We start from the raw sequence: 112,779 nt of genomic DNA, 5'->3' as shown, positions 1-112,779 counted from the left end.
TATGTCGAAAAGGTATATTCAAATCGTACAGCATGCCATGACAGCAAATCATAACCACATTACCAGTTAAAGCTGGAGGAAAAAAAATGTATAGAGGTCATCATTAATGGAGTGCTCTTATTACTTGGATTATACAGCACAACTACAAGTAACACTTAGTCTCCTGTGATACATATCATAGTAGGTCTACCTGAGGTCAGAATTGGGAAACTGCCATTATTTACAGAGGAAAATATTGGCATACGTTTTTCCACAACATATTTTCTGGCCCTCATGCACCAAAATTCCATAGAGAAGTACCTTGACAACGTCAAGAACAGCAGACTATTTCTGGGCTTGGGAACAGCGCAGTAGTACATTTTCTTGTTACTGAATTTTTGTGTCTTTGTTAAGGAAAAGCTGACCTTCTCCATCTATAGACTTGCATAGAGATAGCCCATTTCTGTAATGACTCTTGTTTTTTCTGACTACTTGGTATTTTGTCTTTCTGCCAGTGGATGCTCTACTTTTTCTTTCATCTCTCCCCAGCTGTGAACTTTTCATTTAAGTCTTCAGAGATTCTTCTCCTTAGTAGGGACACTCTCTGCCCTTTCTACAGACCATCAATAGTGAATGGTCTTCTAGAGAGCCAGCACCAAGGATTTTGGAGAACCAGAGCTCCGTACCCATGTGGTAGACAGCAGTTCCCCAGTGACAAAGGGTTCGCAGTCAGTAAAAGCAAGGTGTGAGCTGTCATGACTTTGACAGCTCCCCACCAAGACTAAATGGGCACATCCTTCTGTGTGACAGGACTGTATGTAGCCAGGGATGAACTGGGAAAATTGAAGAAGCCTAATCTAGACATACCTATAATTCTGTGAGGCTTGCCCATTAAACAGTATTTGCCTGGTAATCTGGAAAATGCTAGTACTTTAAGGGTTTGAGGGAGTCGTTATAATTTAAAAACCCACGGAGATTCTTGGCTTGGAAGCCTTATAGACAGAGGCAGAAGCTGGCCGGCTTTCCTGTAACTATTAGGAAGAAAAAGGAAGAAAAAAACAAGGTGAAAGAAAATTAATAGAGGGTGTTTAGCACCCCCTATTAATCTCCTGTTTTGGAAAAAAAAAAAAAAAATTCAGGGGAATACACCCAAATGCAGTGTGACCAAGTCTATCACTAACTTACCTGGTTTGTATGACAGTTTAAAATGAAGCTTGAGATAAGGGGGTTTAGCATGTACTATTGGATCAGATGCTGGCCCAAACCCTTAGCTGGATGCATTTGGGGAGAAGTCTCTTTTCTATTACAGGAAACTATTTGGTGTCAATTATTTCCTTTACAACTTTTAAATAGAACCATTGTCTCCAAGGCTTATCAGGCAGAGATTTAAACAAGCAAACTGAACCATACGTTATGCACATGCAGGAAACAAAATATGAAAGAATATATTTTTCATTTCTTATTTTAATCTGAATGAACTTATCATTGCTAGATAGCCATAGGAATACATTAGATATGAAATCACCAGAGGAAAATAACCACATTTGTTAGGCTGTTTAAGAGTGGGAGTAAAAAGGTGAATTATGGAAAATGAATTTATCTGAAGGTCACTGAAAATTTGAAGAACTTATCTTCTCACATTCCTGGGGAAATATATTAGTATTTTTAAAAATAGTCTTTAAGATTTGTATTCACTGCTGGTATGGCTGCCTTATACCAATACGAGCAGTGTATTTTATATAAGTAAGCCTGACAAGTTCCATTATTACATTGTCATTTTTCTTTCTTCTAAAGAGAAGCAGACATAACATTACTTGATTTTAATATGAATCAACTATCTTTTTGAAACTAGGCTAGTCTGTGTCAGCAATGCTCAGGAAACTTACCTGGTGAGTGGAACAAGGCTGACAATTGAAGCTACATTAGCTCAAAAGTTTCTGAAGTATTTAGTTGGAGAAGTCTGCCCTCTGATTTATGACTTCTCTGCATGTAAATTGTGAACTTATTTTTTAAGTGGTCTGATCAGTACTGTGTGTAAATAAACATGAGCCTGCGTATGGCTCATGTTTGTTCAAAACAAGTATAGTTTGGTTATTCAGTCTTCGGAGTTATTCAAGCAGACTAAGTGACTGCACACCCAAGTCAAATGCTGTGGTTGCTCTTCCATGAGCAGACAACCCAAATTTGGGGGCTAAAAGCAGATGTACCTTGCAATTAAGAAAAAACAAGATTTTCTTGCTTGTTGTGCCCTAAATCTGAGTTCTCTGAGTATCACTATGTGTAAAATGGTACTCAGAAGAAAAGTACTTACGAAAAGAAAACAAAGGAGGACCAGAGCAGTCTTATGATGTAATTTGGAAAAGGCAAAAAAGGAGGAATTCCTTCCAAAATTCCACTATGTGGGCAGATATTTTTTCTTCTCAAATCCTTTGTAGTTAAGAGTTATCCTTGTGTTTCTTGGGTGGAAATAATAAAAAAAAACCCTGTAGGGAGGTCTTCATAATTTAAAAAATACTATATGCATGAGCCATCAACAAATCAGCAGTCATTTGAGTTGTACACATTAACTTCCTCTTGATCCACTCTAATCCAGAGCAGGGATTTTCTGTTATATCACTGCACCTGCAGTCTTCTTCCCTGGTATAAATTGACATGGTACAGGAGACTTCACTGGACATAACTGACTCACAACTGATGTTCCACATGCAGTGACAGTGTGATCTGCTTTTGGAACTTAAACATTTAAGAAAACAAACTTATCCCTTGCAGTAGCACATGGTAGTTTCCCGTCTTGCCTGTCTGATGCTATCCTGCACTTAGACTCTATCCTGACAGTCCTATATACACACTCCTTTCTTGCAGCTTTCCTAAGAATTTCCAGATTCAGGGAGGTTAGAATTCTGTGGCACGACCACACTGTTGCTCCAGGAGTGGGGATGAGATGACTTAATTCTTGGTTGCCTTCTTAGCCATTTCTGTGCCCAACTAAAACTTGCTGCTCATGTGTTTGTAGTTCTTTATGGACATGTTTCACCCTTTGACTTGAAACATCCTGTATGTTTCCACCCACTGGCTCATCTCTTTCTGTCTCTTTTCTGTCCTACTCTAGCTGGGAGTTGCTTTCACCAATGGTGCAGCATCCACTTTATTTTATACCTAGAAAATCTCATTTTAAAGCAGTTTTTGTTTGGTTTAAGTGCATTAATCTACTCCAATGCCAGTGTCATTCATCTGTCTTCCTAATTAATACTTCCAATGTTCAAATATGGTATGAAGCGTGCAAAGCATAATGACAATTATTCTGTTTTAGAAAATGGAATGCAATGTGTTTTTTCTCTGAAGGGAGATGTTGCAAGTAAGATCATTTACTGATATTGCCATAAATACACTGAAGTCAATGGAGTGGCACTGATTAACTATGCCTGCTAAAGCTCACAGTAAAGTCCTTGTTACCATTAGTTGTGTAATTATTACCCAAGAAGGGGTCCAGAGGATATTTCTTAGAACACTGCTGGAGTGCTTTCTATTACAGAATACTAGCAAAACAATAATCCAAAAGCAGGTATTTTAGTGTACTGCCCACTTATAACTGGCTTAACACTGTAGATACTCTTTTCTGTCTCAGAAACACACTTTACTGCAAACCACAGACTGTTCCACAGACTCTTTAAGTGAAGTGACTTAAATGTTTGAGGAAATAAATCTGAAACTCAGCTGATTTTGTTAATGTTATCTAGGCAATGCTGCAGAACTGAAATGTATTCCTTCCTTACACAAGGGACTGCAGTCTGATGCGCGTCTGTTCTGCTCTGAAAAAAACCAAAGCAACTCCCTTTTAACCCTGGACATCTTTTCTTTCATTGTTAAAGCAAATAATGAACAAAAACAGATAGTCTAAGAAATGCACTTGAGATTAGCATGCTACTTAATCTTTCAGTCTAATATTTTGGCATCTGCATGCTAGGGTGTTAAGCCTGATTTATATTTCATATAATATGCTTCAAGTACTTGCAGCGGAGCGACACCTTCTTTGCACAGCTGGCACACCATTAGCGTGGATGCTGTGACCAAAACCTCCGTCTCCTTCAAACCACCAGAACAGACAGCTTTCTGGAATAGCATGTTTCTCCCCAAAATCTATGGTCCTGTAATGCTATTTAAATAAACCGGTGAGCGTGGCTGACACTCTGGAATTATTTATACAAAATATTTTTATACATGTATTTTCTCTGTACTGTCTTTTACTTTCTTTGTAAATTTAAATTTACCTTCAGTCTCTTGCTATCTCCTGCATGCTTTAGCATTCATAGATGAGCTAAACAATAACAAATCTCTTACCTCTATTTCTCCATTCTGTAGGAATGCAAGCTATCTTTTTACAATTGATAATGAATTAATATCTGGCTTCACAGATTCTTAAATACAGGGAGGCCCAGGCAAATATTAATTTAGACTACGTGCGGGATAATAAAAAATTTGCATCATCAGCATAACAACAGTTCCTTAATGGACATTTTAGTGTTTTTATTTGCAACACCTTTGACAATCTCTTATTTCTGATAAAAACAGGTGGGGAAGAGGCAGGTGATTGGGTTTTGGCACATGATTTTGAGCAGAGATGTAGCCATCCTGGGAAGTTTAGCTCCAAGCATAGGAAACTGAATTTGCAACTTATTTAAGCTATGCTCACAAATGGCCAGTCCTGATTTGTAGCACTTCTACTAAGACAAGTGAGGAATTACAGGGTGCTATGGATAACAAAAGAGCTGTAGCATTTATGCAAATGGTCAACCTCAATGTTTGGCAGCACTCATAAGACAGTAACACATGAAACAGGAGCACACTGTAGATAACAAAATGGACCTCCTGACAGCCTAAAAAAAAAAAAAAAAAAATATATATATAATGTTAGTTATTAGAACAATAGGATACACTGTGGTTGTGCTGTCTGTGCCAATGGATCTGTCCTTGACTAAAAAAAAAGATGTAAATAATTTTATAAAAATCAAATGTCAATATAGAATGAGTTTCAGATTTCCCTCCATAAAACCTGATTTAATTTTTATCATTTGGAAGAAACATCCTAGCGGTGGTGAAACTTCAGAACACTGTTGGAAATGTTAGAAATTTCATTTGTGTCTAGTATCCTAACCAAAATTGTAAGATAACAAATGGCCAAGATAAAACATGAAAAGCACTTCACTTTTTTTTTTAAATCAGAGTACCTTCCTATTTCCATTCTAATTCAATCTCTCATTGAATAAAGGTTACAGCTTTGTATAAAAAATATTTATGAACAATGTCTGGAGGAAAAACAAGGTTTTTCGTCAGTGTTGTGGTTGTAAATGAATTTGAATTGTTAGAGAAACAGTGGTAATCAAAGCAGTAAAGTAAGTATAGCTAACATTTTTATACCATTCCTGAATACCAAAGTATTAGAAAAAAAACAAACCAGAATTAACGTTGGCAGTGAATTGTTTTGTAGTTCAGTATATTATTCAAGCTTTAATTCTCTTGTCAAGGAAGTGGCTGAAAATATTATATCATGTCAAATGATTACCACCACAAGCCAGAGTATTACCACAATACAGAAACTAACTACATCCAGTATCTCTAAACTGCAAGGCAAAGTTTTTTTATTTGCTTTGCTGTTCTCCAGAGGGCAATTGCCAAACATGACTGCACTGCATTTGATAATAATAATACTCTTGAAAAGCAGGGTTTGAGAGGTGAAAGTGTATGAAGCAGTCCACACTATGGTTCTGATTTCAAAGACTTGGTTTTATTTTCAATCACATACATATAGTAGTTATTCACACAGAGGAACTTTAAAATCTTGAGCGTCTTTTTGTTTCTTCCTTCTAAAAAAATATAATTAGTTCAGGATAGGAGACATAGGTAAGTCGTTTCCTGAAATTATTATACTTTTCTGAAAAGTCTGGTGGTGGTTGGAGTTGAAATTTGGGGAGCAGAGAAGGGGATGGGGCTTGTTAGACTCTTACACCGCACTGCTGTAGAGAAACCGTGCATTTAACTCCTCACACCAGAACAAAATCGGTCACAATCAGTACAAAAGAAAAATGAGCCAAAACCGCTTGAGCTGCTATTTACTTAGTTATTTTACAGAAAATAATTACATTTAGTCTCAGCAGTTAAACAGTTTCTTTCTCCACCTCCATCCGTATATAAGGTTTGACCTTACTTCTGACCTCCTTTGTTCAGCCAAATCTCCTCTTAGTGAAGGAGGAGTTTTTACCTGAATGAGGGATACAGCCTTGGACCTGTGTGAGCGTTGTTAGTAAAGGAGAATGTACACATGGGGTCTGCAGTGCAGGAATGACTGCAGCAAGTACCTGAGTCTCCCTTTCTCATTGAGGTCTTAACTCTACGCGGCTGTGGCATCCATGACTGAGATGAGACTGTGATGCATCACACTAGTGAACTCTGCTCCTACAACATTTTTGTCCTAAAAGAGGAGGATGAGATTTTAGTGTGTCAAGAACGTGGAGGGAAAGGGTTAAATTTTAAAGAGTACTTTTAAAGCATAAAAGTACACCACCCATATTTTTATCACCATCACATTAGTTCTTTTAATTGCTATTTTAAGTCCTGCTCAGTTGAAGAATAGTGATTTTCTTTCCCAGCCTTAGGAGCTGCCTGCCTTGGTCTTTTAAGTTTGAAACTATCTGAATGGGTAGGTCAGAGCCATGTGAGTTAGTTAGAAGAGGCCTCCCACGGGCAAACCAAAGACTAGTTCTTAGCCTGTGTGACAATAAACATTCCAGTTCGCATTACTGAACCTCAGGGAAAACATCATGTGCCAACTGAAGTAAAACCTGCAAGTCAAATTATTTGACGTCACAGGCCACAACCCCCAAACCAGCAATTGCTCTCAAAACACCGTGCAGAAATGGAGGAGTCCTCCTGGCACGGAGAGGAATGACGAGGAGTCCACTGCTTCTCTGCAGTGCAAAACCAGCACGCCTGTATTCGCACAGTGGGACAATGTGCTACCATCCCCAGCTCTCCATTCTTCCCTACCCTGATGCACCTGCGTGTGTGGGGGTATTTCAGGGGTAATCTTATGAAAGGTTACAAAAGCCTGACACTCCAACAGCACATATGGTGTTGAACTGACTTCTGACCTGGGCTGAAGGTGAAGTTCTGATTTGGTATTATTTACAACTGTTTGCCTACAGGGAGACTGTTTGCAATTAGCAGGTATTGCTTTGTTCTGTTGTGCTCATTAAACTTGGTATTTCCTGAAAGAGTGATGACTGTAACCAGCATGGCTGTCAGGCATTCATTCATCAGTGCAAAACGCTGAACACAGCATCAACAACCGAATTGCTTATAGTGTCAGAGCTGTTTCAACCAGCTGCTCAGCAGTCCGGTAGCGTATCAGTTCATTAGTGTTGGTTATTCACACAACTTGGCTGAAGCGATTGTCCCACATTCTTAACAACCTGTTTTATTTTCTTTCAACATAAAAACTCCTAATAATGTGTTCTCCAATGCGTTCTTGCATAAAGACTTGAGTAATTGCAAAAAAAGCCACTACGGTAGATTAATTTGTTACTACTACTGAGACAACTGTACTCCTCAGTAGTTAAAAGAGTGAAAGGAAGAGAACATAAAATATCCTCTGCATTGCAGTGACCTGGGGGCAAGTCTATGGCCGTATTTCAGTGTTGTGTTGTAACAAAAAAAAGAAAAAGCTATTGTGCCAAAATGTTTCCAGGGGTATTTCCCCAAAACACCACACTAATTTAAATCAGCTGCTGCCTATATACAATGTCATTTACTGTCCTAGCTAGCCTTTGAACGTATTAAGCATTGTGATATGACTTACATACACATAGCACACATAGTAGGTAATTCATACTTGAAGAAACACCTGATAGAAACTCATTGCCGGAGACAGGCCTTACTGGATTCTGTTTTACAAAAAATTTGGTAAGGAAATATGTTCCATTTAGCTTGGTGAATTAATTGCAATTTTTCAGTTAGTTGCTATGATGTTATTGCTCTGACTGCTCTTCCACTTAATGCTCTTTTGTGAAAAAAAAAAAATGCTTGTGTTCACTTACTGTATTATGTAGCTGCTCCCCGCATATTAACTGTACATCACCTACACCATCAAGTCAATGAAAATATTAATTCCCTGCATGCACTTCACTATGAAGTGCAAAGTCATCAGCTCCTCACAGCAAGATTGCAATGTTGATGCAGTAACATATTTTTCTTTACTTGTAATACACTTCTTACAGGCAATGTAGCAGGAATTTGGATGTAATCATCATTTTAAGCGGCTTCTCTGACATGGTCAAATGAGAGATGTGATAATTACTGAATGCTATTATCTTTAAGAGAGCTCATTTCCTGAGCTGATAGAGTAGCCCCTAATAAATAAATGCACTAGAGCTTAAAAACAGAAGATACAAACTGTATCGCTTGGCAGGATGAATGTTTTCTAAAATGTTACAACGTTTGCTGTGTGGGAGCATCAGGTTCAATTGTATAGATCTAAAGGAAAGTTTAGCCTAAAGCAGTATTACTCATGGTAGTCATGTGTGATTTCTTTCAGCTTCAGTCTGCCACTCCTGACTGTTTCCACTGCTAAAGAAGTTGTTATAGAGATAAGGACTGATTAATATTATGACAAGGTTGATCTCTCTATAGTTTGGTGGTACTGGTGAGACCCCACCTGGAGTACCGCATCCAGCTCTGGAGTCCTCAGCACAGGAAAGACATGGACCTGTTGGAGCGGGTCCAGAGGAGGGCCACAAAAATGATCGGAGGGATGGGACACCTCTCCTGTGAGGAGAGGCTGAGAGAGTTGGGGTTGTTCAACCTGCAGAAGAGAAGGCTCCAGGGAGACCTTATTGCAGCCTTTCAGTACTTAAAGGAGGCTTATAAGAAAGATGAGGACAAACTTTGTAGTAGGGCCTGTTGCAATAGGACAACGGGTAATGGTTTTAAACTAAAGGAGGGTAGATTCAGACTAGAGAGAAGGAAGAAATTTTTTACGATGAATGTGGTGAAACACTGGAACAGGTTGCCCAGAGAGGTGGTAGATGCTCTATCCCTGGAAACATTCAAGGTCAGGTTGGACGGGGCTCTGAGCGATCTGATCTAGTTGAAGATGTCCCTGCTCATTGCAGGGGGGTTGGACGAGATGATCTTTAAAAGTCCCTTCCAACCCCAACCATTCTATGATTCTACGATTGTTCCTGGATAACAAGGCAGATGTTAACTACATTACACACCACATTGGACATAAGACTCGTCAGTCTCCAAGGCAAGAGGAAACAGAGTCAATGACAGATTCAGATACCATGGCAATCTTTTTTTTAGGAAACAGTTACCATTACAGATGTGTAATTACTTTTTCTCCAGTTTCACTATGTGCCTTTCTTTTTTTAATCTATACTACCTCAGTAACTATAGGGGAAATGGCTGGAGAGAGCCCATATACCATCAGGGCAGAGTCCACCGAAGAGGAGTCCTCAGACAATAGGAAACAGAGATTGGGAACATCTTCCTGCTTGGGAATGGCTTTGTGTTAAACATAGTAATTTAACCAGAAAAAAGTTCTGCACAGATTCCAAAAGGTACTGTGGTAAGTCAGAAAGTTCCATCTTGTTTTTAATATTACCAGAAATTGAAGGAAGGCATATTTAAGGTATGATTCAGAGAATGCCCTTCTGTTAAAGTGGACATAAAAAGAAAACAACTAGAGCAGAGATCTGTAGAGAAAAGAGCTTAACCAAAGCAATTTCCCAGCATGATACTGTTGTCCAATTGTACTGCTGTCTGATGGCTGAGCTATCTAAAGGGAAGAGAAATCTGCTTACATAGCATGTCTGTTTGGACATATATTTGTATGGTCTGTTGGAAGAAGTTTTCACTATGTAATTTCAAGTTGGACACAGACCAGACAGTTGAAAATTCATAAAAGGTAATTGCCTAAATTCTTTGTGGCCTTTTACTTCCAGGACTCCAAATAGTTTTGAAGAGATTGATGGTAGCCAAATCTACCCACACCCCCAATCAGTTTAGCATCACCATCATCCACCCCTCAATTCTGCTCATTTGACCATCTTCCTTGTCATCCCCTGCACTACAGGGAGCATTTTACACACATTCGTACACAAAATTTATTGGAAAATGAAGAAAAATTAACGAAAACTTACTGAAAATGTAGACTTATGCTTTGTCCAAGAAACGCTCCAGACCATCAAGTACACGATGAACTGTCCAGGGTCAGTCTGGCTGGAGAAGAAACGCAACAAGCAGATGATTTACAGGCTGAAGGGTTCGCTCAATTTTGCTCTTGCTGGAGCCTTCAGCACATTTTTGCCTTTAGGTGGCACTCTTCACCTGTATCGTGTGTCTTCCTTGCTGAAGACAGCTGTGTCTATACAGCTCTGCAATACCACATTCAGAGGAGTAAGATGAGTGCAACATTAACCTGAGATAAGGGATCTGATCTAACACAGAGCAGAAGCTGGAATAACCATGGTTGCCTTCCCCCATCAGCTTTAAAAAAAACCTCTTTGCACTGCACACTCTGATTTTTTTTTTTCCTCCCCAGTTACCAGATGGTCCCGTGAACTGGTTGCAACACAGTGCAAATTTGATGTGGAATCACAGTCCCTCTGGACTCAGTGTTACATAACAGTGGCAGTGAATTTTTGCCATACATGTGAGTGTCTACCTTTGTCTCTGTGCTAACTGCTTAAAAACCCAATGCTCAAACCGATGGACAGCTTAGTTATCCTGTCAATTTGCTCATGCTAGTAATTACGGCCAAAAAGGGAAATTAAAACTTCCTCCATATATTTCAGAAATCACACAACACTGTTGGCAAATGAATTACTTTAGAAATACATGCTGTAATTTTATTGCCATGTCCACTAACCCTGTCTTGTGCTTGTGACAAAACGGAGTCAGGAAGCTAAAATTGATGAGTACAACTGTGCTGAAACCTGGCCAGCATTCTCCCACTGACCCACCTGCAGTCAGCAGCATGGTATTGTGTTGCAGTGTTATTCAAGGAGATGTTACTTTTCTCCTTTCTGGTGAAAAAAAGATGAAAGGTCTACACATTGCCAAAAATTAGTGTTTTCCTTTATGCAGAGAATCACAATAATCCTTCAACTAAGTGACATTTCAGAAAGACATACACTAAAAATCTCAGAGGACTCTTGCTCTGAGAACACAGCTATGCATTCTGATCTGTTACACGGCATTAGGCTTTTGAAGAAGAATTTGGACAATGTTCTGGCTGGTTGGAACTCTGAAATTCAGTGGTATTCAGACATGAGGTTTGATTCCTGGACTATTTTTCATAATGTTCATTGATTTTAAAACCAGGGCTTCATCCTTCAGTCCACTCAATTATGTGCTGGGCCCTAGAGTACTTTCAATTTTACTGAAGAGAGCTTTTGTACATACTGTGTATTTATCTGTGTTGAAACCATGTTAATTCTGGATTGAGGCTGACATTAAGAAAGAGTCTCCATTCCCCCCTGAGCACCTACATCCACAAATCTTTCCCTGAAAGGCAGACTGCTCTCTGGAAAACAAGTATGGGGTGTGCACATTTAACAGCACCCTGTGGTGACATACCTCCAAGACTTTTACTTTTGCTATTAAAGTACTTAGGGTAATTATTCATATAAAAAAGAAGAAAACCAAAAAGTGAACATTTATTCTAGCTGTGATTTAGCATTCTGATGAGAACACTTAAAACATATCCTTTCCTTTCTAAGATTAGGCAACTGAACTGAAAAGGTAAGACTACTCCAAGAGCAGGAATACCCTCTAGAGAATGCTGAGGACAAATCCAGCAAAGCATGGGCATAAACATATCTTCCAAGACAAAATATTCGAGAGGTAATCTTTCTGAATATTTGTTGATGACAAATCAAGACTTAAAGACATTTTCATAGTATCTGCCATTAATTTCTTAATCACTAACACAGCTTAGTCTTGTAACATCAGAAACATCTTTACCTAGCTAGGGTTAACAGCAGGAAGGGGTCATTGCACAGCTTTTTACCTCATCCACACATTAAACCATTAATTGTTCTGGGTTGCAGCAGCTACTTTGTAATTTCTGCCTCATGAGTTTGTAAGAATCAAAGATAATTCTCCTTATTCTCCAATGTTAGATGTGAAGTAGAGGTGGGAATAATTTCACACATTTCAAATTTAGCCTAGAGAAATGTTAAATGCCCCCATTGTTAGTTCCAGGCTTATGATGCAAGAAAGGCTAAAATCTTCCAGACAGCAACAGTCAGCCACTCCCTGTAATGGGACTTACTTAACAAAAGCCCCAGTCTATCCATTAAATAGACATATTCAGAAAAAGAACTATTTTCTCCAGCACCCTAATTACTATTCCGTATATAAGTGCTCCTGGAATGTGGACAGAACATCATACGAAAACATCAGGAGACAAACAACACTTACTCCTTCCGAGCAGTCCATTTGAAAATAAGACAAATACATTAGGAAATCAGTATTAATTTAACCAGCTAAACTTCCTCCCTGGCTCCTTACACTATACCAATAATCATGTAGGCACAACAATTCTTGTAGGCACAGCAGATTTGCAATTCAGGCTCCAAGCTATACCATTAACAGAGGGTTTGGGAGAGCATGTTGAAAAGCAAGATCATTTCGGTCTTTATCTGTATGTACTTGAAGAGAGTCCCAGCCACAGGGCAGTGAATGGAGCCTGCAGAATTGTTGCTTTCTAAGCATCAGCACACACAGAGAAACAGAGCCAAAACTGAACAGCCTCCAGCAGAGGGTTCCACAGGAGAAGCGAAACTTCAACTCTGACATCAAACTAGAAAGTGACTCCCACATGCAGATCACAACAGCCATACGATAAGGGGACTGTGAACTCGTCTCAGTACGTTTAAATGGGCCTCACAACACCCTTGTGAATGTTCGTCAGTTTGAGCACAAAGGTTGTTCACTGACCTTCATCCCATTCGTTTGTCTCAAGCGGAGAGGGAGGGGGAGTTTTGCAGAGGCGCTCTGATCTCCTTCCTTCAACTCTGCTTCAACACAGACAATTCCATTGATTTGCTACAGCTCATCAGCGTGCAACACATACTCCCCCTTACCAAACAAGAGATGTTTAGGCCATCATGCAAGCTGCCTGAAGAAAAATTCCCAGGCTGGTCTGTTGCTACAAAAGGTACTTCCATTGAATACCGAGGAGCATTGCCTGAAGAAAAATTCCCAGGCTGGTCTGTTGCTACAAAAGGTACTTCCATTGAATACCGAGGAGCATTATAGGAGATAGATAGACCCATCCCGTTCAAATACAACTTCAGATTTTCTGGAATTTAGGACTCTGGGTTATTTGAAGCTAAATCACAGTTACAGCTTCAGATCTGGATTCAATGATGTGTAAATCACTGAAATATGGTCATAAAAATTCTGACTCCTGAAAAGGGCAAACCTCTCAAAAAAAGATGAATCTTGAATTGTCTCAAAAGGTACCCAGTAAAACAAAAAAGCTGGTCCCTATCCTTCCCATTTTGTAGTAAGAATTACAAAGCCAAAATTCCCTAGCCACTGCAAATCAGAGGTTTGTATTATATGTTGTAGCTTAGCCAATCTCTGCATTTACAAACTGGGAGAAGAATAGACCTTAAAAATTGTCCTGTTTTAGCAAGTCAGAGCAAGAGTACCATCTCTGCACAGTATGTTTGAAATGGCATTTAAGTACCAACAACTGTAAGAATGTCTTTCTTTACAGTGCTTACAAGGTGCTTTAATTCATTCTTTTCTATAGCTCCCCCCCTTCAAATTGTTTCGACATTGTTTGTGATTTTTCTTTTCATCTCTACACATGATAAATCCTAACATAAAAATGTTCTTTGTGTATTATGGTTTGACTTGCTTGGAAATATAATGGGCACAGATAGCTTGTGCAAGAATTGAGAAAAACAGCAATTTTTTCCAAAAGGCAGCACCTCTCTCCATTTTTTTCTTTTTTCACTTGGAGTGAAGTGTGTTCAACTTTGTGAAAAATCAGTCCCCAAATAGTAGCTGCAGTTGGTATGGTGGTTTGGGATTTTTTTTGTTTTGGATTTTTTGTTGTTGTCGTTGGCTTGATTTTGTCTTACATTTTTTAATGGGGGAAGAGATGGGAGAGGGGCTCACTATTGCTTGGCAGTTTTTCTTCATTCTGTCCAGTCATGTGGTCATTTTTTCCGCAATATTTTTAGGCAGTCAACCAGAGGAATAAACTCTTAAGCTACTTAAAGACAAAAAGTCTGAGTCTCATATGCATTAAGATCCCTTTACACTTCTGTAGCGCTGAAAATGCTTCTTAAATGAATGGTGGTATACAGGATTAAGCCTATGAAGCACATCAGAAGGAGCACTAACTGGATTTTGTAATCCTGGCAACTTCCACATGTTTACAGCTTTATCTGTGTCCCCTAGTGAGGGCTGAAGGAAAAGAAACAAGAAGCCAGGAGAGCTGTACGAGCATACTTTGTATCTTCTTCATTGATACCCTTCATGCCATTCAAATAGGACTCCGGAATACACTATTTTAATTAGCAAAGCTTGTTTTAAAGTAAACAACACAAACACTCCTTATAGAACAGTCACAGTCTCCCCTGCTAGACATACAGGCTTTTTGGCAAGATCACATTCAAACAGCATGAAATTCACCCCGTGCATGGCCCCCCAGAAGGCCCTCGCACCGCTTTAACTTCCACTTAGCTGCTCTGGATAGGAGCGAGTGGTTTGTGGGATAAGGACCGAGGTTCACTACAACTTTCTTCCAAAAAAAAGATGGTCCAAATCCACATCTGTAAAGATCAGCAGTTTTACCACTATAAGGTCATAAAGGTGTAATATAGGCGTCATGCATAGAGTACATACCATATTTCAATTGAGTCCTGTCCCTGCATGACTTTGAGCCCCTGTGAATGTACAGATGCACAACACACATGTAATGAAGCCCTCAATCAATATGGTTTGCTGCGTTGTGCTGATTATTGGGAACACTGCAAAGTCATTCAACCGACAGGAGTCAAGACAGCAGTGAGAAGAGTATCCTCATGAGGAAGCTCTGACAGGATTCCTTTTGACACATGGGAGAACACAAGATTCCCATCTCAGTTCAGTAATTGCTTAACGAACAGAAATCAGAAATCATTGATGCAACATTGACCCATAAAACACTGATGAATGAGGCCGTGTTCTCCCCTGTACTACACACAGGGAACAACAGATGGTCAAAGGAAAACAGGGTAAGAACAAAACAATATGGAGATAAGGTTGGTTCATTAACAAATGTCACTACTGCAGTCCATTTATGCTGACTGACACTGGTTCTTTTCAGCTATAACTGCGCAACAAAATTGGACATGTCTCATCTTCCAGTCTTGATACTGAACTGTTGCTGTTGTTGATTTTCTTTTGTTGGTCAAGTTTTTTCTTTTTTCTTTTTTTTTTTTTTTTACATCTACGTTTATCAACACTGATACATTACAGATCTTGTTAGTTATACTTTGAAGTCTGATCATGCAGAACTACAGGCAGGTGCAACTTAGATCTTAGTACAGGATGGACATGGCAAGGTGAACAGTTGTTTTTGCTAGTTAAGATCTGGAGCTTTGTTACTGTTGTGGCTTAATGTATACTGGCCATAAGTCCCACTTACTCAATTTACTAAATATACATGATTCTATATGTACACTGAAACCTCCAGCACCCTCCTTTTCAGCATGTGACTGACTTAGGAAAAGGTCAGAGGTCAACCATATTTAGGCATACAGCGGCCTTACTGTAAAAGATTTAACAGAAATAGTGTGTTGGATTATTACATATTAGTTACAGAGGAAGGAAAAAAAAAAACAATACAACTATTTACATTATAAATATCTTGCTTTCCAGAAGACAAGAATGGCCCTGTTCAGTGAAAATTAGCAAAAGAGACAGGCTTACCTGTCTGAAATGATAAGCATGGTAGGCATACATTTATTTCCCAAATTGACTGTGTCTTCCTTCAAGATGTGCTTTTCAGCTTTTCGCTCTCAGGTAAAAAGGCACCATTAGCCTCAGTTGAAGTTTTTCAACATTCTTTTGTCGAATCAAACCCTCTTTAAAACTCAAACTTGCCATGGGTCAATGAGCCTGAACAGAAATTAAGTTAAACAGTTCACCTCTTGCAATCAATAGTTAATGTAAAAAAACAAAAAGAAAAGAAAAAAAAATCAGGCCGCACTGGCAAGTTCCTAATACACTAAGCAGATTCCACTAAATTCCACTGGACAGGTCTGTTTTCCAGCTCATTGGTGAAGATGACACATCCACCATTCCCCTGCCTCCCCCAAGGATCTCACTAATTAAGACATTACATGTTTGTGGAATATTCAAACCTACTGCACAATGATTTTCTTTGTGTGTGTGTGTGAAAAAGATCACCTTGAGCTTGCAATTAGTTAACTGTGTCCTTTGTAAAGTGGTGGAAGTTCAAATAAGCACAGCCATCAGATTCTTGAAGATGTGTGATTATGTTACAATTACACTCTTTATCCACACTGAGAACTTGGATCAAATATGAATAGAACACAGGTTCTAAAAATCACATCCATATGCACTCCCTCTCTTTCCTACACACACATATGGAAGCAAAGAAAAACAAAAGCCTAAACTTAAAGTGAACCACTAACGCAGACTTTTTTGCCAGACTATTAAAAGAAAAGTCTAATTCTTCCCTGCAGGTTTTCTTTCATATTGCTCTCCCTGGAAGCACACAGAGTTTGTTGCAAAATGCCTTTTTTTTTTGTTTTTGCATGTTTGAATTCACACAAAATTTTAAAATCTCAATAACCATGAAGAAAGAAATATAGATAGATCTGAAACTAAAATAATTTTTGATCCTTTGAAATACTGCACAGTTTGTAATATAAACAACCTAACGTTGGCTATTAAAAGTTATTTTGAATTAAAATATTCCAATTGCATTTTACAATGATTTCAGGATACTCAAAACACATTTTTCCTTTTTTTAATAAAAAATTTGGGAGATTTGCTGAAACTGACTCTCTCAGGCAGTTCTAAAATTGACTATTAGCATATTTTTCATGAGAAAATATGTTGGTGGAAAAGAAATCACTGGTGCTCGCTGACAAACATTAGAATACAATCCAAATCAGTTAAGTAGCACTACTTTGGAAAACTTCCTTAAGGCACTGCAACAAGTCTAATTTCTTCAGTATCGTTAGCCCAAAGCTTGAAAGTAAAGCAATATATATGAAGATAAAACCATATATATGAATCTATTCTTGGTTTTAAGTTTAGAAGAGTGATACAGTGACATGATCATCTGACTTGTGTAATCTCTGGAGGCCAGTATCATGCAGGAACTGGTGATTTCCAGAGGAAAACCATCAGTGCATTAGGGAAGTACCTGATCAGGCTTTCTGTAGCTTTTTTTTTTTAATTTTTGACACATTACCATACTTGCACTCCATTTTCAGCTCCGCTTTATATAATGCAAGCTTGCTAAGGTTCCTGAATCTATCTGTGCCATGGAATTCTAGATAGTATGGGAGGATTATCAAGCACAATGCGATTCGCATAAATCAGTGTGTGACCAACTCAAATATCTGAACTCTAAAGATCTATTGCATTTTAATGGAATATAGTCAAAACTCACAAGATACTATTCCAGCTACCAAGTCAGTATTTGAAGACTGATTTCAAAAATTACAGAAAATTTTGGATTGAAAACATGCATAACCTTGCATCAACTTGAAGTAAATCAATACCTCATCCTCATTTAAACTCATCAGTGAGAAGGAAAATGGAGGAAGGGTCTTTTAAGAGCAATTCTGACTTTTTTTTTTTTTTTAGTTTCTCATACTATCCAGAAGTACTCCATCTGAAAATAAAGCAGGAATGTTTTCCAGCAACTTTCCTCTCTACCTTCTCAATGCTGTTTTTTGCAGCTAGTGCTCTGAGCAGCCACTGATAGTTAAGATGCTTCTGCCATTTTCCTCACCCTGCTGATGGCTATCTACATGGCTTAAGTAAGTCACTTGGGACAGAATTTCTTCGGGCATTCAGGCACTTAAGATACCAACAGGCTTTTAGGCATATTTCAAAAATACCAAGGTGTTCAGCTGCCATTCATGCTGATGGAAGATATACCACTTCTGGCATAGGCTCTCTGATTGCCCCTTTAGTGCCTAAATATCTTGGAACATCTGTCATAAATCTCTGGCTTCCCAATCTCCTACAGTGGTGGCAATTATGCTTACAACAGCAAACCTCAGAGAATGAAGTGAAAAGTGTTACTCAAGTACTATTTAGCAACATTTTAAACAGAGGTAGATTTAAAAGATCGCTGGCAAGAAAAATAAGAAAAGCATCTATCATTATCAAACTGAACAGAATACTGGAATAAAGGGGAATAGACTTGAAGAGAAGGGTATCAAAACTTCTAGAATCTGAAAGAAAAATTTTGTTTACCTTAACATAGCTACAGAACATCATCACTGCAATCTTTTATTCAAGAGTACATGCATTCTTGTAAGTTATCAGCTGACAGCACCAACTTCCTGACACAAAGCAAATGTTCGATGGTCGCTACTTCAGTTTGGACATACAAGGACCAGAATTGTAAAGAACTATTGCTTTTCTTCATTGATGGCTTTTTTCTAGTGTCCAATGTGGACAGCCCCAAATCTCCTCCCCCAGAAAGAGCTTCTCATAAAGGAGACTTACTAATTTGAGGACAAAAAGAGATGCAGTAATTCTTTTAGGCCCCATTTCAGCAAGGCACTTAAGCACATGCTGATGTCGATCACTGCTGAGCAAAGGACAAAAGCACATGCTAGTTAATGCATCCCTATAGTCTCCATTAAATGTTTGTATACGCACTGGTGCTTAGCGGAATCAGGGCTTCTGGGAATAAAGCTATATAACTTCTGTGTTGTGGGTTCATTTAGCGCCGATCACTAGGGCATCTTCTATGGTGACTGGTTCTCCACCCAGCACTCATGAACCCAAACAAGACTGATATATACCATGGGACTAAGAGCACATTTTTTGGGTTCGATAGATGAAACACGGGAGATCTGTAAGCATCCATCTACTATAAATGGCTTCTCTGCTATTGCCTATGCCACATCTCCATAATATCACTGGTAATGAACTGTGGTTATTCCAAGTTTCTACAGTCTATGTTTGTGGTATTTTTGCAGTTTCTCTTACATACAGCTTTACCTCTTTGAGACACGTTTTTTGTTTTGTTTAAATATGGTGCACATAAAGGAATGTAAAGCAGATACTAGTTACCTGAATATTATTAATATGTATCTATGGTGAATTAAATCTGGAGGTGATACATTTCATTATTGCTAAGAAGTCACCCTTGGTGTTATTGCCTTCATATCTATAGAGCATTGCTGTTTACCTTTCAGTACTTTTATGATCATTGGCTTTGAAGTGAGAGTTACATCACTCAACAATGACTTGATGTTTCATGGCTTAAGAGAGAATATTGCTAAATATTTTTAGCAGTAGTAAATTATTGCTTTTACAATTACTGCTCTGAGTTTTTAGAACATTATCGACCTAATTTTATTCTCAAAAAAATTTCCATAAAAATCTACCAAAAATATACCTGGGAAAAAAACCCCAACATTTCCTACAGCAAATATGAGACAGCTCAGACCTACCAACTCTGAAATTATTTTATATCCACTTAATTTTTATCTCCCCTCCTCCCCACCCTGGAAAGAAGTTTTTTTCTTTGCTTTCTTCCCTTTGAACAAAATCTGACTTGATACTCAATCTTTTTTCCTACCACAGAATGGCAGGCTTGTAAGCCACCTAATAGAACAGTCCTGTTTTGGTAGAATTTTGAATACATAAGAATTAGTGAATTTAAAATATCCGGTAATATATTCTAAACAGTTTCTCTCTTTGACATTTGGGAAAGCATTAGAGTATGATTTAGCTCCTTTCAGTTTACATGGAACACTTTGGTAAGAGGAGACATGACTCAGATTTTAGTTAATTTCCAACGCAGGTAATGATGACCTTGCAGTGGAAAATGCTAATTGCTGTTTTGGCTGGAAAAATATGCAGTTGTTCTGAAATTCTGTGTGGAGTTTTGCCATTCTCTGGTAAAACATTTGCTGTAACTTACCACGGGGAATCCTGCGTATTATTACCTGATAAAATCGATTCGATCTTTAGTCACTGTTGGGTTCTTTGGAACTTGTCAAAACTGCCTAAGACCCCTGATTGCGACCCTTTCAGCCCAGCGCACTAGCTGATTGATATCCTCTGCTATTACTTAGAATATAGGAATACTAGACCCATGCACTCTGTGGTTCTTTTCCATGTAACACAGCTGATAAAACTTCCTGGGGAGTCAGATGATTTGTCACGAGCAAATGAACAGCCAAAAGCACCCAGAGAAGGCCTGTTCTGTTAGTAGCAGAGATCCCTGCAAGGGAATGATTTAAAGGAAAAACAACCTCTAAGCCACAAACATACACTGAGAGGGAGTGGGCCACAAATATTCTTTCTCTATTTAACTTAGTAAAGATCTAGATGTAAAATAAAAACAAGTTGTTGCATGTCCTTTTGATCATAATCTGCCGTTCCCCAACACTGTCATACCCCCTAACATACAGGCATACATGTAATTCATAATAGCGAGCCTATCTATGAACTAAAATGATAACTCACTTAACATTGACAGGAAAAGTTGCTTACTGAGATAAATCTTTCTGGGCTTAGACATGCATAAAAAACCTTCATTCTTGTTCCCTGTAGCTTGCAAAGATACATGTGCTTCCTTCTAACCTGGTCTTAGCTTGGCATATCTGCTCTAAAAATCAGAACAACAAGTCTTAACATTCACAAACAAACATTTTTCTATGAAGCTCTGTGGCTTCTTCTTTCAATACAAACTGGTTATTATTTCAAAATATATATACAACTCTCAGCAGAAATTTTGGTGCTACATCTTCAAGTGTCTGAGGGAGCCACAGTTCAATGTGGTTATTTACACTTCCACAAATCCTCATACAAGATATGCAACCTCATCAATGAACAAACAAATAGAATATATACTGGTAATGTCACATATGTAGTTATGCAGTTCACCTAAAATGGGCCATTTAGTTGTGGAGTGCACACTAAGTACGTATGCAGATGTGCGTGTTCCTATAGGCACACAGCTGCATACACTGCCAGAATTCTATTGGCACGTGTGTGTATGTGCTATTCGTATATGAAGAAAAATGCATGTATATCCCTGTCTGCCTCGCTGGGCAGAAGATGACAGAACAGAGAGTGAAGGCAGATACACACTCGTATGTTTGAGAGTGGCTACTGCACACCTTGTCATGCCAGTGTGAAAAGGACGATTGCAGGTTGCTGGTTTTGCAGCCATTAATTTTACATCTTATGGGGGGGGGGGGGGGGGGGGGGGGGGGAAGGATTTTTCAGTTCCTTTTTTTTTTCCCCCAGTAAGCATCATTGGAAGAAGACCTAAGCAGAGCAACTATAAGTTAAATATACACTTGAGCTTAGCTGCATTACATAACTCTGTAGGAGAAGCAGGCTGAAAAGATTTTTTTGTTTGTTTCGTTTAAATCTTTGTATTTTATTTCTCTTCCTTTTCATCTCTTAACTCCTGTTAATTTTTCCTCCTAAATTACATCATCCTCTGAAGAACGCTGGGTTTCGCAGGCAGGCGGCTAGTCACCTGCAACAACCGAGGGGTCCCGCAGAAGCTTCCAGGCTGCTGTCCGTGTCAGACGCCAGTGTTTGATCCGTGGACATGGATGAGATGTCATTGACAGATGAGGATGGAGGAAGGCTTTCACTGCTGTTCACTGCTGCACCTGTGCTACGAAAATGAACACCAACGTGATTAAACCTGAAACCCCAGAACTTCTCACAGTTTAAAAAGCAAAGGATACTTACCCTGTGGCAACAGGCATGTAAGTACACAGACCATTTTAAACAATGGCAAACATTAGCAGAAAATGGGCCATACAAACTTTAGACATTGGATAATATTAAATATTTTACCAGGAAATTCTCTCCCTCAACAGTCTGTTTTGAAGAGGTATAGCTCATGTGTCTATCACTCCATTTCTTTCTAGCCTTCTTAGAGTTACAAAACACCCAACAATCAGATGCCTGCTAGGATCACACAGGCACCAACAAGATGATTAAAAAAACCAACCCAATCCTCCATACTGTGTCATAAAATCCCAGTTTTCTTGTAGGTAGTTTGGTAGAATGGGTGGCATCAAATCGCCTAGTGGCAATACAGAGAAGATGGCTGTGGGGGAGGCAAGGCTGGTTTCTTCCTCTTAGTTAAGGACTAGGTGACTAAGCCCAGGATTTCAGTTGTGACAGTATTTTTGTGCATCCAACTTTACCTGTCCTCTGTAAAGTGACAATACTACCAGGTATTATCCAAAAAATCACTTTGACTTTGTGAAACGAAGAATGTACCTTCATGAGATTATCATTAACGTGACTGAACATTTATCACATCCCTGAATACTATCAGAAATTATCTGCCCTATAAATGTAGATAATGGTGTGATAAATACAGAGCCATGTGAAGAATGTATTTATTGTGCACCTATGACTGCTCTACCATCAGTCTGCCCATTAACCTCAGCTCATACTTAAGTTCTCAGAGTAGCAAACAACAGTTTGATTGGTATTTTTTTCCACTGAACTTTCAGGCAATGTTTTGTTGTCCTCTTTCCACCAAAATTAACTCTGTCTGCAGTTTGAGAGGGATACATTAATTTTCATTAAATATTCATGACAATAAAATATGTGATTTTGCATGATATTGCACAGCTGGAAATAGCTAGTCACCGTGACATAGATCTTTGTTCTGCAGATAGATGCTGTTTCATTCTCATGGCCAAAAAGTTTTCTTGGCTGACTTTTACAGATTTTCATTTCCTTGAAATGGACAGAAGTTAACATCTATTGCCTTGAAAAGCAAGAGAACACACCTAATAAAACACACCTACTAAAATTACAAAACTCATATATTCTTCATACAGAAATTAATAGCCATCTATACAGCCTAGGCAAAATATATGATGCTATGGGCAAAAGGAGATTTCTGTCACTTTCCAGTTTGCAATGAAAACCTTACTTTGAGAAAACAAGCCACCATACCATACCTCCAACCACTCTTCTATTTTCCTCAACTTTTTCTTCCCTTTATACACATCCACTATAAATATGTGCAATACAGAGACAGATATGCTCATGTTCAGAGCTCCAAATGGGAACTGCTTTCTGCTGTTGTAGTAGTACAAAGCTATTCTGGCATCAGAAGAACCCTTAAATTAGTTTACTCTCCTGATACATTTGGAAAATAAAATAGTTAATTTTGTAAATTCTGCAAAAAGACAGAACAATCTCAGTGACGTCTCACTGGTGACTGCAGACAGCAATCATCCATCTTTTCTGACAGAAGATTTGTTTTTCTAAGAGTTATTTACACGTACCTCATTCATATTGATCAGTAATCACGCAGTACAGTGCTGTTACTTCATGTTTACATGTTATTAAACCATATGGCATTTTATGAAAATACTAATCAGTCAAGACAAATGCATTTAGATATAGTCAAAATATGACTGAATTTAATGATATTAATGACTAAACAATATATTACCTTTCTAAATGTTTACAGTGCTGGACAGAAGCCTGCCATTAAGTCACGGATACTGTCCCAGGAATCAAATGGAAAGAATTCCAATAGGTTCAATCAACTTTTGTTCAAACTGTTGCTGTGCAGCTTTCTTTGATGAATGTGCGATCAACTTAGCCAGGCAAAATAACTGAAGAAATAGCTGCAGAAATTGTATAGGTGAAGATTTTGGTACACTCTGTGTGATTCGGCACCACTGAATTCAATAAACCCTGCTATGTTCATTTCAGCAAGTATCAACTCAGCCCATAAGTTTCTGGAAAGTGCATTTTTATGGTTATTCCTAGCTTTCAGCACAATTCCACGTGACACGACACACAGACCTGATTGATAGTTACTTTTGCAGTCCCAAAGCACCCAGACTCACAAAATACCCACAAAACCAAATGAAACCACACCAAACCTAAATGACAGAAGCACAAAGCAGCACTTATGCAGCAACACTCAGAAACCCAACCAAAAGCTGTCCTAGTCAATAAGTAATGCTTCATTTGCTATGCTCAGCACCTGCCTGGTGCTACAACAGCTTGTGCCTGAAGGGATGGGTGCCAGGTGAAACAGTGCAGAAATGACAGAGGTGCAGTCAAAAGAGAAAAAGAGCCCTATTTATGAATTTGCTGTTTGGGAGTAAGCTTCTCACTGGCTGTAGGGTCGAGGAAAAGAGCAAAAGGTTAGAGCAGGTGAGAAACAGCTCCTAGGATCTGTTCCTGGCTCTGCCATTGACTTGACAGCTACTCTTTTAAGCCACACATCAGTTTCCCTGCCCTTCCTCAGAGGGCTCCTGTGAAGCCCTATTTAATTAGCACCTATAGAAGCGCCTTTAAGACTTCAGCTGCAAAGTGGTACAGATGTGGGGGGGAAAACTGAAAGGAGAACTGCAGCTTTTGCTGTTTCCAAAAAAAGCCTTATGTCTGTCTTGGGGATTTGCTCAGCTTCTCATAAATCGTGTAATTAGTAACTCTTGATATTCAATGTCGCAATGCTTGGCAAGTCCATCAGCTGCTTATTTTAGGCTCTGCACATGACGGAAGAGGGCTACTAAAGGTGTCCAGTAGTTCTTGGGTGATAGCAACAAAATTGACCAAATCAGACAGCAACTAAAAGGCAGGAAGGGAAGAGTAAAAGGGTAATTTTCAGCAAGAAAGGGAACTGCTAAGAATAAGCTGCACTAAGATCAGCGTTATTTACTATATTCAGTATCCAGATATGAGAAGACAGTTGAAAATGTTAGGTATGAAACTATAGCTAGGTAGTGAAGACTAAGGGAGAGTGTGAGAGGAGGTTAGATAGTATGCAGTGTCAGAGCAGAGGAAATCTGAAAATAGCAGCAAGATTATTTACTTTGGACAGAACTTAAGTTTAATTCTAAATAATCTACAGCCTTGTATTAAATTTTTTATTTAATGGAAATACCTGCTGTTTGATAATACCAGTCAGAAATGCTTTTTTTAATGCATTAACCAAATAGAAAACAGTATTGGTAAATTCCTCCCATATCTTTGCATAAAACAGTTTATATCCTTTGCTTCTCTGCATCAGAAATGAGAGAGCAGAAGAGTCCTGAGACTGCTAGTGAAAAGTTCTACTGCACTTCTTGGTAAAGCGAGTAATTTAAAATAAATAATACATCTTCTGTGGAACCCAGAAGGAGACCTCAACAGAAGATGCACATATGCATGTGTGATAGCCACATATATATATATGTGTATTTTGGAGAGGATATAGGTGTATAAAAGGTATATATCTTCATGTTATAAGGGTGTGAATTAGTCAACAATCCTGAAGGTTGATTAAATTTAGTGGCTATTTCTCACATGTATTGTTGTGACTGAGTTCCACTGAGAAAACATTTAATTCTAATGACTATTCTCCCAGCCAAGTAATGATATGGCATAGACCCTTTGAATAGTGAGCATGTCAGTAACAGGTACAGCATCTGAATTTATAAATAAAACAGAACCGTTTAGCAATTCTGTGACATAGAAAGAATAGAAAAGCAAAAACTACCATTAAATTCAATGTTTATGTGTGCATGTGGACATGCATATGTTGTTTGCACATGTTGCTTACATATTTATGTAACATATATACACACCTACACGCAAATCTTTCCACTCAATGCAGCACTTCTAGTGCCTTAAGCAGATAGGTTTGGACACTGTGATCTATGAAAGATAGAAGTCAACTAGATGTAGTGTAGAGAAAAGCATTAAATTTGAAAGATTGAAAGATGCAAGTAGTGAAGTTCAAAGGAAGGAAGACTGATTAGGGATGCAATAATAGAATTTATGTGAGCTAAAAGCTGCCAGAAAGAAAAATGGAGGAAACTGTTCACGTTCTCTGGAGATAGGACAAGAAATAACAGAGTTAAACTGCAGCAAAAAAAAGATTTAGGCAAGACAATACAAGAAGCTTTTTGAAAATAAACAAGGTAGCCTACAGAGTTTTTTTGGAACAGGCAGCAGAAGTATGTGTTGCAGTTTTAGACACAGTTGATTTTGTTCGTTGGACATGAGCACGAGGGGCACTTGAGGTTCCCCCCAAGCCCCATATTTCAAGCTTGTATGTTGTATTAACTAATTCTTCACAGGACAAGAGGAAGCACTAAGTGACTGACACCCTGATACACAGGCACTCTAAATAGCCTGCACTATCAATGGGCAACTATTATCCTTGGTGCTGTCAACTTCAGCTGTCTCCTCAAAAGCTCTGATCAAGTAATCACAGAAACTCACCTCCAGCTTGCTTGCTATGATTATTGATAGAGCGCCAAATCTTAGCCTTCTGAATTCTTGCCAAGAGCACCGACCAACAAGCAATATGTGTGTAGAGTCTCCCTCATTTCCCTTATGCTCAGAACTGGTGACTCGTTTCACCTCATTCTTTCAGTATTTCATTTTGTTGAAAAAAATTAAGTCAGGCACACAAAGTGATGAAAAACAGGAAATCTAGTGTTTCATAAAACAGCCTCATCTCAGAGCAATTTTTAAATAGTTGCTATACTTGTTGGTGCCTAACAATCCAAAAACAGTCAAAGGGGAACAGTAAAAGAAAGACAGGTAAGAAATGGCAATTTTTTATGTTCAGAAATGTTTTACATAAACAATAAAAACCTTCCACATAGGGAAAACAGAAAATGGAATACATAAAAAAGTCCCTGGGTAGTTAATTCCTGAAACCAGCAACTACAATGTTTCTTGATCATAAATCAGACTGCAACCATCATTCTGTAGGGAAGAGAGATTTAAGAATGAGGATTTATCAGATACTTGTCAGAGCCCTAGATTTCTTTTCAGTGATGGTACAGTAGTTTGGTAAATTAAATCTGCAAGTCCTATACTTTGTTTGCTACTCAGCAAGAACACAATGGATTGTTTTAAATATCTTACTTCATCGATGTCAAAATCCAGGTGCAGTGCTAGTGCTCTAATATTATCATCTAGCACTCTGTTAACTTCCTCCATTGTTGCCATGTTTCCCCTTGTCCTGTCAGTTACTAATGATGCATTCTTGTTCTAACATTAAGTTAGCTCAGCAGCAAGTGAAAAATGAGAATGAAAAAAAAATATCTCTCTGAAAATATGCAGGGAAACTGAATTAAATGATTTTCCTTTGAGGAAAAGCTCTGCAGAAGGTAGTTTTACCCATAAACGCTACTGGAACACTGTGCTCAAAATCTGGGCACTTCAAGTCTGCCAGTGAAAGTGTACCTTCACAAATATGTATTTCTGTGTACTGGCAGTCACAGTCTGCATTTCTGTGAAAAGACTGCTGATGTGAATTTTCCTCAGATAAAATTTAGTTGTGATTTTTTTGACAGGACTTTAAGAATCTGTATTTGAAGACAACTTTCCCTTCTCATCGAAGTGTCAACCAAGCTTGTCAGCAAGCTGTTCTAATGTTATCAGACTCTGAAAGGATAAACTACCAGAGTAGGTACCAGATGCTTACATGGGGGGGTGCAGTGTCACGTGTCCAACAGATGGATACGTGCTAACATTACCAATTTTGCTTATATCAACTAGCAGAGTATTAGTTCATTTATCCATCCATAAGCAGTATAATAATAATAATAGTGTGAGATAAGCCTCCCCACCCACAGGAATATAATCTGTAACCACAGATCTTTCCATAGAAAATACCAGGATAACTATATCTCAAATAGCAAGCAGACCAATTTTTAAGTATTAACATGAAAGTGGAGCGCAATTAATCAAGATCAACCCATTAGAAGCACTGGATTTCATAAAAACTTCTTAATTGGTCTACATAACTGCAAGTGTAGCCCAAGTGCTTCAGCTATCTCCATTCTCTTTTTGTCAGTACAGAAAACACATCAAAGTTATTCAATGGGGCTGAGTACCTGAAGGAGAAGGCTGTCCTTTTACTACGCCATTTTTAGTCTTTTCTTCAGAATTCATTACTTCTTTGTAGATGAGTTCTGGAAGAGAGAATTGCAACAGTTACAAACAGGAACAAGTGCCTGTGGTCAGGAACAGTGTCATAGCCCTCCCATGAGCTCCCTAGGTCTGCCCTACCTTGTCTTCATGAGTCTGACAGCTCTACTCACCTAAGACCTCTCTCTTCCATTCCCCTCCTCTCCTATAATCTCTTTTTGGAGCTGAATTGATAAAATAGGGTTAAACTAGAACACAGGAATTGGTTAATGCTGCACTATCTAGAAATGAAGTAGCACAGTAATGCAGTGCTTTTTACTGTGGGTAAAATTCTGATGCATCATCCTGCTGAACAGTATTCTGTTCTCCAGATTATATTCTTAGATTTCAATGAAGCACTGGAATATACACCTCCTGTGTTAACATTAACCTGTGTAGATAATGATAGTCCTCAGGACATTTCTTATATTTTTGCTACCGAAGCACCAGTTCATAGGGCTAGTGTCAATTCTTCACGTCAAAGGAATTCTTTTAGTTTTACACAGACACACTTGGCGGTGGGACGTGGCCATTTTGCCACTGAAATACCCTTCCCATATAATTCTAAACTGCAATTACCTTTCCATTCCTCAATTGTATGTTCCCTTTCATCCAGCTGTTTATCATATATCTGAGGAGGAGGCTGCAGGAGAGAAACAAAGCTATTTAGTTGATTGTCTGTTATATTGTAAATAATTAGGAGTAATTATTTAAGTAAAGATAAATTCCCTTCTCCCTCTTTGTTATCCATCGTGTACATGCAAAAACACATGAAACACATTTCAATATTAAAGGGATTAACACTTCTGGAATTCAACTCCTTATGTAGAAGAAATCGATATACTTCTCCCTTTTCCACTTTTAAACAAGAGGCATAGTTGCCGTTGAAATAGAACCCAGGTCAACAATGCCATTGTGCTTATACTGAGCCCAGAAACTCCAGACACAGATTATTTGTACTGGCAGAGAAAGTACTATCAGATTAGCAGACAAATACCAATCCTGATTAATTAGTAGTAATATTACTCCATTGATTTTTAAGTTGCCCTTTAGACATCACACTCGTTGCTATACAAACTTCTCAGAGTAACTCTAATTTTGAAGTAAATCTCTCTGCCAGAATTTCTGATCCATGTTCCAAATTCCCAAGCTTTCCAGTATACATATTTTTAAGTAACTCTGCTTTGACCAGAAAGGTTTCTTTCTTTTTTTTTTTTAAACTGTATTTTTTAGTTGATGAGAATGTCACAGAAGTAGCAGATCCTGGAATTTACTGAGACAAAGGCAACTAGAGTTTCCGACAGTCTGAATACCTGCTTTCATTGGGCAACTAAGCCACATGTTCATTGTCTCTCCTGATGTTAGCTGCCAAATACAGCAGCCAAGCAAGGCAGAGAACTCTCTCCTCCTTCCTTCTACCAAGAAGCTTCAGCATGCAAGGTGAGAGTATCTAATGAAGATGGAAACAAGATCTACAATACTTTTCTCGCTCATAAGTATTTCCTCTAACTTTCATCATGGGCACTCGGCCGTTGCATCCCTTTCAAAACATCCTACTATTAAATGCACATTTACCAAGCTCTTTTCTGATTCACTAAGAAGTTGAGAATTTGCTCTCAGGACTCTAACGTCATCAGTCCATTAAGCTATTTGCATGCTACAGATACAACTGACGAAGTAATAGCTCAGTGACATAATATGGACCAGGAAAATTATATGATAGCTGAACTGGATAAGTCCACTGAAAACAAGAGAAATTCCTGCAGAGTGACATTTGTATTGGGGCTAAAGACAAGGGAATTAGGTGAAGTCCTGGATTGCCAAGTCTCATACCTGAGAAGGTGACAAGAGGGAACCTGAAACATGTGCCATGAGTTAAAGTGAGTGCCAGGCCTCAGCAGGGGTACCTGAGGTTTCACGACATCGGCAAGGTAAGATAAAACCACATAAGAAGTCTGAGTCCAAAACCAATGCAGCTGTTCTCTTATTCAGCATAACAACCCTTCTCGGTCCCTTCCAGTCAGTCCTGAAGCTTAAGATAGATTCAACCAAAATCGATGCAATCTCTATGGGGACTCCATGTTTCTGCTGACTGTGATATCAGGGAGCTGAACGCTACAAAAGAGCACAGGTGAGCCTCACCATCGATCAGTGGGATGTGGTAAGTAAGTTCTACTCCTCCAGCTGAGCCTGCTGGGCTACTGCTCAGCCACTCAGCCTGTCCCGCAGCATGCATTTCCTACCAGGGGAAAGCAGAGAAAGCTGGCGAAGACAAGGAAACCCTGGGGGGCTAGGAATTTACAGGAGACTTACAGTAGGGGACACATTTGGCTGAGCTGTAGTCTGAATCACAGCGACAGACCCACTGCTTCTCTGTCAGGTGGAAGGAAAGCAGGTAAACCAAGTTGGACAAGAATATCCTGCAAGTACCTTTCTTTCTAAAAGCTTCAGGGAGGGGCTTACAAAAAGCACAGTCTGTGGGTAAAATTACTCCTACTAGGTGTAAACGCTCTTTTTACACCTTCCATAGAAAAACAGGGGTATTTCTCCCCCAGCCAGAAATAAGTGGATAGATTCCTTCACTACTTCAATTCCCAAACATAAATTACAGAATCAAAAGGAACAAGTGATCAGATGCACATTCCTGTCCTCAGTTCAGACAACCACAAAATCTTGGCTTATATCTCTTCTAATTTATTTCAGCTACGTCTTAAGCAGGCATAATTGGCTAGTAGGCAACAAGAAAAGCAGCAGTAATTATTTCCTAGATTAACACATTCTGGAAATGAAGACATTTTCCAGGGAGAGAGCCCAGAATAATCTAATTTGTTACCAAACTCCTATTTTGCTATGAAGACAATCAAGAGAGAGCAACCAAACTCTATACTTCACACGCTGCAGGGTGCCAGAAACTGCACCTGCACAGCATTCTACTGCTGTACCAGTGTTTATACTGCAGACCTTTATTTGTGAGCTAGCAGAACCCACAGCTATAAAACATGGCCCTCGGCAGGAACGCAAGAGCCAAGGGTAACAAATATTCAGCGTGATAATGACATAAATAAATCCCTCACTCTTCACACAGGCAGGATCTATAACCTCTACAGCCTGTGCAGAGCATAGGTGAATGGAGCTCCGCTGAGAGGCCAGGCCAGCACTCTCACGCTGGGAGAAGTGAAGCTTTCCCATCTAAATTCCCTCATATAAGGAAATGAGCCCTTATGACATATTTTGATTCATTCAAGACACAGAGCTGAGCTGAGAATACCACAACAGTTTCAGGAATGAATTTGTTTTCCCATGATCCTCATTAATCTTAATGAGAACCACAAAGCTTAATACATTGTTATCAACCTAGATAATCCCCTCCAGGCTGACCACCCATTTTCTGCTAACTTGTTTGTTTTGGTTTTTTTTTTTAACCAGTTTCTAAAATTGGAGGGAGGAAGAGAGGTTTTTAACACAAGTATTGTCACAGCAATGGAGCAGACAGAGCAGCTGCCATACCTGGGTCCTCCTGGGCACCTGATTTCAGTCTTGGTGCAAAGGTTGGCCTAAAAATGATTTTGCTGCCTAACTCAAATGCCTTAGAAAATGACTGAGTTCATCATTATTAATTTTCTGTGTGGATGCAGCTGCAGCATTATAGACATTCTTATAAATCCTTCATACAGCACATCCCAACTGAGAGTTATATGGTTTAGTTTGGACAGGTTTCAGAAAAAGTATAGTTAAACTAGCATTAAATGAAAGCAGAGCGTGGATCAAGCCTATGGGTGGCAGCATCTAGCTTCAGTTTGAGGTAGCCATTTTCTCCCCAACTCAGATTGATTTGTAAGCAATTGCACTGGCAGCAATAACAAAGAATCTATTTTTGGATGTGGAAGAGAAGGAATGAATTATATTTTTCTTGTAGATGTTAAAATAATACCTTGTTTCAGTGGTTCTTGGCTTTTACATTTTACAAATAGATTTTAAAAATATTTTTGCATTAAATTTAACATTCATTAAATATAATAAAAATTACCAAAAAACCCCAGAAAATATCCACACAGACCTTTTTCTAAAAAAACCAAAAAACAAAAAACAAAACACAAAACCGACAAAAGACAGTTTTTTTCATGTGGTCGGATAAACATCAGGAGACTACTGGATTTGTTAAATACCTTTCTAATATCCAGAGAGGAAAAGCTTTTCACTAGGGAAAAAAGCAAAACATATGTTCAGGCTGATGTATTCTCACTTTCCCAAAGCAACATGGATTGGTTTGTATGCCACTGCTAGAAAGCAAAGGGAATGAGCTCACACTTTAATAAATCCTGCCATCTCTGTCCCTGCCTCTGCAGAGCTAGTGCCAGCACAGTGAAGATCTTGGGATGAGCTGTTTTTAGAAAGCTTGGCAGGAGCAAGGCTTGATTCTGCATCTGTTCTCAGAATCGCAGGGTCTGGAGCAGTAGTTGTGGAGTGGTGTACAACGCAACGATAGAATTAGCAATATACAAATAACAGAGGCAATGGAGACTGTAAAAATTAATGGTGTGAGGTTGAACAATTTGTTAAATGGCTTAGATCCTCATAACAGGTAAAATAAAAATTCCTTTGTGTTTTGCTACAACCTAGATTGTGTTACTGATACCATTTATATACTTATTTTTGCAGTGCAAGCCAAAGTACACCAGTGTGCTGTCACCAGACGCCTGAAGTCTCTTTAGCTAGAGAGGGAAGTGTCAAGGGCCTTGGATTTCACCATGTATTGCCCAGGGACTCCACAGTGGGCTGAGCATGATCTCAACTATGGATATGGAAGAAGAGATGCCTCTGTACCCATTCGTTCCTTGGACTCTTTGCAGAGCCTTTTGGAAAAGTCCATGCATAGTATACATCAAAGAAACTGTGGTCTGAGCTGTTTCTGAACAGCTGGACTGTAAGGATACCATGCAGCAGGAGTCAAGATCACTTGGGTACACACAGGTGACTGAACAGCTTGCAGATATGTACAACAGCAAGCTGGAAAAACCTTTAGTTTGGTTTGGAAAAGAAAAAGAAGAAATGCTTCTTTCTTCTCTAACCACTACATCTCACTGACATTAACAAAGATTGCTGCAGAAGCTGTGTTCAGCTTCCATAATTAATCAGCTATAAATGGATAGATGTCGCTGACTAGAGGAAATATCCATGCTTGTGTACAAAGCAGAGCTGCAAACTTCTTTTGTGAGACAACAGATGTGCACCATCGACCTCTAAGCAGAAAACCAAACCCTGTAACTGATTGCTAAAAAAACCCTGTGGCAGATCACCGAAGACTTTAGATACAACATCTATACACATAGGGCTGAGCAAGAGAAAAGAATACCAGAAAAGATGCACAAACCATGGACCTGATTTTGCCATGAAGTGTCACATGTAGTGAAGGTGACACCTTCTTTGAAGTGTTGTTTGCCAAGGTCACAGAGCTCTCCAGAAGCGCTTCTCTATCATCATGGATGCTTAGCACTCACAAGTAAAATAAGAGATGGGTGATTTTTTTTTTTTCCTTATGACAAACTATGAAACTTGAAATTAATTTGAATAGATTGTATTTAACAGCTGGTCATAGATAGTTTATACAGGGCTAAGATAATACAGCAGCAGTTTCTATCCTGGACAGGACCTCGGACTGAGAACCACAAACCAAGCTCTCTTCATAAGCATTGTAGGAAACAGCATCACATTAATAAAAGGTAACACACACGTTGGCGTGCACAGAAAAATGAATAATAATTCACAACTCAGCCCCTCATGGATGGTGCTAGATGCAGAGATACCCCAGTGAAATATAAATCCTATGAAAATAAAACCAATAATGAAAGCAATGAGAGTTACAGTGAATAAAACCCCACAAAATCTATCACTGTTGTAAAATTCTGTCAACATAGAGAAATGCTTAAAAGGAATATTTTTAACATCTGATCTTTCTGTTTTCTAAGAAATCTCTCTTCTAATGGATGGCATATGTCAGATAACAAGCAATAACTACAGGTACAGTAAAATCTAAGACGAATTTTGAAACCAGTTAACAGAAGACATCAGATAATAATCTATGGCAAATTTTGCTACTAGATTTGTTCCCATGGAATGGAATAATACTGTTCCCAAGTAGGAACCAATATGAGATCACAGGGATATTCAAAAGGTTCCAAAATGAAGTAATTTATAGGTGAAGAAAAAATGTACAAGATTAAGTCCTAAACAATTGCCCCTAAACAGCAAGAATTCTTCTAAGATAGCATCTTCCAGAAATGTGCAAGCAAATATTTTTGGCCAAAAAATGATTGGTTAATTTTTTATGAAATAACATAATAATTGAAAAATTAAGGGGACGAACAGAAAGCAGCCACAGTCTTGCATAAGAATGTGACTTTGATACCGATAAGTATGTATCTCTCCCATTCAAAATTATTTCTAATGCCAACAATATGGAAGGAATTAGACTGGAGACCAGGCAGCTCAAGCCAACACAGTCCTAAAGAACAACCAGCACAAGTGTTCTGAAATTTAATTTCAGAGCCACCCAGGTGGCAATGCTAAAGCTATTCTAAATCACATGTCTAGGAATTCATTCTGTTCACAAACAATTTAGACATTTTGGGATAAAACCAGTGACATGCATACAGGCAGCATCGCATAAACATTAGGGGAGACATGAAAAATTAAATATCAGATTTGGGACTTATTCACAGACCATCTCAATGAAGGATAAGAAGGTATAGCAACTTCAAAGAAAGGCAGCTGTGTAAATGAAAAAGTCTCAAGCACAGCATTTTCAGACAAGAAAACAGAGAAGCTAATACATCATCAGGGAGATATTATCTACAATAAACAGCATAGTCTACATGTGGAGGCAAGAGATGTTGGAAATGTCTTCTTTCCTAAAAATAGAACAAGAGCACTTTGAGGGAGAAAAGGTATCGTGTGTCTCATTTATTCATGATAATAGTCCAAATGCTGTTATGTAGGTAAAGTAAATATCATAACACGAGAGTAATAAACATAATATTTTTTTTTAAAGTGGAACTGAGACAGTTTCTGCATATAACATACAGGAAGAAGGAAGCTTTAATTGAAATATAAAACAAGGAAGTAAGGTCTATAGGTTCCTATTCTGATTTTACAATAGATTTCCTGTGTAATATTAGTAAATAATACTTTTCCCCTTTGAACTCTGGTTTCCCTACATATAAATTAGGTGTGAAGATTGATAACAGATTTCAACAGTTCCTAAAATCTTGGGAATTCCACGCAATCATAAACACACATTATCTGTATGTTTTCATATTTTTTAAAAACACGTATTTTAGTTATAATTGGTTGAATACAGAAATTATCTTAACTGTGAGTAACACTATTCAAGTTAATTTCAGAGCAATGACGTATGCTCTGGAGAACCTAACACTGTGACTTTATTATCAAAGATACTGCGGCAAGCTGAGTGGGCTCAAAAGAAGTTAGCTAACTAGGTTAGTATGTTAGACATAAGAATTTCCTCTAAATCCAAAATCTAGCTTACCCACTCACTCCACAGGTAAGCTTAAACACTGTGCAAGGCCTGTTTCTAAATGTAAATGTGATGACTGTTTCAGAGCTATTGAGGGCTTTGAATGTGGTTTGTTTTTATGCAGAAGTCTGTAGGAGAGTCACAGTGCTGTTTGTGTAACCTCCTGCTGTTAGCGAATAGCAAGTACCAAATCTAATAACATATCATCTTCCTCTCTGTATCAGGGAATCACAACATGGCATTTAAGGCCAACCAGAAGAGTTTAATGCTGTTACACATCAGGGGGGAGAGGGTATTGCATTCCTACCACTTCCCATTTGTGTTACAGTCTTTGCCCATTAGAATGAGACATAATAGTTTTATTGCCCCCATACAGCCTGTGCAAGACCATAAACTTTTAATAGACTTATAAAAAGAGCCTGTAACTGTCTCACTAGTCTGCTTTTTAACTGGACAGGGCTACTTTATCTGTTGCCCTCACACTCATAATGCTGTAAATCTGGGCAGACGTAGAGGGTCGTTACCTCCAGGTTAAACTTTGACACCAAATTCTCTGCTTATTCCCTGAACTGTCTTCAGTGCTCTTCATGGCCTACTCCAGCACACACTGACACTTCATGATATTGCAACAGCTCACTTCAAAATTCCTGTCACATTAAATGCTTTCAGTTACCTGTCCTCCTAGGCCTCTGAATCAAATGAATACTGTACAACAGATGCCTAGTTGCTTTTGATGAAGCCATTTACTGGGGAGAAGGAGTAATCTAACTAGACAGCTAAGTTAACTAAATCCCCCCCAATGCTATACTGGTTGAAAATGCCATCTTGTTTAATACCTTGGTATCCTAATTTCCGTGTTATCCCTAGTGTACAGGGTTAATTAATAGTGGAAGGAATCCTGCCTCATGTTACACACTATGGGAGAAGGACTCAACCCCCCCACCCCACTAACAAACCTTTAGTAACATGATGAAAGACCTCACTCTATAGAAAAGTGCTTATCAAGTGCTACAAAAGAGAGTGTGCAGTGAATGTGGGCAGATGCAATACAGTGCAGGCTTCTAAGTCCCAGTAGGGCAATCAGGAAAAATAGCAGGAAGTTAAGCACAATTCAAGTGACCAAAAGCATCTCCATCACTCATTTTCCTTTTGCTCTCTTGTCAGGTTCCCTGGCCTGCACATTTGCAGGGCAGTCTGTGAAAAAGCAGGGTTGCTTCATAGAGCCTCGTCATGCTGCAAATCCTGAAGGAGAATTCATTAAGCTGCCAGCTGGTCCTCTGCAAACTTTCCCTAAGGAAGTGGCAGAATATTCATCTTTGCTAGTCCATCCTTTCTCCCACTCCTCCCTCCACTCCATCCTTCCCTGCCCACTTTGCAGTCAATAGCTAAGGCTCCTATTGTACCCTCTGGCACCTAGCCCATGAAAAAGATGCAAATCTCTGAAGCTGTGAGCTAGTGGGATGAAGTGCTCATCTAGGAAGAGACAAGGCCTGCTTGGGGAAGGCAAAACAAAAACTGCGGTTAGTACGTGTTGTCTGTGATATAGAAAGACAGAATGTAAAATCTGGCTTACAGCTTTTCTTCTCCCTTTGCCAGGAATCAACAGAGCTATTGCTTGAAATCTAATAGACAGGTACATCCCCAAATACAATGTACTTCCTTGTGTAAAGGAAGAGAGGAGAAGATGAACACCACGGTACCTTGTAATCTTCTGTAAAGTGCTCCTGATCCCTCTGCCTGACAGAGGAGTTCTGATCTACCCGGAGTGATGTAATTCAGCTCAGGTCAGAACCCAGACAACAGAGAATTGAAATGTTGAGCTTTTATTGAGTCAAAGACGACCAGGCTTTTCTTAAATTTCTGTCTCTAAAGCTTTGTTCTCAGACAGGAAAAAGAAATTTATGCACCTTGGAAGAGACCAGTTGCAGAAGCCACATTCTGACACAAGAGAAGACTCGCTGAATGCAATTGTAAAAAAAAAAAATTCATAGGCTCCAAAACAGTATGTTTGTAAAATGCAGGAGCAAGCAATTGCAAACTAGTAAGGCTCATGACTACCTCAAGGAAAATCCACAAAAAGAGGGTAAAAAAAAAAAGGACCAAATCTGATGCTGACTAACTGCAGCATTTCTAGTGAAATACAAAACACAAATGCCCACCTAAAACCTGTTTTAACAAAAGATCATCTTGGGCTAAAGATGCCAGGGGACAAATGCTTCAAAAATGGCCAAAATAGTAAAAATAGCACTTCTGAATTTCAACATGAAATAAGCAAAGACAATAGAAACCGAGTAAAACTGAATACTCAGAGAGCACAAATGCAAAATCCATTAACTGGTTTATCAGCTAACTGAAGCAGCAAAGCATTAGAATAGCCCAGTCTCCTGATAATCAAAATATGATACAACACCTTTAAGAGACAGAGAAGAGTTGAACAAATGTTGCAAAGGACATTAGTTTGAATAAGAATGGCTACTGTGCTCCACATTGGCTCAATCTCTTTCCATTGCTTTACTATTATGTAAGTTTGCAAGACTGTCATGGAAAGAGAAAATATCACCACCTCTTCCTTGGGTTGAAATCTTCCAGACAGGGAATACAATTTCATGCAACTTATTACACACTGAGAACAGAAACTTTATAGTAGCAGACTCGCCTTAGGCTCATACACATTTGCATAAACCTTTTTGTCAACCTATTCCAATCATGAACACAGATCCTAAATCTGTACATGAATAATCATAAGGAAAAATGGGGCTAAATGGTTTGAAAAAAATATTTAGACTGTGGTCTTTCATTTGCTTTTGTCCTTCATTTATAAAAGCTGGCTCCCAAACACAGCTAAGATAGGTAGCCACAAAAAGTTGAGACCACACTGGGACAAACTCTTAACTGCATTCAGTGAAACAGTTAATGATCAATATACATTTCTCTACCTTTCCCATGAGGCATTTTTATAAGCTTCACAAACTATGGCATAGTTTGTGGACAAAAAGGACCTAGACTAGTAGCGTGAGGATTTCAACACAGTTCAACAGTGCTTTGATCTAGAATTGTCTTCGGGTTTACATCTAGAAACAGGCTCAGCAGCAGAACTGAGGTCCAGTGGCAGATGTAAATTCCATTTCCACCTGCCAGAATTCAGTGGGCTAGATCCAGAGATCCATTAGAAAAGTCACTGATGAAATGTGCTGGTGCAGTTGTTTCATAGCACACATTAATAACATAGCTTACCAAGACAGGGAAAAACGGTTTGTTCCATTCAAATTGGAATGGGAAACTTAAGATGTACACAACCTGGAAGAATCAGAACACGATCTGTTCTTCGTACTGATGTCCCTGAGGGTTTTTTTTTTTTTTGCAAAAACTAACATTAATGAGCCAGAAAACCATTTTTAGGTTTTCACATGTCATTCACATACTACTTCTCCGTGCAAATGTACCCTATTATAACTTCTGCAGTTTAGATCAGTATAGACAAATTCACAGAGTCAGATTATTAAATGAATCAGCAAAAGTAACTACCTCTCAAAGAGCTCATTTGTTAGATGTTTTTAGATGAGTACCGACTCCCACCCCTGCTACAAAGTTGGCGAGATCTAACAAAAATACGTAAGATGACAGTCATTTCCCCATTGCCCATGACATGCTTAATTTACTGAATTTGATCCAACTCTTCTGCAACTGTAACAAGGTAGATATTTCAGTGAAGTATTTATTTGAGAGTGATGCAAAGACTCTTGTGATAGTAATTCAATTCTTTATCCAATACCCTTAATAATACAAAATTGCAACAAGAAGTAACATGGAAGTAGAACAAGGGAATTAGCATGATGCAGAGCCTGGGGCTTACAGTATAATGTAAACTACTGCACAAAACTGTAATTATTTAAGACATTGGATGTCAGCACAGTGTTACAAGATACTCCAAAAGGTATTCTGGATGTTACACTAGGTTCCCCTGGTCCATGTCTGAGGTCACAGACAGATGGACACAGCCTGTTGTGCACACCAACACATCTTTTTCCAAGAGGAAACAAGTTACTTCATGCTTGAAGCACTAAATCACTTGTCTTACCAACAAACAAGTTTATCACATACAAGTACCTTGCTATCTTGTAAAGAACTAATAGCTGATCAGACATCAAACGTTCAGCCAGAAGTGGCAAGTTGTAACACGTATGCGCAAGTAAAATTTTCTCTCCAGTGTAGCAACAACTACTCCTCACAGAGGCACTGCCAGTTAATAGCAGTCCCAGAACCTCAGGACACTCTTTTGAGAAAGAACAGAAAGCCACCAGTCTCCCATGAATCTGTCTGAGAAACTTATTCCATCATCAAGACAATGCTGATGAAAAACATGGACTTCAACAGCTGAATCAAGAGGCAAAGAAAATCCAACTGAGTTAAGTTTTCTCCAGAAAATAATTAGTAAATGATTCACACCTAGCCACTGAAAGTGTGTCAGCATGAACAGATGGAAATTTAGAATTTAATAAACCTAATTGCGAAAAGAAAGTCCTCCAGTTTAGCTTTTCCTCTGAAAATGAGATTGGAAAAATAATGAGTGTGAAGTGAAGCCAGGCTCTTTCTAGAATTCCTAGCACTTGGACAAAATACAACGAATATTTATTAATCCCATGTTCTTCTATTTAGGTTACACTACACTACCTGAACCTTCCCGGTTTTTAACCTGCTGTGATCCCAAGAGAAGAAGGGTCTCTGTACCATAAAGCGATTGGTGACAAAGCTATTCAATAACACTTCACTGTCAAAGTACTCATGACAAATGTACTAGTATGATTCTTTAGTATGTTATTGACAAGATATAGCATGTTTTGGAAGAGAAAACTTTGAAGCTAAGAGACACAGAGAAAGCAGCTGGGGACGCTGATGTTCAGCTCATGTTAACTACACAGTAACTGTGCGAAGAACCAGGTGGGTGAAGAGAATAGAGGGTTATCTAAAAAGATGCAATTCAGACAAAGATGCAAACTACAAATAACTGGGACAACATCAAGCATTTGAAGTTGAACATTTAAAGGTGCTGTTTCTTCCTCACAGGACGTCCTCTGTTCTTTGGGGTGCTATGGGAGCAAGGACAGTTTGGTTTTCCACTGCTTTACACCTTCTGTAGTCATTTACTGAGCAATGAAATGCAGCCAACAGTGAAAAGGCAAGGAATGTGATTTGATAGCGTGTGGCACCATGTTTGTACAGTTATCTATGGTGATAGGAGGGGCACGTGAAAGACTAATGCCTCTGCAGGCTTTTGAGAGCTAGTGGGCTCACTAGATTTCAGCCAATTCACCTGGCAGGCAAAACGAATAATTATTATTACTGTTTTACAGTCACAATCCAGAGAAAGGATGTGGTTTGTTCTCGATCACATGAGGACTCTATGGTACAATCAGAAATTAAACCATTGTCTCTTCAGCCATAGATGTACCCCTGATCTCTGTCTGTGTAAGAGGACAGTAATACAAGGTTCAATATCAGCTGTATTTCTAGGTATGTGTGGCAAGTTTTTCTTTCTAAAAGGGCAACCCCATTATGACAAAAATTCAACCTCCGCTTCAATCTGAAATACAACTAAGAGCATACATTTGGAAATTGGGCCAATCGTTACATCGAAATATCCACTGTACCAAATTCCCTTCCTGTTCTGGATCAGAAGTGGCTCTCCATGGTTAAATTCACAGGCAAAGCACATCTAAAGAGGGACTCAAATCTGAGTTCTGACATCAGAGTAGTTCCGTAAAACGGAGTTAAGAAATGCATGGAAATACAACAAAAGTATCTGACAATGTAATGAGATCTTCAAGAGGGATGTGAAACTAAAATGTACATGCCAGGGGGTAAAATATTGCAGGGTATCAAATGTTTATGCTTCAGACTGATATTTCTTGAAGAAAACTAAACAGGACACAAAAACTAAAGGCTCTCTAGATAGCAGAACCATCCCCTATAAAGCACTCCTAAGTAACATACTCTGCAAAAATCCTATGCGTGTGAAATTTGATGGGGTTTTGTGCATTTACTTTTACGTGTTTACTTTTGAAGTTTACTGCACTTTCAAGAACACACACTGAATTGGAGCATATCGCTAAACAGCAGTGGTTTAATTTTGCAAGGTTCAGGGTCTTAGTTTCCTATTGTGGTTAAGATTTCTAAACCTGTTGAAATACTGAGCTCTGTTTTCATACGTCATACATAGTGTTACAGAGAACATCTCTGAATTTATACCTATACCTATTATACCATGTCACTTACATGCCTACAGATTGTACTTACTCCTGTTAACACCAGCCTCATCAAGGTATATGGAGAGGTGTCTAGAGCATGACAGGATTATAAGAAAAATTCCATTTCTGTTTGCACACAGTGTACATGATACTGAACATTGAACTGTGGCCCAGGAAAACACATGAGCCCCTGCTTCATTTTAAGCAATAGTTTATGTCCTGCTAAGATTTTTCTGAATCCCGACTTCAGGATTCTGAATTGTTTTGTTTAATTCTCCTCCTCTCCACATATATCCTTGAACACAAACACAGGAAGTGATGTTTGCTGTTTTCCACAATGAAAGGTTTAGAGAGAAAGATAGTATCTTTTGCCAGACTGACTTATATAGCTAGAAAAAACAGGTGAGCTACTGGGTTCAAAATCCTTTCTTCATGTGGTCTAGAAGAAAGCAGAAAATGGCTTTTTCTGCCTGAAGAACTTCTCAGTTGAAGACTTCTGCTGCTGAAGAAGAACTATGCTTGAAGTGTTTTTGCTTCTCCCATCTATTGTCAGTTAATCTAACAAAGAGATATATCCTGTCCCTACAGATTTCATTTCACATAAATCCAAAGACCACCACAGTCACAACAACATTGTTTCTTTATAGCATGCTCATTATCAAGCTGTTGTAAAGCAGCAGGAATCTATGAATCATATCTGCATTTAGCAGTCTGAAGTAAGGAGTCATGCCTCACTTACCGCCTCCACTTCTGCTGGGTCATACCAGACATTAATGTATGGATGCTGTAAGGCTTCATCTACAGATATTCGCTTGGCCGGGTCAATGACTAGCATCTTTGATAAAAGGTCCCTGGCTTGGCTGGCTAGAACAATGAAATCAGATAAACATAGTATTAGTACAAAACAATCACTGCCTCCAGAGGAGGGTTAATTGGGTTAGGAAAGTAACAATGACACAACTCTTTTAGAGATTGTTTGTATGTACTTCTGCCCCTTGCCTTGTTTTAGCAAGAGTTCTTCAGTAATCATTTTAGGTCGGATTCATGAGGAAGGTGCCAACATCAGGACTGCATACAATAAGTCCCCTAACAAGCTTCAATGAGATTTTACATGTTGTATGCAGATTCCATGTAGAGGGCTGAATGATATACCCAAGAAAAATGTGCTTGAGGTATCTGTATTATTGCCAGGATCAGAAAACAAAAGCTCACATAATGAAGTCTAAAATCATGGCATTACTAAATTAAAGCCTGAAACTTACAGGTACTCTTACAGTGGCTCAGAAGAACATCCAAACTTTTCTATATGTTTTAAAGTTTTTCACCTAGCCTGCTGGGAGGCATTAAATATTTTAGTGAGGCATAGGTACCAGGCTTATCTTAGGGCATCCCATTAGAAGCAATAATGTCTGTAGCCTGGGATCAACACATAATGGTATGGAAGTGTCTTGGAACTGCTTAAGTCTTGTTTGTCCCACATAACAAAGTTTAAATCAGTGGGACACATCATCCTCCACTACAAAAATGCACAGCCTTATATATACATTGAGTTTTATGTTGCAACATTGATTTATTTTACCTGATAATATAGCCCATTGTGCCTATCAGGCCACAAACTCATCCTTCTATTACCCATATTGTTTTTACTGTTTAGAGTTTGTAACAAATACAATACCATCTAAACCCTTGTAAAAAAATTATAACAACATATATTTCTAGTATTACTATCAATGTAGTGTTATAAGCTCTTCCATGCTCAAAATTATTTCCTCTGTAAATGAAAAAGAAAATGAAAGGAAAAAGAATGTGAAGAGACCTAAGTGCAAAAATATTATTAGGTATCTCATCAGACATGGGTGAGTAAAAGTAATATCTAATTAAACCATTAACATTACATTATGGTGAAATATTTAGGCAGGGCATGAGATGATACAATGATGCACAAGCAGAATTTTTTTAATGCTCTCTTTCTTGTTCTGTGACTATATCTTAAACACTGGCATTCAGTATTCTCAAATGCATGTGCTTCCTGTATCCAAAAGATAACAGCACTGCTTGACAGTCATTTCTATTCATTAGCTCCAAATCCAAGAAAAATCCATTATTCAATTTTATTGTAGTAGGAGTATAAAATTCCTTGTATCCAAAAGCATCTGCTCAGACCTTTCACTTTGCTCCCAGAGCCAAGACAGCAGCCTTGCCAAGAAACAGTTGTTAATTGGAAGAGTATTCTGGGTAATGTAATGACATGCAAATTGCAAGCAATTGAAAACCATTACATGCCACCGTAGTAAGCGGCTCCAGGTACTGAAGTGGTGCGGAACTGATACACAGTACAAGTTTGCAGGGTTTCCAGAGCTGTGACAAGAAATCCTTTCTATACTAAACACACATTAATCACTCTTTCCAAGTAAAACAAGACTTCAACATATGATTAAAATCATTGCAACTTATATTTTACAGGGGTATATCTAGTCACACTGTAATTAAGTCAGTGCTCTACTTCACAAATCCAAACTGACCCACAGCATTTTTCAAAAGAAGAAATGCACCCATAGCAGATATTAAACCTCAGCTACATCAAGACCATTTTGGCTGACATTGCTAATATCTTTCTATTGTCTAGTAAAGGTAGAGCTATGAGGCAGGCATCTGGCTGAACTGATATTTTTCACTTAAAACAAAACACAGTGCAAGCGCTGAGATCTTCCGATGGAGATTCTGCTGTTCGTTTGTGTTACCAGTTTAAGAATGAGAGCAAAGGAACACCTCGGTTCCTCGTGATACAGAAATATCACACAGAACACCATGGGGATATGCTCAACACATCAGTGATAACGTATGTTCCCTTGGCTGCCCAAGCACCAGGGTCTCCAAAAATCATTGCCAAAAGGTACCTCTCAGCTGAACAAAACCCATGCAGTCATTCATGTCTGCAACTAACTGCATTAAAAGGGAGTGCAACTAGAGAGAAGAAAAACTGAAAAAAACCTTCACTGCATTGTAGCTGTTGACATGTGAACCTTGGCCCTTTGTCAGACATACCTTTGAGTTTGTTGTGTTCCGAGTCAGCTGGGAAGAGAGAGTCTGGAAAAAGTTTGGGGAAAGTGAGGCCAGCATACTTGGGTCTGTTCTCAACGTAGTTCCGTACCGTCGGCTGCAGCTTCTTCATGAATTCTGGACAGGGTGTTCCCAGCTGCTCAATAACTTTATTCCACTGATCAATATCTGAACATCAGTAGTTAAGGAAAACAAAACGCAAACCCCAGTGTAGTCTCCTGACATTTCTGTTTGAGTGTTCTCTGGGAATCCTCAGAGGTGTTTAACTCCCTTCGTAACATCTTTATGAAGATACATAACACTCTCTTTTTTCATCATTATGCCTCCAGGTCCTACAGCCTGCAAAGGGCAAAACTCTCTCTCACACTATACTTAACTTGAGGGCATTGTGCAATCCTAAAACCAGCACCACCACGGGAAAACACACAGCTTCCCCTCTTTGGGTCAACGCTTGTTACCATTTTTATTTTTAACTTGCAATCCAATGACTTGCTCTCCTTTTTTCTACGTGCAGGTAATTGCCTCTATGTCACCTTGGGTACATGGCGCTCTATTCAGTCTGCAGAGAGTGAGACCCAGCTGGCTCAAACGAGTTCTGCATGGGACAGAAGTCACCTTCAACTCCTCTGCTTCGCGCTTGTATGTTTACTCTCTCCAATAACTTTATTGGTGCTAATCTTGCTAAAACCACCCAACCAGCAACCCCTCAAAAGCAATTTGTTTGATTTTATAAGAACGCACAGGGAGTCATTTTCTATAGACAAATGATGCCTCAGGTATAGACAGATGTTTCTTTTTAACTGCAAATGTGATGGCTACATTGCTAAACTGTTACTGACTAGTAAGAAACAGGCTCTCATGCTGAGATTCTACACAATTCTCAAGAAATTGTATTACAGGCAATTTGTACTGAGCTTTTTTTTTGCTTTGGTGTTGATTTTTTTTTTAGTTTTCTTGAGATAACAATTAGGCATCTGATAGGTGTTATGTAGCTCTTCAAGCCATGTTCAGAACAAGTCTTACTGTGCCAAAAAAAAAAAATTATTAAGCAAATGTCTATAAAATCATGACCATCTCTACATCATACTGTCTAATTCACAGTGCTAAGAATCTGATGACAACATAAAAAAGAAAAAGGAAGAGTACATGCAGCCATGGGTACACTGATACTATGAAATGCAATGAAGGGAGTTTCGTTAATATCATACTGGAAATAAAAAGCTTTTAAAAGACAAACATTCAAAGCATTTCAGCACAGAGTTTTGTTTTTTTTAAATTATTCTTCTAAGTTATTATTGTCATGAGTGTCATAAGTGTGGAGGAGTTTCCCAAATACTAAAGACAGTTCCTCACAATCTAGGAGAGAAATCAGGTCAACAAAATGAAGATAACAAGAAAAAAAAAATAAAGTGAGGCAAAAACCAGCTCTTTGGTGCAGTAGCAATTTCAGATTTTCAAAAAAGTGTTTTAGTTTAGGGAAATGGAAACTTAGTATTTTCACACACCTTGAAAATTCAAGGCACTTAATTTGGGTTCACCTGAACTGTCTTATTTGAACAAAAATCAAATAATTAATTTAAAAATTGCAGCTTTACTAATAAAAAGTTTTTAAAGGAATGAAAACAATTTAAGTATATGCTTTAAGAATGCTGAAACAGTGTTTTGAAGGGTTTTAATTTCAGCTGAAAAAGGTTGCTAGAAATAGCAGTGGTCTGTAAAGATTTTTCTGAATAATTTCATGTTTTAAACTAAATGAAAGATTTATGTAGAACAACCCCTCCCACACACACACTCCATAGGTTGTATGTATCCTGTGTTGTCCATGAAAAATATCTTTTTCTCAACAGAAAACTAAAGAATTGCAACAACAATAAAGTTATCCAAGACTATAGCTGCTCAAAGAGTAGCCTGAATATTTCATTAAACATTTTATTAGAAAATAAAGTGTTTTGACATTTTAAACTTGTATTCAAGTTAACGCACCTCATGGTTTGCTGGCCGGACTATTTCAGAAGCAAGTCTTTCTGAGGAACTTGAAAATAGAGAGTGTGTAAATGCTTTGCAGAGAAGAACAGAGAATACAGAAATGAAGGTGCTGTTAGTTGTGCCAAGAGAAGCTAAATGTGTGAGAAAGCCAAGCTATAAAAGCATCACTGGAAGCACTACCTGTGCAGATTGAGTGAAGGCCATTTGATAAACAGGGAGGGCCAAATACAGGACTTGCTTCAAAGCAGACATCAGAAGCTTACGTTTGTACAGAGCAGGTTAACCATCTCTCAGGCATTTGGCATGAAGGCCAAAAAGAGAGAGACCTTTGGGATTACAGAATGTTGTGGGATTTGGACATGTTGAGAGGCAAGATGTAGTAAGATGATCTGGATGTGTCTGATAAGGGAAAAGGAGTAAAAAAAGATCCCAGAATAGGGCCTACATGGTGGGAACCAGTGTCACCGGTGATGGAGAGGGGAGACGGAGAATCCTCAGACAACGGGCCAGTGCCCACTGCACACATTTCTTCTAAGCTGACGGAAAGGCTCTCAGTAAGAGACAACAGACAAGCAGGCTACCACCCACAACAGGAAGATTTTAAGACATGGAAGAAGCTTCATGAGTCATCAGTGCAAAGACGACAGCCAAAGCCAAGGGAGCTGGCAGAGCCACCATGTTCCACTCCTTGACTAGCCTTGATGGGAGGCAGACAGCACTGGAGCTTTTGCAGCCCTGGCTTGCACCAAGGGCCAAAAATGTCAGGCTTTACGTCACAGCAATTTCAGGGACTGGTTTTGAGTAACAATGATCTGAATGGATAATCGTGCTTCTTTACTGTATTATTTCCAACTTACGTTGCTCAAATACTGCCAAAACCCTTAAATAAAATATATTCATTTGCTCTTTATATATATCTATACACACACACACACACAAATTGACATGATGGAGCACTCAGGACCTGTTTTCGTCCTAATAATAGCAATAGAAAAACCATGCCCAGCGAGAGCAAGTGGAGACAGACCATTTTTCTGTCAGATGGACACACACATTTTCTCTCTAGCATTGTTTCTCCACTTACCTAGGTCTTACTAGCACTGGATTATATTCTGAGGTCCAATACATGAAAACGTGCAAGAATGTTCTTGCTGGTCTGGCTCCATTTCATTGTTATGTTTTATACAGTCACCAGTTGTAATGCATCGGTGGTGTACCTGATGATGAGAGGTGGTACACGATACGGTACGAGATTAAAAAAAAAAAGTTTTGAAAAAAACACTGAGGTCTACTTATTGAAGCAAAGAGAAGAAGTTTTCTCTAGCTGGCAGTCAGAATTAACTTCAGCAATTCTGCAGAAAACAAATGTTACTATAGAGCAGTCCTAATGTGAATCAAAACCTACTGTAGGTTACATTAACCAACGAGTGACTGTGACTATAGATGTTATTTGCACACAGGCTGAAAAAATGGTACTACAAGTTAGTGATCACATAACTCTGACAGAAATTTCCCAGGCCAAAAAAGATTAACCTGTATTTGAGTGAAAAAAACTTAAAGAAGAAAAACTTCTGCTAACAGAAGACCCTGTTTTTCCCCTTGAGATTAAGCAAATGTTGGACAGACTGGAAGTTGGAGAGAATTACACCCCAAAACCCTGGAAAATGATGAAATGTCTTCTTTAAAGCTATTTGAATCACCTCAGCTGTCCCTTGCCCCAAACAGGATCAAGGAAAATGTGTCAACTATACACAATAGTATCTGTATGACTTAAGACAGAAGAAGGGATCTAACCTGGATTTATTAGTTTGTCCCTGGCACTAACATTGCGGCATTTTTACTAACATTAAGATGGCCATACAAAGTTACAGCAAAGAAACTTATTTAAGAAAATAGTTCTAAAATGTGTATCTTGTGAATGAAGATTTATCACTGAGTGAGGCCTCAGGTTGCCTCAAGCTTCCCAACCACCTTTTCTCTTTGCACTCTAATACTGTCTTAAGGATTGTTCTCCTTTGCTTTCTGAATACTTGGTTATTTACTTGGAAAATAACCAGAATCTGAACTGCAGATTGAGAGACGTATTTTTCTAAAGCAAATGCACAAAATTTCTAACAGAAAGTAATATTTTGAATGCACAATAAAGTATTTCTATTGGAAAAATCAGATTTCATAGCAAAGTCATCTATTTAGAGGTACAGGCTGCAAGTTTACCATTACTTTTGTTTCTGTTCCCATTGATGCAATGTATTTCAGAAGTGTGAATTAAGGACCACCATTTTGTTCCTTCAGTTGGCCTGCAGACTTCAGTTAAATTACATTTCTGCAAATATTCAAACAACTAAGGAAATGGAGCTTGGCTATAATGGAAAACTTACAATACTTCTCTGTCTCAATGAGAAAATATTAAAAGCATTTCTACAGTTGCACAAATTAATAGCTAGTGATTAAAAAAATGAAATTTAGACAACAAATTATTGTCTTTGTACTTAAGCTAGCTAGCCTCAAAATGGCAATAATTTTTCTTTTTCCTTCTCATGTTATGTCTGTGTAAATCATACCTTTTTTTTTTTTTGAGTGAAGGATTATATTTTCTTATGTTCAACAGCAAGGTTTTGCAGGAGGAGATACCGTTTGCAGTAGGATATTTTAGTTCTACTGCAATACAAATAACAACATACTGTGATGCATGTATAGTTAAGCCTGTTCATTCTTCCCTGGTAGTCAGAAACTTGTCAGTGCTCAGCCGTTTAACCTTTAGCAATACCTACTGTAATAGTTCATGTTTCTTTTCCTGAAAAAGGCGGGGGGGTAAATCTGTTGCAAATCTAACAGCCAACTGATCATCAGAGACCAATCATTGCTTTTCCACAGTACTCCAAAGTGTGGCTGTGCTAGAAAAGCCTCTTCCTGAAATCCTCCTCAAGCAGCATCTGTGGACTGGGATGTGGAAAACACAACTAATTCTGCCAAAATGCCTGTTTATAACAGAGCTTTTGGAATTGTGCTGGATAGTGGTGGTGATGGTGGGGAATCATGCTTCCCTGCCCAGCATATTTGACTCCACTTTCTTCATCTATTAAGCAGCACATCTACACTAGCTTTACTGCACGGGAGTGGGATTTGCTTTTTCTGGCTGTCCTGGTTTCGGCTAGGACAGAGTTACTTTTCTTCGTAGTAGCTGGCATAGTGCTGTGTTTTGGATTTAGTAGGAAAATAATGTTGATAACACACTGATGTTTTTAGTTGTAGCTAAGTAGTGTTTATACTAAGTCAAGGATTTTTCAGCTTCTCATGGCCAGCCAGCAAGAAGGCTGGAGGGGCACAAGAAGCTGGGAGGGGACACAGCCAGGACAGCTGACCCAAACTGGCCAAAGAGCTATTCCATACCATATGACATCATGCCCAGTATATAAACTGGGGGAGTTGGCTGGAAGGCGTGCATCGCGGCTCGGGAACTAACTGGGCATTGATCAGCGAGTGGTGAGCAATTGCATTGTGCATCCCTTGGTTTGTATATTCTAATTCTTTTAGTATTACTATTGTCATATTATTATTATTATTATCATTATCATTATTTTTCATTCCTTTCTGTCCTATTAAACTGTCTTTATGTCAGCCCACTAGGGTTTTTTTTCCCGATTCTCTCCCCCATCCCACTGGGTGGGGGGAGTGAGTGAGCGGCTGTGTGGTGCTTAGTTGCCGGCTGGGGTTAAACCATGACATATGTGCATGTTCCACCAATGAAAACTAACTGCATTGCTTCGGGTACAAATTTTTGATGTTCCTAACTTGTCAAAATTAGAATGATTACTATGAGCAGCTCTGTAGTTCCCTTCCCAACACTAAGTTGTCGCACCAACTGTAAAGCTGATAGCTCAACTCATTTTCATTTTTTTAAAATTGGACCTTTTTTTAAAAATAAATCTGTTAATAAAAACCAAACTAACTAACTTCACTGTGGAAGACATCAATGTCAGATACATATTTTTTCCACAGTCCCATAATTTACATCTGATGTCAACACAGTTTACAAAAAACACACAAAAGAAATTGAAAACACTAGCATCTGACAAGACAGCAAGTGTAGACCATTTTCTGTGCCAAGGTGAACGCTTGGAGAAGAATGTGGCTTTTGTGAAAATTAGATCCTAACAGAAAATATTTTGCAACTTTAAGAACAGTAGTTGCTATTTATATGCTATAGTAGAACATGTGGTGATAATAAAAATAACATGTAGCACATAAGTAAAATGACTTCAAAGATTACCATTGATCATTTGGAAGTTAGGAGATAGCAGTGTTGGTTGTGTAGCTCATTAACCCTTTGGATGCATATCTATGATGACACTTTCACTAAAATTTTCAACTGCTATTTTTTTTAGCTGGCACTTCATTCAGTTGCTGAGCATCTTTGCTTACACAGCAGCAAGCAAATGTACAGTGGATAGTCCACATATTGCAGCACAGGATTGCAGTCTTGCCCTTGGATAAGTATTACCATTTCCCTCGTGGACGTCTCCGCACCATTGCAGTATCTACTTGTAGTACTCCAGGCTGTTTCTAGGCTTCTAGAACCTTCTGTTGTGGTACACTTCCGTCTTTGTAACGTGTACAGCTGGATGCACGATGATCATGTACCCAGCCTAGGAGGCGGCGTACGAACATTAGCATTGTTAAATACCTTCTCAATGAATTGTAAAACTGTGCATAAAAACCCTGTACCCCAATCTCTGTGACATGCACAACATGATTGCAGTTGTAGAGTAAGGCTCTGTAAGTGTTAGCTTGTATGGCCATCTGTGATTATACTAAGAGAAGCTGACATCACGCTAACCTTACATCTTTCTAGTGAATATATACTTGTCTCCCTACACATTCCCAACTACAAAATTTAAAGGCACATTCTTCCTTGTCTGCCCAAAATGCATTTAGCAGTTTAAAAAAAAAAATAAAAAAATCCATGTATAGCTACCACTTTCACAGCTCACCAGAGGACTAAGGCACCTTCTTAACTTCTTCAGATCATTTATGCAGTGGTGAGAAAAGAGTAACAGTCTCCCTCATAAAATTTTGAGAACACATGGAACAAGAGTCAACTCACAGGTACAGTCAGCTTTCCAAATTGCTCCTGAGGCAACACAACAAACCATGTTGCCGTTTTCTCCTTGCTCGAGGCACAAGTATATCCAAGCTTCATGATAATATTTTCTCTGTAAGCAGAACTACTGCTGTCAAACTTGAAAAGAAGTTTCATACAAGATTTAAAAAAAAAAAAAAGCTTTAGCTCATAATTAACTGCATCGTGCATACAACAAAAATGGTAGAGAAATAGGAAAATTTCAAGGATCAGTAAAGACCATGGGGATTCTGGACATTGCAAAGCATTCACTCACAATTGGAGTTTAAAAAAGAATAGAGGTGGAGTCTGTTCTCAGCTCCACCCAAGCGATTTCAGTGAATTCAAATGGATTACAGGAGTGGAACAGAGCTGCAGCCTAGCTAAGCACTCCACTCTGCACTTACTCAAAGGCATTTCCTATTTTTCTGCTTGTGAATTTTCCACGACCATGTAAGATGGCTCTATTTTGCTACAGAAGTTGTTTCAGTTAGCTGAACGGACCATTTAGTTCTGTAAAGAGAATATCAAACGACCTATACTCCTTAACCACTGGAAAATGCCAAATAGTAAATTGTGCAGTCAAATATATGACTGACAGTGCATTTCTTATGAATATTCAATCTTTCCGTTTCAAAACTGCTTTTCACAGTTATTTATGCATAAAAATTGATACAAATTAGTATTAAATACTCTTCAAATCAGTGTGGTTGTGAAATGAAGCACTGCCTGTGAAGAAAAAACTGCTGAAAACAAATTCGGGTACAATGCCAGTCCTAACCCATTTTACACCCATTTTATGTCAAAGGGGAAGCTTTTGTTTTTTTTAAAGAAACAGATTTCTAATTTCTCTTGCTCCTTCTACACTTAAATACATCCTTAACTATGCTGCCCTCAAGCTCTTAGGGCTTATCGTCCCTGCTGATGGAATTATACAGCTGCCCAACTCCATCATCTCACGTCTGAAGAAATAATCTTTTTTATAGAAACGCAAAGCATTTTCTATGCAGATTTCAGGAAGAAGATGCCACGAGGTCATCAATCTCAGCAGGCGGGGTCTGCCCTTGCAACTTTCTGACTGGTTTTCAGCTGCACAGACGGGCACAGGAGCAAGAAGTGCGGAACCCCTGCCAGCGGCTGCTCAGCAGCCGGGGAGAGGTGGGGCGGGGGGGGATGGATTTGGAGAAGAGGTGGCTTTGAGGAGGGGTGCTCAGCGGCCTGAAAGAAAGCAACGGCATTGTTCTCTGTTCACAGAATAGACACTCATGGAACAGCAGAAGAAAAGCAGAGCGGTACATAAAACACAGTGCAAATTTAGCAACGTATTATAAATACAAATGAAGAACATGAACTCAATTACAGAACAATCCCAAACAAATAAGCAGCTGGTAATGCCAATTTCTGTGGGGTTATTGCAATAATAAACAGCACATAATGGTTTAATTATAGAGGCTTTGCGTGATTTCTTTTTAACAAGTATGCAGCTGTGTCAAAGAAACCAGCTTTTGAAGCGCTATGTAAGACATGTTTAATTCTTTTTCTACTTAGTTGGGGATTTCTTTAAATGGTATCTTACAAAAGTAAGTCTATTAACATAAAAACAGTTCAGACTACAACACTGAGCTATGCTAACCCCCACACTTAAATTTCTCACTCCACATTCACAGAAAACACAAGCACAGCCTGGGCCAAATCTTCCTGGAGCACAAATAGGTGCTAATGATTTACATTAACACATAGAACAGAAAGGTTTACTTTCACATATGCAGATGAGATGTGCTCCAGATCATATGAAAACGCATGGGAATTTTAGTGTTCATTTCAGTATGCATATGCTCATCCAACATTTTGGACAAAACACAGATCAGAACCTTACTAGGCAAGGCTGTGAAAATATTAATGATATCATTGCCTACTTTCATTTTTTTCATGCTCTTCAGATATTAATTTTTCTACATTTTAATCAAAATATTGAACCCTTTAAAGTGTGAATGAGGCAAAAAATGAAGTGCTGAACTGAATTAGTAAGTATGTGTATATTTACACACACACAGACATATACATAAGTGTACACGTACACGCACACGCATTCAGAGAAAGTTACATAAAAATGAACAATGCCTGGAAACTCCTCTGTCATCTAAGTACAGAGTTTAAATTAGAAGAAAAACTTGTACACAGGTCATCTCCATTTCTCATTTGTGTAATCCTACAGACCATGAATCACTGGAGTTAGACCAAGCATGCACAGACCTCAGTTGCTGTTGTGCACAAGAAAAAACCACTTTCACAATCTGATAAATAATAGAGTATATATCAAAACTTTAATAAAGCATCAAATAAAGTAAGAATTATGGCTGCCTTACTCCTGAATGCAGAATGGTCTCCAAGGAAAACGTACATATACCTAGTCTGCTTGGATCGCTTGTTGACTGATTTAATGTATTTATCTACAAATCACTTCTTGTTGATGTCAAAAACACATTCTGCTTTCACATAATAGCTACGTGTACTTAAATAAAGGATGACAGACTGAAGTCCACTACAACAGTTTCCAAGGAAATTCCCAGCCTTTTGAGTCATCAAATTGCTACAAAGTTAAGTGATAATTTTAGTCTTGGGAAGCAGAAATTGTCCCCAAACTGAAGCCATTTCCTACTTTCCTACTTCAATACCACTTGCAGAGCAAACAAGCAAAGAAATAAGCATTTCTAAAAGTCATGTCCGAGTTAATCATACCTTCTTCCTAAAACGCAGAACCTCTTACACCGCCATCCTGAGGTGAACAGTGACTTATGCCTACCATGCTACAACCTGAATTTAAAAAACCTGTCATTTATGAAACACTCACACACACCCCCTGTCAAATTAATAAAGCGACATTCATAACAACAAAACTAAAACCAAGTGGTCACTGGCTGCAGACAGCGATTCTGATGAACCATGTAGGACGTTGTTTTCCATCTCCTTACACTATACTCGCTGCGGTTTCCACCTAAGGCTTTTACGAAGAGGCCGTAATGGTTTATTGACATTTTGATTTGCAAGGATTTTGCAGTGGGACTTAACCCAGCTCTTTAGGTACAGCACCAATGTATGTCAGCACTAGTCTAGCGGGAAGGGGCTGGAGGGGGAAGGGTTGGAAGTACCTACTGAGGCCGAAACGGCTGCTAGGAAGGATACGATCAGTGCCAGGAAACAACACAGCACCTTTAATCATTTCTCCCATGATGCACCCTACTGACCACATGTCAACTGAAAACAAAAATGAAATGAAGGTAAACAAGAAAACAGGAACAGAACAACAAATAAATGAGAAGACTTATCCAATCATGCTATAGCACGCAGCCTGCAGCCCACACCGCAGACACAGACCGGCCTTTCGCTCTCTGCAGATGCTTTTCTGCTTGAGCGTACAAGTTTCATGACAACATAGCAGGTCTGAGAAAAATTGACTCCAACAGTTTTCTTTACCCCAGTGTAGATGAAAGACAATACTATTAAATACAGAAAACCAAGTGAGACCCACGTCTGGCTACTGTGTCATAATACAGCTTTGTAATTAAAATTTACCAATTAATTTTGTCTTTTTAAAGTTTTCGTTTGCATTCATTACCTAGGTTTATACTGCTTTGTATTGTAAATGAATGCTGGTCTCTGTATTCAATGAGGATATGCAAATTGCTTTTCCTTTATCCTTTCAGTTACCAGAGATCCATGCATATTTTCACAAGCTGAACTGCCAGAAGTCACAAAAGGAACTTGGGTCCTTGTGAAGACATATCCACCTCTTATTCAGGGGTATGAATAGAATTTGTTGAGATCATTCGACTCCAATAATGCTTGCTTTAGAGCCTGTTGGCTCACTTCCATTGAATCTCAGTGAAGCCAGCAGTCCATAATAGGGGTCTTGAGAATCTCATAAGATTTCCACTTGCCGTGATAGGAAATGGTGATTTCTAAATAGGACAGTTGAGACACAGAAGCACTAAGCTGTACCTTCTGCATTGAAATTCAGAGCAAACCAGGGGACTATTTACCTCGTACAGAGAAGAGTAGTTCAGCTGGGTCAAACAAAGCTAACCACAATTTACACTGGAACATGAGATGAAAATCAGACTCCTTATATCCAGTACAGGATTAAGGCGGCATTTTCCCCCATACCAACACCATGAAACCACATTACCTCTGCTGTCCTTGCTCTATGATAAGTCATAGGGCATGGAAGCAAGAAAAGGGACAGGCTGGTCTCTCAGGGCCAGAAACTGTGGGAAAAAAATGAAAGCGTCATGCTGCTTGGTTAAATTTACTCTTACAATTTCATATTGAGCAACAGTTTAAAAGTGGATTTGACTTTGAAGGCAAATGTCCTATCTGTGGAAATCTTTACATGCCTGGGTCTAAGGTTCCCTGTTGCTTTATTTAGCATATGAAAAGCTTCAATACTACACAATAAATAAATCAATAAACAAACAAATAAATACAAGGCTACTTGTTTGGAAGCAATAAGCAAACCTAGAGATGCAAATTATTGCTGCTTTCATCACAAGCTAAATGGCATGCAAAATATCAGGAAAAGATAGAGCAAGCAGTTGTTTGTTCATCTGTTATTAATTCCTTTTTATTTTCAGAGGCTGCCTTCTGACACTACTGCTCTATGCTGTGCTCAAGAGCACAAACACAGAAGTTGAACTAGTGACTTACTAAACTGTAAACTGTAAAGCAGAGATGATTATTCTCCTCTACTCCTGAGGTTTTGGGAAGGAAGCTCTTTGAAAATTTCGGAATCAGACGAAGCAAAGATGAACATGAGAATATAACCAACGTCCACAGAGAAAAAAACTGCCTTCTTGACTGCCGCCTCTTTTTCCTCTCCTGAGCCAATTAGAAATAAGTCAAATTGGAACCCAGAGTTTCACTGCGTGTTTAAGAAAAGTAGTTAGTTGGAGGTTAGGAGTTTCAGCGTATAGAGCAGCAGGTGTCAGAAGCCCCAGTTAAGGCACTGAGACTCTGAACTGCAGTTCAGAGACCTAAGCCTCAATCCTCAGTTTCATTTAGTCCAACATCAATCCAGATGTAGTCTGAGTAATTTCAGTCATACAAGCACCAGAAAAACAAACAAACCACAATCTCTAAACATTTGGACTCAACTCCAAAGCACTGAAAATTTACATTTGGTTCAAGATTTTTTCCAAATGCAAGATATTCACAAAGACCAGCAATGCTCCGCCAACACGTGGAATATCCCTAAGCTTTAATCGCAGGCTAATTTACAGTCACAGAGACTTCTGCGTGACTCTAGGTAAAACTTCAGTTTAGCAACTATTTGCCTTGATGTTTTAGGATCACATGAAACAGTGTTAAGGAATTAAACCTACAACTTTTCACAACTGTTTGAAGTGAAATAGCTGAGATTTGGGTAGCCCTTGATGAGAAGCCCCCTCTCCATTAGAATACCCATGTCCTGGATTACTAAGAGTAGGGGATTTTTAATTTGTTCAAAATCTCTACAAACCAGATTATTGCACAGAGCTGCTCTGAAATGCATTCTTGAGTGTGTACATATACTTCAAAATATGAGTAAGTTTTCCAAGGACACCAAATGTCTCCCTGGCATAGCCACCTTGAATAAATGCCCACCACAAACCATGTGCAAGCGTTTTCCTCAACAAAGGAAATATTTCACTCATACAGCAAATCTTAACCTCTGGGCCACCTCCTGGTTCTGATTCCATGCCGAACAGCTAATACCCTCTACAGTGATTGTGTCAGGGCTGTCTTGCAAAACATTTGGGGAATGGATCTGTCCTCCATAAGAACCTCCAAAATCTCCCCGGGGGCTTGAATAGAGTTTGGGGAGGCTGAACAGAAGTTGCTCTGTTGCCACACATGCATGCCCCCCACCCCTCAAACCTTCCTGTGTCCTGGGGAAGCAGTCTAGTCTGGCTGCTGACATGGCCCTTCACAGGGAAGGTGACCAGAAGAGATGGTGAGAAGGGAGAGTTGGGATGGAAGAACATTAATAAGACATTTATTCCTCTTTGTGCTTTAGTCTTACGTACTTCCTGACCCAAATGAGTGCTTGCTCATCCTTCCAGATTTCAGGTTCCCTTCAGCAAAGGTGCAGAAGGATCAGGAATTGTAGAATTAGCCAAAGATAGAAAGGATCCAAGCTAACCTTTCATGGACACCTCCCTTGTAACTCGGCTGTGGATGCAATTTCCTTTTCTGTTTCTGCAGAAGGCTGCTCCTACCATGCTGGATGAATTGGAAAAAGCATGGGTATCACTCTGATACTGAAGACACCATAGCTTGTTTCCTTCCTCATTCCTTTGTAATGGCCCTGCATTCTCCTCCTGCCAAACCGCAGGTTCTCTGAGACTTGACAAAACACAATGAAAGGGAGCCCATAAAGAAAATCTGCAACTGCCCTTGCTAAAACTCCTACTGAGGTGGCTGTTCAGACCTGCACTCAGTAAGCTCTGGTTTTCATTCAATGAAAATCATGACATTCAAATTAAAATTAATGAAGTGCATGCCATGGGAAACTCTGGAGACCAGAGGTGCAGGCACAGCTGAATGAGCTTTACTGTCTTTCCCAGCCTCATGGGCTAGTTCACACTTTCTCTCTCTGCCCAGAGCATTAGTGAGAGGGCCAAACATTGACATTGTAATAGCTCCTGTTTTAGTGATGCAGAAATTGCCCCTCTGCAAGCTGAAAAGAGATGATCATGTCCTCAAAACTGACTTGGGAAGACTATGATAGACATACTTATGAAGCAAATCATGATACCTGATTTTATTTGTGTGAGTGTAGGCCAAAATATTTAGCACACAATGCTGTTTCCCAATGGCTGAGGTGCAAACTCTAGTAAAATTTCAAGGCGACTGAGCATGCCTGTCACAACACAGTGAGCTTCTCCCTCCAAATCCTCCTAAAAAGGAGAGACGCCTTCCTGGGTAGGACCTCCATTTACCTCCATCTCTGTTGTTGAGTGCTCCTGCAGATCTGCACTGAGGTCTGCTCTGAAGAACCATTTCTAGGCCCTTACTTGAATTTTCAGGAAGAAAAATACAGCAGTCTGTATTGGACACTGTACCTTGTTTTTACAGGTTTTTCTGTTATTTCTATGCAATAAAAAAGGACATGGTTTATAAAAATACTTGGTAATTCTTGGTAATACATGGGCAAAACTGCTTTTTTTCACAAGCTCCAGAAAGCACAGCTACAAAGGCTTCAGACTGCCAATGCCAAGGAAAGTTTGTGATGTGCAGCACTCCTAATGACAATTGTGAAGATGGCTCAAACACTTGAAAAAGATTAAAAGCCTCCCAAACCCACCAAACCCTTCCCTCCCTCAATTCTGTCTAAATCATGGCAAACTCCCAGTTTTGTAACATTCCAATCTCAGGACCTCACCAAAATACCAAAAACCTTCCCTTCATGCTTGTATTTATTATATGCATGGATTTCAACATGTTTTAACAAGTGCTCAGCACAGTATCAGCTCAATCCATTAAGATTCCCTGAGAAAATCTTTCCTTTCTATTTGAAACACCACTTTCCATATGATGTTATTAAAACCTTAATATTTGTCAATAACAGTAATAGGGTTCCAAAGTGTTTGACTATTGCATTATTGACTTCTAATTTACTACCTGCAACTGAAGCTGAAAAACACTGTAGAGTACAGCTACCCTCCTGACAGATTCTAGATGGAACCGAAAGGGAGTTGCCACAATTTTACAAGTGTGACGCTTCGAACCAATGCATGAATTTCTCTTTTTTTTTAAACTTTCTGTGAGTTCCAAACTGATATGCATCGTGCCTTCTTATGACACAGCTGAGCCGTCACTCTCTGGGATTCACACTCGCAGACGCTCACCTTCATTTGGCATAGACAGAATTGATCTGCAGTAGACAGGCAGGTGCCAGAGCCCGGCCTATCTGGAAAAACGCGGAAGGAGGTACAAATCACATCCAAATCTGTGCTCTTCCTCAGAGGTTGGCTCTTAGGTTGCAGTGCCAAACAAGTGCTGAAAAACTATTGTTTTTCCTTGGGAACTCGTGCTCCACTGTCCCTTTCAGAACCGCAGAGCTTGCAGAGGGACTGGAATAGATGTCACAGGATATTAAGAGGCACATGTATATTAAGAAAAGGCCATGGGAATCCTGAGATGCAAGCTCAAGAATGGGTGGAGGCACGAGGAATGACTCATGCCCTTCCCTGTCTCCCATTTTCTTTTGAATATAACTATATAAAAAATCATTGCAGTAAGAGAGACCTATGGAGAATCTTGCCAAGGAATGTGAAACACACTACACTGCATCTGACAGTCAGTAACATTTAAAACATGTTTTGCAGATCCTGCAGTTGCTAGCTTCAGACCCTCTTTTTAGCTTAATTTAAATTTTGACTTTGAAGTATCTCTTCCCAGGTCTCAAAGAGTATTCAAGTACACTCATTTTACCTCTTCCAGCAGGAATCCCACAGGTAGTCTCTCCTGCTACAATACAGATTAGCATATCATTTAAGTATACTTGAGTGTGTTCCAGTCCTCTACTTTGTTCCCGACCAAATACCTACACGCTCTTGACAAAAGACACTTCAGTACTATCTGTTTTGTCTACAAGTTCTAAATTGTCTGCTCAACTGTACCAGTGAAACTCAGCTCAAATTAGTACAGTTGCCATCAAGCAAAAGCTGATTAACGGCATAGAAAGGGGGGGGGGGGAAGACATTTGAGACCATCCAATTTTCATAAGTGCCTGAAAAGGCGACTAAGTTGCCTTGGCTGAAATTCATATGAGGCAGGAGTAGGTGTAGCACATATCTATACCTCAACACTTGGCCACTTTTGAAACTGCATGTTCAGACCCATGCTGAAAATCTTTAAGCTGAGTGTTGAGAAACGAACAATGGATCATCTTCATTGTAGCAGCTGGGATCCACTCCAAATGCTATGCAGATCACAGACTCATAGGGCTCTTCTACTAAGTGCAAATTGCACTATAAACTGTTAGAGTATACATATCTGAATTAAAAAAGAGAAGAATGACAACAGCCAAATCGTCTTCACAGCTACGCTGAAGTCTCTTTGAGACAGACCTCGTCTCATATAAGCAAACTTCCCCCAATAAAATCACCATAATTCAAACTCTTGCTATATTCTCAGAAAAATCCTGAGTCCAAAACCAAATACCATACACCCAGGGAGGAATCATCCAGCTGAACAAAATCCAAACTTAGCCGTCAATGCCATCGTAGCTAACAGACACTTAAGCAGCAGGCTAATGCGTACCAGCTGATGCAACCTGGAGAGCCAGGCCAGCCATTTTTAATAGTCTCTTTTAAATAATCCTGATGCTAATTGTTGGTTTTGTTTTTGTTTTTTTAAAAGACAAAACAAGCCTTAAGAAAATACTACTGGGAACATGAAAAACAATGGACTGTACTAAACAAAAGTGCAGATGTTTTATTACACTAAAGTTTAAGAAAGCCTCCAACATGCACTCAAAATGCTAGGATTATACCCACTAATAAATGCAGATCATATTTCAAATGCAAAGACAAATTCTGCTAATAAGTGGTGGAAAGGCAACATCTTTTCCTAAAAGACTTTTTTGATTCAAAATTTTTTCCCTAAGGCAAGCAATTTTTTTTCCATATTAATTCCTGGAAAAATATAAAAGAATACTCTCTGTCAGATGTCAAAGAGCATCTCTTAATCCCACCACTTTCAAAGACAGCTGGCAGACAAAGGAATTTTTGAAAATCTGGCCACAGAAAACATTAACTTCATCTATTAATGCTGACTTCTCTTCACAATCTGTTTTGGATGGTCATAGCTACACAGAATAAGTCTGGATTTTTTTCTCTCTTGCTATCTTAATGGTGTTTTCTCTTTTGACTGTCTTGGACTCTAAGCTATTTGCAGTAGGAATTCTGTTTTCCATATTCACCACTGTAATCCAGGCCTAGCCAAACTTAAGACACTTGGCTGTTATCACAATATATTTCTATGACTAAATCACTGTTTCCCCTTTAATCTGCTGAAGGACTTACACATGAACTTGCTAGAGTACCATCCTTTACACGCCTCCCCAGTACTGAAAAGAAATGCTCTTTGATTGCTTTATCTCCCCACTAAGTCATGTGTGCCTGTGGGACATCACTGTGGCCTCAGCAGCTCAGATCTTAATAGATCTATCTCACTTGAAAGCATTCAGACCATTTTAAGTTTTCCCATCTCTTAAAAAATACACAGAAACACATTTCCAATCCTTAAATTGAAATCTTATGAGATTTTGAAGACATTATTAGCTAGAGCTGAACACAGCTTTAGGGAAAGTCCTGGAGTTTTCCAACACATTTCCAATGGCATCCAAGAGTTTGGGCAATTTTTAGTCGCTCACACTCTTTCTGATTTAACTGAGACAAGAGTGGAATAAGCATTGAAGAAACACTGAGAAGCTCAGAAGTGAATTACAAAAGCTTACCAGAACTTGCCAGGAATATTTTGGTCTGTAAATCCATCTGGAAATTGATCAAAAGGTGGATTTCTTCTCATGAGGGTCTAAGTCTCCCTCTGACTAAAGAAGTCTCCCTGACAGTATTTTGGAATGTCTGCTTTAGGTGAGTAACAAGGAACAAAGGTATCTGCTATGCAATTTCTACCCGGTACTCTCCAGGAGGCTGGAGGGTGTTCATATTTTTCTGAAAACCAGCTGGCTCATCGCAAACTGACAGCACTTGAATGGACCAACCCTCTAGCCCTGCTGTAGCTCAAGTGTCCTACTAGGTCAATTAGATTAAATGCCTCAGCAATATTCACAGAGCAATCATTTTCAAGTACTGTTTGGCTTTTTGCTAATGAAAATAGCAGTTAACTGAACACGTGTTCAGAAAGCATTTTAATACATTTAAGAAACATACACATTTTTTGGAAAATGTGTAACTTACGTTAATACTAACCAGGACAGTTATCGTAAACTGGTACCTGTAGTCTATACAGATTTCAGAGCTTTCTTATAGTAACTTAGAGAGAGTTTCTTATTTATACAGATGAGATGATCTGAAATTAATCTTCCCCATGTTTTAATTTCCATGAAGACTTTAAAAATGAAATTTCATTTTAAGTCAGCAGCACCTGAGTGCAATGGTAACTCAGTGCGATGGTTTAGTTAAGATTAACTTTTTAAATTTTTCTTTCCATAAAGCTTGGCAGCAGCTGTGAAATTTTTCTTAGATGTATACTGTGCCATACATGAATGTTCTTACTCCAGGCTAGAAACGAGTAAGCTCCTTACATTGACAGCAAGTGCACACAGTAGACATTCTACTGAATAATTAAAAAGAACTGAAATTTTTAGTTTCTATACAGACTTGCCTCTTTCAGCTAGAAAACCCACTGCTGGAGGGCCTTAAGTAGCCCAAGGGAAGCTTTATTGTAATGTCGTTCTGCGAAGTTTACCTGCAGCTGCATAAATGCTTCTCCAGCTCTTCCTGTATCTAGGAGGCAAACTAGATCTGCTCATCAACAGCCACGGAGGGAGGGGAAATAATATGGACCCATACACAAACCAGTCTTTCTAACACTGAAAACACTTATTCAAGGGGTCAAACTGGTTAACAAATGAGTATTGACTTGGAAATGAATGTACAGATTCCATTTTTTTCTTTTTTTTTTTTTCTTTTTTAAACTTCCAACTCACCTGAATAAACCCACCACTAAAATGTGGCAGCAATTGTGACCACATACACTGCATTTCAGGGTATGGGATTTCCAATGATTTAAAAAGTAGGACTATCCCACAATTTACACAATGTTTTCTGCATTTGTTCAAAAATTCAGTTGTTATTTTTAACTGATACTGAAATGTTAAAAGGTATGTTAAAAATATTCTGTTGCTATCCCTGAATAAGACACTGTCATAAGAGACTGTTGTCACAGCCAGACAGAAACAAAGTAATTCTCATGTTTGAATGATTTTTTAAAAGCTATGTTGTTTAAATTATATAGCGTTTATTTTTTCTGGAAATGGGCAGAAGAACATGACTCTTAAATATAGTTTGTTGTTGAAAAAGGAGAGCAACCCACTAACCACGGTACTACGTTTTTACTCTGAAATAGCTTTTTTTTTCTGTATTCTAGTCGCTTATCAACTAAAAACTCAATCAGACTTCTCTCCAAATAGATTAAATGGAAATATCCTCAGTATTTACAGCTGAACCTCAAGTATAGTATAGATCGTTTAGTTTTTCTTTGTACATTAAAAAACAAAAGAGGAAAAGAGCACAGTATTTGGAGGAAGAGTTATGATGGTGTTTCTGAGGTGGTGTTACCACTGAAACACAGCATAACTATCACACAGAATTACAGGTCTCATGAATGCTGGGAGCTGCTCTGCACATTCAGATTGCAGAAGGTGGGTGTGCAGCCTGCTCCACATGTTGCAGGAAAAACGCAGCACCTCTGGAGTGACATCTCAAAGCTATCCACTAATAATACAAAACACCATTCTTATTCCACTAATAATAAAAAACACCATTCTTACTTCATTGTCATGTTTTGCATCTGATAACTTTCCAGTCCATATTCCTATAAGACTGAAAGTCAGTACAACATTGCTGTTTCCTCCTCAGCAAACAGGAGGTACCTGCAGTTTTCCCCACCTACCTGTTAGTAAAGTATAACTGCATCTTCACCTGGCTACCGGGCAGAGCTCCGTTTTCAGAGAAAGTCGACAGAGCTGTGAAAATAGGACAGGCAGGACCTAACTCTGACAAACACTACAGGAATCACTCAAGAGCCAGCAAAAAAATAATTACTTCCATGACTACATGTCTGTAAAAGCTGGGTTTTCTCCACACCAACTGCCAGTGTCTGCTGATGCCAGATTTTTATGGTGTCTTTCTGCCAACCTGCTGAAAATAATATGTCTTTTTGTTTCTGAAAGTGGAAAACATGTCATGTTGCTGCATTTTATTCCGATGGGCAAAATACACACTACTTACACTTCCCATCCATCGTGGGCAAGTTGCCTGGCTTAGCCTGTGATAAACCAAAGGCTAAGTAGACACCTCCTCTTTTGTTTTCATTTTCTAATATTGCTTTCACCACCTTGGAAGTGGTAAAAATAATATCACCCAAGACGAGAAGAACAAGATGGGAGGGAAATACAGTTTAATTAACAACACAGACCTCATGCAAGTAAAGGAAAGTCCATTTTTAAATCAAGAGAATCTGATTTCAGGCCAATTTGGAAACCACAGCAGATAAACGGTTGCCTTAAACTGGGCAAGTCAAATTCTTCATTTTGTTTTAAAGAAAAAAAATGTTGTATTGACTCAACTCTGAGCCCATACAGCATTGAGATGAATCCAAATCCATGATGCATTAGCAAGCAAAAGATTATGATGTCACCACAAATGTTATGAAGTCACTATTTCCAAAGAATAAAAGCAGAAAAACAGATTTGCAGGAACCAGATGGGCCAAGTTAGGATTCTTTTCTTTTTTTCTTATTTTTCCTTTGAAGAATAATAAGTAAAGCTATCCAATTTGCAATCATAATGCTTGTTTTCTAGATTGCTTATTAGTATGACATAAAGACTACATAAAATGGAATGATTACAGGTTTTAAAATAAAGTAACTTATTTGATTGAAATAGTTCTGTGCATCTGTTTTTCATTTTCAATTTTGTTCACATCAGTAGTGCGCTATTTTCATTTACTCATACCTCTGGGATTCAACTTTTTGCTTCTATCTTTACAGTCCTGGTATAGTCATTACATGGTAAAAGGGATGGGGTGGAGGAGAGGAACAAATAATAGGTGAAGCTGCAGCAAATGGCACAAGGATACAGTCCCTTCCTGGAAAGAGGATTTTGTGGCGAACCATTTCTCCCATAATGCATCCCACAGACCATATATCCACTAGAACAGCAGAGACAGGGAAGTGAAGAAGGAGGGAAAAAAAGCAAAGTTAACTACGACATTTCACTCCTAAAGGAGGGGAAAAAGAGCAGGTTGATCAGAACAGTACAGTTTGTTTTGTGGTTTTGTTGGGTTTTTTTTCATGTCTCACCAAAAGCTAAAATAAATAAGTAAAAGCCGTGTCAGTCAGCTCAACGGTAATTAGTAACAACGGTGGAAAAAGTTTAAAATCAACATTTTTAGGAAAAGGCCCACAGCTAGCAAGTAAAGATCAAGTAACAACTGCACAGACCTGTATACACTGAGTTTATGGTGAAAAAACAACTTTTTTTTTTTTTTTTTTTTTAAGAAAAAAACAAAAGCAAAAAAAACCCAAACCCTACTTGCAGCCAGGCAGTTTCTAGGCTTCGTCCTGCAGGACTGAGTCTCTCTGCAGCAGTACACAAGAGGTTCCAAATGGAACTGCTCACATGAGTAAAGGCCGTATGGATAAATGCCACCCTTAAGGGTTATTTAAAACTCCTGCTTCAGGATCTGTACCTATGTCCTATCTATAGGTACCTATCTATATGTATCTGTCTGTACCTACATACTGACTGGAAAGAACTGGAGAGTGAGACCTGTGTGGACTCTGCTTTTTACTGTGTAGGTACTCAAAATAAATGCTAAAACAAACGCTTCGCAGGACAAGCACCAACAAGACTAAGAGCATTTCTTATCTTCCTGATCCTGATCCTTATAGATACGATACACATAGTTACATCATCTGCTTGATTTGGGTGGGGGGTTTTTTTGCCCTTTAAGTTTTACAAGAAAAAAGGCTAGATAGATAGTGACACAGCATGCACAGAAAGAAAAGAACTGTATTCCATGTGAAGGGGAAAAAAATGCTTTAAAATGCTTTAAAAGACTACATTGTTTCTCAGCTTTGAATCCTCATTTTGTGGTCATGTTTGACCTACACAACCAGTTTCTCCTCTTTTTCTTCCCCCTTTTTATCCTTCAAAAGCAATCCAAAACAAACCAAAGAAACAAACAACTCATTTCTTGGTAAAACAAAATAAAGGTGAAATGTTCCATTTGGGAAAAGGAGGGTACAGGTATCAGGGGCATGGGACAGCAAGAGCATGCCTGAGGCAGTGGCAGAGTTTTCTTCATAGTGACAGTTTTGGGACCTTCCACGGAAGTGCAGCAAACTGGTGATAATTATGCATCTTTAGCCAACCAAGTGCAGAAAGAAAATGAAAGCAGTGAACAGTCCTCATACAGGCAGTGTACTTAGTAAGAGGAAAAAAAAGTAGGGGAGCTTCAGTAATGTGGCAGCATAGGCCAGAGCAGGGAAGCAAAGAACAACCCTTTCTGTTGACTTCCTTGGGAGCTGGATCACAGCCTCGGAGCAGACCGGCTCCTCAGACAGCTGACCTTCATTTTCAAATATTTTGTTTTCTTTCTCTGTTTACTTTATTTTTGCTTTGTACAAGTAAGACGAGATCATTCATCTTGAGCCAGATTCATTGCCCAGGGAAGTCAAAGGAAGTCTCTATGTTAACCTCAATAGGCGTTCGATCAGGACCTTTGGATGTGGCAAACATTCTTAGTACCTTCCCAGCTGTGTACTTCATCGCAAAAGTGTGTCTAACTTTTTCTTGGTGCAATTTTAATCACATGAAAAGCAAGTGCTTTCTCTGTCCTTTCAGGGACAATAACAACAACAACAATGGTAATCATCTACTAAATGTCTGGAGAGAAAAAAAAAATAAACGCAAAATAATTCATTTCACAATAGAAGGAACTCTGGGTATTGACTAAGGAACTATCTAAAGCGTGCTGAGCCTAGTTCAAATTTCCAATGGCACTTATCAAAAATATCAATTACAAAATACTTTAAGGAAGATTATTCCTTTTCCAGAAATTATTCTGTACGCTTAGACTCTGCTTAATAATTCTCTACTTTTTAGACTTTCATATTAAAATGTGTACTGTAAATTCATAAACATTACAAATAATTCATGCAGAGACTTGTTAATTTTGGAAGAGGTTGCGTGAGCATGCCTTTATTCTTGCTTAAGTCATGGAATCAGCTCCCAAAATCAGTTTCGCTGCCCTTTACAGGATGCAGTTGGCTGTTAGTAAAAGTTCTCCTGCAGGTTAGCTAACCTCTCCAATGTAAATTAAGTAGGAGACTTTTTAATAAATTGCTGTATTTGTCATTGAAAAGTCTCCTTGTCAAACAGACAAGTGGTAGCTTTTGACAGCAGAATCTGAGTCCTGGTGGATTTTTCTCCACTATGTGTTGGATCCCCTCCTTTTCTGCCTGGTCTGCCTGGCACTCAGATGCAATTCTCAGTTTTGTTACAAAACGAGAATCACTTATAAAGTTTTCCCTTCATCTGCTGCAAAATGTGAATTCTTCCTTACCTGCTTCTCTATAGTGAGCACCCCCTACCTGCTTTTCACAATCTTCCCAGGGACCAAGAGGTATCCAGATCCCTCACAGACTGTTCAGAGCAAAATCCTATTTACATCTAGGGAGATTACACACAAATTAGATGCATTTTTTTTAGCTTCAGCTTTTTCCTCTTCTCTCCAACTCTACTTTCCGTTAAAAAAAGACTCAAACTGTAAAATTTATACCTGGATTTTGACCACATGAAACCTGTCAGCAAAACCCGGGACTTTAGTTAAACCTATCATAAAGACAGAAACCATTCCTGAAATTCAGATCTAGCTCTGGATGTGGAGAAATTCTGGAATGGCTAGGATTCCCTATTTCAGCTTGTACCTCTTCTTCTTCCCTCAAACAATTCAGAGACCCAGACTCAAATTTAGAACACATCACTCATTCAGCAATTCCAGTGGTTCCCACACTGTTTCACAGCCACAGAAGCCAAAGACATTCTTGTCAGAACAAGCTAACTGTATTTGTTAAGTTCAACCATAACTAAGAACAAGTTTCTCATTACTCTGCAATCCCACACTGATAAATTCACCAGCATTGCATCCCAAATACATTCTGTAGCTGCAGCACACAACAGTGAGAAACTGCTCTAAATGACCTGCCTTTTAAGTTCAAGATGTCATTTCCCATTACATTTTCTTTTTCTCCTTCTGGTGCCCCTTACAATTGCAGAGGCAGACCTTACACTTCAGGTTGCACTGTGCTTGCTATGAAATTGCAGCCCTACCGTTCTCCTTGTAGCCCATTCCCAAGATGACCTCTGGTGCTCTGTAGTAACGTGTCACCACATATGGAGTCATCATGAAGCTAGTGCCTGCAGTCCTGGCCAGTCCAAAATCCAAAATCTTCAACGTGCAGTCAGATTTTACCACAATATTACTTGGTTTTAAATCCTGCAAAAGACAGTGAAAAGACGTATGACTGTCCTTCATAAAGCCAGGCACAGCTGTGATATGGACTGATATTTTACGCCACCCTTCAAATATTCTTTTACTCTTCTGACACTTACAGTTATTATCAGAAATACTTCTAAATACACAGCAAAACCTTGCTACTGTTTCTCTAGTAAACTCTTTGGGAAGATGTTCTGACTTGGCATACTGTGGGGCTTTACCTGGATAGCAGGAGCCTACTGGTGTTAAATTAATTGCATTTAGCAGCACAAGAAACTAGGATTAGTATTAGGGTACTGTTTTGAGTATATTTTTTTTTAATGCTGTGAGCCTAATAGAGACATTCCAACTGTATGTGTGGAGATACCTTAATGCTTCGTTTATAATAATTCAACTCATCCTTTGCTGGATGACTATCCGGAACCCAAATCTATCATCCTTTGCTAAACATACAACATACCAAGAAAGGAGACCTTTGTATATTGTAAAGCAACATCCACTTTGTAACCCATTTTATCAGCCCTTCTTTTCTTCCTCTCACAACAGAAGGGAAACATTTTTGGATTTGTTTTTTCAGCTGGAAATCCCAGATTAGTAGAAGCACATTTCAATAAAGAAGTTAACTCAGGATATTTTCAATCCATTCAGAATCGCCTCCTGCTCACAGTCACGTGAACCGTTCCCTCTGCTGTCAACAATCACACATAGCGCTACCTCTGGCATTCACAGCCAGGTACCGCATCCTTACCAGACACAGCACTCTGACATGGAAAGGCAAAATGAGAGGATGCATTTAGAAACGCAAAATGAGAGGATGCATTTAATATAGACTTAGCAGTCTTTTCATTTGTTTTAGCACATGTAAATGATGGCAAATGCCAATTCCATATGCCCTGACCTCTGCGGATCCTGATCAAGCAATACTTGGACCACACTACAAAATCAATTCAAAGTGTCTGATGTCATGCGTGGTAAATGTAGCCAGCTGCATTTTCAGGAGAAATAACATTTATCACTTTGATGATTTCCAGTGCTTATTATTTGGTTATTATTTATTTTTAATAATCACATTACCTTTTTGTCTGATTAAGTTCACAAATAATCTCATTCCTAACACAAGCATGAAGCTACTCTGCTAAGGGGATAGACTATGACTCAGAAGTTTATAGTCATTTTACTGGGAGATAGGGCTTTGATCCACAGTACGGAAGAAACTCAAGTGGTTTCTGAAGTCTTCATGATGATGTCATATGCTGCCTTAAGTTTTAAACCAAAGGCCCCTTACCCTGTGAATAATTCCTGCAGAGTGAAGATGCTTGATACCACAGAGCATTTGGTACAGTAGATAAGACATTCGCTCATGGTCTAGCTCCATCTGAATGACCTGGCACAGATTGGCATCCATTAACTCCATTACCAGGTAACTGAATGAAAAAGCAAAGTCATAGGGTTATTGTCTGTGTTTAAGAGGAACCACAGCATCATCTCAAATAAGTAACAATGCCTTTTCTTGCTTCAAAATTCTTTTTATGTCTGATGACTGGGAGTAACACAGCTGGAGTCTGGGCCCACTCACAACGGTACCGTTGTGGTGTTTGTTTCTCACTGCACCATCTCACTGCAGAGACACCATTCTTTAAGCATCCCAGCAAAACAGGTGGATTGCTGGCCCTTTCTTGGTGCATTCCCCATGACAGAGACTGTACCCTACATGGGCAAACAGGCAGCACGACACTGAAGCTTGCAGAAAACAAAAGAGCCACAAGCACCAAATGACATGACTGCTTGACCTTTGACCATTATGAGGAATGGCTACTACAGTACATGTAGGAATCAATAGTAGAGATGTCTGAGAGGCTAAAATATGCACCCCCATGCGAAATGCCTCCAAAAATCCTCCTAAGATTGCATGACTTTGCACAATTCTCATTACAACTAATTGGTCTTGTGCTTCTGATAAATAAGCTTCACTGACAACCTCAGCAGGACGTTAACCCAATCCCCTTGAGCGGTAAGTTAATATGTTAAACATATCAGCTCTTTTCTTATGAGACATCTCACAAGCACAGCTGACTCATAACTGTAACATTACATTAAAGCACTCTCAAACTTTGGGGAAAACACTAGCTCTCCATTTCACTGTGAGCTGCACGCCTTGTCTTCTCTCCAGCACTAATTACCTCCTCTGCTCTGCACAAGTCTTCAGTGACAATGTTATGCAGAAATTCCATATAGCAAAACCAGAACAGTAGTCACCTGACTTCAGCCATTGCTATCTGTCTGTTATCACTACTGATATTAGAGTACAGAGTGAGAATACATTTCCATACAATGTATACAGAATATGGGAAAGACTGAAAGATAAAAGGAGTACAACTGTATAAAAACACTGAATATTTAAAATTTCATTCAGGGCAGGTTCATACTATGCACAGTAGTGCTTGTGCAACAGGGCAATGTTCAGCGGAGATGCTAGTTGTCCTCTACACCTAGCACTAGTTCCCCAGGCAAGTAATTTTATGCAGTCAAAGGTTATATCAAAACAAATATGAAATAAGGAAACGTTTCACATCAGTCTCTTTTATGGGAAATTATTTAGAATGAAGTGCCACATTTCAAATCCTCACACACGTCAGGGAGTCACATAACAACCATCATTTCCCAAGCAAACTAATAACACAAAAGCAGGCCCTTTATGCCCTTAAAAGCATACTCCTTCCTCTGCATGTGAAGGCAAATGCAAACACACTAACCCTCTCAAGAAGAGCCACCAGCAGGCTTTGCACACTACTACAATGCTTAGGAAACCTGGTATTTGGCACCTTCTAAGCGTCAAAAGTGCTCTCAATATGGGAATGCAGAATATCTGTCTACTCACAGTGTAGACTACACACGATCTTTTTTAGAGGGGCTTATAACCTTTGTATTTTGCTGAGTTATTTCGTTCAAGATACACTATAATGTCCCACACATCTCTAAAGCTTTACTTTAATTACTGCCTGTGTTACTTACACATCCTGGAACTCCTCCAGAGATTTCTGCGGTGTGAAGACATTTAATAAACTGATAATCTGAAAAGCAAAGTAAAACAAAAAGATGAAAAGAAGCGATAAACATAAACAGTTGAACCCATTTTGAAGTGTGTGTTAAAGGATAAACTCTGTTTTTTCACTGCTCAATTTATACTAACACTTCTCACTTTATGGATCAGTAAAAAGTCGGCAACATTCAAAATAAAACACTGCAGATCTCTAAGATTTCTTCTAGGCGCACTTGAAATGTTTCTGAGAGAAGGATTAGTGATGATCACTGACAAACCAAAATTCTAAGGGTGAGACAGTCCTCTGAATTTTGAAGTTACAGGTTCAAAGACCAACTTCAGCTCAATCTAGCATAGTAGTCCTTGTGCTACAGCCAGAAATTTCTTATATATGAAGAATGCTCATCTGCCAAACAATCAAGGACCATCTTATTAAAAATAAACGGAAGGCTTTCCTTCTCTCTGATATGGCCTCAATTCCTTTGAGGGCACATACGCACACATGCTGACACAAATTCCATCATGAGATGTACTGCTTTTTAGTAGAAGCACTTTAAAACGGTAGACACATTCTGGGCAAAGACATCTTGCATACTGCAACTCCTTTTTTACTTGTTTTTTTCAAATGGGCTGGGCTGTTGAAAGACACTGATAAGAATGTATGAAACAGCATAGAGGAAAAACGTGACCTCAGGGATCTGAATTTCCCATGCTTTCTTTCTGTCTGGGCAACAGAGGTAGAAGATATCAGCACAGCCACCATGAAGACAATATCTGAATGTCTCCCTCCCTGCCTCCATCACCTCTCTAGGCTTTCTAACAGGAATGGTTCAATATTCTTTCTGTCTGTTCCACATATTCTGACTGATTCTTGCCTCCACACAGGTGTCTTTACAATTCTCTCCTGCTTTGCACTTCTCTGTACAGACAGATTAAAACTCTGACCCAACCAATGTGGTGCTGTTATCAGCTCTTATGCAGCATTTAAAAAATTATATATTTAAAATTAATACTGTTCCTGCTGCCCTCTGCTCTTTCCAGTCCATTAAAAACATGAAGTGAGAATGCATCATTCTCCCGCCTACAGGGAGAACTACTTACTCATCCCTGCATTTTCAAAGCCCTGTGCATTGGTGTGGCTGAGGGTAGTTTCCATCCAAGTCAATAGGGAAGAGAGGTACAGTCCTGATCAACAGAGTGGAAATGTAAGGATAAGTCAATGCCCAGAAGTAGGGCAGAGGTCACTATAGGTGACAAGTCCTGCTGTTTGACATTTTAGGGTCAGTCCTTCTTTTTTCCATGTGAATTTGTGATTGAGAACAAGTGTCAAATCTCACCTTACATCACGCTTTTCAAGCTCATTTATGCTTTGCATAAGGAGAAAGAGTCTTTGCAGGATCTGAGGCAAGAGTAAACATGTAGCAAACTGAAAAATTCACTCCTAATGAAAAGGAAGGGGCACACAGGTATGGCGCCAAGCCATGGCAGAAATCGAGGAATTGCAGGAAAATTAAATCCTTGGGAGATCCCTTGACAATGCAATGGGGCAATCCTACATATCTCACTACCAGAAAAGCAAGCTTATACAGTGTCAGGCAGATAGTTCTAACTAATAGGTAGATGGTTACAATTAACATACAGCCCTGGAATAACTCTTTTGCTGCAGTGTAGGAATATTTTCATTTCTTATGGATACTAAATGTTATACAATAGACAGTGGGTGTAAGAAGCAGGAAAGTCTAGAACCTGCTAGTGCTGTTTATTTCAACAAGAACACTGTGATTAGAAGGAATGGCACAATGTGTTGAGGCTTCAGAGTCCCTGGCTTCACGACGTTAGCTTACACACAAACATGTGAGAATGGAAAAGTGCTTTTGGTTCTTAATTTTCTTTGGCAGCTTTGCAGCAACCTTCACCATGACAACCCCTCATCTTGTACAATCTATACAATGGATCTATGTGACTAGGTTTCAGATGAAGTCCAGAACAAGGAGTGACGCTTGTGCATGGGTACTCCAACTCAAGAGACACTGCTTTTGAGTCACAAATCCCAGTGACAAGAGGATGGAGCCAGGATTCCAACAACCACTTACACATTTCTGGATAAGGAGTTGACAACGTATTCTGCTCTCTCCCCTTCTATCACCCTAACCCTACTAGCTAGCAGCACCTCCATTTGGCACAGCCTTTAAATAAGCACATGGAAGATCCTCACTCTCTCATGTGGGCATATAGTACCAGAAAGACAGTAGCCCTTGAGCATAATTTACTTTTCATTTCTTCTGTTTTAAAAAGGCACCCAACAAAACAATTTTCTTTCTAACCAACCAATATACATACCACTTCTCCGGTTACCTACTGAAAACTTACATTTTTATGATTCACACACTTCATGAGGACAAGCTCCCTGTAAGCTCGCTTGGCATGAGTTTGGTTCTGAAATGGTCTGCTGAGCTTCTTAATGGCCACGTTTCTGTCAAGGACGGCATCATATGCAGCACTGCAGTAATTATAAACACAGGGGTTATGCATCTTAGAGGATATCCTGCATTTCTCATGGCAAATTCTTGAGACTCAAGTCTACTATTGTCTTTTTTTTCCACTGAGAAAAATACTGGGACAAAAGGAGGAGAGAGTTTCTACTGAGAAAAAAGAAGACATCAAAAGGAAACATGTACCACCACATCGGCAGAAGACAGCATGCACTACTACTTCTGAACTCCAGTTCCATAGGCAATTAACACTTATTTTCAAGGGGTGGGGGAAAAAAAAAAATTGAGTAACTTCAAATAAAAATACAATAAAAACTGGATGAGACAAAAAGCTGTTTCATAAAGCAACTCTCTGTGCATTGGGTACAGCGGAGAGGCTTTTGCTTTTTCTGTCATGATTAAGGACACCTTCACCGAGTGGCTCAATGAACAATTGCCCACTTTCATCTAGAATGAAGTTTGTATTTTCCTTATGATATTTCTAATGGAATCAAGTTATTTAATCATTCTTCGAGACCGTATCATCCAATTCCAATAACATACCTAGAAACAGAACCATTTCACAAAATTTCTTTACCATTTCCTTCTGATAATGAAAAAATTTGTTACATATGCTTAGTTAAAAATTTTGAAAACATGAAGAAATACAGGCTCTGGTTTGCAAAGTGGGCTTTTAAAGCTGGGCTCCTAAAATTTTCCTTAAACTTTTAAATGTTTTGTACAAGCTTCAGTTATTTTGATAATCTTCATCTCCTATGAATTTGAACCACTTATTTTGGTGGTTCAAATCTGACTACACAAATTTTGACTTCTACATTTCACAAAGCACACTAATTCTTAGAAAAGTTCCCAAACAGACAGTCCTCAGACCGTCTTCCTGATTTTCCCTTTTACCAAGAATGAGGAAAGGCGTGACACAAGTTTTCTGCTACTCCATGAAGAGCAACAGTGTAGTTCCCAAAAGATAAATCAACCAAACCACCAGTTGTTCTAAAAATAATGACTTTTTAAAGCATCAAAGTAAATATTCAAAATCCTGTAAATTTTTTTTCTTATGAATTCCTGCTTATTGTAGACATTCACTGACATTCACTTACAGAGTCTGCTGACCCAGTACAGAGCAGAAAGCATGCAACCATCAGAAGCTTAGTCACAAAGCCAACAAAAACGTGCAAGTGCTCTAAATAAGTAAAAAGGTGTTGGCAATGTATGTCTTGGAAACCACACAGGTGGAGAAGAATAAGAAATATTTCAATTACACTACTCCTGCATAAATAACACACCAAATACATCCTACAAATAACAATAATTGTTTGCTAAAGGTGATGAGGAGTTTTGCGAAGAACGCTTTAGTCCACTGTTGACATTTGGGGCAGGATGGTGGGATTTCCCTTGAAAGTATATTCAGGGGGGAAAAAAAAAATTTCTCATGTCTGCTCTTGCAGGTATTCTGAAACTGTCAGGAAGCTCCATTTTAATATTTTCATAGTGAAACTATTTCAGATCAAAATGTTAATTTACAGAAAAAAAGTAAAAATAAATACTGAACCTCCCCAAATTATCAACACTGTGAAATGCCAAGTACTGCACCTGGGGAGGAATAACTCCACGCACCATTACACGCTTCAGGGCTGACAGTCTGGAAAGTAGCTTTGCAGAGAAGGACCTGGGGTCCTGGTGGACAACAAGCTGAACATGAGCCAGCAACGTGCCCCTGTGGCAAAGAAGGACAACAGCATCCTGGGCTGCATTTAGGAAGACTGTTGCTAGCAGGTCAAGAGAAGTGATCCTTCCACTCTGCTCAGTGTTACTAAGGCCACATCTGGAGTGCTGGGTCCAGCTCCGGGCTCCCCACTACAAGAAAGATAGGGATGTACTGGAGCAATTCCACTGATGAATCATGAAGATGATTAGGGACTGCAACATCTGTCGTACAAGGGAGGCTGAGCGAGCTGGGGTTGTTTAGCCCGGAGAAGAGAAGGCTCAGGAGGGATCTTACCACAGTTCTTAAGTATCTGCTGGGAGGATTAAAGAAGATGGAGCCAGACTCTTCCAGTGGTCCTGAGCAATGTGCTCTAGTTGACTCTGCTTTGAACAGGTGGGTTGGACCAGGTGCTCTCCAACATCATCCCTTCTGTCATTTGGTAACAATTCTTTCTTCTCTTATTTATTAATAAGGCATACAACTTTTATGACCCAGCTAATATCATGCTAGGCATATGCATAAACAAAGAAATTGCACTCACTAGTTAAAGCATGTGTGAAGTAGCTTAGGTGATAAGGCTATCAAAGATTTAGCCTGACTTGACTTCATTCTGGCCAGAGAATTTGACTCAACTAAACCTTACGTTAGGAGGAACAAGATGTGTGATTTATAGCCTAATAGTACGTAGAGAAAGCAAACCTGTAACAACTGTCAGAATTGCGTCTTTCATTCTCATTTAGTTCAGCCACAACAGGGCATCATAAAGGCCACAACTAAAACACCCCTTAATTCCACTAAGAAAGTATTGAACAAATAAGATAAAACCAAAGGATTTAAAATACATGATCTTTCAACAGTTAAATATTTTGTCTCTATCTTTCATGGACATATATTGCAAATATACTTCAGCAGACAAATCTCTCAGCTAATCCATATTACTTGATCACCCAACTTCTTTTAAGAAGAAAAGCCTACATGAGACTCATCTGAGCTATGTAAGAGTACTTTGAATCATTTTAATAATATTTTCTCTTCTCATATTTTAATCTCATTAGTTACATTACATAATCACTGACTAGGAGTTACAAAACAGTAACACCGAAAGTTTGTCTGGGCAACCATTTTCTCCAGTTTCTGATCTCCGTTTGCTTTTCAGAATTTTCTCTCTCCGTCAAAGCAAGAGATAAAAAAGCATCAATCTAAAATCAGAAAACCCCAGTCCTTTGCATACCATGGAGGAAAATAAAACAACTAAAGTCATCCTTTGTGTAGGGATATTTACTTTGAGATACAAGGATCTTGACTGTAGTTCTATTATTGTCTTCTATCAAATGGAAGGTGTCCAACTACTTCAAGAAGTCAATACGTAAATTCATTGCACTGAGTAAATTAATAGCACTGATGTTTTTTTCTATTCACCAGAGAGAAGCTTTTGTTTACAGACAGCCAACTATGCATTTTACTACAATGAAATTACAGATACCACATGTAGGTCCTCTCTCTGGTGCTTGCTACACAAAATCCTTACCTTGGAACACCAAGGTTAGTATTGATGATATATCAGCCTTCTTAAGACAAACTTCAGTCACTGGCAGAAGAGTGGCTGTATAAACAGGTGACTCAAGGGAGCAGGAATAAGAGAGAGAGAGTAATGAGTGTTTGTGAACTGCTAGGAAAAGGCTGAGCGTGAAAGTCAATTTCAAGATCTCCAATAAGAGACTGGACCTGCATCTAAAAGCCTGTGCTTCTTTCTCTGGAAACTCTATCATAACACCTCTTGCTCAACTATGAATTTATTTTTTAATTTATACAGTTGCCTTATTTTTATAACAAAGACTATAATTCACCCGTAGTCTTGTAATAAATACTGCAACATGGGCTTAGAAAAATCCTCCAAGTTTACTACCATATCTCTGGCAGCTCTACAGACAGAAAATGCAGTAAATTAAATAAACTCTTTCCCTATAAATTCTGTTTACGGCTAGTTTGGCAAGGTAAATGTTAGTGTTAAAAATGCCTTTTTAAACTGTAAATAATTTGAAACAAACCTATTTAGCAGAGATAAAAAATTTTAGCCAGATGCAAATATAAATTCATGACTACCAAGAGATATATGTAATTACAGCTATTTAACAAGACTCTTTGCTGACTTCAGCAGGGAAAAAAAAAGGGGGAATAAATGAAACTCATTCTAGTCAGATTTACACAAACCCAGATCATCATTTACCACTAATATTGTGTGTGAGTTCAGACTGTAATGATCAATGAGCAATGCTCTGTTATCATACACTTGAAGGACCAGGCATTCATTTTTATACCTATTTCAAAAAGCAAAAAAAAATCATTCTAGTTTTATGTCCAAGTTTCTATTTCAATAGACACTTACCAAGTAAATACTTAAAATTATTCTTCCCATACAGGAATAACTCTTTTAATCAACAATGAAACTTAACATTTATCAATTCCATTATATTCTACCCCAGAATAGACTGCCAAAACCACAGAAAACATATTTTTTAAATTGACTGTTAGAGATGGGTTCCTAGGATAACAAATGGCAATTTTTGATAGTCTTTAGTTTCAAGATTCTTCGGATGGGGCACACACATCCTTTTCAAGATGCTTACCCTTTCTCAAGCCACTACTTCATTAAAGTACTATTATTAGCTCTCAGATGATGGAATGGAAGCCCAAAACAGGAAGGGAAGCTCCCAGCCTCCAGCCTCCCAGGGCAGGCTGTGAAATGGAGACTCTTGGCAATCTCAGCAAACAGCTTTCTATATTAAGAGAGTCTCTTCACTCAATGTTGTAGAAATCCAAGGGACACTAAATGTTCCTCTTACCTATCACTACATATATATATTGCGACAAATATAGTAGTAAAATCTTTCTGAAAAGCTACTTAATATTACATCTACTTTCTAAAGTGATAAACTTCCTCCAGAAAGGGTCCAGCTGCAACTCTGTTAATAAACAGAATCGCTGCTATTTATATCTGCATTACTTGATCCTTCTAAGGTAGTTTTGCCACTGACATTAGCATTTGCCTTATTTCCTTCATCCCAGCACAGAAAGAGGGAAGAAAGCTGAAACTGATCTTGTTAAACAAAGCACTGATCTGTGTATTTGGAATACCCTAGTTATTTAGTGCTGAGATCTCCATCAGTGGAGAGAATTGGTAACCTTGAAAATCACGTTTAACAAGAACACTTAATAATAGCTCATCCTCAACAATCACCACTGATATATGGAGTGGAACACATTCTATATACACACACAGATACACATCTAAATGTATATACACATATACATAAAAAGAAAAGCATAGATGGATGTATATATAAATCCTTTTCACAGTAATTTCTCTGACTTCAAACGCCCTGCCCTTGGTTTCAGACAGCTATCACTACTACACTTTCTGAAGAAGTCATTTTTAGGAATGACAAGAGCCAAATCTCCTTTTCCTGTATCAAGCAAAATTTCTGTAAAAGTGGTTTATGAAACTTTAACCATAAAATATTTTAAGTGCTTTTTCTTCTCTCTACTTAAGGTCTCATTTCAGGCAAGCACTCTAACAAAAAAGAGTGAAAAAGTTATTTTGCTTTATGCAAATTTTAAAGTGTATTCTGGTAGGGGTTTTTGTGGGTTTTGTTTGTTTGCTTTTTATGTTGACCTCACTTATCCGTCCAAATTTTAGAATGAAATTAGACCTTCTCATTCTTACCTTTTTTTTAATCTCCTTTTGACAAGTAACTTCTGAGTTTCTAAAGGCAGACAATTCATTTCTATTTACAAAAAGTGCATATTCCTCTCTTCAATAATTACTTTTAAACACACAAAAAAAAATCATTATTTTTAGAGTGAGAACTTCTCTCCAGAAAGTATCTTTAAAAATAGTGAATGTTTTCCATGAAAACAGTGTAAAAGAAAAGAATTCCATCTATGCACCAACATGCAGAAACAGTTTCCCCCAAACAGTACAAGTCAAAGGCCCATGTAATGAACAAGAGCCTTTCAATATCCTTTTTAGGTTTGGAACAAAACCTGTGTGCTGAAAACCCAGAAAATAACCAATATGACCCTAATGAAGAGTTGCAGACCTGTTGTCAGGAATGGCTACTCTACACTCCAGATGAGGTCTATTTCTCCTCAAAATGCAGAGAAATTCAGTGCCTTCTGAGACAATATTCAGAGCTGATGCTTAAGGAGACCAATACAGTTTCATACTGGATGACTGCTCTACTTTTCCTGTTACCATATACAGTTCCAGCTATTTGTTTTGAGTTTCCATCAGCTCACAGCTTCTTGCAATCAGCTGGTAACAGTTGGATTAGGAAATACAATTAAGCTGCCTCCCCAACTGCAACACAAGTCATCATTTACTTTTTTACTGTCGCCACGGATGTTTCACAGAATAAATAAATCAGCCTCCAAGACCTTCTGTGAACTTCCTCATCACAGCAGAGATTACTGATTGAGCTCAAAACATTCCTTCCTGCACTGCATGGGGCAGCAAAGACTGCGCATGCTGAAGTGCAGCAGAGGAGTCAAACACAGGCATCTTGCCAGCAAGGTGCTCCAGCTGGTGCCCTTTGGAGCCTCTTGACATGCCAAGATGGCATGAAACCTAAGCAGCAAAGACAAAAAGAAAGGTCGAACTAAGCTGTCACCTCAGTGCATTTTAAATGGGAGCAGGTCACCTCTTTGGGCCTTTGGGAATGTTGCAGCCAAAGCAAGGTAACTCACTGCCAGATATTCAACACGTGATCTCTTATCCTGTGTTGGAATGAAGTAACGTGAGAGAGGACAGAAGTGCTTCAATTGTTTGGGATTATCATCCTAGTCCTTGAATGAGAGTTCAGCATTGCTTTCAAGATCATATAGTGAATTCTGTAGCACTCAGACTTTGAAGATGTACCATTAAAACTGGATGGTTTTAAGACAAAAGTTCCAAAGGTGTGGCTCTATTTTACATTTCAGTGTTTAATCAGGAAAGACAGGTTTCTTTTAAAATAAAACTCTTAGTGAATCAGGCCTACCGTTCAGTGTGCACATGCTTTCATATATTGAATAAATTTATGGCAGGCAAAATCCAGTTAAAAACAGAAAAGACATGTCTTGCTCACTGCTTGCACAATACTCTTCATTTAGTGTACTGCGCTAGAAAATGCTTGCTCTCAAACTTTTCTTGTAAGACTTATGGTTCTGATACTGAAATAAAGCCTTCTGAAAATAAAGAAGTTTATTGTCCAATTCATACTATGGATTTTACATGTAGATATTAAATACTTTAGAACAGAGAAGAGCACATGTTGCACATTTTAACTAAAAAATGTCCATGTTTCCTGTATCATTTCATTATAGTGTCACTGAAATTATTACTGTAGCATTTTAATACAGGTTTCTTCACTTAACTACAACATACTTATTCTATTTCCCATCTTGCAAAATGCAGCTCTCTAAGGGCCCTGGTTAAATGGAAATATGTTTTAGTTGAGCTACATTCTTTCAGAAATCAGACCAAAGATCTCTGGTTATCCATACATGAAAACAAGAAAGAGCTCTACACACATTTCTGTCTGAAAATGTATGGAAATGACCAAAAAAAGAAATAAGAACTGCTCACATGACCAGTTGTAACTGTGCTTATTGAAACAGGAGTCGAACAGATAAATCTTCATCACAGCTAGAAGAAATTACTTCAACAGGAATCTTTACCCAGTCAGATCTGTGACAGTGTATGCCTAGATATTTATGATCTTAAAGAACTTGTTCAGAGATCCAAATGCACTCATGCTTATTCTTAAAAAAGCAAACACAAAGTCCAAGCCCACAACTCATCCAGTCCCTTTACTGTCACCCATAAAGGATCAGAATAGTATCATTTTCATATCCATGACATCTGCAGTCCAATTTTGAATCCATATTACTCATTCTGTTTAAAGTACTACAGTCATTGCCTGAAATGTCAAAGCCAAGCAGCCCTTTCCAGCAAAGATAAACTGGGAAGCACAATGAATTTGGATTTCTAAGGGCAACTAGATTTGAAAACTTTGCTGTGAAACCTATTTTATAATTCAGTCATTCTGAGACAGCTCTTATCTGCCAAACTTTCAGATGGGTTGTTTGAAGGAAGATGATTGAGCCATCATACATAAGACAATGTAAAAGAAGTAGTACAGAAAAAAAAGGGGGGGAAAGCTTATTTTCAGTAAACATATTTACAATAAAAGTTCACTCAACATCTGTCACTGGTGGCTCCAAATGTGCTATATTATAATTTCGCCAACTATACTACTGGGTAAAACTGTAAAATAACAAAATAATTCATTACGTGGCAAAAGAAGCTGCACACTTGGAAAACTGCTGGGAAAAAGAGGAATCACAGGCTGGAATTTATTAAGAAAAAGGAGGGTCTGCAGTAAAATTTGCCCTCTATTACTTGCTGACAAATTCTTCTGTTACTAGGCTGAACCTGCTCTGCTGATATCTTCTTTTAAAATAATTACACACACAGAAGTATCAAATTTGTTCATGTTAACGAAGTGCTCTTCCTTCAAAACCTCTAGTAGTTCTTAAAGGTGACTATCCTCTCCAGCTCCATCACCACCGCAAACCACAAGCCTGTGTATACAGAAGCTCCACACCTTGCACAGACCAAAATGTCTTGACTGAGCTGACAATTCCGATATGCAAGGTTATGCCCTTTTGGCTCAGGATGTACAAAAATACCTCTGTGACTCTCTCATCCGCAGCTTGAACCTCAATTTAGTTATCTTTCTAATTACATGAGCTGGTGATGCTCTAACAAGGACCATTTTGGAATGCACTGATCAGTTCTGTATGTTGATGCAAGACAAACTCTTTTCCCACAGCCGTTCTCACTCACAAAGACGGTTCAGGGATACGGTAGGAAAGGAAATGTGGAAACAGCTATGCTGTTCACACATCGCCTGGCACGCCTCTCATAATGGGTGCCATTTTAGTTTGCCTAGACACTAAAATATTCATGAGGATGCTGAATATAAAGTATGTTTACATACTTCTCATCTGTATATACTCTGCTAATTCTTTATACTTGGCTCTGAAAGCGACTCAGTTGTAGAATCCTTTTCTGAACAGAACTGTAAAACCAGTACTTTCTGGTTCCGCATTTCTCTTGTCACTAATTCACTATATAGTCTGCTAGCTGACAATAAATTTTGTTAACTGCCAGCCTAGGAAATTCAACCTGGTCAGTGAAAGAAGCCAAGTTTTTTTTCATTCTGCTTTAAAAGGGCTCTAGGCCAAAATGCTTTCCCTTACATGTGTGACATTGTCGTGGTTTAACCCCAGCCAGCAACTAAGCACCACGCAGCCGCTCGCTCACTCCTCCCCCCTCCCAGTGGGATGGGGAGGAGAATCAAATAAAAGAAGTAAAACTCCTGGGTTGAGATAAGAACAGTTTAATAACTAAAGTAAAATAAAATACATTAATAATAATAATAACAATAATAATAATAATAATGAAAAGGAATATAACAAAAGAAAAAGAGAGATAAATAAAACCCAAGAAAAGACAAGTGATGCACAACGCAATTGCTCATCACCCGCTGACTGATGCCCCAGCAGCGATCCACCCCTCTCGGCCAACTCCCCCCAGTTTATATACTGGGCATGACGTTCTATGCTATGGAATACCCCTTTGGCTAGTTCAGGTCAGCTGCCCCGGCTATGCTCCCTCCCAGCTTCTTGCACGCCTGCTTGCTGGCAGAGCATGGGAAACTGAAAAGTCCTTAACTTAGGATAAGCGCTACTTAGCAACAACTGAAACATCAGGGTGTTATCAACATCATTCTCACACTAAATCCAAAACACAGCACTGTACCAGCTACTAAGAAGAAAATTAACTATCCCAGCCAAAACCAGGACAGACTTGTAAGAGATGGCAATCTCGTGGTTTCTGAAGTATGCTACACTACCCACTCTTTGTATGCTCAAGGATTTACCAAAGCCAGAACAAGGTAAAAATCTGAAAAATGGATCAGAGCTGGGGGTGCCTATCAATATTCAGTGGCAGAAAATACATGGGCAAAGGAAGTTAAAGCGTGATTTGTAGTTAAACCATATTGAGTAAATATTTGCCCAGCATTTGGAGAATGGGTATAAAACACTGAATCTGGCAAAGAGATCTCACATTCAGTGCTCTGAACTGTCAGCAGAGCATATAAACTTCGGACAGTTTTCAAGTTGTGTTAAGCAGCAAAGCAGCAAAGCCAGAAAAAATCCAGTTTCCTCATTTAACAGCAATTTACAAGACTAGGGAAATACGGACACCAAGGCAGAGTCTGTGCACCTGGCAGAAGTTGAGTACCTAGCACATTCAAACTGTCAGTCACATGATAAATCTGTTATTTTTGGATCTACTAACTGAAATAGAAAACAGCTACTGTCTTCCATAGCCACCTCACAGTCATAATTTAAAAGACTTGCTGGCTTGCCTGAGAAACAGAACAAAAGCTGTCAGTTTGGAAAAAAAGAAACATTATTTCACAACCTTTCTTGCTGCGTTTCTCAATTGATTAAAAATCAAAATTCATCCAAGCACTGAAAACATATTGTCAGCAAGTCATCATCTGCAATGTGATAATCATGGAAGGAAAAAAAAAGTCAACGTAAAGAAGTTAACCCTAAAAGGCTACTCAAATTCTAGTTTCCCAAAACTAACCCTGCAATCTCTGCAAGGGTATTCTAAGCAGACAGAAACAGATCAGAGAAATGTCACTTGGCGCTTCCTGTTCTGGGAGGGAAGAAAGTCAATGCTGCCACATATGTCACCTTTACCCTTCCAGCCAAACGCCTAGTCCACAGCCTGCCCCTATGCTGACCCTAACTCAACCAACCCAGGTTGCTCTAACTCATTCGGCACTCTGGTCCAACTGGGGTAATTCTGTCTACAGTCTCTCATACTGAGGGACATCTCTGACACAGGTAAGATGCTAGCAGGTAAAACTGATGGTTTGTAAGGATACAAAATGCTTTACCTGCTGTATAACAAGCCAAAATGCCTTTGTTCAACAGGAACAAAAAAATTACTTAGGTTTTCAAGTGGCCCTGTTACACCAGAAATTTCAAGATGTAGATGCTCTGACACAATTTTAAAACAAGATTTTTGTTTGAATTAGAAGCTCTACCCGCTTCTGTGGCTCATGGTGAATCAGCGACCCCAGAGCTACAAAACTTATTTCCAATTTGTAAATGGGCGCCAACCAATTTTGGATGCAAAAGTGTAACACCATGAATCCAGAAAAGAATAAAAGCAAAAACACAATCAAAAAAACCCCTCAATGTCCTATTTGCCACTTACTTTCACTCCTGCCTTTGAGTCTTCCTCCTTTCTGCTTCCCTTCCTAACTGCCTCTCTCTTTATCACCAACTCTTGCCCATTCTGGTGAGTTTTCCCACTCACGTCATGCCAGACATGTCTTGTATTGTTCACAAACTTCACCTAGGCTTCATACATAATCTCTTGTTTCATATTGTCTTTCTATTTTGCACAGCTTCTGTTATATTCCAATTTTTTTTAGCTGTCACTGTTTTTTATGATTGTCTAAGGACAGCAGGTCTTGGGACAATGGACGACTTTTTACTTTCTGTAAAGCACTGTGAAAATCTGTAGACCACATTAATATCAGAGAATAAATATCAACAATACATGCTGACAAAGAAAATTGAATTATCTGAGCTGCATTTCCTTCCAGACTGGCTCTAGTTTTTCTATTTCTGGTTCCATTGCTTCTTTGTTTTGATACCTGCCCTTTTATTTGGATGCTGTGTCCTATAGCCCTACCTCTCTGATTCCATATGGTCACAGCTATTCTCCTATCACAGGAGAAACCCCTTGTCCCTAAGAGGGAACAGAAGTGTTTAGTGCAATTGCTCTCATGTTAAACACATGGTAATCAGTGACGACGATGTCTTCATTTCAGTCTTCATTTCAGTGGTGACAGGATTTCAAGTGAATGAAATAAAAGGGTAAGTCTGAACTCAGTTAAGGAATGGCTGCAATGCACTGACAGTAGTTAATTCCAACTCTGATTTCCTCCTTGAACTGAAATTCATCTGCAACTGAATTCCAGGCAGACAACCTGACACAACAGGAGAAGCAAGGAGAGTCTTGAAAAAAATCTGGCTGGTATGTCGCAGCATAGGAGTGAGACAGAACAAATGTGAGAAAAGGGAGACCTGGCAGTGACCAAAAGGAAGTTTTTTGATGGAATAGGAGCAGATAGGTGCCTGACATCTGTAAAGGGAGTTATAAAATGTTTCTGCCTGATAGCAAAAAGTGTAAATTATATTGAGTTTTTAATCAGCCAACACAGAAAGAGCTTAAGTTACACAAACATCAGTTACTTCTCTGCAGCCACAGAATTTACAAACAGCTGATAAATTTTTTAATGGCTCTAACAGGATCATAGATGCTTATCCAGTCACGGCTATGAACAAACTTGCTCTATACCTAAGAGTTGTACTGATCCAACTGAAAATCCTGGGTGTCAACACACTCAAATGAGCCTGACAGTGCCTTTACAGTACTGTAGTTTATGACTGTGGCGGGTTGACCCCGGCTGGATGCCAGGTGCCCACCAAAGCCGCTCTATCACTCCCCCTCCTTAAATGGACAGGGGAGAAAAAATATTATGAAAGGCTCGTGGGTCGAGATAAGGACAGGGAGATCACGCAGCAATTACCGTCACGGGCAAAGCAGACTCGATTTTGGGGAAAAAAAATTAATTTAATTTATTACTAGTCAAATCAGAATAGAGTAACAAGAAATAAAACCAAATCTTAAAAACACCTTCCCCCCCACCCCTCCCTTCTTCCCGGGCTTAACTTTACTCCCGAATTTTCTACCTCCTCCCCCCAAGCGGCGCAGGGGGACGGGGAATGGGGGTTTGGGTCAGTTCATCACACGTTGTTTCTGCCACTCCTTCCTCCTCAGGGGGAGGACTCCTCACACTCTTCCCTTGCTCCAGCGTGGGGTCTCTCCCACGGGAGACAGTCCTTCACGAACTTCTCCAATGTGAGTCCTTCCCACGGGCTGCAGTTCTTCATGAACTGCTCCAGCATGGGTCCCATCCACGGGATGCAGTCCTTCAGGAACAGACTGCTCCAGTGTGGGTCCCCCGCGGGGTCACAAGTCCTGCCAGCAAACCTGCTTCAGCGTGGGCTCCTCTCTCCACGGGTCCATGGGTCCTGCTAGGAGCCTGCTCCAGCACGGGCTTCCCACAGGGCCACAGCCTTCTCCGGGCCTCCACCTGCTCTGGCGTGGGGTCCTCCATGGGCTGCAGGTGGATATCTGCTCCACCGTGGACCTCCATGGGCTGCAGGGGGACAGCCTGCCTCACCATGGTCTTCACCACGGGCTGCAGGGGAATCTCTCTCTGCTCCGGCACCTGGAGCACCTCCTCCCCCTCCTTCTTCACTGACCTTGGTGTCTGCAGAGTTCTTTCTCTCACATATTCTCAGTCCTCTCTCTGGCTGCAACTGCTACTCCCCTGTAACTTCTTTTCCCTTTCTTAAATATGCTATCACAGAGGCGCTACCACTGTTGCTGATGGGCTCGGCCTTGGCCAGCGGCGGGTCCGTCTTGGAACCCGCTGGCATTGACTTTATCGGACAGAGGGGAAACTTCTTACAGCTTCTCACAGAAGCAACCCCTATAGCCGCCCCCTCCCCCCCCCCCCCCCAAACCTTGCCACGCAAACCCAGTACAATGACCAAGTAAAGTGAGTATTGCTGTCAGGGTTCACAAAAACAGGTTGCACAGAGAGAGTTTCTACACCAACTTATTTACATTTTTTTTCAGAAACTTGCAGAGAGAAAATTTGGAATAGATTTTGCCCGCTTAACTATTGTAGTCATGGAAACTATACAAGTTTTTTAAGGAGAAAAGAAGAAAAAAGGAGAGTCGGAAATATAGGCAGTCCGAGTATTTTAGAGACAGAGACCCTGATCTCTTTGCTAGGAGAGCATACTGTGGCATGTTTTATTACATATCATTTGTGATTACCAGAACCTAAATTACATTTTAGATTTCTGTGTACTAGCACTAGGGAAATGAAACACCAGAAGACAAACATGAAATATGTGGCGACTTCCTGCCTACCAGGAATCTCTGCAGTTAGGTAGAAAAAGGACATTACAAAAAAACCTGAGAAATATTGTTCGTAAAGTAATTACATGTCAGACCTTTAAAAAAGAAGATGCAACAATAATTGTTGTATGCTCAAATGCTCAAACATTACATCTCAGGTACTCCTGTTATATAAAAATGGGTCTTCATCCTGTCTCAAGTGCCTTCATGCACTGCTACTGGATATATACCTTTTTTTTGCTTCTTTCCCATTTATATTAAAGATACTAGTAGTGGATAGAAGTTGTAAGAATCAAAGCAAACGTGGAATAGAAGCTGCTTATTCTTAAAGACAATTAACTTATTTTTCAGACGTGTTATGCATAGTTTGACGTATGGCAGCTGTTCTCTATGATCCTAACGGCAGTTTCCTCCACACCCAAGCTAAAAGTTTTTTGTTGAGTCATTAGCAAGAGCATTTGAAGACATTGCCTCCTCCTCTCACCCCATATCCAGGCAAACTGTCTCTGAATATGTGTTACTATGCAAATTCTAATAACATCACCTTAAGAAACACAAATCTGACCAACTTAGATAAGCACCTTCACTCAATATTCTGGAGCTCAAATCCACAGAGATACTCAATCTTTGCTGTTCCCACTGGGAGTCTCTCAGCACCTTAAAACTCACATGCTGGTGATCCAGGTTCCAAATACAATTGGGAAATTTGCTATCTTTCTGAAGAATCAAGGCATAGATATATCAGAACAACAAACCAGAATGTGCCGTTCCAGATGTACATCAGATGGTGATCAATGGCTAACTGAATACATGCAATTAAATTTTTGGCATTTCAGAGCAACAACACGCTAGAAAATCCGAAGAATACTACAATGTGAATGCAAATTGGTAGTTGGAGAAAAATCCTGCAATGTACAAATGAATGAGTGAGGCTTGAAGCTTGCTGTGAATTTACTTACGGTATTTCAACATTTAAGAACTTCCCAAAGTGAAAAAAAATTCTGGCAATAGTTTAAACCAGTTGTTCTCAGGAGAAAAAAAAAAAATCTCATCAGCTGTTGCCATTGTATGAGATTATATTAGCACTGCGAAACATCAGAGAATTTGTTTAAATTGACATGCTTATTTCACTAACAGTACAGTAATAGTTCACAGTACAAACTGACAGCTATTTTCTACGTTACTCTCACACAAAACACTTGTAAAACTCTCTAAAGGTTGTCTTCAAAAACCTCCTCAGAAGCAGAGTGTCAAAGCACATCAGCAAAGCACACAACAGCATGAGAAAGAGAACACAAGCTGAACTAATGGATACAATTTGGAGAACCTTTAACAGAACAGGATAAATCTGCAGTGCCAGCCGACAGAATGTTAAGCACAAAAAGTCTGCGAGATGCGACTGTGTAACTGAAATGCAAGTAACTGAAATCACGACATACACTCAGTACTGATTCACAGGAGAGACTGGGACTGACAAAATTAACACTGCCCCTCCCTTCAGGGCCACTGAAATTCTAGGCATATCTGGGTACATGGTTCACTTCATTTTTCCTCTGAATGACATGTATTCTTTGTTCTCTTCTGAGGAAAATTAGTGTTCTATCCCGCGGTGAGAACACCTCTGAAGGTGAATGGAACTATGCCAGTTTATACAAGCGGAAATGTTGACCTCTATCAATCAAGGAATACAGTATTTCAATTCAGTGGCACAAAGAAACCAAAACAATATTACTGGGATAGCAGGGTCACAATGGAGAAATATATTGATCTCTCAAGAATTTTAATAAACCAGTGTCCAGCTAAACAATACAAATAAGGTAGTGCATTAACTGTAAGACACTGAGATGTCCGCTATTGTCTGTCTCTTTTCCACTGCACCACAGTAAAAACATAGACTATTCTTCTTCTTTGATCAGTGTGGGCTCAGAATTGATTGTGCTCAGAAGTGTCAGCTCCTCTTTTTTATGGCTTTTACCATTATTCCCATTGCAATATCACTTTACAACCTTATACTCAGACCAGGAGTCAATTGTGCTACACAAAACAAGAACTGAAGGATAACCATCATACAAAAGAGCTCAAGTGTTTTTGCAAACTCAGAGGTCTGATCCTTTTCATCATTTACAGGCACATTCCACGCAGAAGGTAGTCATATTAAATTAAAATCTATTTTTAAGTGGTTCTATTGATTGACTATGTTCATATCTTCACTGACCTCCACCAGAGACCTATGGGATGGAAGAGGTTTCCCTATAATAATTGTCTTAGTATATTATCTGGTACATGAATATACAGAGATTTAGAGGAAGCTTTAGCCAACTCCGTCTTAACAAATCTTCCATTACCAGTATCATGACACAATAGGACACTTCCCTATGATAGTTCCAAGGAGAACAGCAACAAAAACCCCTTCATACTGGACATCTGGTAGTGGACAATATCTGTTGCATTCCTCCTCTGGCCTCTGAACACTGTGGGAAGTGGTTGAGTCACCATTCCTAGAGGTATTTAAAAGACGTGTAGACGTGGCACTTAGGGATGTGGTTTCGTGGTGGACTTGGTAGTGTTAGGTTAATGGTTGGACTCAATGATCTTAAGGGTCTTTTCCAATCTAAATGATTCTATGGTTCTATGATGACTTTAGGGAAAGAATCAGCAGTTATATAAGCCACAACAAGCACCACCATCACAACATGTTGATTTGAAAGAATTCTGCACTCCTTAAGATTCAACCACCAAATTGCAATTAAATCAGCAAAGGAGAACCTATGGTAACCTTAGGCAACATAGCAAGCTATTAGTTGACTTGCTGACTCTACCTGTTACAGGGAACACAAAAAGACTCTGCAATCTCCTTCATATTCAGGCTCAAAGATATCATCAAATCACTAATTCCAAGAAAAAAAAAACACAAAAAATTGCCCAATTTACTACTTCAAGAATATATTTATAGTCTCCTCTGTATCTGCAGATGAGACATCTTTCTGAATTTATAATGTGTTCACTGAGGAGCTACCAGGACTCTTCAAAGCTATCCTCAAACCATTATTCCTGCTCCCATACTCCCCCACACAAACATTACTCCAAGACACAAAAACTCTTGCATAAACTAGATAGCATAAAGCACTTCCCAGCTAACACTCCCCTGGTCCGGCTGACACGTCATTAGACCACATCCCAACATCATACAGCATGAAAACCTGTCTTCACTCTTCAGAAAGGAGCAAGACAAACATTCAGGATTTCAGCTGAAAGACATCATCAGACTCATCTATTTGATACTCACCCAGACAACTTTGTCTTCAAAGCTAACACTTGCTCCTGATAATGCACACAGGTATAGGCACCAATGTGGTCATAAACCAGGCCAAATGTCTTCATAAGCTGCTTCTAAGATTTTAATTACTTGTATCCTCAAGCCTGTAAGTGATGTCTTCGCTACCTGCCATGGAAAACTGGACTTCACCCTTGCTTCCATCATAAATTCAAAAACTATCACAGCCCCTTCAAATTGCTTTTGAAATATTCCTGTACATCATCATTTTTCTAGACATCACAGACAGTATCAAAAATATCACAGGCAATATAAAAAATGATAGCTTGCAAACCACAGCAGAAAACCTACACATCAATTGCCTTGCTTCCAGGCAAAAAGCACTCATTTAAAACACAAAGAAACACCCACTCCAACATCAGCATATTTCTGTTGATTTTATGGAACGTGAGAATTCCTCTCCCTCCACCCTCATCTAAACCATCTATACCTGCAGGCTGGAAGCGACCTGTCTCTCTCTCTCCCTTTTGTAAAATAAGGTAGTTGTCAACTCCCTTCTAACATTGCAGAGGGGTATCAACTACCTCTTCTCTCAGTGGTTTAAGTGGCACGTATCTAATTAAACTCAGAAAACTGTTCTCAACTCATTTTACCTTTGACATTTTCTGTTTCTATCACAGACTTGAAGATCAACTTGTGCGGTTAAAAGCCTGTGTAGTTTTTACAACTACAGCTTGGTCTAATAAACTACAAGCTCTGTTTCAGCTATGTCTCATTGTCATCACGCCTATAACAACATGATAATTTTATGCAAACATACCCTATATAGTCTTTCTTACAGATGTCAGAGTGATATACAGTGAGGAAAGAGCCTACACTTGCATTAAGAGTAGTTTTTGCAGAATGAAGAGGAACTTCCCCGCTTAAGAGATTCCAAGCAGCTTTTTCTTTCTTCCCACTGGCAAAAATAATTTTGTGAACATAGTTAACACAAATCCCATTGAAAGCTCCCACAATTAATTTCCGAAGATATTGAATGCACTATGTCTACAGCCAGTACCACTTTCTCACTGAGTTTATAATTATTTCACATGGGCACAATGACAATTATAACTAACACTCACACCATATGGCTTTCTCTTTTTCACATAATTTAATAAATTATCATCCCCTGAAGACCTTAATATCTTTACTTTAATGCTTCCATATCAAGAAAATGATTTTGTCTTTGATGTAATTTTCAGAATAATCAAGTGAAATCAAGTCCCAACTTCTTTCATAACCACATTCCCTGCTTCCCATGCCTGCTTCTGTTCCATGACATGAATTATTTCCACTGAAATTCTCCTGCTTATGTTGACACCTATTTATAGAGTTGTATAAGAAAGGTTTCAGTACTCTGTGGCTTTGCCTAGGAACCCTGCAACACCAGCTTGCAGAGCAGCCTGAAAAACGTCATGTCTCTCCTCCATCTCCCTCTGCCTCTACAATTACCTCTTGGGCTGCAGACAGTTTGCCTGTCCAAGTATATCTGGCAAGGTGCTAAGGCAGCCAGCGTGCTGGGCACGTGGGGTCCGACATCCAAGTTCAGAGGGAAGCCGTTGCTAGCAAGTGGATTTTAGTCCTGAAGTTAGTGCTGAGGTAGTCCTTGGTATGGAATATCTTGCACCTGATTGATACTGAGAAATTTGATGTCATGTTATTGAAAAATCTATTATTAAATAGGCTCCTTTTTCTCAAGATGTGGGAATTACAGTTGTGTGGCCAAGTACAAGACAAAGCAGAAAAGTCATCAGCAGCTCAGCTCTTCCAGCATGGGGAAGACAGCATGGACTCCACTTGCCAAGCTGCAAAAATTTAGACTAGTCAAGAAGCAGGCCACTGGCTGCAACTGCTGGCAGCAGCTCAGTCCTGAAAGGGTAGTTAGCATTTACCAATAATACTCTACCTTTATCACTCCATAAAACCAGATGTCACTATGCACTAAAGCTGTCTCTGGTAGCTGGGTAGCCCGTCACTCCAGCCAGACAACAGGTAGTGTCTTTTTACCTACGATTATCTGGAAGGAAAATCCAGAAATAGTGCATGCTATGAGAAGCCTGAGCCTAGACTCCTCTGAGCTATCCTACCTGTGTCTGCCCTTGGTAGAGGGAACAATCAGAAATCACTCATTCAGCTCCTACACTTCTGCTAATTCTGGCACTAAGAGACAGAATTGCATGCCAGATCTGTTACGCTTCTCAAACAAGTCATTAAGTATAAACAGAGCCACTGGATCTAAAAGAAACTATGACCTAGGTTTTTCCTGCTGTTTTCATAGAGGCACTCCTCATGGCTATTCTTTGCAAAAGAACAAGATGAGCAGGGCAAAATACCTCCCTCACCAGAGCCAGCAGCACTCCACAAATAGGCAGGTTTTCAGTATATTTTTCCCCTTCATCTGCTTTTTCTGGATGTAACCCTATATCCATCAAAATACCTATAGTTTCTAAATAGCGTAAGTTTCTACTGTAGAAACTTACGCTATTTAAGTTTACTACGTAAACTTATTATTATTACTATATAATTATTATTACGCAAGTAGAAACTTACACAACTGAAGATTTTTTTATCATGTATTGTCTTCCCTTAGCTAAACTATAAATATTTATCTCACAATTTTTTTCATTAATTTATCACTTCGCCATTGATTCTTCATGCTTTGCTCATAGTTTGTTAATGTATTTCTGCTAAATTATGCCTCGTGACAGGTAGATTACAATGTAACACATACTAAGCAAAAATGCTCATTATCTTCCCCATCTATCACGTAATACTTCTGTATCTGTATCATCAAACTATAAAAGGCCTTTTATGGCCTCTCCCTGCTGCTCAGCCATTTCAGGGGATTTGTGTTAACTTTCATTTGAACTTACTTGTTTTCTGATTTGATTTTCTTTAAGGCATTCTTAATTTTTGCCTGTCAACTCTTAGTATGAAAGACAAATTCACAGGATGTTATTGATTTTATTTAGCTTAACTTCTATGTGTTTTTTGCTGCTCATAATTGATCATTACAGCAATTCAGTTGCAGAGAGGTTCAATAAAATCTGATTTTCCTCTAAAACAAATAAAGGAAAGTAAGTAGGAAGAAAAAACATCTGTTGCTGTATATGGAAGTGGACAAACAGTGCAAAATGAACATTAATAGTACTCAACAGAAAGTATGTTTCTTTCCCAAAGCTGATTTTAAACTAACCTTTGGCCCTTTTGTGTTTAAGATACGAAATAAAGTACTTGATCATTTAGATCAATCTTTGGACTTGTGTGGCCTCAAAGTATACTAAACACTGGAAGTGACAGACTGAGACCTACGGATGTGTTGCTAATTGCTGTTACACTGTCAATTATGGTGCCAATGCCAATGATCCATGGAAGCCCACTTGCCCCTAGGTTAAAGGAACCTGTTCCTTCACCAGTGCCTCCAACTGTAAGGTAACACTACATCAAAGTCAGAAAAGAGCAGTGATAAAGATGACAGACGGAATTAGACTTTATCTCTGATCAAGTTATAGATAAAATATCGTGTTAGTTACCCTAATGCCTCGTAATTAAACAGATTACAAATGTCTGCACAAGAGACATTTAAATACAAGCCACTGAAATTTAAGAGCCATCTCTAAAAATGCAGAGGCAAAAGCCAACCAGGATATTGCAACTTTTGAACATAATAATTTTGAATTCCATAAGCCTTTTGTATTATTTAGGAGAGCTACTGAATTTGTGTCTTTCGTTCGCATTATTCACAACATTGCAACATCTCTTTTAAGAAATAAAGGAAACATTAGCAGTTACCTCGATTCGAAAGGCTTCCATTCTGAATACTTGAGAATGCTATGGGATGTGACAAGCTTCTATATTGCTCTCAGTGACTTTTACTGTACAAAGACTAAAATTGCAGGGTTTACTTGGGATATTATTTGCACTGCCTCTGGAAGTAGTGCCACAGTTGTCAATTATGATAAGATCTTTCTCCCGCTTTCTTGCTAGTTACATTTTGCTATGTGGAGAAACAAACCTAGTGCTATCATTCTCACCAGCAGGAGAAGTTATTAGGGAACCACTAGGCTCCTTCTGCCTCAGGATGTCTGCTGCCTGACTGTTATTTTTGCAATTTTAGACAATGTCTGTGGCTAGCAAACTGTGAAGAAATGCAAAAGGCAAATCCCATTTAAAAGCATAAGAGAAAGTGCTGATACTTACCAAACTATTCCCTGAGCCCCAGAGCCAATAGGTTTCAAGTTCTGGTAGCGTTTGAGAACTGTGAAGGTCGAGTCACCTACTTCCACGCTGTAGAACTGGTTGTCAACTTTGCTTTTGCTCATGTTGTAATGTTTGGCAATATACGACACATCCACTTGTTTCCCAAATCCCTGTTGTATGGAAGAAGGGAAGGGGGGAGGGAGCGGAAAAAACACAGAAACCAAGGCTGGTAAAACATCAGAATACTGACAAAACACAGTCAGTCTAATTTTGCAATATAAATTCTTGTCATTTTAGGCTTATTATCATAGATCTACATGAATCCTCAAATGCTCTCAAAGACTGTACCAAACCCTCTTTCACCCAGGAAGTAACCATAAAAAGCCACTGATGAAAGAAAGCTTGTGAATTCTCCAGCTGATGGTTGTGACACAGTTACTCTCAACTACTGGTCTCTGCTTGCTGTTACTGCTGCTTTATGACTACTGGCTTATGCATTCATGCTGATTCTGTCCTCATTTGTATTGCAATAAATACCTTATTTTAAAATGAGAAGACTTCCATCAGTGTAGAAGTGGGACAAGAGACATAGGAATTAGGCTCTTCATCATTGGTCTGATAGAGCAAATAAGTCTATTCACATGAGCGCTAAAACTTTCCCTGAGCACATGATAAAGGCCTTGAGAACCTTTCAACAGGAGTTGCAAAAGAAACAGAGCAGTTTATGAGATGAACTGTGACCTGACATGGCTCAGTATCATGGAGATTATTCAGTAGCTCAGGAGATCTTCCCAAGTTCTGGGTTCCTAAGGATAGAAGAGTTGCTCTCGTGACCTGACAAATGCATTAGTCCTAAGCAGAGGCTAATTTTCATGACACAAAGACAAGTTACTGTAAACTTTTTATGCTTGCACTGAAGCTAGCACTGCAGAGCCGTAACTTCACCCAAATTTGTAGAATTACTATGCAAAAAGTTACATCGTAACCGTTTTATGACTACTAGTGAGCTCAGTTGCCTGAAGACTATGGTGCAAAGTATATAGTAATTTGAGATAAAAATCAGAATTTAGTGTTTGTAATTTAGGATTTTATACTACATGATGCTAAGCACAGGATGCAAAAGTTCAAGATATTACAACAGATCTGTCCTCAAGTAGTTGACAATCCACTTATGGAAGTCAAGACTTTTCCAAATGCTTTCTACAAGAAGCAGCAAAACCCAAACATTCCTCTCTCTGCCTGTGCATTTATTTTCAGTGCTTGCAAACGCAGCTTCTAAATTTTCTTATTTGCTCTATTATAAATTGCTTTCCCCAAAAAATCTGAATAATCAACTGTGTTATGTGACTATGGACTACTAAGATGAATTTTGATGGAGCAGGGAAAAATGTAAAGTAAATTTGGAGAATATTATTTTTCCAATTTAAAAGGACATCATTCCAGTGTTCCATGAAGCTGGCCATTAAAAACAGATAACTGACTTTGCTGAGAACTTGGATTCTCAGGTTTGCCTTAGGACGATTAATATTCTTTTTCTGTCCATTATCTCACTGGAAGGCCTATTGTCACTGGACAGCATTGGTTAATCCTAACCACCTCATTTAGAGACTTCAAAACATTTTAATAAAAACGTAGCTGTTCATTCAAACAGAAAATCTCATTTCAGAAGAGCAATTAGAAACATTACATTTACTTGTTAATCAGACACAGGGCAAGGCTTTTTTTTTTTTTTTAAATGCAGAAAGTGAGAGATTTATGGACACTGATACAGTGCTAAATTCAAGCTTACAGAGAGTGAAATGATTCTGAAAGAGGTTTGAATTTTTCTCATCTGAAGAAAGACAGACTGCATCTGATTCGCACTGTGTAGCCTTAGTCTTAAAACTCCTTCCATTACGTGAAGAGAGATGCATAAATTTGGCTAGCTCAGCTATTCATATCAGACCTGGAATTGAGAGGCTTTATTTTAATAATATGCTCCTGATAGACAGGAAATAATCACAGCTCCCTCTGGCTAGACAAACACATTTGCAGCGTGGTTTTTTCTGATGTCATTATCAGAACAATGCAGATGATATTCAGTATTAACACCCGTTACTCTGAAACCAATGTTACATAAAGTGTCAGCATAAAAATTGCATTCCTTAGTGAGCCTGACTCATAGCCAGCTCCTCTGGAAGTACAGATACAGCGACTTTTTTAAACAAGCCAGATAACTCTGTTAAGGCTTGGGTGAGCCAGGCCTGCCACAACTTGTTTGCATCCTCACTCCTGAGCTACCCAACAGTTCATCATGTGGTATGGAGCTACATGGGAAAAGATACTTTGTCACTCTACATTTAGAATCCTGTGCACACCAAAATTACTTGCTTTTAAGTTAGTCTGACCCTGTGAACTGCTGGCCTCAGGAATCCCACGCTGCCTACAGTGGGATTTCTGAACTACTGCAGTTCCAGCAGGTGGTTATTTTAAATCCAGGAATGTCTTAAAAATCAATTAAAACAGCTCAGAAGAACCACTCTGTAGTACCTCAGTTATATGGATAATTAATATACGCAATCGCTTCAGTCATTTCAACAGCCATTAAAGTGATGTTGATCAATGGGATGCAGAAGACCACAACCAGCAAGACCTGGTCAGAACACATAAGGGTCCTGATGAGCAGCTCTCCTCTGCGTAACACACTGTTCCTATGACAATCCACTCCTAACTGTGTGTGAGTAGGAAAGGTAAAGACTGTTTTATTTTTCATGGAATTCTTTTTTCTTTTTAGATTAATATTTTTCTCCAAGTCTGTCTACTTAAAAATCTGTGAGCCATAAGGAGCTTCGATAGAAAATATCAACACCAAGAATTACTTACAAAATTCAAGACAGGCTGATTTAGTTTGAAGTTCACTCCAAGCAGAATGCCTCCTCTGAGTGAGAAACACTTCAGCTTTGTGGACAGGTCAAACAGTCTCCAGGTCATCTACTAGTTTGCCTCCTCCCTTTAAACCCACACTGCTAAAAAAATACAAAAAACCTACTCTCTATATTTTGCTGATTTTTACCAAAGCCCAAATAAGCGAAATTAAAACACTGTAAGCCTACTGCTTAAGCCCAAAGTACTGCTTACTTTTATAAGAACCAGGAGATGAATGATATAACTATCCTTGTCATGATCATAATTTAAATCAAATCCCTAAATCAATGAATTAACAGTGTTATTGGATTAATTACATTTGATCAGATCCCCAAACCAAGATGACACGTAATCAAATCATGAACCATCTCCAAGTTGATACAATAGCCACTTCCTAAATGAGGACAAGGAAATGGCAGTTTTGTGTCACTCTCAAATTAAGCTAAAAAAGCTTTTCCCATTAGCAAGGAAATTCATAATCTTAATAGAGCATGCCAATGTTAGTTTTAGTTTCAAACCCTGATTAAAAGGTTCTTCTCAAAGTCTTCAAATCCACATTGCTGATCTTAAAGAAACCTACACACCACATTTTGGTCTCGTTCTGTTACATTCTCAGTGCTCACTCAAACCCCTTCTAGAAGCCTTGGCGTTGGTATAGCAGTTAATATCCCCTTTCCCCATCCCCCGTCTACACTATTTCAGATTCAGGTTCTATTGCATAACGCTTACAAGTTCTGTACTGGCAGCTTAAGTCAAAGCTTTGATTATCTGACAGCAGAAAGTAACACATGGCTGGGAATTTCCAGTATACACCCTTCTGTATACACACCTAAAACAAAAACTTCTTTCAAATTTGATTGATACTGACATCTTAAGAAACTAGGAACTAGCACTTCATTAAGAATTAGCTGGGGAAAGGGAGGGTATACATACACATGGCAATCAGGTTTACTCTTAGGATATCATATGCAAAGATGCATAGGTCTCATATAGAAAAGTGAATTTCACTGAGTTAATAAATTTTCAGGTGAACTTCAAATGAACTTGGGCAAGCTACAATACTGGGGCCCCAAAGTAATAGTAAACATTGCAGGTGTGAAAAAAACCACAAATTTCTCCATCCTTTTCGCTTTGAACAAAATACATCTAGTTTCTCAGACCTCTGTGTAACGTGAAAGATTATTCCGCGGAGACAAAGTATGCATTGGAGTGCCATTTGTTCTTGGTTTCCATAAATATTTGGACAATGGAATTACATTGCTTCAACACTGACTGGAACTTAACTTTCATTTCACGTGTACAAGAATGCACGCACCATTATTTTCTCTTTCTGGTATCTAATTGAAAACTTCTAACACACACCCCCCCACACACGCACCCACCCACCCTACCCCCAATGCCATTCTCTTTCCTCCATACTGGGAAATTTAAGAGTAAGAGAAGTAAAAGTTTTTCAGACCTGAAAACATAGCTATCCTTGTTGGGTCACTTAAACACATAGCCATATCTGCAATGATGTTTGCTTAATATCCCAACAACGGGGGAGGAGGAAAGAAAATGAACTGTCAAGACTCAAGCATTTGAGATGAAGGAAAAAGATACTCTTACCATTACTAAATGCTTAGAGAACATGTATTTTTCTTTCAAAGAACAATTACTTGAAAATTCGGTGAAACTCAAATAACTTACTGCCTCACACACAGCTACGAGTTGTATTCTTTTCCTTTTTTTATTTCACAGCATAGAGAGCAAAAGAGAGGGTTAAAAAGCACAACAGAAACAAAATGATGTTATTTTCTGTATTATGAGGTGAATTGTTTCCTGATAGCCCATTTTATTTGTCCATTTGTACCCCATAAAAGAACTATATTTATTAAATTTCACTGACAGACCTTTGTTTCTGAACACCATTCCTCCTATTACTGATGAGCCTAAAATATCACACTTTCTTACAGTGCAGTATATCTCATACATCTTAGCTTTTATAAATACAAACCATGCTAATGGCAGTTTAAGCTAAATTGCTCTCCTTTGCATTTCCAAGACAGGGAGTGCTGTCACAGTCTGTTAGCAGGCATCAGCTGAGGGGAAGCTTTACCTCAATATTAGTATCCTTCCCTGTCTGCACACAGAAATACCTACAGGAACACATCAACTTTTAAGGGTGCTATGATTCAAGGCTACTGAAAACAATTAAATGACTCCACATGAATGCAGGCGAGGAAAAGAATTAGAAGGAAGACTGAAAGGCTGACTCCTAATTTGCAGTTGGCACAGCACCCAGAGATAAGCAGGATGCAAAAGAGAGGATGTTCTGAGCTAGCAATCACAATGGCTCCCCAGGGGCCCCCACGTCTCCACCCCATCTCAGACAAAGGGACTGGTATGGAGGACAGCACATTTCAGAGGTGGATGCCTTCGATTCCCTCAGGATCCGAAAGGATAATATCTTAAAGGTACAATTTAACCTTAAAAGTCAGACGCTGAGATTATACAAATTGAAATTCTGAAGCGTGGTAAAATCCTCAGAGTCTTCTTGCCAGCTCTGAAAATGTACATACAGGCAAGCCCTGCTCACCTGTGTGCATCTGCTAAGTCAACAATGCTATTAATTTAATGGCTATCCTCCCACTTGTACAGCTGTAATTTTCTCAGAAGATTCAAGTGCCAGAATTCTGGGATGAACAGACATTTACTGAACCCTCTGCTTTGGATTTAACGGTGACAAGTTTTGCTGTGTAAATTTGGATGGCCACAGAAGCTGCCACTTGAGAAACACAAAGCATCTTTGCATAGAAAGGCCTACTAAATTATTTTTCATTGTGTATTCTGTATATGCCACATTTATGGCAGAAATATTATCTATTTTTCTCACCATAAAGCCAGACTTGTCACTTATTCTGGCTCTCCCCGAACTCAAAAGTCCATAGATAGTGATCAAATCTCCTGAAAAAAATAGGTTTTTCATCGTGTGTATGTATATGTGCATGCGTGTGTGTGTGTATGTGTGTGTGTGTTTGGGTGTAGTATTACAGATTTTTATCTTATCAGCTGTATCACACCACAGTTCCCCATTCTTCCATCTCATTCCCATCCTGTAAGGATTGTATTAGTCACCCAGTCTTCCTGATTTTAGTGCGTTTTGAGTGGGATTTTTAACAGGTGAATTCTCTGCCTTCTTTTAATCTCTCTCCAGCAGTCTTGTCCTAGCCCCCAGACACAATCTACCCTCCTTTATGAAGTCAGCCTTTTAAGTAGCCAACTGACCCTTGCAAACAACTCAACCTTGATCAATTAATCATTGATCTTTTTACTATATTTGCTTTGTTCACTCTATTTTAAAACATCCTATTAAAACACTCGTATTAAAACATCTTATTAGATGTAGTACAATATTTAAGTGCTGGTTGGGATTTTTGGGGTTTTTTTTGTTTAAACACACTGTCCTTGTTTAACCTCTTCTAACTGAGATACCAAAAACCCAGCATCTTCAGAACTGGCTCTTACCTAGTTCTGATTACACAAGAAGCAGCAGGACTGCCTTCTGTTTCCTTTTCATCGGTATCTACTCAAAACACAAAGCAAAGCACTATTTACATATTCTTCACTTGTCCTCCACATGTTCACTGAGCTTTAACTACTTTTAATTGCTTCTTTCTTACAGGCATAAAATTTTTGTAGTTCATTTGTAACTGTGGTATAACATGTTGCTCAGAAGTCACTGTGACCCAAAGGTGCCTGCTTCATTCCAGGCCAGACTTCTAAAAGACAAGCAATATGCGACTATCTGCACAACAAAACAACTAGTTCAAAATGATTCCTCATTCCCCCGATGCCTGAAGAATTCAACACTGACACACAGGTAACATCCAACCCTGGTCATCGTACCAAAGAAGGTAAGGATGAGAAGACTGATCAAGAAACACTGAGAGAAAAGATTCTTTGAGAGTAAGGTTTCTTTATGGACAGGAACTTAATCAGTGATCCAAATGGAAAATGTAGCCAAAAATACAGGAAAGAAAGATTTAAGAGTCAGTCAGAAAGTTACGGTAAAGATGTTTGGAAACATCTCATTCAGGCACAGCTCCAGAGATAGGAAGCTAGCAAAGACACACTGTGGAATTGTGTCCAAAACAGAGGAAAGCAATGGCAGCAGCCACATCTAACTTGCAGGAGAAACGAGAAGAGAGGAAACACTGCAGTTTGTATTAATCAGTTTGTTCTGAGGCCCTAGATTTGAAAAAGAAGCAATAACATGGGAAGAAGCAAGATACAATTAAGATTAGGAAAGAGAAATGGGATCACTAAAAGTTGGCCAAAACATCGCAACACTAAGGAATGAAAAGTACTCTCAATTTATCAACAGTAGTGAAGGGAACATAGAAGCACAGTGTGTTAAGAGCATAGGAGAGCCAAGATGGGATTAACAGCTCCTCTTTATTTATTGCATATATTGATAATACAGTATATTTCAAATGGTTTACACTTCTCAGAAAACTGGAATTACTCTGAAATGCTGGGTATTGTTTAAGAAGCTTTCTTCTAGTACGCAAGCAGGGCAGCAAGAAGACTGACTATACGAAATACTATGCCCCAATGCACATCATGGTTTCCTTTAAAAAGAAGGGTAAAGAAGCAGCACGTAACAACAGTACAGATTAAGTATACAAAAAATTAAATTTCTCAATATAATTATATTACAGTATTTGCTGTGAAGACAATAGCTAATGAAAAGATTCTCCCTTTTATAAGTAAAGACTATAAGGAGCTGAATAATTTAATCACACCTTTTGTTAGAAATAGACAGCTCTTGATACTATGAAGTATCATTTTAGTCCTAGAAATCTAAGATACAGGTCACTGCTCGTTGATGGCTTATGAATACCAATTAATCTCCCATTGGATAGAAGGCGTAATTATAGGACATTCTGCATCAAGACAGTTTCTTTAATGGTCAAAGTAGTAACTTCATCCAATCTGATTAAAGCATTAGTTGTAATTAAAGTGGTTTATCAAAGTTAGGATAAAATTAAAAAACAGACCAGATGAATCAACCAATCAATGGAGAGCAATGCAATTAATAAAGCTGGTCTTTTCTGTGTGTAAAATGAAAAGTTTTTTAAAATCATGTGATTTTTAAACAGCCATTGATGCAATATTGCATCTAGGAAGTTGTGCTGGTTTTGGCTGGGACAGAGTTAATTTTCTTCATAGTAGCTAGTGTGGACTATGTTTTGGATTTGTGCTGGAAACAGTGTTGATAATACAGGGATGTTTTCGTTATTGCTGAGCAGTGCTTACACAGAGTCAAGGCCTTTTCTGCTTCTCACACCACCCCACCAGCGAGTAGGCTGGGGGTGCACAAGAAGTTGGGAGGGGACACAGCTGGGACAGCTGACCCCAACCAACCAAAGGGATATTCCATATCATATGACGTCATGCCCAGCAGATAAAGCTGGGGGAAGAAGAAGGAGGAGGGGAGGGACATACATTCGGAGTGATGGTGTTTGTCTTCCCAAGTAACCATTACATGTGATGGAGCCCTGCTTTCCTGGAGATGGCTGAATGCCTGCCTGCCGATGGGAAGTGGTGAATGAATTGCTTTTTTTGCTTTGCTTGTGCGTGCATGGCTTTTGCTTTACCTATTAAACTGTCTTTATCTCAACCCATGAGTTTTCTCACTTTTACTCTTCTGATTCTCTGCCCCATCTCACCAGGAGGGAGTGAGCGAGCAGCTGTGTGGTGCTTAGTTGCTGGCTGGGGTTAAACCACGACAGAAGTCTATACACATTCTGTTCAAGACAGGTAAGCATGACTGTGGAAATAAAGCAAGTTAGCAGAATACAAGGAAAAAAAGATGTCTAGAGAGAAATTAAAGCTTTTAAAATATTTTTGTTTTGGGCTTCTTTAAAGGCCAAACTTTTTTGTACTTTGAGTACAAGTTTGCAAAAATACCCTCGACATGTAAACTAAAATTTCATTCTAAGGTTTTCTTTCAGTGGCATCAATACAGCACCAATTCCAATTTCAGTATGCAAAAACACTGACATACTCTATCTGGGACATGAAATTGTTTAAACTGGGCAATAAAGACTAGTGATGATGCCGTACAAAAGAATTAGCATGTGAATTTACATTCCTGATTCACATTAAAAGTTTTCTTAACATGCATGGCCAGGTCCCTGATATCTCATCTCAGTAATCCCATGTCCTGCTTTTCTGTTAAAAAGATTAATTGTTGCAGCACTATGGAAATACTGTGACATACAAATTCTAATAATAAAGATGTGTTTTTCAAAGACAAGAAAATTCAGGACTACTACTCCAAGTAAAAAGAATCATACAATTGCATTCTAAATAAAGGTATCCTATGCAGCTACAGTTTAGAAAACTTGAAAATTCTGACAGGCTATACACATCTTGATGTTGATTAAAAAAATAATGAAAAATTAAATGAAGGAAAACATGGATGAAACAGTCAGTATCCTTTAGACATTGTTAGCTATTATTAAGCACTTAAACTTTGATGTCCTATTCTACTCAGAATATACTACTCTGCATTATGCTGTACTTCAATAAGAATGTGTAGGGTCCTACAGATAAAACTTGTTGGTGATATCAACCTTATAAAAGTCTAATGAAATTCTATAAGCCTAAAAAAGAAATCTTCTTGTCCTACCTTTCTATTATGATAGAAAAGGAGATGTCCTTTTCCTCAGCCTTAAAAAAGATGGCTGTTTCAGAACATGATTTGGCTAGCAATGTACAGACTTAGGTATTTTTATACTGCAAACGGGGCGGGTTGGGGGGGGGGAGGCATATTTACCCCACTTATGCTACCGAGTATTTCTCAGGAAGGGCTTTTCTTTTTTCCTTAAGTTGGAAATCCTTAAGATCCTATTCCTGCTGAATTACCATTTCATCACATAAAACTAGTATACTCAATGACATAAGCTCTGTGTCAAGAGGAACAGCCTATAATTAGGTATATGTCACTTTCTTTCATAGCACATAAAGCTATGCCTTTTAGGCCATGAGAGAGAAATCGCCACAAAATATTTATTACAAAAAAAATCTGTCCACAGTACTAACAATCATTGGAGTACTCTTCAATATTGTACCTTTATAAAAGACACTTCAGCACAACTCTATACTTTGTAGAAAGTCTGCAGTGATGCACATGTTCCAAATGGGAGCCGAACTTCTATTCTACGTGGTAAATATGAGTCACAAAATTGCCGTAGTCCATTGGAAAAATTGTATATTCTAGTACACCATCACTAGAGGCTCTCATCTTAACAGGTCAACAGGGCAGGATCGAACTATACCACACTGAGTTTTCTGATATCTGTTGCATGCTTATATAGTAGAAATAATTTTCGCATTTGTTGAACCACATGAAAAAATTATTGAATTGAATTATGTTCACTGGAAACTACATTTTTGTGGTCTCTTGTCTAGATACTGCTGGGATCCTTGTCAGTTGTAGACACCTCACGATTTGAGTGGCAGTATCTACCTCTTGCTGATGATAACCATTCTGCTGTCATATCATCATCTTTTGTTAACAGTAGTTCCTGAACCTCTTAGATTTATTGATTCAGCAGATAGAAGTTTCTCAAAGGTACAAACGAACTTTACACTTAAAGCAGAAGAATTACTAGTAAATCACAGGGCATTTGATTTCCACATTAGCATTATGAATAAGCACGGAATAAACAATATTACTACCTGGAGACTGTAATAGTCTCTAAATAAAGATCTGGATGTTTGGACCAAGTATTACCAGGATACAGATATAAGCCACATCCCGCCCTAAGCAATACAAATGAACAGCATCCATGACAGCTAAGGTCTTAATGCAACAAAACACTTAATTTAGAGACTGTTCTTGTACTTAACGCTAAGTATGTGCTTAACTGTTATTTGAGTCAGGGCCTATCTTTATGGAGAGAATAAATTAACATGAAGCCTGAACCAGCTTTTATCCTCAGGAGAATAAATCTGAAGATCTGAAGACCTTGAAAAGGTATTTGTGTAATAAGTGCTTGAAGGATAGAATGCTGTTTCCTACAATGTCAGGATAGTATCTCTTGTATTTATGTATTGGATGACTCCTCTTTGGGTATCTGCTGTAGGTGTTAAACATGAATCAGTTTCATTCAGTGACAAAAATTCATCCAAAAAGCTGCTGATTTCATCATATATACTTTAACAAAAACATTGTAAATACGTTTGGTTCTGTATGTGCCTCTGAACACCTTTTATTAAGTTAGGGTAACAGCAAAGGAATAATTACAGTGGCATGTTTCCACTAAATCAAGAACCCGGAGTGCAGTGACAGAAAGCATTGGCTATACATGGTCACGCACTGATTGATGCCAAGACTAAAGGAGCACTGAACATAAAAGGAAGTGATTAAGAGTACCTTTCCTCTGCATGTGTTAAATGGAAATGTTTCTGTACAGCTCTGCTTTGGTCTAAGTAAAAGGGAGAGGAAAGTTGGCAAGCAGAGCTATGCAAAAAACTGTATTCTGCACAATGAAAGTAACTTTTTCAGCAATAACGCCCTTTTCATACAATCTGAGGAAAAATCCTTTTTTGAGATTTGTGCAAAATTTTTTGACTTTTTTCTTTTGCAAGCAAACTCTGTCAAAAAATTACAAAAATACTATGTTTGACAAAATCCTTTCTTCTCTAAAAAACAGTGTTTATCTAAGCCAGTTAGATAAACATACACACATGAAGAACAAGAGATAAAAAAAGACAGAGAAGACAGTTACACAGATTATCAAACCGAATAGCCAAGATCCATCCTAGAGCTGATGATTTACTAAGTGCAGAGCCAGCCTTCTCAGCAGAACAAATATTTAGTACACCTGAGTTAAAAAACACAAAACAAACCTCCCAACACCTGTCACTGTTTTGTGTTAAATTCTTACATACAAGTAATAGCCCTTTCTCTTTTAGAATTGTACTTTCAATTACCTGGACTCCGTAAGTAATATAAAGGGGAAAAACCAGTGTTTACCATAATTCCATTTCTAAGAATGTAGCATTGTTCTCACCCCTCAAAAAAATGAAGAATGTCCCTAATATCCCTCCAGCTACTTAGATTACTGGTGTCCCATCTCACCAAAAAAACTATGAAGAGACGGAATTCAAACACAAAACACTGTTAAGAAGTGAGCAAAAAAGTCATCTTTCATTCATGACGGAAAAACATGCACACGGATTTTTGACTCATGTATATATGTTAACTAACTTAATCCAACCAAGAGAACCAAAAACTGGACAAATCAATATGCTTTTTAATTCATATCACAAAGTTAGTTTCAGCCTTGTAGATTTCCAAGCAAGCATTGTGACCAAACAATTTCAAGGGTAATTTAGAAATACAGAATTGGCTATAGTGCAGTCTCATGACTCCAGAACCTGCATAGCACATGGTGTTCAACTGAAGACAAGACAAACCCCACAATTTTAATTACCCTCCCTTCACTTCCAGTAAAGGTAGACTAAGGGACAGAAAATTGTAGTCATGGGCTACAATGTAAAATGCTCTGTCTCACAAAAACAGAGACTACAATAAAATAGTTTTAATTCGCATATTTCTGTGAAAGCATCTGTGTACGTACATTTATGTTGATTCATTATTAAGTTTATTGGAAGTACAGCCAACATTTTTTCTGTTTGAAACTCTGCTATTATTTTTACCGAAAAAAATTCTCAGAACATTAACTGACATTTTAGCAAAACAAAATTAAAACTCATTAAAAGCAAACTACAAAATAAACTTCAAAATAAATAGAAAAGTAATTTTTATGAGGCATTCTTCTATTTTTTATATTTACTTTCATTCTTATAACCAGTTACTTGCAGTAAGCTACTGAAATTCACTTCTATTTTTTTCTTTTATTATGGCATGAACTGCAAAAATGAAGTATATACTGTACCTTGTTTTACCTGTAAGGAACACACACCTGACAAAAGGCAATCTTCACATCCAGAGTAGGTTCACCACAATAATACAAGAAATGGCGGCTCATAAATACCTGCAACTAAAGAAGAGTAAACATAGAAATCTTGTATGTCTGCTGATGTGCAAGTACAACGCAGCTCTATCTACATTTGGATTATAAACCTAACCTGAGCTGCTACCCAGCTCGTGAACAACAGAAATCAGTTAGAACATTGATTTAAACTCTTTCTGATGCTCGTCAACGTTATGGCCTCAAATATGACTTGGTTACATCTGCAAAATTTTACAGTAATTGATGCCATTACCTCAAAGTTTATCATGTCACTTGTATATTCCTACATCAACAAAAATAAAAATCAGGTCAATAACATTCTAAACAATGTGGGAATGGGAGACAGTTATTATTATGGGGAGGAAAAAAAGAAGTCCTAATTTGACAATTATTAGGAAAGTTATAGAAATGGAAAGACTAATTATGTCACTGTATAAATTCATGGCACAACCACTTTATGAATATTACATGTAGTTCTGGTTCTCATCTTAACATCTTACAACTACAAAAGTTACAGAAAAGGGTGGTAAGAAGGGTCCAAAGCACATACAGATTCCTTACATGAAACTGCACAGACTGAGAATTTTTTTTAGCCTTGAAAAGAGCTGTCTGAGTGGAGATATGCTGGAGTGGCATACTGAAAAGTGAAAAGGAAAACACTCTTCCCTGTTTTTTTAAAATAAAAGAAGCATGTGGCATCAAATTAAGTTATCAAACAACAGATTCAGAATCAGCAATAGGAAACAATTCTTCACAGACTGTTTCATCAGACTGTGAAACTTCCTGCCTCACGTTGCTGTGGATGTCAGAAGTCAACGTAATTCTTAGTATGATTAGGCAAATTCACCTAAGAAGGAGTCTGCTGAAGGCTATTAACCTCAAAAATACCACCTCTGACTCAAGACAACCCTGAGTCACAGTCTGCCATATATGCTCACCCTATTTTTCGATTCTTTCACAGGCATCTGATACTTGCCAAGGGAGCCATACACTAGACTAGACAGGCCTCCCTGTGTACCCTATTACAGCTGTTTTAACTTAATTCCATAGTACCACATTCAGCTCTGATTAACCAGTCCTTTCCTAGCTGCATTCTAGCATGGGACATCAATGAAAAAAACCCTGCAGTAATGCTATCAGGCTGAAACAGGTAGCTATGTCACAAGACTTTGGAGCACATTGACTTTTCTGCATGACTCCACTTCAAAAAAAACCCCAAACTTTTAACAGTATAATTAAAAAACCAGCAACTTCTAGGTAAAAAGAGATAAATAATACAAACTTCATGTTTTTCTTTTCAATATAAGCTCATTACAAAGACTTAAAAACAAAGAAAATGCAACCATCACCCCATTAAGATACAGCCATGATTCTGAAACACTATGTGCCTCCTTACGGCACTTGCCTTCAATAGGAACAATTAACTAACTTCAGGTGTAAATCCCACTAAATAACATGGGACTTAATTTGGAGTAAATTCATCTCACACAAACTTAAGATCAGGACTTAAGAAACTACAAGAAAGTATTCACCAATACTTGCCAAGTTGAATGCATCACATGCTCCCACATGTGTTTAATTTTTAATGAATGAATGAATAATCCTGTTATGAAAGCAAGTGTATGACCTTTTCTGCATCACGTTACAGTGTCTGAGATTGCTGCCTCATTGCCCAGTGAGTCATTATCAGAGCCTCACATTCCACAGAGGTTTTTTATTAAAACAAGAAGGAGAAAGAAAGATACAAAAAAAGCTTTTAACATTAGTCATATTGCCAGTGATTTCTGGAAAGCCAGCAGTAATTACACTCTCACACTGCAGATATATACACTATGAAATCCTATTGGCTAGATACATTATATTGCTATAATAATCAATGACTGAAATGTCATTAGTCATAACATACCATATTCAAGACAGAGTTTAATAATGGAAAGTAAAAAAAGGAAGGGAAGGGAATTGGGGAAATTTGGTTCCTCACTGAATTCGCTGCGAGGGTCTACTGAGAACACACACTTTGTATTATATATGCATTACTAGTCATACACAGCTCCTCAGCTTTCCACAGGAGTGACTGTAACTGTTAATAGTCACCCTGGGCAGAGCAATAGACTGGTGAATTTTATGAACTGGAATACATTTTACAATTTATTATGTTGTCCTTGTATGCAGTTACCGCTTATAAAATAATAGAAGTATAATATGTTTTAATGGCCTAGATCAATACTCATATTCCTCTGTACATTGGATATATCAAATGAATCACTAGAGTGCTGAGATCCTCCAATTGTACATCAGGAATGAGAATACCTTTCTATAGCACAGAGGTCTGTAAGACTGTATGCCCAGGGCAAAACAGATTTGCGTTCATGTTTTACGTAGTGCATGTCTTTGTATATTGAATTCATACCAGATTCCCTTCAGTGCCCTGTAAGTGATCACACATGTATGTAACTTCTAATTTCTTCATGCAGAAAACACATTCACACTCAACTGCGTAAATACCCTTGATCATACCTCCTCTGATGCTAGTTCACATCATATCACTAGAGACACTGAAGAAGTGTCAGTGTAAAGCAAATAAAGAACTGGCCTGAAGCTGAGATAATTGTGTCACAACATAAAGAAGTTATAAAACAAGAAGCTACTGACAAACGGCCTCACTCACTAGGGCTCTGAGCTTTAGGTGAGAGCATAAGCATCCAATATTTCTTTACCCTACTTCTGACGCTTTATCTTTTCAACCTTGAGCAAAATCACCCAGGGTGGATAGAACTGGGAGAACAGAACTGTGCTGATACAACAAAACAACGTGTAATAATCCAGGCTGGCATCCAGCTGGGAAGCCAGAGATCGCAGTAGCATCACAGGGAGAAAACCTGTCTATGAAACACCAACACCACAACTGGATCTCAAATTTTCATTAGGATCAAGGCATCTGTATGCCAGAACCCATAAAAACATACAAGTCTCAGCAGCAAATATATGATCTACTTTCAGGCAAGACAAAACTAGCAGGTACTAAAGTAGGAGGAGGAAAGTAGACATGAAGGCAAGAGTAGGAAAATCCTGAAAATCCTCTGAGCTGTCCAGTGGCACAGCCCCCAAGTGAACTGCTGCCTGGGACTGTGAAGATACCACTGAGGCTTGGCCTCTACCTGGCCTGCTGCTTCACCATCCTCTTCTTCACTCCTCTCCTCCTCCCTTATCAACAGCTACTCTTCCAAACAGAACGTGGGCTAATGACATGTCCCGATTTCAGGCATGAACTTCCCCTTCCCCTCAGTGCTGCTACCAAATCTGTCTTTTCTGGAGAAGGACTGTTTATTTTTAATAATGCTTATCTTTCTCTCCAGGGGTCAGGAGGATTATCTCATTATTATTCAAACAGCTCTTTCAAGACTGAAAGGATTAAATCAATACTATTAGTATAATTACTGAAAGCAGAGAGGAAACCACGCAATGACAGTAGGCAAAGCAGACTAGAAAACCAATAGTAACTGTAGTTCTCAAATATAGCCTCCCGCAG

At 38.8% G+C, this 112,779-nt stretch overlaps 1 protein-coding gene across 3 annotated transcripts; it reads right to left on the bottom strand.

The window, feature by feature from the left end:
• Window positions 1-21,748: 21,748 nt before the first annotated feature.
• MAPK10 (mitogen-activated protein kinase 10) lies at window positions 21,749-109,271 on the bottom strand. 3 transcript variants are annotated; one of them, XM_050895336.1, is made up of 12 exons: window positions 109,200-109,271; window positions 96,313-96,482; window positions 74,834-74,963; window positions 72,436-72,494; window positions 70,709-70,847; window positions 69,258-69,423; window positions 66,001-66,072; window positions 45,013-45,195; window positions 42,707-42,831; window positions 28,768-28,831; window positions 28,116-28,193; window positions 21,749-21,899 (listed from the first exon to the last, which is right to left on the bottom strand). In XM_050895336.1, the coding sequence occupies exons 1-12, from the start codon at window positions 109,263-109,265 to the stop codon at window positions 21,757-21,759; spliced, it is 1,395 nt and encodes a 464-aa protein (XP_050751293.1). In that variant the 5' UTR covers window positions 109,266-109,271; the 3' UTR covers window positions 21,749-21,756. The 3 variants fall into 3 exon arrangements, with proteins under 3 accessions (XP_050751293.1, XP_050751294.1, XP_050751295.1); XM_050895337.1 differs by having other exon boundaries at window positions 96,313-96,538; window positions 109,196-109,265; XM_050895338.1 differs by lacking the exon at window positions 66,001-66,072 and adding an exon at window positions 55,316-55,387 and having other exon boundaries at window positions 109,200-109,265.
• Between the last annotated feature and the right edge of the window lie 3,508 nt (window positions 109,272-112,779).

This window comes from Gymnogyps californianus, chromosome 4 (assembly GCF_018139145.2).
Source record: "Gymnogyps californianus isolate 813 chromosome 4, ASM1813914v2, whole genome shotgun sequence".
In the NCBI taxonomy this organism is placed as follows: Eukaryota; Metazoa; Chordata; class Aves; order Accipitriformes; family Cathartidae; genus Gymnogyps; species Gymnogyps californianus.
The sequence above is the reverse complement of the archived record's forward strand: the minus strand, read 5'-3'. Positions and strand labels throughout refer to the sequence as shown.

Coding starts and splice junctions, on each gene's coding strand:
- MAPK10 (XM_050895337.1), bottom strand. CDS start 109,265: ATGAGCCGCCATTTCTTGTATTATTGTGGTGAACCTACTCTGGATGTG. Junction 74,964..96,312: donor GGGGCTCAGGGAATAGTTTG/GTAAGTATCAGC, acceptor TAATTACTGCAG/TGCTGCATATGATGCCGTCC. Junction 21,900..28,115: donor AGGACAGCCTTCTCCTTCAG/GTACTCAGCCCC, acceptor TTCGTAGCACAG/GTGCAGCAGTGAACAGCAGT.